The 142,403-nt window shown below is 51.3% G+C and overlaps 2 protein-coding genes across 3 annotated transcripts; both read right to left on the bottom strand.

Annotated features, from left to right (window-relative positions):
* Positions 1 to 26,193: 26,193 nt before the first annotated feature.
* Positions 26,194 to 35,474, bottom strand: SLC29A3 (solute carrier family 29 member 3). The gene is made up of 6 exons (XM_030951277.1): positions 35,420 to 35,474; positions 34,248 to 34,508; positions 31,439 to 31,521; positions 30,566 to 30,792; positions 29,546 to 29,708; positions 26,194 to 28,642 (listed from the first exon to the last, which is right to left on the bottom strand). Exons 2-6 carry the CDS (start codon positions 34,494 to 34,496, stop codon positions 27,973 to 27,975), a joined length of 1,392 nt encoding a protein of 463 aa, XP_030807137.1. The 5' UTR covers positions 34,497 to 34,508; positions 35,420 to 35,474; the 3' UTR covers positions 26,194 to 27,972.
* Positions 35,475 to 42,115: 6,641 nt separating this feature from the next.
* On the bottom strand, positions 42,116 to 102,255 carry UNC5B (unc-5 netrin receptor B). 2 transcript variants are annotated; one of them, XM_030951120.1, is made up of 17 exons: positions 102,097 to 102,255; positions 60,676 to 60,897; positions 55,076 to 55,219; positions 53,235 to 53,338; positions 52,528 to 52,708; positions 51,830 to 51,997; positions 50,596 to 50,760; positions 49,873 to 49,905; positions 49,180 to 49,374; positions 48,119 to 48,514; positions 47,451 to 47,538; positions 47,198 to 47,366; positions 46,459 to 46,692; positions 45,107 to 45,256; positions 44,140 to 44,304; positions 43,861 to 44,057; positions 42,116 to 42,738 (listed from the first exon to the last, which is right to left on the bottom strand). In XM_030951120.1, exons 1-17 carry the CDS (start codon positions 102,182 to 102,184, stop codon positions 42,573 to 42,575), a joined length of 2,865 nt encoding a protein of 954 aa, XP_030806980.1. In that variant the 5' UTR covers positions 102,185 to 102,255; the 3' UTR covers positions 42,116 to 42,572. The 2 variants fall into 2 exon arrangements, with proteins under 2 accessions (XP_030806980.1, XP_030806981.1); XM_030951121.1 differs by lacking the exon at positions 49,873 to 49,905.
* Between the last annotated feature and the right edge of the window lie 40,148 nt (positions 102,256 to 142,403).

Below are 142,403 nucleotides of genomic sequence, written 5' to 3'. Positions count from 1 at the left end.
TTCCCTCTGAAACAAAAATCACCAGCCCCGGTCCTTGATGGCAGATTGTGGGACCTGCTGGCACTATCAAACCAGCCCGAGCTGGCACTGGTGCCAGCTTGGGTCTGGGAGGCATCCTGCGTATCGCCGATTTTCAGGAGCCAGCCGGCCACCCGGGCCTATGGCCCCCAAACATAAAACAACGGGCCTTTCCCTCTGAAACAAAAACTCACCAGCCCCGGTCCTTGATGGCAGATTGTGGGACCTCCGCTGGCACTATCAAACCAGCCCGAAGCTGGCACTGGTGCCAGCTTGGGTCTGGGAGGCATCCTGCGTATCGCGGATTTTCAGGAGCCAGCCGGCCACTCCGGCCTATGGCCCCCAAACATAAAACAACGGGCCTTTCCCTCTGAAACAAAAACTCACCAGCCCCGGTCCTTGATGGCAGATTGTGGGACTCCGCTGGCACTATCAAACCAGCCCGAGTTGGCACTGGTGCCAGCTTGGGTCTGGGAGGCATCCTGCGCATCGCGCATTTTCAGGAGCCAGCCGCCACCCGGCCTATGGCCCCCAAACATAAAACAACGGGCCTTTCCCTCTGAAACAAAAACTCACCAGCCCCGTCCCTTGATGGCAGATTGTGGGACCTCGTTGGCACTATCAAACCAGCCCGAAGCTGGCACTGGTGCCAGCTTGGGTCTGGGAGGCATCCTGCGTCATCGCCGGATTTTCAGGAGCCAGCCGCCACTCTCGGCCTATGGCCCCCAAACATAAAACAACGGGCCTTTCCCTTGAAACAAAAACTCACCAGCCCCGGTCCTTGATGGCAGATTGTGGGACCTCGTTGGCACTATCAAACCAGCCCGAGTTGGCACTGGTGCCAGCTTGGGTCTGGGAGGCATCCTGCGTATCGCGGATTTTCAGGAGCCAGTCGGCACACCGGCCTATGGCCCCCAAAACATAAAACAACGGGCCTTTCCCTCTGAAACAAAAACTCACCAGCCCCGGTCCTTGATGGCAGATTGTGGGACCCGTTGGCACTATCAAACCAGCCCGAGTTGGCACTGGTGCCAGCTTGGGTCTGGGAGGCATCCCGCGTATCGCCGATTTTCAGGAGCCAGCCGGCACCCCGGCCTAGGCCCCCAAACATAAAACAACGGGCCTTTCCCTCTGAAACAAAACTCACCAGCCCCGGTCCTTGATGGCAGATTGTGGGACTCCGCTGGCACTATCAAACCAGCCCGAGCTGGCACTGGTGCCAGCTTGGGTCTGGGAGGCATCCTGCGTATCGCGGATTTTCAGGAGCCAGCCGGCCACCCCGGCCTATGGCCCCCAAACATAAAACAACGGGCCTTTCCCTCTGAAACAAAACTCACCAGCCCCCGGTCCTTGATGGCAGATTGTGGGACTCCGTTGGCACTATCAAACCAGCCCGAGCTGGCACTGGTGCCAGCTTGGGTCTGGGAGGCATCCTGCGTATCGCGGATTTTCAGGAGCCAGCCGGCCACTCCGGCCTATGGCCCCCAAACATAAAACAACGGGCCTTTCCCTCTGAAACAAAAACTCACCAGCCCCGGTCCTTGATGGCAGATTGTGGGACCTCGTTGGCACTATCAAACCAGCCCGAAGTTGGCACTGGTGCCAGCTTGGGTCTGGGAGGCATCCTGCGTAACGCCGATTTTCAGGAGCCAGCCGGCCACTCCGGCCTATGGCCCCCAAACATAAAACAACGGGCCTTTCCCTCTGAAACAAAAACTCACCAGCCCCGGTCCTTGATGGCAGATTGTGGGACTCCGTTGGCACTATCAAACCAGCCCGAAGTTGGCACTGGTGCCAGCTTGGGTCTGGGAGGCATCCCGCGGACGCCGATTTTCAGGAGCCAGCCGGCCACCCGGCCTATGGCCCCCAAACATAAACAACAAGGCCTTTCCCTCTGAAACAAAAACTCACCAGCCCCGGTCCTTGATGGCAGATTGTGGGACTCCGTTGGCACTATCAAACCAGCCCGAAAGTTGGCACTGGTGCCAGCTTGGGTCTGGGAGGCATCCGCGTATCGCCGATTTTCAGGAGCCAGCCGGCTACCCGGCCTATGGCCCCCAAACATAAAACAACGGGCCTTTCCCTCTGAAACAAAACTCACCAGCCCCGGTCCTTGATGGCAGATTGTGGGACCTCGCTGGCACTATCAAACCAGCCCGAGCTGGCACTGGTGCCAGCTTGGGTCTGGGAGGCATCCCGCGTGATCGCGCATTTTCAGGAGCCAGCCGGCCACCCGGGCCTATGGCCCCCAAACATAAAACAACGGGCCTTTCCCTCTGAAACAAAAACTCACCAGCCCCGGTCCTTGATGGCAGATTGTGGGACTCGTTGGCACTATCAAACCAGCCCGAACCTGGCACTGGTGCCAGCTTGGGTCTGGGAGGCATCCCGCGATCGCCGATTTTCAGGAGCCAGCCGGCCACCCGGGCCTAGGCCCCCAAACATAAAACAACGGGCCTTTCCCTCTGAAACAAAAACTCACCAGCCCCGGTCCTTGATGGCAGATTGTGGGACCTCGTTGGCACTATCAAACCAGCCCGAGCTGGCACTGGTGCCAGCTTGGGTCTGGGAGGCATCCCGCGATCGCGATTTTTCAGGAGCCAGCCGGCCACCCGGCCTATGGCCCCCAAACATAAAACAACGGGCCTTTCCCTCTGAAACAAAAAACTCACCAGCCCCGGTCCTGATGGCAGATTGTGGGACCTCGTTGGCACTATCAAACCAGCCCGAAGCTGGCACTGGTGCCAGCTTGGGTCTGGGAGGCATCCTGCGTATCGCCGATTTTCAGGAGCCAGCCGGCACCTCCGGCCTATGGCCCCCAAACATAAAACAACGGGCCTTTCCCTCTGAAACAAAACTCACCAGCCCCGTCCTTGATGGCAGATTGTGGGACTCCGCTGGCACTATCAAACCAGCCCGAAGTTGGCACTGGTGCCAGCTTGGGTCTGGGAGGCATCCCGCGATCACGCATTTTCAGGAGCCAGCCGCCACTCCCGGCACATGGCCCCCAAACATAAAACAACGGGCCTTTCCCCTCTGAAACAAAACTCACCAGCCCCGGTCCTTGATGGCAGATTGTGGGACCTGCTGGCACTATCAAACCAGCCCGAGTTGGCACTGGTGCCAGCTTGGGTCTGGGAGGCATCCTGCGTATCGCGGATTTTCAGGAGCCAGTCGGCCACCCCGGCCAATGGCCCCCAAACATAAAACAACGGGCCTTCCCTCTGAAACAAAACTCACCAGCCCCGGTCCTTGATGGCAGATTGTGGGACTCGCTGGCACTATCAAACCAGCCCGAACTGGCACTGGTGCCAGCTTGGGTCTGGGAGGCATCCCGCGACGTGGATTTTCAGGAGCCAGCCGGCACCCGGCCTATGGCCCCCAAACATAAAACAACGGGCCTTTCCCTCTGAAACAAAAACTCACCAGCCCCGGTCCTTGATGGCAGATTGTGGGACTCGCTGGCACTATCAAACCAGCCCGAGTGGGCACTGGTGCCAGCTTGGGTCTGGGAGGCATCCTGCGTGACGGGGCATTTTCAGGAGCCAGCCGGCCACCCGGGCCTATGGCCCCCAAACATAAAACAACGGGCCTTTCCCTCTGAAACAAAAACTCACCAGCCCCGGTCCTTGATGGCAGATTGTGGGACTCCGTTGGCACTATCAAACCAGCCCGAAGCTGGCACTGGTGCCAGCTTGGGTCTGGGAGGCATCCTGCGTATCGCGGATTTTCAGGAGCCAGCCGGCCACCCGGCCTATGGCCCCCAAACATAAAACAACGGGCCTTTCCCTCTGAAACAAAAACTCACCAGCCCCGGTCCTTGATGGCAGATTGTGGGACTCCGCTGGCACTATCAAACCAGCCCGAAGTTGGCACTGGTGCCAGCTTGGGTCTGGGAGGCATCCTGCGTATCGCGGATTTTCAGGAGCCAGCCGGCCACACCCGGCCTATGGCCCCCAAACATAAAACAACGGGCCTTTCCCTCTGAAACAAAAACTCACCAGCCCCGGTCCTTGATGGCAGATTGTGGGACTCCGCTGGCACTATCAAACCAGCCCGAAGTTGGCACTGGTGCCAGCTTGGGTCTGGGAGGCATCCTGCGCATCGCCGATTTTCAGGAGCCAGCCGGCCACCCGGCCTATGGCCCCCAAACATAAACAACGGGCCTTTCCCTCTGAAACAAAACTCACCAGCCCCGGTCCTTGATGGCAGATTGTGGGACTCCGTTGGCACTATCAAACCAGCCCGAGTTGGCACTGGTGCCAGCTTGGGTCTGGGAGGCATCCTGTGCACGCCGATTTTCAGGAGCCAGCCGCCACCCGGCCTATGGCCCCCAAACATAAAACAACGGGCCTTTCCCTCTGAAACAAAAACTCACCAGCCCCGGTCCTTGATGGCAGATTGTGGGACCTCGTTGGCACTATCAAACCAGCCCGAAGTTGGCACTGGTGCCAGCTTGGGTCTGGGAGGCATCCGCGTATCGCCGATTTTCAGGAGCCAGCCGGCCACCCGGGCCTATGGCCCCCAAACATAAAACAACGGGCCTTTCCCTCTGAAACAAAACTCACCAGCCCCGGTCCTTGATGGCAGATTGTGGGACTCGCTGGCACTATCAAACCAGCCCGAAGTTGGCACTGGTGCCAGCTTGGGTCTGGGAGGCATCCTGCGTATCGCGGATTTTCAGGAGCCAGCCGGCCACCCGGCCTATGGCCCCCAAACATAAAACAACGGGCCTTTCCCTCTGAAACAAAAACTCACCAGCCCCGGTCCTTGATGGCAGATTGTGGGACTCCGTTGGCACTATCAAACCAGCCCGAAGCTGGCACTGGTGCCAGCTTGGGTCTGGGAGGCATCCTGCGTATCGCGGATTTTCAGGAGCCAGCCGGCCACCGGGCCTATGGCCCCCAAACATAAAACAACGGGCCTTTCCCTCTGAAACAAAAACTCACCAGCCCCGGTCCTTGATGGCAGATTGTGGGACTCCGCTGGCACTATCAAACCAGCCCGAAGTTGGCACTGGTGCCAGCTTGGGTCTGGGAGGCATCCTGCGACGCGCGATTTTCAGGAGCCAGCCGCCACCTCCGGCCTATGGCCCCCAAACATAAACAACGGGCCTTTCCCCTCTGAAACAAAAACTCACCAAGCCCCGGTCCTTGATGGCAGATTGTGGGACCCGCTGGCACTCATCAAACCAGCCCGAGCTGGCACTGGTGCCAGCTTGGGTCTGGGAGGCATCCTGCGTTATCGCGCATTTTCAGGAGCCAGCCGTCACCCCCGGCCTATGGCCCCCAAACATAAAACAACGGGCCTTTCCCTCTGAAACAAAACTCACCAGCCCCGGCCCTTGATGGCAGATTGTGGGACCTCGTTGGCACTATCAAACCAGCCCGAAGCTGGCACTGGTGCCAGCTTGGGTCTGGGGAGGCATCCTGCGACGCCGATTTTCAGGAGCCAGCCGGCCACTCCGGGCCTATGGCCCCCAAACATAAACAACGGGCCTTTCCCTCTGAAACAAAACACACCAGCCCCGGTCCTTGATGGCAGATTGTGGGACCTCGTTGGTACTCATCAAAACCAGCCCGAGCTGGCACTGGTGCCAGCTTGGGTCTGGGAGGCATCCGCGCATCGCGCATTTTCAGGAGCCAGCCGGCCACTCCGGCCTATGGCCCCCAAACATAAAACAACGGGCCTTTCCCTCTGAAACAAAAACTCACCAGCCCCGGTCCTTGATGGCAGATTGTGGGACCCGTTGGCACTATCAAACCAGCCTCGAGCTGGCACTGGTGCCAGCTTGGGTCTGGGAGGCATCCTGTGTATCGCCGATTTTCAGGAGCCAGCCGGCCACTCCGGCCTATGGCCCCCAAACATAAACAACGGGCCTTTCCCTCTGAAACAAAACTCACCAGCCCCGGTCCTTGATGGCAGATTGTGGGACTCCGTTGGCACTATCAAACCAGCCCGAGTTGGCACTGGTGCCAGCTTGGGTCTGGGAGGCATCCTGCGTATCGCCGATTTTCAGGAGCCAGCCGGCCACTCCGGCCTATGGCCCCCAAACATAAACAACGGGCCTTTCCCTCTGAAACAAAAGTCACCAGCCCCGGTCCTTGATGGCAGATTGTGGGACTCCGTTGGCACTATCAAACCAGCCCGAAGCTGGCACTGGTGCCAGCTTGGGTCTGGGAGGCATCCTCGCGATCGCGGAATTTTCAGGAGCCAGCCGGCCACCCGGCCTATGGCCCCCAAACATAAACAACGGGCCTTTCCCTCTGAAACAAAACTCACCAGCCCCGGTCCTTGATGGCAGATTGTGGAACCCGTTGGCACTATCAAACCAGCCCGAGTTGGCACTGGTGCCAGCTTGGGTCTGGGAGGCATCCTGCGACGCGGATATTTCAGGAGCCAGCCGGCCACCCGCCGGGCCTATGGCCCCCAAACATAAACAACGGGCCTTTCCTCTGAAACAAAACTCACCAGCCCCGGTCCTTGATGGCAGATTGTGGGACTCCGTTGGCACTATCAAACCAGCCCGAGCTGGCACTGGTGCCAGCTTGGGTCTGGGAGGCATCCCGTGACGCCGATTTTCAGGAGCCAGCCGGCCACCCGGCCTATGGCCCCCAAACATAAACAACGGGCCTTTCCCTCTGAAACAAAACTCACCAGCCCCGGTCCTTGATGGCAGATTGTGGGACCCCGTTGGCACTATCAAACCAGCCCGAGTTGGCACTGGTGCCAGCTTGGGTCTGGGAGGCATCCTGTGTATCGCCGATTTTCAGGAGCCAGTCGGCCACCCGGCCTATGGCCCCCAAACATAAACAACGGGCCTTTCCCTCTGAAACAAAACTCACCAGCCCCGGTCCTTGATGGCAGATTGTGGGACTCCGCTGGCACTATCAAACCAGCCCGCGTTGGCACTGGTGCCAGCTTGGGTCTGGGAGGCATCCTGCGTACGCCGATTTTCAGGAGCCAGCCGGCCACCGCGGGCCTATGGCCCCCAAACATAAAAACACGGGCCTTTCCCTCTGAAACAAAACTCACCAGCCCCGGTCCTTGATGGCAGATTGTGGGACTCCGTTGGCACTATCAAACCAGCCCGAGTTGGCACTGGTGCCAGCTTGGGTCTGGGAGGCATCCCGGGTATCGCCGATTTTCAGGAGCCAGCCGGCCACCCGGCCTATGGCCCCCAAACACAAAACAACGGGCCTTTCCTCTTGAAACAAAACTCACCAGCCCCGGTCCTTGATGGCAGATTGTGGGACCTGTTGGCACTATCAAACCAGCCCGAGTTGGCACTGGTGCCAGCTTGGGTCTGGGAGGCATCCTGCGCAACACGGATTTTCAGGAGCCAGCCGGCACTCCGGGCCTATGGCCCCCAAACATAAACAACGGGCCTTTCCCTCTGAAACAAAACTCACCAGCCCCGGCCCTTGATGGCAGATTGTGGGACTCCTTGGCACTATCAAACCAGCCCGAGCGGGCACTGGTGCCAGCTTGGGTCTGGGAGGCATCCTGCGTATCGCCGATTTTCAGGAGCCAGCCGCCACCCGGGCCTATGGCCCCAAACATAAAACAACGGGCCTTTCCTCTGAAACAAAACTCACCAGCCCCGGTCCTTGATGGCAGATTGTGGGACTCGCTGGCACTATCAAACCAGCCCGAGCGGGCACTGGGGCCAGCTTGGGTCTGGGAGGCATCCTGCGTATCGCGCATTTTCAGGAGCTAGCCGGCCACCCGGCCTATGGCCCCCAAACATAAAACAACGGGCCTTTCCCTCTGAAACAAAAGTCACCAGCCCCGGTCCTTGATGGCAGATTGTGGGACTCCGCTGGCACTATCAAACCAGCCCGAGTTGGCACTGGTGCCAGCTTGGGTCTGGGAGGCATCCCGCGTATCGCGCCATTTTCAGGAGCCAGCCGGCGCCTCCGGCCTATGGCCCCCAAACATAAACAACGGGCCTTTCCTCTGAAACAAAACTCACCAGCCCCGGTCCTTGATGGCAGATTGTGGGACTACGCTGGCACTATCAAACCAGCCCGAGTTGGCACTGGTGCCAGCTTGGGTCTGGGAGGCATCCTGGTGATGCGGATTTTCAGGAGCCAGCCGGCCACCCGGCCTATGGCCCCCAAACATAAACAACGGGCCTTTCCCTCTGAAACAAAAGTCACCAGCCCCGGTCCTTGATGGCAGATTGTGGGACCCGTTGGCACTATCAAACCAGCCCGAGTTGGCACTGGTGCCAGCTTGGGTCTGGGAGGCATCCTGCGATGCGCATTTTCAGGAGCCAGCCGGGCTGCCCGGCCTATGGCCCCCAAACATAAAACAACGGGCCTTTCCCTCTGAAACAAAAACTCACCAGCCCCGGTCCTTGATGGCAGATTGTGGGACTCCGCTGGCACTATCAAACCAGCCCGAAGTTGGCACTGGTGCCAGCTTGGGTCTGGAGGCATCCTGTGATCGCGGATTTTCAGGAGCCAGCCGGCACCCCGGCCTATGGCCCCCAAACATAAAACACCGGGCCTTTCCCTCTGAAACAAAAACTCACCAGCCCCGGTCCTTGATGGCAGATTGTGGGACTCGTTGGCACTATCAAACCAGCCCGAGTTGGCACTGGTGCCAGCTTGGGTCTGGGAGGCATCCCGTGTAACGCCGATTTTCAGGAGCCAGCCGGCCACCCGGCCTATGGCCCCCAAACATAAACAACGGGCCTTTCCCTCTGAAACAAAAATCACCAGCCCCGGTCCTTGATGGCAGATTGTGGGACTCCTCTGCACTATCAAACCAGCCCGAAGCTGGCACTGGTGCCAGCTTGGGTCTGGGAGGCATCCCGCGATCGCCGATTTTCAGGAGCCAGCCGGGCTACTCCGGGCCTATGGCCCCCAAACATAAACAACGGGCCTTTCCCTCTGAAACAAAAACTCACCAGCCCCGGTCCTTGATGGCAGATTGTGGGACTCGTCGACACTATCAAACCAGCCCGAAGTTGGCACTGGTGCCAGCTTGGGTCTGGGAGGCATCCATGCGATACGCAATTTTCAGGAGCCAGCCGGCGACTCCGGCCTATGGCTCCCAAACATAAACAACGGGCCTTTCCCTCTGAAACAAAAACTCACCAGCCCCGGTCCTTGATGGCAGATTGTGGGACTCCGTTGGCACTATCAAACCAGCCCGAGCTGGCACTGGTGCCAGCTTGGGTCTGGGAGGCATCCTGTGTATCACCAATTTTCAGGAGCCAGCCGGGCTACGGGCCTATGGCCCCCAAACATAAACAACGGGCCTTTCCCTCTGAAACAAAAGTCACCAGCCCCGGTCCTTGATGGCAGATTGTGGGACTCCGTTGGCACATCAAACCAGCCCGAAGTTGGCACTGGTGCCAGCTTGGGTCTGGGAGGCATCCTGCGTATGCCGCATTTTCAGGAGCCAGCCGCTACTCCGACTATGGCCCCCAAACATAAAACAACGGGCCTTTCCTCTGAAACAAAAACTCACCAGCCCCGGTCCTTGATGGCAGATTGTGGGACCCGTTGGCACTATCAAACCAGCCCGAGTTGGCACTGGTGCCAGCTTGGCTCTGGGAGGCATCCCGTGATCGGCGATTTTCAGGAGCCAGCCGGCCACCCCGGCACATGGCCCCCAAACATAAAACAACGGGCCTTTCCCTCTGAAACAAAAGTCACACAGCCCCGGTCCTTGATGGCAGATTGTGGGACCTGTTGGCACTATCAAACCAGCCCGAGTTGGCACTGGTGCCAGCTTGGGTCTGGGAGGCATCCTGCGTATCGTGGATTTTCAGGAGCCAGCCGGCCACTCCGGGCCTATGGCCCCCAAACATAAACAACGGGCCTTTCCCTCTGAAACAAAACTCACCAGCCCCGGTCCTTGATGGCAGATTGTGGGACTCCGTTGGCACTATCAAACCAGCCCGAGTTGGCACTGGTGCCAGCTTGGGTCTGGGAGGCATCCTGCGAACGACGGATTTTCAGGAGCCAGCCGGCCACCCCGGCCTATGGCCCCCAAACATAACAACAGGCCTTTCCCTCTGAAACAAAACTCACCAGCCCCGGTCCTTGATGGCAGATTGTGGCACTCCGTTGGCACTATCAAACCAGCCCGAGTTGGCACTGGTGCCAGCTTGGGTCTGGGAGGCATCCTGCGTATGTCGATTTTCAGGAGCCAGCCGGCCACTCCGGCCTATGGCCCCCAAACATAAAAAAACGGGCCTTTCCTCTGAAACAAAACTCACCAGCCCCGGTCCTTGATGGCAGATTGTGGGACCCCTGGCCATCTATCAAACCAGCCCGAAGTTGGCACTGGTGCCAGCTTGGGTCTGGGAGGCATCCTGCGTATCGCCGATTTTCAGGAGCCAGCCGCGACCCCGGCCTATGGCCCCCAAACATAAACAACGGGCCTTTCCCTCTGAAACAAAACTCACCAGCCCCGGTCTTGCTGGCAGATTGTGGGACTCCGTTGGCACTATCAAACCAGCCCGGAGTTGGCACTGGTGCCAGCTTGGGTCTGGGGAGGCATCCTGTGTATCGCCGATTTTCAGGAGCCAGCCGGCCACTCCGGGCCTATGGCCCCCAAACATAAACAACGGGCCTTTCCTCTGAAACAAAAACTCACCAGCCCCGGTCCTTGATGGCAGATTGTGGGACCCGTTGGCACTATCAAAACCAGCCCGAGTTGGCACTGGTGCCAGCTTGGGTCTGGGAGGCATCCTGCGTATCGCCGATTTTCAGGAGCCAGCGGCCACCCGGCCTATGGCCCCAAACATAAACAACGGGCCTTTCCCTCTGAAACAAAACTCACCAGCCCCGGTCCTTGATGGCAGATTGTGGGACTCCTTTGGCACTATCAAACCAGCCCGAGTTGGCACTGGTGCCAGCTTGGGTCTGGGAGGCATCCTGCGACATAAATTTTCAGGAGCCAGCCGGCCACCCGGCCTATGGCCCCCAAACATAAAACAACGGGCCTTTCCTCTGAAACAAAAACTCACCAGCCCCGGTCCTTGATGGCAGATTGTGGGACTCCGTTGGCACTATCAAACCAGCCCGAGTTGGCACTGGTGCCAGCTTGGGTCTGGGAGGCATCCTGCGTAATGCGCATTTTCAGGAGCCAGCCGGCCACCGGGCCTATGGCCCCCAAACATAAACAACGGGCCTTTCCCTCTGAAACAAAAGTCACCAGCCCCGGTCCTTGATGGCAGATTGTGGGACTCGGTTGGCACTATCAAACCAGCCCGAGTTGGCACTGGTGCCAGCTTGGGTCTGGGAGGCATCCTGCGTATTGCCGATTTTCAGGAGCCAGCCGGCCACTCCGGGCCTATGGCCCCCACACATAAACAACGGGCCTTTCCCTCTGAAACAAAACTCACCAGCCCCGGTCCTTGATGGCAGATTGTGGGACTCCGTTGGCACTATCAAACCAACCCGAAGTTGGCACTGGTGCCAGCTTGGGTCTGGGAGGCATCCCGTTCGACGCGCGATTTTCAGGAGCCAGCCGGCCACTCCGGCCTATGGCCCCCAAACATAAACAACGGGCCTTTCCCCTTGAAACAAAAAGTCACCAGCCCCGGTCCTTGATGGCAGATTGTGGGACTCGCTGGCACTATCAAACCAGCCCGAAGCTGGCACTGGTGCCAGCTTGGGTCTGGGAGGCATCCTGGCGCACGCGGATTTTCAGGAGCCAGCCGGCCACCCGGCCTATGGCCCCCAAACATAAACAACGGCCTTTCCCTCTGAAACAAAAACTCACCAGCCCCGGTCCTTGATGGCAGATTGTGGCCCCTCGTTGGCACTATCAAACCAGCCCGAGTTGGCACTGGTGCCAGCTTGGGTCTGGGAGGCATCCTGCGTACGTCGGATTTTCAGGAGCCAGGCGGCACCCCGGCCTATGGCCCCCAAACATAAAACAACGGGCCTTTCCTCTGAAACAAAACTCACCAGCCCCGGTCCTTGATGGCAGATTGTGGGACTCGGATGCACTATCAAACCAGCCCGAGTTGGCACTGGTGCCAGCTTGGGTCTGGGAGGCATCCTGCGACGCGGATTTTCAGGAGCCAGCCGGCCACCCGGGCCTATGGCCCCCAAACATAAACAACGGGCCTTTCCTCTGAAACAAAAACTCACCAGCCCCGGTCCTTGCTGGCAGATTGTGGGACTCCGTTGGCACTATCAAACCAGCCCGCGTTGGCACTGGTGCCAGCTTGGGTCTGGGAGGCATCCTGCGTATCGCCGATTTTCAGGAGCCAGCTGGCCACCCTGGGCCTATGGCCCCCAAACATAAACAACGGGCCTTTCCTCTGAAACAAAACTCACCAGCCCCGGTCCTTGATGGCAGATTGTGGGACCTCGTCGCACTATCAAACCAGCCCGAGTTGGCACTGGGCCAGCTTGGGTCTGGGAGGCATCCTAGCACAACCATTTTCAGGAGCTAGCTGGCCTATGAACGGCCTCCCTCTGAACAACTCACCAGCCCCGTATGGCAGATTGTGACTCCACTATCAAACAGCCCAGCCACTGGTGCCAGCTTGGGTGTAGCATCCCGATACTTCAGGAGCTAGGCCACGGGCCTCCCAAACATAAACAACGGGCCTTTCCTCTGAAACAAAACTCACCAGCCCCGGTCCTTGATGGCAGATTGTGGGACTTCGTTGGCACTATCAAACCAGCCCGAGTTGGCACTGGTGCCAGCTTGGGTCTGGGAGGCATCCTGGTGATGCCGATTTTCAGGAGCCAGCCGGCTACCCGGCCTATGGCCCCCAAACATAAACAACGGGCCTTTCCCTCTGAAAACAAAACTCACCAGCCCCGGTCCTTGATGGCAGATTGTGGGACCCGTTGGCACTATCAAACCAGCCCGAGTTGGCACTGGTGCCAGCTTGGGTCTGGGAGGCATCCTGTGTATCGCGATTTTCAGGAGCCAGCCGGCCACCCGGGCCTATGGCCCCCAAACATAAACACAACGGGCCTTTCCCTCTGAAACAAAACTCACCAGCCCCGGTCCTTGATGGCAGATTGTGGGACTCCGTTGGCACTATCAAACCAGCCCGAGTTGGCACTGGTGCCAGCTTGGGTCTGGGAGGCATCCTGCGTATCGCGGATTTTCAGGAGCCAGCCGGCCACCCCGGGCCTATGGCCCCCAAACATAAACAACGGGCCTTTCCTCTGAAACAAAAACTCACCAGCCCCGGTCCTTGATGGCAGATTGTGGGACCCGTTGGCACTATCAAACCAGCCCGAGTTGGCACTGGTGCCAGCTTGGGTCTGGGAGGCATCCTGCGTAACGCCGATTTTCAGGAGCCAGCCGGCCACTCCGGGCCTATGGCCCCCAAACATAAACAACGGGCCTTTCCCTCTGAAACAAAAACTCACCAGCCCCGGTCCTTGATGGCAGATTGTGGGACCCGTTGGCACTATCAAACCAGCCCGAGTTGGCACTGGTGCCAGCTTGGGTCTGGGAGGCATCCCGCGATTGTCGATTTTCAGGAGCCAGCCGGCCACTCCGGGCCTATGGCCCCCAAACATAAACAACGGGCCTTTCCCTCTGAAACAAAACTCACCAGCCCCGGTCCTTGATGGCAGATTGTGGGACTCCGTTGGCACTATCAAACCAGCCCGAGTTGGCACTGGTGCCAGCTTGGGTCTGGGAGGCATCCTGCGTATCGCCGATTTTCAGGAGCCAGCCGGCCACCCCGGCCTATGGCCCCCAAACATAAACAACGGGCCTTTCCCTCTGAAACAAAAACTCACCAGCCCCGTCCTTGATGGCAGATTGTGGGACCCGTTGGCACTATCAAACCAGCCTGCAGGGCACTGGTGCCAGCTTGGGTCTGGGAGGCATCCTGCGTATCGCCGATTTTCAGGAGCCGCCGACTACTGCGGGCCTATGACCGCCAAACATAAACAACGGGCCTTTCCCTTCTGAAACAAAACTCACCAGCCCCGGTCCTTGATGGCAGATTGTGGGACTCCGTTGGTACTATCAAACCAGCCCGAGTTGGCACTGGTGCCAGCTTGGGTCTGGGAGGCATCCTGCGCAACACGGATTTTCAGGAGCCAGCCGGCCACTCGGGGCCTATGGCCCCCAAACATAAACAACGGGCCTTTCCTCTGAAACAAAAACTCACCAGCCCCGGTCTTTGATGGCAGATTATGGGACTCCTTCGTCACTATCAAACCAGCCCGAGTTGGCACTGGTGCCAGCTTGGGTCTCGAAGGCATCCTGCGCATCACGGATTTTCAGGAGCCAGCCGGCCACTCCGGGCCTATGGCCCCCAAACATAAACAACGGGCCTTTCCCTCTGAAACAAAACTCACCAGCCCCGGTCCTTGATGGCAGATTGTGGGACTCCGTTGGCACTATCAAACCAGCCCGAGTTGGCACTGGTGCCAGCTTGGGTCTGGGAGGCATCCCGTGATTGTCGATTTTCAGGAGCCAGCCGGCCACTCCGGGCCTATGGCCCCCAAACATAAACAACGGGCCTTTCCTCTGAAACAAAAACTCACCAGCCCCGGTCCTTGATGGCAGATTGTGGGACTCCGTCGCACTATCAAACCAGCCCGAGTTGGCACTGGTGCCAGCTTGGGTCTGGAAGGCATCCTGCGTACGCGAAATTTTCAGGAGCTAGCCGGGCGACTCCGGGCCTATGGCTCCCAAACATAAACAACGGGCCTTTCCCTCTGAAACAAAACTCACCAGCCCCGGTCCTTGATGGCAGATTGTGGGACTCCGTTGGCACTATCAAACCAGCCCGAGTTGGCACTGGTGCCAGCTTTGGTCTGGGAGGCATCCTGCGCAACACGGATTTTCAGGAGCCAGCCGGCCACTCCGGGCCTATGGCCCCCAAACATAAACAACGGGCCTTTCTCTCTGAAACAAAACTCACCAGCCCCGGTCTTTGATGGCAGATTATGGGACTCCTTCGTCACTATCAAACCAGCCCGAGTGGGCACTGGTGCCAGCTTGGATCTCGAAGGCATCCTGCGCATCGCGGATTTTCAGGAGCCAGCCGGCCACTCCGGGCCTATGGCCCCCAAACATAAACAACGGGCCTTTCCCTCTGAAACAAAACTCACCAGCCCCGGTCCTTGATGGCAGATTGTGGGACTCCGTTGGCACTATCAAACCAGCCCGAGTTGGCACTGGTGCCAGCTTGGGTCTGGGAGGCATCCTGCGTATCGCCGATTTTCAGGAGCCAGCCGGCCACTCCGGGCCTATGGCCCCCAAACATAAACAACGGGCCTTTCCCTCTGAAACAAAACTCACCAGCCCCGGTCCTTGATGGCAGATTGTGGGACTCCTTCGGCACTATCAAACCAGCCCGAGTTGGCACTGGTGCCAGCTTGGGTCTGGGAGGCATCCTGCGTATCGCCGATTTTCAGGAGCCAGCCGGCCACCCGGCCTATGGCCCCCAAACATAAACAACGGGCCTTTCCTCTGAAACAAAACTCACCAGCCCCGGTCCTTGATGGCAGATTGTGGGACTCCTTGGCACTATCAAACCAGCCCGAGTTGGCACTGCGGCCAGCTTGGGTCTGGGAGGCATCCTGCGTATTACAAATTTTCAGGAGCTAGCCGGCGACTCCGGGCCTATGGCTCCCAAACATAAACAACGGGCCTTTCCCTCTGAAACAAAACTCACCAGCCCCGGTCCTTGATGGCAGATTGTGGGACTCCGTTGGCACTATCAAACCAGCCCGAGTTGGCACTGGTGCCAGCTTGGGTCTGGGAGGCATCCTGCGTATACCCATTTTCAGGAGCCAGCCGCGACGCCGGGCGTATGGCTCCCAAACATAAACAACGGGCCTTTCCCTCTGAAACAAAAGTCACCAGCCCCGGTCCTTGATGGCAGATTGTGGGACTCCGTTGGCACTATCAAACCAGCCCGAGTTGGCACTGGTGCCAGCTTGGGTCTGGGAGGCATCCTGCGTATCGCCGATTTTCAGGAGCCAGCCGGCCACTCCGGGCCTATGGCCCCAAACATAAACAACGGGCCTTTCCCTCTGAAAAAAAAAGTCACCAGCCCCGGTCCTTGATGGCAGATTGTGGGACTCCGTTGGCACTATCAAACCAGCCCGAGTTGGCACTGGTGCCAGCTTGGGTCTGGAAGGCATCCTGCGTATCGCGGATTTTCAGGAGCCAGCCGGCCACTCCGGGCCTATGGCCCCCAAACATAAACAACGGGCCTTTCCCTCTGAAACAAAACTCACCAGCCCCGGTCCTTGATGGCAGCTTGTGGGACTCCGTTGGCACTATCAAACCAGCCTGCGTTGGCACTGGTGCCAGCTTGGGTCTGGGAGGCATCCTGCGTATCGCCGATTTTCAGGAGCCTGAAGGCTACTCCGGGCCTATGGCCCCCAAACATAAACAACGGGCCTTTCCCTCTGAAACAAAACTCACCAGCCCCGGTCCTTGATGGCAGATTGTGGGACTCCGTTGGCACTATCAAACCAGCCCGAGTTGGCACTGGTGCCAGCTTCGGTCTGGGAGGCATCCTGCGTATCGCCGATTTTCAGGAGCCAGCCGGCCACTCCGGGCCTATGGCCCCCAAACATAAACAACGGGCCTTTCCCTCTGAAACAAAAACTCACCAGCCCCGGTCCTTGATGGCAGATTGTGGGACTCCGTTGGCACTATCAAACCAGCCCGAGTTGGCACTGGTGCCAGCTTGGGTCTGGGAGGCATCCTGCGTATTACGCATTTTCAGGAGCCAGCCGGGCACTCCGGGCCTATGGCTCCCCAAACATAAACAACGGGCCTTTCCCTCTGAAACAAAACTCACCAGCCCCGGTCCTTGATGGCAGATTGTGGGACTCCGTTGGCACTATCAAACCAGCCCGAGTTGGCACTGCTGCCAGCTTGGGTCTGGGAGGCATCCTGCGTATCGCCGATTTTCAGGAGCCAGCCGGCCACTCGGGCCTATGGCCCCCAAACATAAACAACGGGCCTTTCCCTCTGAAACAAAACTCACCAGCCCCGGTCCTTGATGGCAGATTGTGGGACTCCGTTGGCACTATCAAACCAGCCCGAGTTGGCACTGGTGCCAGCTTGGGTCTGGGAGGCATCCTGCGTATCGCCGATTTTCAGGAGCCAGCCGGCACTCGGGCCTATGGCCCCCAAACATAAACAACGGGCCTTTCCCTCTGAAACAAAAACTCACCAGCCCCGGTCCTTGATGGCAGATTGTGGGACTCCGTTGGCACTATCAAACCAGCCCGAGTTGGCACTGGTGCCAGCTTGGGTCTGGGAGGCATCCTGCGTATCGCCGATTTTCAGGAGCCAGCCGGCCACTCCGGGCCTATGGCCCCCAAACATAAACAACGGGCCTTTCCCTCTGAAACAAAACTCACCAGCCCCGGTCCTTGATGGCAGATTGTGGGACTCCGTTGGTACTATCAAACCAGCCCGAGTTGGCACTGGTGCCAGCTTGGGTCTGGGAGGCATCCTGCGTAACGCCGATTTTCAGGAGCCAGCCGGCCACTCCGGCCTATGGCCCCCAAACATAAACAACGGGCCTTTCCCTCTGAAACAAAACTCACCAGCCCCGGTCCTTGATGGCAGATTGTGGGACTCCGTTGGCACTATCAAACCAGCCCGAGTTGGCACTGGTGCCAGCTTGGGTCTGGGAGGCATCCTGCGTATCGCCGGATTTTCAGGAGCCAGCCGGCCACTCCGGGCCTATGGCCGCCAAACATAAACAACGGGCCTTTCCCTCTGAAACAAAACTCACCAGCCCCGGTCCTTGATGGCAGATTGTGGGACTCCGTTGGCACTATCAAACCAGCCCGAGTTGGCACTGTTGCCAGCTTGGGTCTGGGAGGCATCCTGCGTATCGCCGATTTTCAGGAGCCAGCCGGCCACTCCGGGCCTATGGCCCCCAAACATAAAAACGGGCCTTTCCCTCTGAAACAAAACTCACCAGCCCCGGTCCTTGCTGGCAGATTGTGGGACTCCGTTGGCACTATCAAACCAGCCCGAGTTGGCACTGGTGCCAGCTTGGGTCTGGGAGGCATCCTGCGTATCGCCGATTTTCAGGAGCCAGCCGGCCACTCCGGGCCTATGGCCCCAAACATAAACAACGGGCCTTTCCCTCTGAAACAAAACTCACCAGCCCCGGTCTTTGATGGCAGATTGTGGGACTCTGTTGGCACTATCAAACCAGCCCGAGTTGGCACTGGTGCCAGCTTGGGTCTGGGAGGCATCCTGCGTATCGCCGATTTTCAGGAGCCAGCCGGCCACTCCGGGCCTATGGCCCCAAAACATAAACAACGGGCCTTTCCCTCTGAAACAAAACTCACCAGCCCCGGTCCTTGATGGCAGATTGTGGGACTCCGTTGGCACTATCAAACCAGCCCGAGTTGGCACTGGTGCCAGCTTGGGTCTAGGAGGCATCCTGCGTATCGCGGATTTTCAGGAGCCAGCCGGCACTCCGGGCCTATGGCCCCCAAACATAAACAACGGGCCTTTCCCTCTGAAACAAAACTCACCAGCCCCGGTCCTTGATGGCAGATTGTGGGACTCCGTTGGCACTATCAAACCAGCCCGAGGTGGCACTGGTGCCAGCTTGGGTCTGGGAGGCATCCTGCGTATCGCGGATTTTCAGGAGCCAGCCGGCCACCCGGGCCTATGGCCCCCAAACATAAACAACGGGCCTTTCCCTCTGAAACAAAAACTCACCAGCCCCGGTCTTTGATGGCAGATTGTGGGACTCCGTTGGCACTATCAAACCAGCCCGCGTTGGCACTGGTGCCAGCTTGGGTCTGGGAGGCATCCTGCGTATCGCCGATTTTCAGGAGCCAGCCGGCTACTCGGGCCTATGGCCCCCACACATAAACAACGGGCCTTTCCTCTGAAACAAAAACTCACCAGCCCCGGTCCTTGATGGCAGATTGTGGGAATCCGTTGGCACTATCAAACCAGCCCGAGTTGGCACTGGTGCCAGCTTGGGTCTGGGAGGCATCCTGCGTATCGCCGATTTTCAGGAGCCAGCCGGCCCTTCCGGGCCTATGGCCCCAAACATAAAAAACGGGCCTTTCCCTCTGAAACAAAATTCACCAGCCCCGGTCCTTGATGGCAGATTGTGGGTCTCCGTTGGCACTATCAAACCAGCCCGAGTTGGCACTGGTGCCAGCTTGGGTCTGGGAGGCATCCTGCGTATCGCCGAATTTTCAGGAGCCAGCCGGCCACTCCGGGCCTATGGCCCCCAAACATAAACAACGGGCCTTTCCCTCTGAAACAAAACTCACCAGCCCCGGTCCTTGATGGCAGATTGTGGGACTCCTTCGGTACTATCAAACCAGCCCGAGTTGGCACTGGTGCCAGCTTGGGTCTGGGAGGCATCCTGCGTATCGCCGATTTTCAGGAGCCAGCCGGCCACTCCGGCCTATGGCCGACACACATAAACAACGGGCCTTTCCCTCTGAAACAAAACTCACCAGCCCCGGTCCTTGATGGCAGATTGTGGGACTCCGTTGGCACTATCAAAACAGCCCGAGTGGGCACTGGTGCCAGCTTGGGTCTGGAAGGCATCCTGCGTATCGCGGATTTTCAGGACCCAGCCGGCCACTCCGGGCCTATGGCCCCAAAACATAAACACCGGGCCTTTCCCTCTGAAACAAAAGTCACCAGCCCCGGTCGTTGATGGCAGATTGTGGGACTCCGTTGGCACTATCAAACCAGCCCGAGTTGGCACTGTTGCCAGCTTGGGTCTGGGAGGCATCCTGCGTATCGCCGATTTTCAGGAGCCAGTCGGCCACTCCGGGCCTATGGCCCCCAAACATAAAAAACGGGCCTTTCCCTCTGAAACAAAACTCACCAGCCCCGGTCTTTGCTGGCAGATTGTGGGACTCCGTTGGCACTATCAAACCTGCCCGCGTTGGCACTGGTGCCAGCTTGGGTCTTGGAGGCATCCTGCGTATCGCCGATTTTCAGGAGCCAGCCGGCCACTCCGGGCCTATGGCCCCCAAACATAAACAACGGGCCTTTCCCTCTGAAACAAAAACTCACCAGCCCCGGTCCTTGATGGCAGATTGTGGGACTCTGTTGGCACTATCAAACCAGCCCGAGTTGGCACTGGTGCCAGCTTGGGTCTGGGAGGCATCCTGCGTATCGCCGATTTTCTGGAGCCAGCCGGCCACTCCGGGCCTATGGCCCCCAAACATAAACAACGGGCCTTTCCCTCTGAAACAAAACTCACCAGCCCCGGTCCTTGATGGCAAATTGTGGGACTCCGTTGGCACTATCAAACCTGCCCGGGTTGGCACTGGTGCCAGCTTGAGTCTAGGAGGCATCCTGCGTATCGCGGATTTTCAGGAGCCTGCCGGCCACTCCGGGCCTATGGCCCCCAAACATAAACAACGGGCCTTTCCCTCTGAAACAAAACTCACCAGCCCCGGTCCTTGATGGCAGATTGTGGGACTCCGTTGGCACTATCAAACCAGCCCGAGGTGGCACTGGTGCCAGCTTGGGTCTGGGAGGCATCCTGCGTATCGCGGATTTTCAGGAGCCAGCCGGCCACTCCGGGCCTATGGCCCCCAAACATAAACAACGGGCCTTTCCCTCTGAAACAAAACTCACCAGCCCTGGTCTTTGATGGCAGATTGTGGGACTCTGTTGGCACTATCAAAGTAGCCCGCGTTGGCACTGGTGCCTGCTTGGGTCTGGGAGGCATCCTGCGTATCGCCGATTTTCAGGAGCCAGCCGGCTACTGTGGGCCTATGGCCGACACACATAAACACCGGGCCTTTTCCTCTGAAACAAAACTCACCAGCCGCGGTCCTTGATGGCAGATTGTGGAAATCCGTTGGCACTATCAAACCAGCCCGAGTTGGCACTGGTGCCAGCTTGGGTCTGGGAGGCATCCTGCGTAACGCCGATTTTCAGGAGCCAGCCGGCCCTTCCGGGCCTATGGCCCCAAACATAAAAAACGGCCTTTCCCTCTGAAACAAAATTCACCAGCCCCGGTCCTTGATGGCAGATTGTGGGTCTCCGTTGGCACTATCAAACCAGCCCGAGTCGGCACTGGTGCCAGCTTGGGTCTGGGAGGCATCCTGCGTATCGCAAATTTTCAGGAGCCAGTCGGCCACTCCGGGCCTATGGCCCCCAAACATAAACAACGGGCCTTTCCCTCTGAAACAAAAACTCACCAGCCCCGGTCCTTGATGGCAGATTGTGGGACTCCGTTGGCACTATCAAACCAGCCCGCGTTGGCACTGGTGCCAGCTTGGGTCTGGGAGGCATCCTGCGTATCGCCGATTTTCAGGAGCCAGCCGGCCACTCCGGGCCTATGGCCCCCAAACATAAACAACGGGCCTTTCCCTCTGAAACAAAACTCACCAGCCCCGGTCCTTGATGGCAGATTGTGGGACTCCGTTGGCACTATCAAACCAGCCCGAGTTGGCACTGGTGCCAGCTTGGGTCTGGGAGGCATCCTGCGTATCACCGGATTTTCAGGAGCCAGCCGGCCACCCAGGCCTATGGCCCCAAACATAAACAACGGGCCTTTCCTCTGAAACAAAAACTCACCAGCCCCAGTCCTTGATGGCAGATTGTGGGACTCCGTTGGCACTATCAAACCAGCCCGAGTTGGCACTGGTGCCAGCTTGGGTCTGGGAGGCATCCCGCGTACGCCGATTTTCAGGAGCCAGCCGGCCACTCCGGGCCTATGGCCCCAAAACATAAAAAACGGGCCTTTCCCTCTGAAACAAAATTCACCAGCCCCGGTCCTTGATGGCAGATTGTGGGACTCCGTTGGCACTATCAAACCAGCCCGAGTCGGCACTGGTGCCAGCTTGGGTCTGGGAGGCATCCTGCGTATCGCGAATTTTCAGGAGCCAGTCGGCCACTCCGGGCCTATGGCCCCCAAACATAAACAACGGGCCTTTCCCTCTGAAACAAAACTCACCAGCCCCGGTCTTTGATGGCAGATTGTGGGACTCCGTTGGCACTATCAAACCAGCCCGAGTTGGCACTGGTGCCAGCTTGGGTCTGGGAGGCATCCTGCGTATCGCCGATTTTCAGGAGCCAGCCGGCCACTCCGGGCCTATGGCCCCCAAACATAAACAACGGGCCTTTCCCTCTGAAAAAAAACTCACCAGCCCCGGTCTTTGATGGCAGATTGTGGGACACCTTCGGCACTGTCAAACCAGCCCGAGTTGGCACTGGTGCCAGCTTGGGTCTGGGAGGCATCCTGCGTATCGCCGATTTTCAGGAGCTGGCCGGCTACTCCGGGCTTATGGCCCTCAAACATAAACAATGGGCCTTTCCCACTGAAACAAAACTCACCAGCCCCGGTCTTTGATGGCAGATTATGGGACTCCTTCGTCACTATCAAACCAGCCCGAGTGGGCACTGGTGCCAGCTTGGGTCTGGGAGGCATCCTGCATATCGCGGATTTTCAGGAGCCAGCCGGCCACTCCGGGCCTATGGCCCCCAAACATATACAACGGGCCTTTCCCTCTGAAACAAAACTCACCAGCCCCGGTCCTTGATGGCAGATTGTGGGACTCCGTTGGCACTATCAAACCAGCCCGAGTTGGCACTGGTGCCAGCTTGGGTCTGGGAGGCATCCTGCGTATCAACGATTTTCAGCAGCCATCCGGCCACTCCGGGCCTATGGCCCCCAAACATATACAACGGGCCTTTCCCTCTGAAACAAAGCTCACCAAGCCTGGTTCCTGATGGCAGATTTTAGGACTCCGTTGGCACTATCAAACCAGCCTGAGTTGGCACAGGTGCCAGCTTGGGTCTTGAAGGCATCCTGCGTATTGTGGATTTTCAGGAGCCAGCCGGCCACTCCGGGCCTATGGCCCCCAAACATAAACACCGGCCCTTTCCCTGGGAAAGAATAGTCACTAGCCGCGGTTTCTGATGGCAGATTGTAGGACTCCGTTGGCACTATCAAACCAGGCCAAGTTGACACTGGTGCCAGCTTGGGTCTGGGAGGCATCCTGCGTATTGTCGATTTTCAGGAGCCAGCCGGCCACCCTGGGCCACAGGCCCCCAGACATAAACCGTGGCCCTTTGCCTCTGAAAAAAACCTCACCAGACGCAGTTCCTGATAGCAGATTGTGGGGCTCTGTTGGCCCTATCAAACCAGCCCAAGTTGGCACTTGTGCCAGCTTGGGTCTTGGAGGCATCCTGCGTATCGCGGATTTTCAGGAGCCAGCCAGCATCCATACATACCCCACTGAGGGAGGACTCTCTATAGGACATGAAAGAACAGAAGCACACACACTGCTGCTCTCAAGGTGAAGAGAAGGGAAGTTTATTTTCTGACTCTAACATTTATAGATTTCTAAAAGTGTCAGTGCATTGGAGGGTGACAGTGCCATCTCTCCAATGTGACCGTGTTCACAGGGGTCTGAGGATGAGCGAAGAGACAAGGATCTGACTCCATGTTTCTGAAGGCTTGATTTATTATTTTATGATACATATTACATTAAAAGTATACGAAAAGAAGAAAGGATTCCATCAGAAGGCTAACCAAGAATAGAAAAAGAATGAATAACAAAGGCTTGTGACTGACCAAGACAGTCCAGACAGCTGGACTGTGATTGGCCATTAATTACAAACAACCACATGAGACCAATCACAGATGCACCTGTTGCATTCCACAGCAGCAGATAACCATTGTTTGCATTTTGTTCCTGAGGCCTCTCACCTTCTCAGGAGGAAAAAATCCTAAGAAAAGGATTTTTCATGAAAGATGTCTGTGACATCTCCAATGACACTGGACAAACCAACAGTCCATCAAATTTCTCCTCCTCCATAAAAGAATGTAAAACAAGTTGTTATTTACAGAAAGTGTGTGGGAAAGTTTGGTACAAGAATGAAAACATCAGAAGGCTTAGAAAAACTTTAAAAAAATCAGGGTGACAAGAGGACAGTCCAGGCAAATCTTTGGAGAAAGCCATTTGCAGCTGATGTGAGCATAGCTCACATAATAAAAAATATATAGCTGCATAACAAAAACTCCCTTTCCTCCTGCAGCACATTTGTTTGCTTCCAAGCCCCCAACACCAACACTAAACCTGGTCCAGCCCTGCAGCAGGGAGCTGAGGGGGGCCAAAACCAGGTCAGGCACAGGCTCAGCTGGTCTCCTTTGAGCAGAAGCTGCAGCAGATGCATCTCCTCCCCTTTGTGCCCCTTCATCCCTTGCTCCTCCCTTGCTCCCTGCTGCCTTTGCTGCGCTGCTTTGCCAGCTCCCAGCTCCCTTCCCCCCTTGGCCAGTTGGATTGAGCTCCAAAGGCTGCTGGAAAAGGCAGAGTGGGGCAGGCACAGCATCCCCTCTGTGCTGGGCTGCCAGCACTGGGGCTCTCCAAACGCTTGCTCATGGTACCAGGGATTTGTGGGCTCAGGTTCACATCCTGGGCTCCCCCTCAGCAATTCTGCAGTGCTTGCATGGCTCGTTTCACACCCACAGAGGAGAGGGGGCTGGTTGTCTGAGAAAAGCACAAGGTCCTTCCATGCCAGGCAGATCAGATCCACACTCCTGGGCTGGGAGATGGGCAAAGAGCCCTGCTGGCTGAGTGATGCTCTGTTCTTTTCAGGTTTTTAAAGTTTTCTTATATTTACATTCTTGTAACAAATTCTCTTAAGCACATTTCTGTAAATAATAATTACTGTGTTACAATCTTTTTTGGAAGAAGAAAAACTTGATGAACTGTTGGTTTGTCCAGTGTCATTGGAGACGTAGCACTGTCACCCTCCAATCTACTGGCATTTTTGAAAATCTCTAAATGTTGAAATCAAAAATTAAACTCCCCTTCTTTTTACCTCAAAAGTTCCAGTGTCAGCATAATTTTATTTTGTGTCCTACAGCTGAGGGGATGGTGGTGATCACAGAAACCAGAAACAAAATCTGGGAGTGCATTTTTGGGCAGGTGAGGGGAGACACATGGACCCAGCTGAGCTCCAGCCAGGGTCTCTCTTCTGGAACTCAGCTCTGGGGAGCAACTCCCTCTCCTAAAGCTCCTGGAGAACTGGATGGCAGTTTTTGTGTCACTGTGATATTTTATGAAAATCCTTTCGCTAGGATTTTTCTCCTGAGAAGCCTCAAAAAAGAAGTGTAAACAATAATTATCTGATGGCTTGGGATGTGGTTTGGAGGTTGCTTACCCACAGGTGCATCTTTGATTGGTCTCATGTGGTTGTTTTTACTTGATGATCAATCATGGTCCAGCTGTGTCAGACTCTCTGCTCAGTCACAGGATTTCATCAGAAGGCTAGAAAAGAATGAATAATAAAATCTTTTCTTCTATTCTTTAGTATATCATTTTCTTTTAATATAATTTATATAACAAAATAATAAATCAGCCTTCTGAAACATGGAATCAAGATTCTCATCTCTTCCCTCATCCTGGGGAGCCTCAAACTCCACCACAGGTTTGGATCCCTGCAGTGTTCCTCCTGGCTAGAGCATCATTCCAAGCCTTGGAGCTGGGCTCCATGGCTGCTTTTGATGTCAAAGATGCATTTATCCCAATTTATCCCAGGATCATGGGGTAAGTTGGGGTTGGAATGTGATGATCACCTAGCTCCAAAGCCCTGCTGCCATAGGTAGGGACACAAATCAACCCACCCAGGCACAAGATGCAGCTACACTTTTATTTTATCCCAGATGCAGCAGCCTCATTCCACCCCTCCAGCACCATTTCCCTCCTCATCCCCCCCAAGGTTTCCTTACCTTGAGCTCCTTGGCATGGCCCACGCTGAGCAGCAGATGTGGCTTCTCCCAGGCACTGTCACCACTTCCCTGCTGTTCTCTGCAATTCCCTATAAATCATCCCTCTCCTTTTGCAGGGGATCACCCACAGCTCATGGCTCAGAGGCCTGGCAGCACCCACCCCCACACCATGGCATTCCCACCAGCTTTATGCCCAGACCTGGTTCTCATCCAGTCTGCATCTGCATTGATTTTTCTCCTCATTTATTAACCTTCCTCAGCTGCATGCCACCAAAACCAAAGCATAAATCCCCTTTTTCTCACTCCCCTCTGCCACAGGAAAGCTCTCCAAGCAATGATCTCAGGGCTCCTTCACCCAGCCCTTGCCAGGGATTTCTCTGAGTTCACAATCCAAGCTGGGAGAGAGGGATGACCAAAAGGAAAACTGCAAGCTGAAACTGCATGCATCAGTGCACCTCCAAGAGAAATCATTCCAGACACCAGCAGTTGCACAGGATCAGGAATTCTCTTTATTAGCAACAGTACCAGATAATTAAGCTCTCCTCCAGAGGAATTTGGGCTGCAACAAGGAGAGGAGGAGCAGAGATGCAAAGCAGGAAAAAACCAAGCCAAATCTCATCATTCCTTGGATTGGGGGGAAATGCACAAGGTGAAGGCCACAAAGGGAATTTTTGGTTGCCAGCACCAAGTTGGGTTGGGCTTTTTGACCAACTACTGCATTATTCCAGCACCAGGGAGGGGATGGGAGCTCTGACCCCAGGAGGGGCTCCCAGCACCCCAACCCTCAGCCCTTGGGTGGGCCAAGACAGTCCCTGGAGGCCAAAGAGCTCCAAATCCAAAGGGACAGGATTAAGAACCCACACATTCCACAAAGCTGCTCCTCACCCCACACATTTTCCACTTTGAAATAAAAATCAGGCATCAAGCAAAACTGTGTGTGTGTGTGTGCATTGCCAAGGGGCCCAAACTAAACACTGCTTTAGGGAAGGATTTGTGTAAAAACCCAGTGTCCAGCACACCCACATGGCACCCTGGGGCAGTGACCAGCACAGATCCTGCTGCTCTCCCCACATCCAGCAGCTCCACCACTCCCTGGGCAAGCAGGAGGTGCTGAGAGAGCATCCAGGAATGGAGCATCTACTCCTAACCCAAGGAATCCATTTCCACAGACAGCATCTCTGAGCATCACGGCACTTCCCAAGCTCTGCCTTCACACCCTTGCTGATCACTTCACCTCTCCTAGAGCATAAGTCCAGCCAATTTGAGAAAATAAATACAGTAATCGGATTTAGTCCAGGCTGAGCTGGCATATGGGAGTTTAAATGACTTTAAAAGCCAGTTGTCTTTGGGTGGGCCATATTTTTTGGGTGTCACAGTAGCTCACCCCTCTGAAAACATCTGGAGGCCATATGGTGCCTGTCTACACAAATTAACCAGATTTCTGCTGTGAACCTCACACCAGGGCCTCTCTCATACCTCTTCCTGGTTTTCACAGAGAGCACAGACTGAAGACACCCTAAAAAACTCAGGTTAGGCTCACTCAGTATTTCACTTGCCTTGGGGGCCACATCACAGTCACAGCAGGAACAATGCTCCTCTCAGCTTGCCCAGGGAATAGTCCTCAACACTAGTGGCACCAGGCTGGGAGGTAGATGATCCCTCAGTTCAGTTTTACATGGAAAAATTAAAGCAAGCAAAATTCCAAGTGAAGCATTTTCCCTTATATATATATAAATTTTTTTTGTGTGCAATGATTGTATGAAATCTGTGCAAAACTGTGCCCCAATCCCTGGGGCAGCTGCTACTTGTTCCCTAAGTTGTGAGAAGGTGCTCCAGGGCTCAAATCCCTTTTAGTTCAACACCACCATCACAGCTGAGTGAGAGGTGAACCCTCCCTAAGACCACCCAACCCCTGAAGGGCTGAACAGTGCAGCACCAAAACCCAAGGTGCCCCCAAAAGCCCTGGGTTCAATTTAAAACCACTGGCACACAGGTAAGGGATGTCCCTGGTGCTTCCCTGAGCATCCTGGGGAGGATGAGGCTGTTTTGGTCCCTGCTCCATTCAACTGGGGAGCGACAATGTCTGACAGAACCCTCCCAAGCACAGGAGATGCCCCTTCCTAGAAGGGAGAATTTCCCTCTGCATCCCCCCTGGATGCAGCTACCCCCCTGCCCAGACAGGCAGGCTGCCTCAAAACCACTTTTTTGGGAAAAAACCCCCAAACCCTAAATCCCCAACAACTGAGGATATCCTCCTCCTGCAGCTGCCCCCTCTACACGAGGTGCACCACAAAAACAGCACAGGCAGAGCCCAGAGCCAGCCCCAGCACCAGGTAAAAGGACATCACCACCCCTGCTGCCTCAGCCAGCTCTTTGGGCACGATTTTGGGGCCATAGACCATGACCAGAGTGCCCAGGTAGCCATTGCTGAGCCCCAGCAGGGCTGTGAACAGCACGGGGTAGATGTCCCTGTTGAACAGCACGGTGTGGATGTGAGCCCGGGGCTGGTAGTTGCTGAGGATGAAGAAAGGGAGGAAGATGGTTCTGAGGAGGACAAGGGCAGGCAGCAGTTTGCTCTTGGGGCCTGGCACCTGGATCCAGGCAGTGACCTGCCTCCCACACCAGTCAGCAAAGTTGTACAGGAGGAAACAGGTGAGTGGTGTGAAGTACTTGGTGCTCCACGGGCTCCCCGAGGATTTGCTGACAGACTCAATGTTGGAGGAGAGGGAAGGGAAGATGATGATGGAGATGAAGAAGACATAGAAGAGGCAGAAGCCGAGGAGGGCAGTCTTCTGCAGGATGGGGCGAAGTGGGGGGATGCCAGCACTCCTTGTGAGGAAGGAGGAGCTCACGGTGCCTCCTGGCTCTGCCTGGTCCTCCACGGAGCTGTCAGGGGGCACAGTGACCACAGAGGGGCTCTCCTTCTGGCTGCTCAGGTAATACCTGGAGAAAGAGACACAGGGAAGCATGGGGGAATGCAGCTGAGACTTGGAGAGAAGCTGGAGACACAGGTATGCCTGCTGGATCCAGCAACTCCACCATCACTGTCACATTTCCTGAGAAATCCCCTCACCAGTATTTCTTCTCCTGAGAAGATCAGAAGCCTCAGCTTCTCCTGTGTTTGCTGCTCTGGAATGTGGTCTGGAGATTGTTTATGCAAACATGTGAATTGTTTTTACTTAATGACCAATCACCATCAGCTGTGTCAGACTCTGAGGAGTCAGTCACAACTTATTATTCATTCTTGTTAAGCCTTCTGTCTGTATCTTTTTCTTTAGTATATTTTTAGTATAGTATTCTTTAATATAAGTACATAAAATAATAAATCAGCCTTCTGAGAACATGGAGTCAGATTCCTCATCTCACCTCATGCTGGGGACCCTCACAAACACCACACCTGCAGCTCCCACCTCATACAGAGAGGTGACCCTTGCACATCCACCATGCCCTCTCCCCATCTCTCTGCACCCTCAGTGTTCACAGAGGGGACCCTACTGCATGCAAGCCCTTGGGGGTTCTGGGGGCTACAAGCACCAACCAGACCAATGGGCCACACACACCCAAGTGGCAGACAGGATTTGGGGACACTCCCGGCTGCCTGCCTCCGGGTTAGGGCTCTCTGCTGACTCCACACATTTTGGGAGAGGCAGCACTGTGGGCCCTGGGAAAGCTTGGCAGAAACTCAGCACGGGGCTGAAGCTCAGTTTCAGCCTGTGGTTTCGGTGAAAGGGGAAGTGCAGCTGGCGGCGGTGACAGGGCAGGGACCAGCAGGGCGAGTGTCCCATGGATCCCCCAGCAATCCCACTGCAATCCCTCTGTGGGATGCCCTGGCAGGCTGGCACCCACCTGGAGTACTCCAGCCTGGGCAGCAGCAGGTACACCACGATGCAGAGGACGATGAAGATGTCAGCGGTGAGGAAGTAGGCCAGGGCGCTGTCGGTGACGTCGGCCGCCGCTGCCAGGTCTATCACAGAGGCCACGGCGCTGATGGTGCCACCCATGGCCTGCCCTGTGTGTGCCAACAGAGGTGGGCACAGTGAGGGACACACAGCAACAGGGGCAACCCACAAACTCCTCTTGTGACATGCACAGCTCCCCAGGGAGCAGTGCCCCACAGCCGGCTGCACAAACAAGCTCCTCTCCATCTCCACAGCCCAGGTGCCATCCTGCACCCACTTCCAACACAGGCTCAGGGCTTGCAGCTCCCCAGTCCTTTTGCTGGGTTTGCAGGCCCCCAGTCCTTCAGAAAAAGTCCAAACCTTTCCCAAAGCCTAAACTTGGCTTTCCACCAGCACACAGAATCAACCATCCCTTCTGTACTCCCCCAGATGGGGATTCAAGGCACCAGAGGCAGGAATGCCATCTCAGGGATGTGGTGCTTTCCTTCACAGAGATAAACTCATTAAAAACACTCCTGTCTTGGCCCCAGGAAAATTTTCACCATCCCGATTTTCCCCCCCCTTTCTCCTCTTGGTTTGTCAAGCATTCCACAGCACATTTATAATGTTAGCAATGCTCCAGGGAGCTCATCACTCACAGCTCCCAAGCTGCCCCTCATCACCCATGGAAACGCTGATCAGAAAGGAACAAACAAGGCAAAGCTACTGGAAATGACAGGGCAGGGGGATATCACCTCCTTCCCTCCTTTCTCCCTGCACCCAGCAACACTCCAGGGTCACTTTATGGCTGTTTACAGAAACCAAAGCTCATGTGACCGAGCGAGTTTCTCCTCCAGCAACTTCCCTTTATCATTAGGGCAAAGTTAAGCTTCTAAAACAAACCCCCACATGACAAAACCCCCAGAGAGAAAACCACAGAGCCGAGCAGGGAAAGTCCAAGAGCACGATCCCAGTGGGATCAGCCAACCTGAGAGCAGAGCCTGCAGGTTCCTCATGGGGAAGCAGCTGCTGAGGCCGAAGATGCTGCTGGAGAAGACGGTGGAGGCACTGCTGACCACGGCCACGCAGCCCACAGTGAGGGTGAAGAAAGGTGTGGTCCAGGTGGAGGTGTCCACCTTGACCAGCACCGTGATCACCAGGAACACAGCCAGCATGACAAAGAGGGACGACAGGATCCGAACACTGGCAGCAACCCTGGGCACAAAGGGAAGGAGTCACTGCTGCGCTTCAAACCACAACGTGAAGGTTAAATGTGGGATAGGGGCAGCTCCTGTGCTGGCAGAAAGGGTAAAGAAAATAAAGAAAGAGAGATGGGAGGAGGTGAGGAAGCAGTGAGGCAGGGAGCTGGAGTCTGGAGATTAGCCATGCAAACCCATGCCTGCAAGCATGCAGCAGTTTGATGTGGGATAAGGAAGGGTGCAGATGAAGGCAGGAGGCTGTTTGAGGTTTAAGCCAAGCTTGCAGCAAGGTGCAGCTGGTCCATTTCTCATCCCAGTCCAAATGAGGACTGGTAAGACCAAGGCAAGGTGTTGGATGAGCCTGGCTTTTGTCAACCACTCCCCTGATGACAATAAAGGTATTTTTAAGAGGCAAGACTGTTTCCAAGCAATTAACCAAGGAATTTATTTACTCAAGCCAACTTGTGGAGGAAGGCGCTTCTCCCGCTTCACCTCAGCTGGCTGCAACTCAGGCAGGGGCAAGGAGGGGAATTTTGGCTGCACAGAGAGGCTGAGCTCAGGATGCCCTGTGGTTTCCCCCTGAGCTGGGAAGCTGGAAAGAAGACAGGAGCAAAGCCAGGGAGAAATGTGGCTCGGGTACTTGGAAACAGAGCAACACTTACTTGTTGACAAGCAAGAAGTTTCCAATCAGGCACAGCACTGAGGGTATGGTGGAGGCAATGGAGATGTAACTCTCAAAATAGTCCTGCCAGGGAAAAACAAAACCCAGATCAAGTAAAAAACATTGCAGGGGGAACAACACACGAATTTCAGGTCTTGAATATGACACAACAGGGGGTTATGGTGTAGGTGTCCACCTTGCAGTGTTGTAGCCCATGCTGCAAATTGCTCAGGGCAATGGGAATTCTGGGATTTGCCCTCCCATAGCCCTGGGCTGTTTCAGGAAATCAGGGCCATAAATACAGAAGGAAAAAAAAACAAACAGTGAAAGAAATAGCTGCCATGGTGCTGTGCACCATCAAAGTGTAGCTGCTCCCTCTCCTCTCCCCTGGAGGGGCTTAATCCCATTTTTTTGCTGCAGGAATCTCAGCCAGCAGGTAGGATGATGCACACAAACAGGAGGATGACCTACATGTCCACCCCTATCACACCAGGTTTTCATTTTCTGCACTTATTCAGCTACAGAGATGGAGATCTCACCACATCCAACCAGGAGAAGGCACTTGGCAGGTTTTCTCTGCACAGTTCATTATTTTTTACAGCTTGGCATAATTTTTAATCAGTTTACAAGCACGTTCATCTCCTCTTCCCTATCAGGAGCTTCACTGGAAGCAACAGGAAATCTAATAATCACTCCTAGAGGGTCTAGATAGGTAGAGACTTAATTCTCTGTGCTTGTGGCATCAGCTCAGCCAAGCAGGAGGCTCAAAGCTCTGTGGCCACATGATGAATCAGGAGAAAAAAGACAAAGCAAAACACAAAGCTGGCTGCTAAAATGCAGCTTATTTACCCACCTACTTAAAACAAACCTCCAAACCATCCTGGGAATACTCAGTAAACTTGCTTAAAAAGTTAATTTGCTTCTGCTTCTGGGGAGGAAAAATGACTTTTTAATGTTTTGCACCAAGCAGAAGTGCACTCAAAGACATCCCAGGGAAATATTCATTCATTCCCAGCAAATGGGCTCACACCAGCAGTGAGGAGAGAATTGGGCAAGTATTTAAGAGCCACAGTTTTAATGCTGCAGCAGAATGGTGGGTGGCAAATTTAATCCATGCCTGGACCAGTGGAAAAGATCAGGTTCCATACCCCTCTCTCCTGCTTGCTAGGTTTTAATCCATCTGCAATGGCAACTCTTCTCCCTCCTTGGGTTTTCCCACCCTTCAGAGATATGCTTTCATTTTTGGCACTGCAGGACATACCCAGCTCTTCTGCCTTCCTGCTGAGCCCTTAAAATAAACCCCAAAGCAATCCTGACACCTTCCTCCCACATCCAGGTCTGATGGGGCCAAGTGTCAAGTGTCATCCCTCAGCACAGAGCTGAGGAAGTGTTTAACCCCACACTAACTTCAAACATGTTGCCAGGATGCCTTAGAAAGCCCCAAACCAGATCAAAGCGTCGTGGTGGCAAACCCAGCACAAGATGCTTTTGCAAAGGAGTTTTTACCCTGCTCCTGCCAGGCTGGAAAAGGAATCCAGGTGTGTGAAGGTGGCTGAAGGTGCTGGAGTGTTGCTGAGCACAGGGCATGAAACCAGGAGCAGTGGAAAGGCTGGAGCCAGGAGGTGCCTGTCAGTCAGAGGTGCATCCCCCCAGAGTGCAGCTCTGTGTGCAGGTAACCCCTCCTGCTGCAGCACTGTGACCAGGTTCACAGGGGTCTGAGGAAGAGGGAAGAGATGAGGATCTGACTCCATGTTTCAGAAGGCTTGATTTATTATTTTATGATATATATTACATTAAAACTATACTAAAAGAATAGAAGAAAGGATTCCATCTTTCTTTTTTCAGAAGGCTAGCTAAGAATAGAATAGGAAAGAATGATAACAAAGCTCTGTGTCAGACTCTCTGTCCAAGCCAGCTGGGCTGTGATTGGCCATTTTTTGATTTTGATCTTCAGGCACTGCAGGAGCTTGGGCACTTCAGTTTAATTCAGTTTCTTGCTTTTCAGCAGCACACCTGCAGCATCCTGGTACAAGCAGTTCCCTTCCTCTCCATCAAAAAAAGCAGCTGACACTTAACAATGAAAATTAAAAGAGCTGTGGGTGTATGGGAGTGAGAAACTGCAGGGGGAACACGGGCATCACACGTGGCCCTGTGTTTATATAAAAACAAAAAGTGCCCAAACCACCTGAACAAGCTCTGCCACGAGAGGAGGATGTGACACAGCCTCAGTGCTCCAAAACTTTTTCCACAAAGCCACAAAGAAACAAACCCACAGCTGAGTCAGGGAGGCACAGGGAAATAATGTTGCTGTGGCAGGAGGAGCAGGAGAAAGCAGCCTTTCTGGGGACAGAAAGGGGCCATTAACCTGCCACCCCAAGGCTGCCTCATCCATCAGCCCATGACAAGCTCCTTGCTCCATATGCCACAGCCAGATGTTGATCACTGCAAGGAGATACTCATGGTACACCTGCCAGATCATGAAGGACACAAAAAAGACCACCACAAACACACCCTGCACTGCAGAAATTGCCCTGTGAAAGGTTAAGGCATATTTTTTCAGATTCACCTTAACACTTAGCAGTCCAAATACAGGTAAAAGGCAGACCTCAAAATGACTTGAAGCATCTTTCCTACAGCTATTTGTAAATAAATACCAAATAAACCTTTCCCTCTGGGGCAGGGGAAACCTTTCCTTGCAGCAGGTGAGACCCTAGAGGATGTTCACTTACCTTCTGGGGAAATGGAGGGGGAAAATGAGCCTGTTAGGAAGGAGAACAGGCGATTTTTTCTGCCTCCAAAGCAGCACTCACCCGCAGGTCTGAGGCCACCTGCCCTGCCGGGCCGGGCTCATCCGAGCAGTTCTGCAGCTTGTACCTCCAGTAGTGTTTGGCCGTGATGAAGAAATTCCAGGGCAGGAGGGACCCGATGCCCAGGAGGAAAAATATCAGGTAAGCCCCGTGCCAGCGGTCCCTGGGCTTCTGGAGGCTGTACCCACTCCCTACAGCATCCTCCAGCAGGGGCTCCTGGTCCGGGGGAGAGCTGCCAGCTGCCGGGAACATCGTGCTGGCCCGCTGGGAAAAACAACAGGGACATTGTCACACCAGGGCTGCTCACAAGCTGTGCCTCCAGCCTACTCTGGCCCCGGGAAATCACAGAATCATGGAGTGGTTTGGGTTGGGAAGGACCTCCAAGCCCATCTCACTGCAGCCCGGGTAGCTCAAAGTCCTGGCCAGGGACACTTAGGAGTCATTCCAACCCCCCTGTCCATGGGTAGGGACACCTTCCACTATCCCAGGCTGCTTCAAGCCCTGTCCAACTCAACCCTGGACACTTCCAAGGATCCAGGGGCAGCCACAGCTGCTCTGGGCACGCTGTGCCAGGGCCTCGGCAGCCAAACACGGGAGGAGCGAGCCAGGGTTGGGAAGCCACGGGGAAAGGGACCGAGATTCCGCAGATGCCACCCATAATTAATAATTAACCCGTCCCCTTGGACTTGCAGGAGTAAGAAATCTCGCTTAGCGCATGCCACGCTCCAAAGAACACCCAACGGCAGCTGCCAGACCCACAGCGCCGTCGGGCTCTGCAGAGCAAGGCGCAACCTCGTAGTAACACGGCCGGGCTTTCGGAAAGCACTTGTAAACTACTCCAGCACCAGCCCAGCGCAACGTCAGCCAGCTGTGACAAATGACTCACAGAGACACACGGCATCATCAGCAGGCGCAGGAAAACCACCTGAAAACGCCGCAGGACCGGCCCGGGGTACCGGCACCTCAGAGCCCCCCCACTCTGGGCACCAGCACCCTCAGAGCCCACCCCGGACGGGCAGAGCGCGGGGGGAGGCGGAAATGCCAGAAACCGCGGATTTTGCGAACAAACCGGGAATTTCGGCAGCGGGGAGTGCTGCTCCTTCCCTCCCTCCCCGCAGCCTCTCGTTCTACCCACGCGTCCCCGCTCCACCCGGCCCCGATACCGCGGAACTTACGCGGGTCCCGCCCGGCCCGGCCGCCACCGCGCCGCCTCAGGGCTCTGGCCCCGCCCCGCCTTTGAAGGGAAAACCACGCCCACCCGCAGCAACGCCACGCCCCCTATCTTGACCACGCCCCTATGGGGATTGGCCACGCCCCGCAGAAAAAGCGGGCGGCACGGGCCGACCACGCCCCCTCAGTGCTGGCCACGCCCCCTCTGCCACGCCCCTCCATCCCAAATACCTGTAATAAAATGGTTATTAAAATAATAATATAATTCGAGTAATAATAATTTGGACAATTTGCATTAGGACAATATGAGACAATAAAAACAAAGAGTTACAGACAGTCCGGGTACCTTTTCTGGGCAAACCAAGCCCGAAAACGGACCCACGTTAACAGAGGATTAACCCTTAAAAGCAACAGCCTGTTGCATATTCATACACCTCATCCATGATGCAGAAATTCCATTCAAACACAGGATTCTGTCTGGGCAGTGTCAGCTTCTTCCTCTGAATCCTGACTGAGTCTTCAGGGCTGAGCAAGGTGGCAAGAAGTTCGTTTCTTCTGATAATGGAGCAATAAATTCTCTTTCTCTGAAAGATTCAGGTGTCCTGTAGCTGCTATCTTGGTGGGAGTACCTCATTCCTCTCTTTTTAAAAAAAGTATCCTGCATAGCATAGTTTGTATTTTAACATTATGTTATAACCTAAAACTGTATTTAACACACTATTGAAGAAAATTAATGCAGCACAGCTTTCTAACACAACGCATATAACATTCATTTGAATATTTGTGAAAAGCCAATCATAAAATATGCATTTTCCACAGGGCCCAAGTTCAATGTGCCATTGCAGGGATTTGGGGTGGTTGAATTGGAAGGGGAGTCAGCAAACTGGGTGTTTCAACATGAGAACAGAGAGTGGAATTGGGCACCAGCTGGTACAAGTTACCCATGGATGACCATCCATGGATGTGGGCCCTTGGAAAGATGGTTTGGTGCAAAACGTGCCCAGAGAAAGCAGCGTGGGAGGTGGAGGTTAAAGGGACAACTGGGAATGGCTTTAAGCTGATAAGAGGACAGGTTTATATGGGATATTTGGAAGAAATTCTTCCCTGGGAGGGTGGGCAGGCCCTGGCACAGGGTGCTCAGAGAAGCTGTGGCTGCCCCTGGATCCCTGGAAATGTCCCAGGCCAGGCTGGACCAACCTGGCCTGATGTCCCATGGCAGGGGTTGGAACAGGACTGTCTGTAACATCCTTTACAAAGAAAACCACTCTGGGAAGGCTGGGCATTTTCCTGTGGCTAAGTTAGGATCACTGTGCTGGCAGGGCAGCAATTTCATCCCCATTTTCCCTCCCTGCTTGCAGAATTCCCACTCCTGCCCAGAGCACGGACAATGTTGCCATCTCCTGGTGGCAATGAGCTGGACGGGCTGAGTGGCCCAGGCGGGGACAGTGAGCTCCTGGAACCTCCCTGCAAACCCTTCTGGCTTCCTTCCCTTGCTGGGACTTTATCAAGATAAAAATTTTCTCACCTCCAGCCAGTGTGGATGGTTAGTTTGCGCATCTTTGCTGTTTGTTTTGGTGCCTGGAACTACTTGAAATGTAGATATTAGCTCAAATCATGTATTGCTTTTAGTACAAAAATGAAAATATTAATGATGCCATTAATATGAAACATGCAATATGTGAATTATAGGCATGTCATGGGCAGATGTGTCACCTCAGAATCTGAGCAAAAGCCATGAAGTGAAATCTTAATCATATCCAAAATCTCATCTTTACTTTTCTCCTGGAACCTCCCTGCAAACTCTTCTGGCTTCCTTCCCTTGCTGGGACTTTATCAAGATAAAAATTCTCTCATCCCCAGCCAGTGTGGATGGTTAGTTTGTGCATCTCTGCTGTTTGTTTTGGCGCATGGAACTACTTAGAACGTAGACTTTAGCTCAAATCGTGTACTGTTTTTCGTAAAAAAATGAAAATGTTTATTGTGCCATTAATATGAAACATGCAATCTGTGAACTGTAGGCATGCCATGGACTAATTTTTCTCTGTTGCAACCTCAAACAGGGAACGTTTTGACCAGATTTGTCACTGTCACTGTTATATTTTCTGGAAAAATCCTCTTGCCCAGGATTTTCTCCTGGGAAGCTGAGAAGCCTCAGAGAAAAAGGAATACAATATGATCTCATTTGCTTCTCCTGTGTTTTGCTGCTTTGGAATGTGGTTGGAGATTGTTTATCCAACATGTGAGTTGTTTTGACTTAATGACCAGCCACCATCAGCTGTGTCAGACACTGAAAAGGAGTCACAAGTTTTCATTATCATTCTGAGTAAACCTTCTGTCTGTATCCTTTCTCTATTCTTTAGTATAGTTTTAATGTAATATAATATAATATAATATAATATAATATAATATAATATAATATAATATAATATAATATAATATAATATAATATAATATAATATAATATAATATAATATAATATAATATAATATAATATAATATAATATAATATAAATTAGCCCTCTATGAACACGGAGTCAGATTCTCAGTTCCTCCTTCATTCTGGGGACCTCTGCAAATACCGCATGTCACCTCAGAATCTGGGCAAAAGCCATGAAGTAAAATCTTAATATTATCCAAAATCTCATCTTTTTCTGGGCATCAGCCTGGCTGGGCTGTGGGGTGACTGGAGCAGAGTTTCCACCTGTCAGAGTCTCCTCTCACCACCCAGGGGTGACTTCATGGTCCATCTCAGATGGGGAAACAGCAGGAATCCCCTGAAGCCAGGTGGGATGCTGGAGGACAGGGATGCCCCACCTGCAGCTGCAGCTCCATGCTCCATTCCAGAATTAGGAGCCTCCTCAAGGCAGGTCTCATAAGCTCTTGGAGGTCTATTTCACACCCAAGATAGCTCAGCTACCTTAGAAGGCATAAAATCAGCAGGATGGCTTCTGTGGCAGTGTTGGAAACAAAAAGTTTTAATAAAAGGCAAAATAACAAACAGAGAAAAACCGAACCAGGTGCAGGAGGTTCCTGCTCCTGGTAAAACACCTCACAAAAGTGATTGCTTTCTTTGTCCTCTTCTTTTTCTAGTAAATTGCTCTTTTTGGCTCCTGTCCAATTGGCTATCCTTAAGTTTGAGGTGAAGTCCCCCAGATCCTATGAGGTGTCACCAAATTGAGGAGAGAAACTTCTGGGTTTAGTTCCTTTTTGAGGGGACAAAGGATAGTTTTGTCTCTCCATCAACAAGGGGCGCATTCCTGCACATTCCCCCCATCCCAAAGTATCCCCCCAGTCCTGGAAGGGGCATTGCTTTCTGTAGGATATCCCTTGGGGATGGCAATGAATTGCTGAGAGTGTGGCTTAGCCCAGGAGCCACAGCTGTAGCCCTCACCTCCTGCCTGGGGAAGCACCCAAAACCAACCATCCATCAATCTCCAGCTCACTTCCAGCAGGGACCCCCACAGCAGCACCCTCCTGCTGCCATGCCTGTGGCACTGGAGCCCAAAGCAGGTTGGAGGGATGTGGCAGTCACATTTTCTGGGAAAATCCCTTCGCCAGGATTCTTCTCCTGGGAAGCTGAGAAGCCTCAGAGGAAAATGTAGATAATAATTATCTCATTTGCTTCTCCTGTGTTTTGCTGCTTTGGAATGTGGTTGGAGAGTGTTTACCCAACAGGTGGTTGTTTCATTGGTTTCATGTGAATTGTTTTGACTTAATGACCAATCAGGGCCAGGCTGTGTCGGACTCTGGAGAGAGTCACGAGTTTTCATTATTATCTTTTTAGCATTCAGTAAGTATCCTTTCTGTATTCTTTTATATAGTATAGTATGATAAAATAATAAATTATCCTTTTGAGGACATGGAGTCAGATTCATCATTCCTTCCTTCATCTAGGAACCCTGCAAATACACCACCACAGCTTCTCCACAGCTTCCCAGGATTTTTCTGGGAAAGTCTGTGCCTGCTCTCTGCTGCCACAATGGTGCTTTCACCAATGGCCTGCCTGGAGGAGAACCACCAACAGCATGTGTGACTGTCATATTTTCTGAAAAATCCCTTGGCCCATGATTTCTCCTCCTGGGAAGCTGAGAAGCCTCAGAGAAAAATGAAAACAATAATTATCTGATTTGCTTCTCCTGTGTTTTGCTGCTTTGGAATGTGGTTGAAGATCGTTTACCAACAGGTGAATGTTTCATTGGTTTCATGTGAATTGTTTTGACTCAATGGCCAGTTGGGGCCAAGCTGTGTTGAGACTCTAGAAGGAGTCACAAGATTCATTATTATCTTTTTAGCCTTCTGTCTGTATCCTTTCTGCATTCTTTAGTATATCTTAGTATAATATTCTTTAATATAATATACATCATAAAATAATAAATTAACCTTCTGAGAACATGGAGTCAGATGCATCATTCCTTCCTTCATCTGGGAACCCCACAAATACAAGAGAAGGTTCTCACAGGGATCCCCAATCCCTGCAGAGGCCAAACACAGCAGGAATGGTGAGTGATGAACAGCAGAGTGGCAAGCAGATTAAACAGATTGTTTCTTTTTTTTTTTTTTTTTTTTTATTTTTTTTATTATTAGACTAGGAAATATAATTTATTGCATAAAAATTAATTTGTTACAATAGGAATGCTAAACCTTATTTACAGTTCTTTAGTTTACAGAATAAACAGACGAGGGTTTAGAGGACGCCACCGGGCCCATCCCCTGGACATATAAATATGGAAACACATTTTGGGGCAAGAGATGGACACTGCCAGACCACGGGGCTGCCTTGGCCAGAATGCCTGGCTGGAGAAAGCCCTGGGAGGTGTGGAGGAGCTGGCACCCACGGGAGATGGAGGCAAACCCTGCATCCCCCTGCCCTGCTCCTGCTGCAGGCTCCCTGGTCAGAAAAACAGGGAGAAGCTCCCCAGAGATGCACTTGAGCCAAGCCAGGTGGCTGCTGCCTGCCCAAAGGATGGGGGACAGAGATGGAGGGGGATGGAGAGAGGCACCTGTGGGCAGGATGGACAGACAGACAGACAGACACACATCCCAGCACAGTGATCAACAGAGCAGAGAATGGGAGCGAGAGAGATTCCCAGGTGACCTGAAAGAGCTTCTCATCCATCAGAGAGCCCCATGGAGCTGAGAGAGGAGTCCTCGAGACCACGAGCAGCTGGATTGATCCACTGAGTATTTATTGCTCTCCAAATTTGCTTTTTCTTCCTTAGCTCAGAGGGTCTCAGAATTGATCAAATGCAACCCAAAGGATGGATAAATCCCTTCCCACGTGACACAGGAGCTCTCCCAGCAGCAGTTTTCCCATCCAGCACAAGGGGAAAAGATCCCTTCTCTCCCACAGCCTTGAAAACCCAGCAAGAGGTGAACCCCAGGGACCCTGAGACACAGCAGGGAGCAGCTCAGTGCTTCCCAGCAGGGCCTCAGGAGCTGCCCACAGGAATGCTGTCATGTCCCAGCAATACTGAAAGCTCCTCCCAAGCTGCCCTGTGTGCAGGTGATGCTCTCCAGGCTCCCTGGGCGTGCTCCTGTGCCCAGCACTTTGTGGGATGGCACAGGCACTCCAGGGCTCTGCAGCCCAGAGCAGGACATGCTCCTAACACTTCCACTGATGGAGAATCCACAGCCTGGCCGTGTGACCTTGCCTAATCCTGAGCTTACCACCCCCTTCCTATTTTATTTATTTATTTTTTTAACAGAAAATTTCTAAGATACAGCACTCAGTGAGTAACTATTCCTACCTGCAGGCAACCTAAATTTTTTTACCTTCATCAAGACACCGTATCTGTGTGAGGAACCTCGTTCCTGCCTACCCCTGGATTACTTTCCACTCACCCCACAGCTTCCCCATCGTTGTAAAAAACCTATTCCAGGGAAAAGCAGGAGCTGCAGTGAGGGATGGAAACCTGAGCACTGCTCACGAGGCTGTCCCTCATGTCAAAATGCTCAGCCTGGTTGGCAGCTTGGGAATACCAGAGTATCCCTCCCTGAATCCGTGCTGAAATACTGCATCAAAATCCAGGCAGGAGCGCAGGGACCTGAAGTGGATTTGAAGTGGCCACATCCCAGCCTGTCAGCCCCTGCTCTCCCCTGACCCCTCCACACCCCCTCATCACCTCCCTCTGAGCCCCAAGGCCAGGTTTGGGGTGCTCCTGCAAAATCCTGCTGGTTTACAACATCCCCCCCTTTAGCCTCGAGTCTGGAGGTTGGTGCAGGACTGAAATCTTTGGTTTGTACTGAACTTGTGTAAATGAAGGCGTAGCCATCCTAAAAAGCTCCCCCAAACCATGCCAGGGAAGAATTCATTAAAAATACCCAGATCTGGATGCACTCTCCCCACCCTGAACCCTAAATCCAGGGCAGCATCCCTCATCCCTCCTTGCAGGTGGAGCTGTCATTCCCACTGCCAGGGAAAAGGGAGTTTGCAAGGACAAAAGCCTTGGGAAGGGTCTGAGCTGGTCCTGAAGCAGAGGGGTGGAGAGGCACTTCAACCTCTGGACTCCTTTGGGGTCCCAGGACATGTAAACATGTTTTCCTCAACTTGGATCACACGCTTTTCCCTACAAAAGTGTGTCCATTGAAATCTCTCTCTCTAATCTCTCTCTCTGCCACCCCGACCACAGCGACACTCTTGCTCTCACACACCAAAAAAAAAAAAAAAGATTTATAAATCTGTCTTTTTTTTCTTTTCTATATTTTTTTTTAAAAAGGACACATCCAAAGATCTGGATAATAAATTATTTGCGTTTCCTAAGAAACTTTTTTTTTTTTTTTGTTTTTTCTTTCTTACTTGCCTCGTTAAGCTGCCTGAAGCCTTTGACAGAAGTTAAGCCTGGATTGTATTCATCTCTTCCACGCAGAAATGCTATTAAAGGAGGAGGAAGGGAACCCAAAAAGAAGAAGGAAAAGGAAAGCCCCCATCCCGACTCGAGAAGCCCTAATTCCTCCCCGTGCCACGAGGAGGAGGAGGAGGAATGCTGTGTAACACTTGGATTGCTTGTAAACGCTGAGGATGGGTCTCTAAGGCTGACAGCGGTGTAGGGAGAAGCGCCCTCCCCGCTCAGGACGGATGTGCCTCCCCCTGCCACGGGGGGAGGACCCTTCCTCACCCCCTGGTTCGTCCTCCTGGCCCCCCAGGCGTGGGGAGCACCATCAGCAGTCCCCCTCTGTGGCCATGACCACCAGCATCTCGCTCTTGCCCATCTCCTCTAAGGCACTGGCCAGGGTGTTGAGGTCGCCGTCGTCCTGGTGCTCGGCTTCCCACAAGTCCAGGAGCACCCCGGTGGGGCTGGCTTTGGTGGCAAAGTAGTTCAGATACCTGAAAGGGAGAAGCAGGAGAGGGTTGGGCTGTGGTGCCCAGCTGGAGATGGCAGGAGGGAGGATGCTGGACTGTCACAGACGTGTTTTATGAAAAATCCTTTCCTTAGGATTTTTACTCCTGAGAAGCTGAGAGGCCTCAGGAACAAAATGTAAACAGTGATTATCTGCTGCTGTGGAATGCAACAGGTGCATCTGTGATTGGTCTCATATAGTAGTTTCTAATTAATGGCCAGTCACAGCCCAGCTGTCTCAGACTCTCTTGAGAGACACAAGCTTTTGTTATACATTCCATTCTTTGTCTTTCTGTTCAAGCCTTCTGATGAAATCCTTTCTTCTATTCTTTTAGTACAGTTTTAATATAATATATATCATAAAATAATAAATCAAGCCTTCTAAGACATAGAGTCAGATTCTCATCTCTTCCCTCTTCCTGGGCCCCCTGTGAACACCACCACAATGGACCTGTTTGGAACATGAACTTGGATGGGAATGCTGTAACACAAATGGCAAAGCCCTCAAGAGACCCTCTGCAGTTTTTAGACAGAGCTGGTGTTCATGCAAAAGCAATGTAAGCTTTGCTTTGGTGAAATGACCCTTTCTCCCTTTGGTCCTGGGGTGAAACCAGGTGGGAATGGCACAGCCATTGTCCCAGATAAATAAAGGCATTCATAGTGACAGGAGACACAGGACTGTGGCACAGATGGATACCAGAATTTTTGGGTTGGAAGGGACCTTCAAGATCATCTAGTTCCAACCCCCCTGCTGCGGGCAGGGACTCCTTCCATTATCCCAAGGTGCTCCAAGCCCTGTCCAACCTGGATTTGAGCACTTCCAGGGATGGGGCAGCCACAGCTTCTCTGGGCACCCTGTGCCAGGGCCTCACCACCCCCAGAGGAAGAATTTCTTCCCAATATCTCATCTAAACCTCTCCTCTTTTAAAATTTAAAATCATATTCAAGGATAGAGATGGATATAACTATGCAGAGCCATGTCCCCATTTATAGATGGACCCATAGAGCTGGACACAACCCCACTGCATGTCTACAGCTGGCAGAGAGCACAGAGTGAAGCCTCCCAGCTGGGGACACAGGAAGGGAAAGCAAAGCCTGGGGACACCCACCGGTCCATAGAAAGCTTCTGGGCAAGAAGTCTCCAGTCGTTGCCCCTGGAGTTGGGAGCATCCAGGCTGTTGCAGATCTTCTGCCGGATGGAGAGGGGGATTTTGAAGGCGTAGGGTCCCACCTGGGTGGTGGAGGAGGTGGAGGTGGCGGTGGCACCGCTGTGGTGGGAGCGGAGGGTGTCGGACGAGCTGCCGTGCTGGAAGAGGAAGGAGAGGGTGAGATGTTGCTGAAATGTCTGAATGTGTCCCCAGCTGTCCCCCCAGCTCCCCTCTGCTCACCTCTCCCAGCGTGACGTGGAGCTGGAAGATCTGCCCCTCCCCTTCCACCTGCCGGACACAGATCTTGCAGGTGAGCTCGGTGGAGGCCTGGCTGTACCTCTCCAGGGTGAAGGTGCAGTGCAGAGCTCGCTGGCTGCCGCTCCAGATGTGGTAGAAGGGGATTTCCTGTGGGCCACCAAAGCAAGGGCTCAGCCAAGGCTCCCGCAGCTCCCACCTCCTCCAGCCACCCCGAGAGGGATGAGGTGGGACAGCAGGACCTTGTTGGAATCCATAATAACAGAGGGGTTTGGGAAAAGCAGGCCTCAGAGACAGCAGAACTGTGATTGGAGCTAAGCAGCAGCCATGAGATTGGTCAGCAGAAAAATTATGTAAAAGTAGAAAAGCAAGGACAAATAGAACAATGGTCTGTGTATTAATGCTTGTCTAGAATAACTGTCTAAGCTACAGAAAAGTTTATCTAGTGAGATATTAGGAAGTTCTAAGCTTAATAATGGAGCTCTGTGCATTGTGTTTTAAGGCTTACAAGCAGGTATTGTATTCAAAATAAGCAAGCATTGTTTAACCAAAGGTACATGTGCTTATAGTGGTTGGATAGAACTACTGTCAATGTGCTTTTGCTTTGTGTGATTGGTCAAAAAACTTATAAAGTGAGTTGTAACATTGAGTTGTTGGTCTGCTGCCTGGGATGTGAGCTGGTGGCATCTTCCCATTGTCATAACCATGTAATGAGACTGATGCTGGAAAATAAAACAGCTCAAGGCACATTTGCAGCAGTCTCATCCCGTTCATGATTTATACATGTCCAGTCATAGACCTCACAGAGAGCATCCCACCAAAAAGAGCAGAAAACCAGTCCCCTTTTTCCTCTATCCCTTTGGGAGACAACTCAGCCCCACAGCCCTGTGGTGCCTGGCTCAGATGGAGCTCCCAGTCTGGAAGGGCAGCTGCCCCCAGGTCAGCCCCTCACCTGGTACTTGGCCAGCAGTTTGCTCCTCCAGAGCGCGTGCGGGATGTCGTGGATGGAGAGGCGCAGGTTGTGGTAGCTGTCCTTGAAGGGCAGGGGCTTCGGCTCCTCCAGCAGGTACCCTCCCAGTGTCCTCTCCAGCTCCAGCACCTCCTGTGGGCAGCAGGACAGGCAGGGTGAGAGCCAGGAGAAGGGCAGGGGCTGCTCCTCTGGCCAGCTCCCTGCCCAGCCCAAAGCCAGTATGGAGTGGGGAGAGGAGTTGCCAAGAAGAGCCAGCATGGAGAACAGCTTTTGCCACCCCAACACAACTTGCCAGCTCATCTCATACACCAGCCCCACCTAAAACTTGAATTTCCTAATGAGAGCATCCATAAATGTCTCCTTGGAGAACACAAAGCTCCAGCACAAGGTTCAGGCGCTCCTGACCTGACTCCTGCCACTCTATCTGCTTTTAACACCATCCCTTCAAAACACCAGCAGCTTTTAGAAGAAAAAGACAAGCCAAGAGCCAGAGCCCTGCCTACATCCCCACCTAGAGGCACCACATCGATCCCAACAGGATGCACTGGACAAGTCACAGGGAACCAAAGAGCCACAGCACTGGTGGATCCAGGCAGCCAAAGCATCCAAACTGCACTCAGTGTTATCTATGCCACAAAACCTGTCACAGACATCTTTTATGAAAAATCCTTTCCTTAGGATTTTTTCTCCTGAGAAGCTGAGAGGCCTCAGGAACAAAATGTAAACAATGATTATCTGCTGCTGTGGAATGCAACAGGTGCATCTGTGATTGGTCTCATGTGATTGTTTCTAATTAATGGCCAATCACAGTGAGCTGGCTCAGACTCTCTGTCCCAGCCACAAGCCTTTGTTATCATCTTTCTTTTTCTATTCTTAGCTAGCCTTCTGATGAAATCCTTTTTTCTATTCTTTTAGTATAGTTTTAATATAATATATATCATAAAATAATAAATCAGCCTTCTGAAACATGCAGTCAGATCCTCGTCTCTTCCCTCATCCTCAGACCCCTGTGAACACGGTCACAAAAACCCTTCCAGGGCAGGGAGAGACATGGATCCCTGCAGGATCTATAAAAAACCTGCCCACCAGCAGCCAAACCTCTCGTGTAATGCCTGCAGGAGGGGTCCCAGCAGAGGAGCTACACAACACCCTCCCTGTTTCCTTGGCAGAGGACAAGAAAGGACAGGCAAAGCAGTAAACACCTCATTATTTCACTATGGTCACTTTGCAGGCAGTTGCATCAGGTTGGCTGCTCCCCAGGGCCAGGCCACCCTGAGAGGCACCAGGCAGCATCCTGCTGCCAGCACAAACAGCTTTGAGAAGGGGATATTTACCTTCAGAGCATCTGGCGTGTCCTCCAAGCAGTAGACCTTGAGGCTGTACTCCAGGGAGGTGCAGACAGTGGGGGCAAAGATGGCCAGCTGGAGCCTCTTGATGGCTGACCTGGAGTAGGACTCCCCCACAAAGACATAGGTGCCAAGCTGGTCCAGCAAAATGTGGCAGGACTTGGCTTCCAGCTGGCAGTAGCAGGGAGTGTTGAGGGTCTCCTCATCCAGGGTCACAACTTCCTACAGAGATGTCGCAGACAACTTTTATGAAAAAATCTTTTTCTTAAGATTTTTCCTCCTGAGAAGCTGAGAGGCCTCAGGAACAAAATGTAAACGATGGTTATCTGCTGCTGTGGAATGCAACAGATGGATCTTTGATTAACCCATGTTAGATATTTGTAATTAATGGCCAATAACAACCCAGCTGGCTCGGGCTCTCTGTCCGAGTCACAAGCCTTTGTTATCATTCCTTCCTTTTCTATTCTTAGCTAGCCTTCTGATGAAACCTTTTCTTCTATTCTTTTAGTATAGTTTTAATGTAATTTATATCATAAAACAATAAATCAAGCCCTCTGAAACATGGAGTCAGATCCTCGTCTCTTCCCTCATCCAAGAACCCCTGTGAACCCTGTCACACAGAGACACCAAGATTGAGGGATGTTGAGGGATGTCAGCCCATCATCCAAGGGGTTGTGCCTGCCCCCCAGGGTCTCTGCTGGCTGCAGGGCCTGGCTTGCTCCCTTACCTCCCAGTTTCCCTGGTGGGACTGTGTTTTCAGCTGGTAGATCCAGTCCGAGGAGGCGACGTCGGCACAGTGGGGAATGGTCAGGACCACGGGGCGGCACAGGAGCAGGCCCGTGGGCCCACAGGTCACTGCAGGGCTCAGCACGGTCTGTGTGCCCTCAGAGGGCAGCCTGGGGAGGGACAGGGGACACAGGTTGGACAGGGAACTCCGTGGTGGCCAGCGAGGAGGGTGGGTGGCCAGCGGGGCGACTTACAGCGCGGTCTCAGCCTTGTTGAGCACCAGGTACATCTCATAGAACTTCCCCTGGGGGATGGCCCCGTGGGGCACCAGCAGGCTCACCCCTGGAATGGCACACACAGGGCTCAGTCGCAGGGAATGAGGGAGAAACCACCCCCCACCCCAGCCAGAGAGCACAAGGAGAGCACGGAGCCAGGGCAGCATGGCGAGGAGCACCTTCAGATCACAGAAACATGGAATGCTTTGGGTTGGAAGGGACCTTAAGGATCACCCAGTTCCACCCCCCCGCCTTGGGCAGGGACACCTTCCACTATGCCAGGCTGCTCCAAGCCTTGTCCATCTTGGCCTTTAATGCTTCTGAGGATCCAGGGGCAGCCATTGCTTCTCTGGGCTGTCCCATGCTTGCAAGGATGAGCCAGGCCAATGCTTTTCCTTCACTAGGAAGGGAAATTCTAATCTTTGGGTGCCTAATCTTTGGGGTTTTTTGCAAGGTGCTGGCCCTGGATCAATGGCAGGGAAAGACCAAGGCAAGCCCAAGGAGGCTGTAACCTCCAGCCTGAGATGCCTGGCTTGGGAATGGCTTTCTGCCTTCCTTCCCTGAGGTATGTTTGGGAAAGCAAAGAGCTGTTCACGCAGGGACAACATGATGGTCCAGCAGCCACACAATCCCAGCCTGCAGCTTACCTGTGCCTGGCATGGTGAGCCTTCCCCCCAGGTAGCCAAATGTGCCACTGGCACTGTAGCCATGCTCCCGGGGCAGGCTGAGGAGGTGCTGGGAGCCCAGGCCTTTGCTCCTCACGTTGGCAAAGTGACCGTCCCTGGCCGTGTCCCCAGGGTAGGTGCCGGTGGCAGGGACTCCCCCCAGCAGGTCTGTGCCATCATGCAGCCCCGGCGAGGAGGAGGAGGCGGTGGACGAGTTGTAGACCTTGATCTTGAGGCTGGGCAGGGGGTCCAGCAGGGGGGAGTTGGTCATGGGGATCTTGTCAGAGGAGTCCTGCAGGGCGTACATGGGGCCGCGGTACACGCCCGCGCTGGCCGTCAGGTCCGGCTGCATGGACGGGTGCAGCAGCTGAGGGTTGTCTGCAGGGGCACCAAACACAGGTGGGGGATGAGGACAGCAGTGGAAACAAAGGTATGGAGAGGTACTGCTTGAGTGGGAGACATTCCAGAATGGTTTGGGTTGGGTGGGACCTTCTCATCTTATTCCAAACCCCTGCCATGGGGCAGGTGCAGCATCTGACGGTTGTCTGCAGGAGCACCAAACACAGGTGGGATGAGAAGAGCAGTGGTAACAAGGGCATGGAAATGTATTGCTTGAGGGGGGAGACATCCCAGAATGGTTTGGTTTGGATGGGACCTTCTCATCTCATTCCAAACCCCTGCCACGGGGCACCAGACCAAGCTGGTGCAGCAGCTGAGGCTTGTCTGCAGGAGCACCAAACACAGGTGGGGGATGAGGACAGCAGTGGAAAGAAGGGCATGGAGAAGTGCTGCTTGAGTGGATACATCCCAGAATCATTTGGGTTGGATGAGACCTTCTCATCTCATTCCAAACCCCTGCCATGGGGCACCAGACCAAGCTGCCCTGATTCCCACCATCAACACCTCACCACTTCCACCTCAGCTTTCCAAAATCAGTATATTCCCTTGGGAAAGCAGGACTGGGAGCCCAGTGAGGATCCACCCTCTCCTGTGACTTTCTTTCTGCTGGCCCTAAGGCTGGTGAGGACCTCCATGGCTCTTACCATGCCGGGATGTCTTGAAGTTGACGGGGTGAAAGCCTCCGGTGAGAGCAGCCGAGGAGTCGGTGATGTCCGTGTCGAAATCCCGGCGTCTCCTGCGGTACACCACCACCCCCACGGCCATGAGGATCACCACGAAGACAAAAATGGCCACCACCAGCCCGGCGTACAGGGCCACATCGCCCGTGGCCTCCAGCACTGAGGGGGATTAAAGACACTGAGGTGAAAAAAGGGGCAGCAGAAAAGCGCGTCAAGACCTGCCATCGCTCCCCAGTCCCACCACTGACTCAGGCATGGGTGGAAGGACGTGCCCTGGGCCTGCTGGAAAGGCTGGCAAGAGGATGGAAAGTGTTTTCTAAGAGTAGGAAGTCAAGAGTAATGCCAGAGAATGAGATGGAGGTGAAACCCTCAGACCTTTGGAGGACATCTGGCCACAGCTTGTGGAAACTTCACCTGAGCACCAAGGGTCCCAGAAACATTGGGTTTGTGCAGTTCAGGTTCATGAAGCTGTGAGCAACCCTCACATCCTAACAGGACAACCCACAGGAGTTTTAGAGTGGGCTTTAGTTGTTCCATCTTCCCACCCTTTCCTTGCCCAGCTGCCAGGGAATCCCTACCATGGATTCAACAGAACAAAACCACAGGAACAAACAAACAAACAAAAAAAAAAAAAATGGCCATGAAATGAGCACTTACGGTGGCTTTTGGGCTCGTTTAGAATTCTTTTATCTGTTAGGAAAAACAAAGTTAGAAAAGAAAAAGGTGAAGGTGATGATGGGGATGAGATGAAACAGAAAGTGGGAGGTAAGCCAGCCCAGGGTGAGGGATGTGGGACATTAACATCCTTCCCTGGGGCATTCCAAAACCCAGGTAGAAGCATGGTGACAAGGACATTCCCATGCCCAGGCAGTAAAGGGGACAGTGGTGTCACACAGCAGCAGGTGGCAGCATTGGCTGCCTTCAGCATGCCCACTCACAGGTAGCAGCACCATTACCATCATCATTATAGATTTATTTCTCAAAAAAACACCTTCAGAACTCCCAGCAGTGAGCCAGGGGAGGTGTTTTCATGGTGTGGCTGAGAAGCCCCTCCTGTTGCCCTGTCTACCCACAACCAGCTTTATTCCAGCAGAGGCCCCACATCTACAGGGGTGGGACAGGGGCCTCAATGCCAGCAGCACATTCAGATTCTCCAAAATCCCCAATAACTATTCCTCCAGGTAAGAAATAACTCTGGAATGGGGGAATCTGCTTGAAAACACCTTTTTAAAGACACCGCTTAAAACTCAGGCGGCAGCGGCTGCTCCATCAGCTTGGAGGCACAGCCAGCAAAGTGTGGCCAAATGCCAGAGCGCCACAGCCAGAGTGGCATCTCTGTGGCACATCCCCATGCCCGTGGGCACCCTCCTGGGTACTCACTGTGCAGGCAGAGGCCGTCAGTGCAGTTCTTGGAGTCCAGCAGCACGCCGCTGCAGTCCTTGCCGCCATTGCGGGGAGCGGGGGCTGCGCACTCCCGGCTGCGCCAGTGTGTGCACTCGGTGCTGCACGCCGACCACTTGCTCCACTCTGTCCAGGCACCATCCACTGCAGGCATGGACACAGCAGGGTAAGCAAAACCTTCCCACTTTGGGGACTGTTATCCCAGTGATCCTAAAGACCAGCTTGTTCCAACGATCCTAAAGAGCATCTTGTTGCAAACCCCTGCCATTGGCAGGGACACCTTCCACTATCCCAGGCTGCTCCAAGCCCCATTCAACCACTGACCACTTGCTCCACTCTGTCCATGCACCATCCACTGCAGGCACCAAACACAGCAGGGTCAGCAAAACCTTCCCACTTTGGGGAATTATCCCAGTACTCCTCAAAACCAGCTTCTTCCAACCCCCTGCCATGGGTAGGGAAACCTTCCACTATCCCAGGCTGCTCCAAGCCCCATTCAACCACTGACCACTTGCTCCACTCTGTCCATGCACCATCCACTGTGGGCACACAGCAGGGTCAGTAAAACTTCCCCACTTTTGGGGAGTATTATCCTTAAGAGCAGCTTGTTCCAACCCCCTGCCATTGGCAGGGACACCTTCCACTATCCCAGGGTGCCCCAAGACCCGTTCAACCACTGACCACTTGCTCCACTCCGTCCATGCACCATCCACTGCAGGCACCAAACACAGCAGGGTCAGCAAAACATTCCCACTTTGGGGGGTGTTGACCCAGTGCTCCTAAAGAGCAGCTTGTTCCAAGCCCCTGCCAAGCGCAGGGACACCTTCCACTGTCCCAGGGTGCCCCAAGCCCCGTTCAACCTGGCCTTGGGCACTACCAAGGATCTAGGGGCAGCCACAGCTTCTCTGGGCAACCTATACCAGGGCCTCCCCACCCTCACAGGGAAGAATTTCTTCCCAAAATCCCATCTAATCCTGCCCTGTGAAGCCATTCTGAATCCTGTCTGTGTGAAGCCATTCTCTGTTCTGCTGCCACTCCAGGCCCTTGTAAATAAACTCTCTCCATGTTCCTTGTAGGCGCCCTTGAGATACTGGAAGGCTGCAATTAGTTCACCTCAGAGCCTTCTCTGCTCCAGGCTGAACAATCCCAACAATCCCAACCACAGCCTGGGGTACAGGCAGCGTGGGCCTGGCAGTTTCTGAGCCCTGCTCACCTGGGCAGAGGGTGGTGCAGGTGATTTTCTGGAAGGGCTGCCCGTCGCAGAAGGAGCCGCCATTGAGGGGCGCGGGGTTGGTGCAGGTCCGCGTGCGCTTCTGCCAGCCCCGGCCACAGCGGTTGTTGCACGGAGACCACTCAGACCAGGTGGACCAGCCACCATTCACTGCAGAGGAGATGGGCAGAATCAAATCTGAAGCCCAATCCATCAGCTAAGCCTTGGGCTGGAGCTAAGCCTTGAGTTCTCACACCTTCTGTGACCTCCCCGTTACAGCTCAGCCTCGTGAACAGCAAACCACAAAACTCCCTCTTGTGTCACCACCCCGTGCTCGAGATGCTCAGGACTGCTTTGGTCCTTTTTCTACTTGGCAAATATTTTTTTGCATCTGGCCCTGAGGAGATCTTTGATTTCTTAGCAAAGTTCAGTCAAATACAGCTTTCCAGCTGCTTTGAGAGTCAGAGCATCTGGATCCAACCTCCATCCATCCTCCTATCCAGCTGAGAATGCTCAGAAACACCTCCACCCCTCCACCTCAAACGTCTCCTTACTGCCTGTGGAAGCCATTAGAGGCTCCTGTTCTGCAGATACTGGTTATCACCTAGCACCAATTGACTCCTACCACTCCCAGAAGTGCCCATAATCCCCCTTGGCTTGGGGACACAGGCAGCACCACAGGTCCCCTTGCGGGCCAGTACCGTAGACAATGACAGCGGCCGTGGTGCTCCGGCGCTTGGCCACGATGTTCTTGGCCATGCAGGTGTAGTTGGCAGTGTCCAGCAGCCGGGCCTGCTTGATGATCAGGTTGTGATCGATGGTGATCAGGAAATTGGTGTCCTGGCTGGGATCGATGACGTCCTCGTTCCTCAGCCACTCCACCTGGCACAAAAGGAAGGGATGGGGATTAAGCCATCGCCGAGACCAAAGATGTCCTCAGCAACTTTTGTCCTGGACAACTTTGCCTCTGACTGGAATTATTTCTCCTGAAAACTGGACCAAACCAGGCCTGACTGGGGCATGTTACTGGTGTTTTGGCCAAGGATGAGACACTGTGGCTCCCTCCAACACACAGCTCCCAGCGGCTGACGGAGCTGCAGGCAAGGAAAGCTCCACTACCATGGTGGGAAAACCCATCCAAACTGATCTTCCCAGCTCTCAGCTCCCACTGGTGACTGCTCCCATCCAGACAACGCCCTGGGCACCTCCTTGTCAGATCTTCCCTCTGAGGCACCTCAGGAAGCGTGGGAGAGGCTGCTGCCCAAAATAAACCATTCTGCTGAATGAGAGCTGACAGGAGATCATCTGGGATGGGGTGGGGTGGGGTGGGATGGGATGGGATGGGATGGGATGGCATGGGATGGGATGGCATGGGATACCCCACATGCACCCTTCAGGAACCACTCACCTCAGCCTGTGGGACCCCCTCAGGGGGGCGGCACTGCAGCAGCACCTCGTGCTCCAGCGGCACCTCCTTGCCCAGAGGCTCCTGATCAAAGTTCTTCCGTAGGTCTGGGAGGGGAAGGAGAAGCCAGGGGTTAGCAGCCTGCAGCAGGAACAGGGCAGCCTCCAAAACTTTGGTGAGCACCTCAGCACCAAGCACCCTCAGGTCAGGGAGTCCCTCTGGCATACACAGCCAGGGCAAAACGTGCCCTGGGAGGAAGGAGCTGAAGAACCATGTTTTCCAGGATGGATTTGGGGCAGCACATGGTGGATGATACATTTCCTCCTCCATGTGCATGCAAGCTTATACCCTGTCCTGTGTTTTCCTTTTGGGGCTAAGCTCATCTTATCCACTGTTTCTTCATCCCTCCCAGCAGAGCCCCTCGGGATGTGGGGGACACAGCAGTGTCCTGTTCCAGAGCCTGGGAAGGAGCAGGAGCATCACTAGATGGTGCTGCAATCCTCTGCTACAGTTCCCAGATCTCTGTCTCCATGTGGGAATCCTCTGCTCCAAAAAACACCATGAAAATGTTCAAGGCCAGGCTTGAGGGGGCTTGGAGCAAGCTGGTCTAGAGGAGGGTGTCCCTCCCCATGGCATGGGGTTGGAATGAGGTCAGTTTTAAGCTCCTTTCCAACCCAAAACTGTCTGTGATTCTATGGTTCTCTGAGTCTGTGGTTTTCCCAGCATAACCCTTCGGCAGCACAGCTGATCTGTTTTGGGTAACGTGTTGGATTATTACCCCTCTAATAGCCAAAATATTTGGAACTGGGCAAGCCTGGCTGTCCCCCTGTAGCTCTGCCATCTCACCTGCTAATTGAGCAAATTCAGGCGTGCCCAGCCTGACTAACTGGCCTTTGATCAGGCTGACACCCCCAGGAGCAGCTCAGGGCAGTGACATGTGACAGCAGGGACTGCGAGGACACGGAGTCGCTGAGCGTGCAAGGTGCCATCCGGTGGGTTATTAAGGATAATAAACGTTGGGTTATTAAGGATAATAAAACCCTGGGAAGCGCTGAGCACGCTGCTTGGCACTGCAGCCTTAACCCTGCTAGTGCCACCACCCTGGCCAGTGGGCATGGTGACTCTCAGAAACAAAGCTACAGCTGGGGTGGGGAGAGAAAACCAGGGTCATCCAGCAGGGATGGGTCATCCCAAACTCATCACAAAGTGGAGAAGGTCATTTGGACCTGGCAAATGTGCCAGCTAGTGCCACCACCCTGCAGGTGGGGATGGTGACTCTCACAAACAAAGCCACAGCTGTGTGGGGACAGAAAACCAGGGTCATCCAGCAAGGATGGGTCATCCCAAACTGATCAGAAAGTGGGGAAGGACATTTGGAGATGGGAGTGATGCCTTGTGAAGGCTGACCTAGAATAGAGGCCAGACAGAGTTAAAGAATAAAGCAGGGATTTATTAAAAGGCCTCAATAGATCCACTTTGGGCACCACAAGAGCCCAAGCCAGGGCTGCACCCAAGATGAACCAAAATGGCCACAAAATGCATGAGAGTCACTTTTATAAGTTCTGCTCCATTTTCATATTGGAGTTAATCGTCCAATTACAGCTCTAGCCCGTGCAGTCCCATCCTGCTTGTTTTTCTCTCTTCAACCCACATTGTTTGTGCTCTTGGGCCTGAGATTTGGATCATCTGTCCTTGGTCCCCAGCTAGTGCAGGAATTGTTTTGTCTCCCTGCTCTGCGCACAGAGCTCACCACCCCCTCATAAGCAGCCCAGAATGACACACTGAAGCAGCCCAGGACGTGAGGAACATGGAAGCTCAGCCCTGAGGCCTGGGGCAGCACTTACAGGCGATGCGGACGTAGGCCCGGCGGCTCTTGGTGGTGCCGGCCGAGCTCCAGGCCACGCACTGGCACCAGTAATCCTCCAGGCCAAAGAGCTCCTCCACCTGCTGCCGGGACACCTCGATCTGCACCTCCCGCACCAGCAGCCCTGCAGGGGGACAGAGACACGGCATCCAGGAGCGGGGAAACTGAGGCAGTACCCCACAGTAATCCCTCCATCCCTAAAGATAATAGTCCCTTGTAGTTGCTCTAATAAATCTCTTCCCAAGAGGGCCGTTGGAGGATTGGGCAGATAAAAAAATTTGTGAGTGCCCCGTTGTTTCCCAAAGGGGTTTACAAAAATAAGCCTTTTCAGATTGGCCAGTGGCTCCTTGTACCATAATATAATCCTTTCCTCTCAGGAGTTTGCTGTTTATTGCAGCCTTGAGATATGTGAAAAGTCTCTGTTTTGGCCCGCACGTTCGAAGAATGAGTTTGAGTTCTTCAGTTTTCAGTCTCAGAGTTGTTTATTGTATCTTATCTATAAAAATTTTCCTCCTGTCCAGCCGAGGTCTGCTCAGCAAGACAGACGGAGCCACTCTGGCCCCCAGGGCAGTGTTATCTCTTTATACTACAAACTATGTATAACATGCTTACAATTAGTTTCCAATAGCTATCATCTATGTTAGACAGTGAGCTTCTACTCTAAACGAATCTCAAGGCGCCAACATCACAGCAGAAGATGGAGGTAGAGAAGAAGAAGAAGAAGAAAGGCTGGACGGGCCCAAATCCCCCCATCTTGTCCCCAAAACCCCTATTTTAAAAATCCCAAAATCTACCTCTTCACCTAGTGATAACTTTATTTTCTTCTGTGGCTTTCAGGTCTTCATACAAAGCTGTTAATTTGCTCTACGGGTCATAATCAAACCCGCAGGTGTTGTGGGCTGTGTACCAGGGTCTCTGAGCCCCCCGACAGGGGTCCCAGCAACTCTGGACACCCAGAGGGATGTACTGAGTTCAACACTTTCCCACAGGCACCAGGGTTTTATTCAATACTGAGTATGTTGGTCCTGTATCAACTAAAATTTTTACCCTCTTTCCTTCTTCCCCCAGCCTCACTGTTATAACCAGGGGATCCTCTGAGGTAGGATCTCCCGGTCCCCCTCAGTCCTCTTTGACACCAGCAACCATCCTTCTTCCCTTGTCCCTCCTCCATTTCAGACATTCATTTTTCCAGTGCCCAAACTCTACACAATGCACATTGATCTTTGCCCAGTCAGGATGGACCTCCCTGGTTTCACCAACTTTGTCTTCTCCTCCTTTCTCTGCCCTTATTACTGCCATAAATTTCTTCATATTCTGCTTATATGCTCCCTCTCTATTACTACATACTCTCCATGCCTCATCCACTAATTTTTCTAGGTTTCTTATGTCAGGCCCTTTAAATTTCTGAAGTTTGCACCTAATATCCACTGTTGATGGACCCAAAAATAAATGTACTAGTTGTTGAATTCCCACATTTTCTCTAGGATCTAGAGTTGTGCAGCAGCGCATCGCGTCTCTCAATCATGTGCAAAGCTGGAGGACAGAGGGTTGGAGGCTTCTCCTCTGGGCTTGCCACCTCACAAACCAGGGAGACTTCCCTCTCTGAAGGATGGTTTGGGATGAAGCCAGGGCTATGGATCATGTGGAAGTGCCTCTTTTTTCCCCCCAGGACCAGAATCTCTTCAGCATTTCTCAAGGCAGCACCCTCCTCCCCCAGCTCCCTCCCACATCTTCCCAATATCCCAACATCCAAGCACCCCTTCCCACCCACCAGGGTTTGAAGGATGCTTTGTTGTGGGGAGAAACCACCCCTGTCTGTGCCAAATACAAATATAACAAGACAAATACAAATATAAGAAGACAAATACAAATATAACAAGACAAAACCTTAAAGAAATCAGCCTGGCCGTGGCAGGGGGGCAATGACAAAGGTAACACCACCACAACCAGGACACGTTCCCCTGGACTGCAGGAGCACCAATGATCACCACCAAGGGCAGGCCTTAGTTTTTTTTATTTTAAGCAATACCTGCCCATTTTTTTTTTCAGTTTCTATTTTAAAAAGGCCTCAATTTCACAGTGATCGAGAGCCGCACACTCCCCAGCTGTAATTTTGTTACAGCTCACTCCCAGTGCTGTGAGGAGCAATTACTGTCTCCCTGCCACCTCCCTGCAGAAGAGCTGACAAGGAAATACAATTTATTTTGTCACTATTCAGGGGGAACAAAAAAGAAAAAAAAAAAAAAAAGAAAGAACCACAACAAGAAAACCCCAAAAGCAAAGGTTTTTTGGGCCAAGCACTTTTGGGATTTTAAAAGGATTCAGAATGCAGATATGGTTCCTATCCATCTTGGGAAGGGATGAGCACCCTGGAAAGGTGGGAAGCATCCTGCAAATGCCCAACCTCTGTTCCTAAAATTGAACTCAGAGCTTGTGGCACACAGGAGTCACTTCCTAAGGGCTTCCAGGCACCCAAACAGAGTCACCCTCCCCACCCAGCCCTCCTCACCCAGCTGAATTATCCTCTTTGACTTGGCCTATTTTTGCTTTCTTCCGCATGAAATGTTTTGGATCAGACGCAGTCAGAGCATTACTGAGCCAGGCTCATTCAAGATACGTCATCTTAGAAGTTCCTTTTTTTTTTCCTCCCTTCTTCTTCTTCTTAAAGGTCCCTTTTTCCAAGCTTTTAAGCAAGGACAGTTAAAAACTAACCATGTTAACCTGTGCCTTTGTGCCCAGCTCTCCCCTGTGCCCTTTCCAGCAGCTTTCCTGAACAACGCCGGGCGCTGCAAATGCAGATTTTTTACCACCTTAAACCACTTTGGTTCCAGCTCCCTTTTCCTTAGGGAGGTTGCCAGGCAGAGATGCCCACACCAGCAGCTTTTAACATGCACCACACCACCTGCAGGCACTGCTGGTTCACTCCCTGATAGCAGCAATGCCATCTTTGAAGCCTGGATGAAGGAGGTGTGTGCTGCTTCCTCCCCAGACTGCAGGCACACAGCAGGCTGGAATCTGAGAGGGAGATGCTGGACCAAAGCAAGTGAATTTCCACAGCAACAGATGGATGCCTCATCCCTGGGAGTGTTCCAGGCCAGGCTGGATGGAGCTTGGAATGACCTGGGCTAGTGGAGAGTGTCCTTGCCCACAGCAGGGGGTTGGACTAGATCATCTTTAAGGTCCCTTCCAACCCAAACCACTCCATAAATCTATGAAATAGAGTGTTTCTTTCCACACTACACATCACTAAGGCATCCCACAGGATGCTCCAGAGAAATGAGTCCTAACAACCACCTGTTGGATAAACAATCTCCAAACGTTCCACATGTGAGCACAACACAGGAGAAGCAAATGAGATAAGAATTTGTTTTCCTTTTTCTCTGAGGCTTCTCAGCTTCTCAGGAGAAAAATCCTGGGCCAAGGGATTTTTTCAGAAAATATGACTGCCACACTGCGGGAAACTTAGAGGAAAAGACAATTAGACAAATTAACAAGGGGGGATCACACCCAGGGCTGGACCACACTGCTCAGATGTTGCCACCAGAGCTGAGAGTGCCTGGTGGTGAATGCTGGAAAGCTGGGAGGGTGACAGGGCAGCTCCATTGCTCCCTCCTTGTCCTGGTTCTGTGATCTTCCCCTAAGCATCCTCTGTAGCCACGTGTGGGGCACACAGACCTTTGGCTGCACCCAGCGTGGCCAGATGTTATAAATAAATTAAAAACCCCTTGGCAAAGGCTGCTCGGTCACTGACCAACACTGACTCTGCCTCACAGTGGTGAGGGTTTCAAATCTGGCCTCTGCAAGAGCTGGGAGGTGGAGATGTACCCAAAATGAGAGAAACAGTGTCCCCTGCTCCTGTCAGCCTCCAGAGAAGCAAAGGGACAGCCTGCCTGGGCATCTCTGACTATTTTGCCTCTAGAGGAAAAACACCCCATGAATGGCTAAAGCAGCTTGAGGAGGAAAGGCTCAAAAAGCTGCAGAGGAAAGGAAAGAAAGGATCTTCCCTTTCCAGAGCAGGTTTAGGGATGCACCTGAGCACAGACTGGCTCATGGCTACTACAGGGTGGAGAGCAAGAGATACCAGGGAAGGGCAAGGAAAAATCACAGGGGCAAGAGGAGATTCTGTCAAAATAGTGGTGGCTCCTCCAGGCTGGTGAAGTCTCTCCTCTAAGCCCAGCCTGCCTTCCAAGGCCAGCACCACTGCAGTTCAAAAGGCTGCCTTGATTTAAAGCCCTCAGGATGCCACATATGCAGGGATTAGCAGAGGGCAGATCTTACAGGGGAAATGTGACTGTTTTCCTCCACTCCTGATCAGGTATCAAAACTGGTGCAGAAAAGGTGTGTGCCGAGCTAAAGCATCCCAATTTTAGCAAATATTCTTCTTTACATGATATATCTAACCCCACATATCTTGTTCCCATGCCAGGATGCTTCAAGGCATGGACTGAGCAGCTCTGCAGAGCCCAACCCCATGGAGTAAGACCCCCCCTAAAATGCCTAAACCACCTTCTCACCCCGTTCCAGGCAGGCAGAGGCTGATTTATCCTCTGAGGCAGAAAAGAGCTCATTTGCCATCAACAGGCATTTCAAATCCTACCTGCAATTGCTCTCATTACCCATTAAACACTTAATCCCTCTGCGAACCTGCATAAGCTGCCAGCCTTTGCCACCCCTCCTGGCAATGACTCCTACATGTTGATTAGGCATTTTGTAGAAAAGCAGTCCCTTTTTTTTTTTCCCTTTTAAAATCAGATTTAAACATGCTGCCTTCAAAATCCCTTGTAAGAACCCCAAGTCCTGAACAAGGGTAGGAGTGAAATCAGGCAGAGTGACTTCCCCAAGCCTGATTGTGGAAGGGGTGTGGTAGCAGGTTCCCAATCAGGTAATGATTAGTATTGACTTAATTATCTAGAAGGCATGAAAAGACATTTTATTATTAGAAATCTACAGTTCTTATAGGAACACTGGTGGATCTAAGACCTGATTGTCTTAAAGTCAAAACCTCTCATGTCACCGTCATATTTTCTGAAAAATCCCTTCGCCAGGATTTCTTCTCTTGAGAAGCTGAGAAGCCTCAGAGAAAAATGAAAACAATAATTATCTGATTGCTTCTCCTGTGTTTTGCTGCTTTGGAATGTGGTTTGGAGATTGTTTATCCAACAGGTGAATTGTTTTTACTTAATGACCAATCATGGTCAGGTTGTGTCAGGACTCTGGAAGGGTCACGAATTTTTAATCAGTATCTTTTTAAGCCTTCTGTCTGTATCCTTTCTCTATTCTTTAGTATAGCATTCTTTTAATATAATGTAATATGATAAAATAATAAATTAGCCTTCTAAGAACATGGAGTCCGATTCATCATTCCTTTGTCTGGGAACCCCAAATACAAACAGCAAATACAACACCACAGCTTCCAATGATTTTTCTGGGAAGGTCTGTGCCTACTCTCTGTGGCCAGAGAGCTGCTGCCACAATGGTGCTTTCACCAATGTCCTGCCTGGAGGAGAACCACCAACAGCACGGATGCAGCAGGAGAGAAAAGGGCTTGGAAAGCAGCAAGACAAGGAGGGCTTTGCTCACCGGTGACCTCGTCCAGGCTCTCCTTGGTGACGTGGTCGTTCTGGTTGACCCACTCTCCATTGCACTTGAAGTAGATCTGCGTGGCGGGGTTGGCGCGGCACACGAGCTCCACGGGCTTGTTCTTGACGATGTAGGCGTCCTGCGGCTCGCGCAGGAAGTGCGGCAGCGTCTCGGCCGGCGCCGACGGGAACGACTCGGGCAGCACATCGCTGTACTCCAGCCCTGCCGGGACACACAGAGCCTCAGCAGCTGCCCCGCGGCCCCCTCCACACTGCTGCCTCCCTGCCCTGCACACGCGGGTGGAAACAGCGGATGAGGAGGGGTGGGAAAGCAAAAACAGGCAAAGCAGCAGCTGGCAGGATGAGAGGACACAATCTCAAGCTGCACTAAAGGATATATAGGTTGGATATTAGGAATAAGTGATAAAAGGGTGATAAAGTACTGGAATTGTCTGCTCAGGGTGGAGTCACCATCCCTGGATGTGTTTAAGAAAGCCTGGATGTGGCACTGGGGGTTTAATTGGCTGGGTTGGACTCAGTCTTGGAAGTCTCTTCCAACCCAACCCAGTGGTTCTGTGAAAGCAAACCAGAGCTGTGGGATCAATCCTGTTTCACCCGAGTACTAGGCCCCCATCTATACTCCCAGCCTAAACTTGGGTGATCTCACTAGAGGACACTGCAAGGGAAAAGCAAAACAAAGCCAGATCTATGGAGAGTGACAGGGACGCAGAGAGGCTCCAAAGAGGCTGGTGTCCCCCACTCCACACCTCCTCCTCACAGCCCTGAGCAATGCATGGGCATGCTCTGAGCAAAACGCTGGCAGGGCTTGTTCTGGGAACGCTGACCATATCCCCAGGACAAATCTCAGCCATCCACACCTTCACTGGAGCTGTGTGTGGGATCTCACCCCCTGCCAGCACTTGGATTTCAGCATCACCCAACAGTTGAGCAACGGCTTCCAGCCCAGGCACCTCCAGAGAACATCACCCAAAGGTGCCACCAGTATTCCCACTATCCCAGAAAACGTGGGGCTGTGCCCTGGGGAGCTCCATATTCCTGCTTGTTTGCTTTCAAAAGCCATCTAAACGGAAAAACAACTGGAGGTCGTGTCTGCTCATGCCAGGCCAAGAAAAATCTTGTGCTCTTGCGCTTAAGGAATGTTATCCCTTAGGAATGGGAGCTCCAGGGTGCCTCATTCCCAGCAGCAGCTTGGGAAGATGCTCTGACTGAAGCTGAGCATCATGTGCAGGAGACCCATTTCCAGTTCATTAAGATCAACCCCAAATAATCACAGGAGTAATAAAAACCCCCACACAGGTGCCCAAGGATGCTGCTGCTTAACCTGTTGTTCCTGGGAATCTCACTAGCAGTCAGGTCACATCTTGAGGCTTTTCTTTACACTCAAAGGAGTTATGAGCTTTTCCTCCTCCTCTCTTCCCCCAGCCTGAGCTGTGATTCTCAACTCCAGGCACTGCAGCGTGCAGGAAAACAGTAAATATCCCCAGCCCCACGATAACATCTCCAGAGCTGGCAGGGAGAAGAAAGGAGCCCACTCCTTCCATCACCCTTGGCAAGGAGCAGCACTGCACGGAGAGAATCAGAATCCCAAGCTGTGAGGAGGAGGAGGAGGAGGAAGAGAAAAAAAAATATAATCAGATGCACCAAGAAAACAAGATGACCAGGCTTCCTCCTGAGCAAAAATCAGTGAGGGAAAAAAAAAAAGCACGAGGTCAGTCGTTTAAAATCCATTTAGGAAAATTGACTTTCCATTTCCATTTAACACAGCACCAAGGGAGAGCGGTAGGACATTTGTCATAATCCATTAACTGCTCTTTTGGAAACAATGAATTAAACTCTGGGCTAATTTCTCTCTCTCTCTCTCTGGCTCTTCCCCACCTCTCTGCTGCTGGTTATTTCCTTCCCCATCTCATTTGCAGACCTGTAATTTTCCCAGGCCCTGTGGCAGGCAGGGAGACAGGGAATGCCAAGGTGTGTGACCCCCACCCTGAACAAAATCTTGGAAACAAAATCCCCACACTGCTCCCTGTGACCATCAGGCCACTGCTCCTGCTGAGCAGCCATTCACCTGTCACAGCAGCAAACATCCCTTTTTTAATCTGCTAATCAATTTTTCATCCACTGGGTTGTTGTTCTGTTGTTTGTGTGTTGTTTTTTTTTGGTTAATTTTAAAAACCGCTTTGATGCCATGGCTCTAAATTCCCTGGCAAAGGGGGCTGGCGGGAGATAATCGAACTGGCAGCAGAGGCAGCCAACAAAACTTCACTCACAGGTTTGTGTGGAAACCTCCCTGATACGATGCTCCCTGCATCCCTGTGGCAAAGTCAGACCTGGGCTTGGCAGCTGGGAATGAGCACAGGTATCCCCAAGAGCCAGTTTTTGGGAGGATCTTCCCCTATGGAGGTGACACCCAAAGTGTTCATGGCCCTGTTCCAAATCCACAGGCCAGGAGGAGAGATCCTTCTCCAACAGCCAGCACCAAGGATATGTTTTCCCCCACCTCATCACCACTTTAGTGATGCTGAACAAGACTTTAGGTCATCCAAGAGGAGCTGGGAGGGGGATGAGTCACGGCCGGATGGGGATGGAAATCCAGATTTGTGACTCACCGGGATCATCTGCACGGGAAGGGTGAAGGCTGCAGTGGAGCCACTTGGGCCCCCAGAACAATGCTTGGGGCTGAGACACTCCTGGTGGCACCAAAAGTCCCATCCAGACCCTGCTCCAAGAGGGGCTCTGCCTAAATAAATGCTGAGTCTTGAAGGTTCTTCTCCATGTGGGCACAGTGATTTCGAGGATGAAGGTGGAACAGGATGGTGTCACCGGCCAGATCCAACATCTGATTTTGGTGGCTACAAAAACCTGGTGGGTTTAAGGTTTGAACCCAAAACACCTGAACCTTTAAAGCAAGGAGCATGTTGGGAAGGTTAAAACCCTGCAAACTCACAACAGCTGAGGGATCTTTTGTTTCTGGCCAGGAAAGATCTGGGGCCAAAAAAGCAGCTCTAACAGGAGACAGGATTTGTACTCACCAGGATCAACTGCACGGGAATGGTGAAGGCTGCAGGGGAGCCACTTGGGCTCCCAGAACAATGTTTGGGGCTGAGACAGCGTGGTGGCACCAAAAGTCCCATCCAGACCCTGCTCCAAGAGGGGCTCTGCCTAAATAAGAACTTCAAGGTTCTTCTCCACTTGTGCACAGTGACTTTGGGATGAAGGTGGGGAAACAGGATGGTGTCACCAGCCAGATCCAACACCTGCTTTTGGTGGCTACAAAAACCTGGTGGGTTTAAGGTTTGAACCCAAAACACCTGAACCTTTAAAGCAAGGAGCATGTTAGGAAGGTTAAAATCCTGCAAACTCACGACAGCTGAGGGATTTTTTGTTTCTCTCCAGTAAAAATGTGGGGCCAAAAAAGCAGCTTGAACAGGAGCCAGGGGAAAAGGATGATGGGTTCTTCATGGCAGACTCACAACTGGGGCAGTGCCATGGAGCCTAACCCCACAGATTCCCCAGACTCATGGATGGGAGCAAATCAAGGGGGAGGGTGATTTTTCCATTCAGAAATTAGCAGGGAAAAAACCATTTGCAGCTGGGCAGGGCGTTTTCCTCCAGCATGAAACACTCGCTGCTATTTAAACACACTGGGGAAGAATTAAGGCGTAGGAACAAGGGGGACTTTGGATGAGAAAAGGGAGGAGAAGCATGCTGGGCACATTTATCACAAGCCATCAAGCCAGCCTTTCATCCCCGCTGCCACCCGCCGCATGGGAAACCTCTGCCTCTGCCGGCACTCATGGGGGCCCCCCAAAAAATCCACACTGGGGGGAGGAACACGCTGCTTGTGCAGGAACAACTGCTGCTGCTGTGTGCCCTGACTGCCCAGCAACAACTGCAAAACCCAGAAAAAGGAACTTTCCCAGGGGTGCGACTCCACCACCTGCAGAGGCCACCGCGGCTCCGGTGCCACCCCGGGTGACACTGTGTCCCAGTGACCCACAGGAGCAGCAGGCAGGGGAGATGCTGTTGCATGGGAAAGCAGGAAAGGAGCCCTGCACAGCCGGGATTTCCAGTCCTGCAATCACACCAGCAATAAAACTCCCAGCAGTGACAAACTAATAAATATTTGAGAGCGCGCTCCGCTGCCTGTAATCATCTCCCTGGCAGACGTCTGCAGGGGGTTCCCATCTGCTGGCTTCCCTCCTTCCTGCTGGAGGTGGGTGCCTGCTTCCCAGATCTCTTCTGGCGTTTTTTTTTGGAAGTCCCAGGCTGTCACCATCCCACAATCTCACACGACTTTGGGGCACGGTGTTCTGGGGTGTCTGGAGCTCTTTGTGGGCAGGGAGAGACAAAAAAGAGGGGGAAGCTCCCAGCTCAACCCACGGGACCAAATCCTTAAGCCTGTAGTAGGAGCAAGGAGAGGAAAAGGGAGGAGGGGAACAGGCACTTCTTTTCCTCTCCCCATCCCTCATCACACATTTTAATCTGCTGGGGCTGAGCTGGATTATCTGCAGCATCTGTTCCCTGGGGGGTGATTTGCAGATGTTTGCCAGCCAGCCTTTGCAACTTTGTCAAGACCCACGACCCCAAACCCACCTCATGCCCCAAAGGGAGCAGCACCGGGGTGGGATCCAGCCTTAAACCCCCCTCCATCACCCCAGACACGTGGCACTGAGGATGGCAAGCCCGGGAAGTAACTCCCCCTGCAGCAACGGCCGAGCAAACCTCCCCAGGAAAGCGTTAAAATCCTCTCTCCTGCAATTGTTATCCCTCCAAATATTTGGAAGATTACAGGAGCATTAGTGGCTGCCCATCACCCACGGCCACCCCTCCCTCCTGCCGGTCCCAGGCAGGCAGGGAAGCCACGGAAGGATGCAGGGATTAGGCTGGGATGCCTTCGTTTCTCCAGCTAAATCTCGGTGGCTGTGGATGCTTAACCCCTTCTGCCTCCACCTCCCCACCTCCTTGCCTGCCTCAGGGCTCCTGGGAAGGCCGGGCAGGGAAGAGTTAAACCTGCCAGGTGGGTTAAAATCCTCCTGGAGAAATGAAAAAAACCCCTATATGACAGCTTATCTGCAGCACCACAGGAGGAGTCATGTGCCTTCCCAATCCCCCTTCCCAATCCCCCAGCAGGGATGGGAATGACTCTGGCTCCTGAGACAGAGATGGAGGGGATGCTCCAGCCACCAGCTGGGCTCCAGGAGGTGTCTGGAAGGCTGGAGTGGGGCTGTCCCCCCACCCCAAATCCCCCCTCCTATTGCCTGCAGGCAGAATGTATGAACAGGCTCATTTAGAGATTAGTGCTGCTGCCATTTCAACTCCAGCACATTTTGACACTGGAGCCATGGCACGGCTCCCTGCCATTCCAGAATCCCTGCCTGGCTCAGGGCATCCCTGCTGGGACACAAAGGCATCCCACCACATCCCAGCCCATCCCTGAGCTCAGGGGGAACTGCCATCACCAGTCTAGGCCTGTCCTATTCCCATGGGCTTCCCATCACAGGCCGCCTTTGGGACAACTTTGTGTCCAGGGGTGACATCCCCCCAAACTTCCCCTCCTAAAAGCACCCTGAGCATCTTCCTCCCCCACACATCATCCTCTCTTCCCCAAGCATCCCCTCTCCACCCTTGCTCTGCCACGTTCAGCCTCTCACACACCCAGGGGGCCCCCAACAATCAGTCCCCTCTCTGAGGAGGTGACAGCAGCAGGTGGCACCTTCAGAGGCAAAGGCTCCATGAGGTGGAGCAGTGCCACACCAAGCCACAGCCCCTTCTCAGGGCTCACACCCCACTGGAGACACAGCAGGGAGACAGGAGGACTCTCAGGACTCTGGCTGCTCACAGTGACCCTGAGATATTTTAGAAAGTCTCTTTTCCCAGCCTGGTGGTTGAAGAAGGAGTCAGAACTCTTCAGTTCTTGGCCTCAAGGTTGTTTATTGTTCCTTATCTATAAAATTCTTTCTCTGGCCTGCTGAGGTCTGCTCAGCAGGTCAGACAGAGGCACTATGACGCCCTCAGGGTGGTGTTATCTTTTTATACTAAAAACTACATGTACTTTATTTGCAATTACTTTCCAACATCTATCACCTATGTTAGACAGTGAGCTTCTACTCTAAACCAATCTAAAAATGCCAACATCACAGCAGAAGATGGAGGCCAAGAAGAAGAAAGAGAAAGGTTGGACATGCCCAGATTCCTCCATCTTGCCCCTGAACCCCCATTCTAAAAACCCCAAAAATCTATTTTTCACCCTGTGATAAGTTCACTATCATTCTACTTAAACTGTTGTGGCTTGCTGATCTTCATCTAAGGTTGGTAATTTGCTCCATGGGTCATGATCAAACCCACAGGGGTCTTGGGCTCTGTGCCAGGGTCTCTGAGCCCCCTGGCAGGGGTCTTGGCACTCCAGGACTGTCCTGAATCCCAACAGAGGACAACCCAAGATGCAGGCTGGAACTGAGCATGGGTTTGGGAGATCTGAAGGCACCCACATGCGGCTCTCTCCCTGCTGCCTCCTCACACCGATGCCACAAACCCCTGTGCCTCCAGCAGCCTGGGATTGCTCAGACACAGGCTGGGAAGTGCTGACTGAGAGTGAGATGCAGGGAATGTAACAGGTCCCCAGGGCTGCAGCTGGCTGATGTAAGCCCCGGCCTCATTAACTCAGTGTGGCTCATTAACCTCTCCCTCCCGGGAGGGGACAGCCCCGAGCTGCCAGCAGAAGCCACAGAGCTGAGTGAGGAACCTTCAGGATAACCTGTGGTACCCAGCACCTGGGTTCATTTGGGTTCAGAGCGAAAGGAAGGAAATTTCTGGAAGTTGTTCTTCCTTGTGAGGGTGGTGGCACAGGTTGCCTGGAGAAGCTGTGGCTGCCCCTGCATCCCTGGGAGTGTCAGGCCAGGCTGGATGGAGCTTGGAGCCCCCTGCTCTGGTGAAAAGTGTCCCTGCCCAAGGTGGGGCTTGGAAGCCCACAATCTCTAAGGGTGCCTTCCAACCCAAAACATCCCATGAGTCTACCCCACCTCCAGGCTGGATTTTGAGCTGAAAAACCCATGGGGATGCTGTGCCTGTAGGGTGACCACCCTTGTGTCCCCAAGCCTGGTAATTCTGCAGGGGCTGCACAGAATCCCAGTCCCCAGGGTGCTGCTGTGTCCAGGGGTGTGCAGAAGGTGTTGTTCAACCTCTCTGCTCCCCAAAAACTGCAGCCCACCCCCTCCTGCTCCCACCAGCCAGGAAAAGCAGCTGCAATCTGCATCTGGCCTCTCCATTCTCACCACTCTTATTAATAACTAAACCTGGAAAGAACCACTTAACCTTTCCCCCAAGCATCTCTGCCTGACAACTCACTCCTTTTCCTCCACTGGCTGCCCTCTTCCAGCAGCTTCACAGTACCTTCCTGCCAAACCCGGCACCATCCAGCCCCATCCCTCCATCCCAGGGCCTCCAGCTCCTCCCAGAGCCCACCCAGCCCAAGAGGGACGGACAGACAGGCATTCCCCAGGACAGACAGGCATTTCCCAGCAGCTTACAAGTCCCTCCTGTCCCTCCTGCCCGGCGACAGGCAAACTTTATAATTAGAGAGCATTCCTCCCCAGCCTGGGTAATGAGGGGGTGCACCCAGCCAGCCCTAATTACACCCTTGGAAAGAAAGAAAGAAAAAAAAAATAAGCAGATTCCTCCTCTCCCAGCTAGAGGAAGAGCCTGCAGCTGGCCTCCCTGGCTGCATACCTTTATTAAACCAGGACTGGATGGGGACAGGGAGAGGAATAAAGAAAGCAAAGTCTGTGCTGAGAAAAGGGTGGGAAGGAGGAGCTGGGCAGCGCCACAGATATTTCTGCACGTAACAGCCTTGTTGATCAAAAGCCACCTCACTTATATAAATAAATATAAAAATACATCGACTTTTTAGCTAAATCCTCAGGTTAGGTTTTTGCACAGCAGCCTGAGAGGTAAACTAAGGCAGGGTGACCTCACATAGGGTATCCAACCTGGGCATCCCTGGGTATCTCATCACAGCATCCCTACACATCCCATGAGCATCCTGAGCATCCCTGTGCCCCTGCCAGCCTCACCTAAGAGTCCAACCCAAATTCCAGCCATCCCCAATCCCCCAAGGGGAGAAACACCCAGGCTCTGGCAGCACCTCCCATGCTGGGAGCTGGAAAGAGAGAGATTTATCTTGTTGGTTATGCATTACACTGGAGTATTTATGGAGCCACTACTCTTTTGTTTATCTTTATGATTATGATAATCAAAGGAGAAGCCTCCTGAGAAGTGTAAACAGCTGAGATCCCTTATGGTAAAAATCTCTTCATTTTTCATTAAATGGATTTACAGCACGACACAGGCAGATTGGTGTAAATTGTTCCTCATTTCTGCTTTTAGTGGCGCCGTGAGCCGCGCGGATCCCCGTAAATACCCACGGAAAACAGAGTGAATTCAAACCAAAAAAAAAAAGAAAGAAAGGAAGAAAAAAGGAGGAGGAATTATGCAGCAAATCCCTGTTACACTCTATTGTGCTGGCTTCTTTTGTGCTGTTTTATACATTCCCTTCAGGGAAGCAGTTTTGTTGGAAAACTATCTCCAAATTTCATCTAGCGCTGGTTCTTGTTACGGGCACAGACACTTCCCTTTGTGCTATTTTAATTCCATTGTCACGGTCCCCTTGTTGAGTTTGTTCTGTTTACTGAGCTACAACGTTGTTTTTAATGGATATAATAATTATATGAACTTTTTATTTATTTGCTTTGGCCCATGAAAGGAAAGCCCCAGCAGCGGAGAAGGCGGTAACGCGCTGTTTATTCACATGTACGGCGTGTGCTGGGCTCCTGTTGTGAAAAGAATAATCATTTCAACAAGAAAAGAGAGAAGGGAGAAGAAAACAAGGAACAAACAGGGACTTGTTGCCCTGGTTAACGCCAGAAAGTCCAAAGAATTATTAATTATCCTTCAAACTGCAGCAAACTCCAACTGGAAGCTGCGAGCTCTCCTTGGAAAACACAGAGAAGGAAATAAAAAAAAATAAAAAAAGGGTCTCCTGTTCAACTGAGCACTGCAGTTTGGAAAAATGCTAACTCTGGGAGAAAGAAAGTCCACGGTTTTGCAGACAGAGAGCGATTTCCCCTTCACCCAAATTACATCCATATTTCAAAATGCAAATTCCCCAGCGTTCCCCTTGAGAGTGCAACTTTCAGGAGGCTGTTTTGCAATGGGTGGGTTTGCTTTTTTCCCCTGAACGTGCAAATCTGGAGGCGACTTTGGGCACAAAAAGTGACTTTAAAGCAGCAGCAGCAGCAGCAGTGAGAAAGGCTGTGAACCTCCCAGTGCTCCTTGGGAAGAGAGGGATGCTCTGCTGCTCATCCCTGGGCATGCACATCCCACAGGACCACGGGCTGGAGGGGAGCAGCTTTCATCCCTCTGAGCACCCCATGGAGGTGAGGACAGCCCAGGCAGGGACAACCCAGACAGGCCTTCTAAAAGTGGCTCACAAGGTTTGGTACACCTGGGTGGTGGCACTTCAATCCCAAAATCCAGAGGAGGTGGCTGAGCACGACCCACCCCGAAGAAGCCGAGCAAGGTAAAGCAAAAAGTTGAGGCTGCAAAGAAGGGAAGAGCAGTACAAAAGGAACAGAAAGCTGGGGGGGAGGGATGGTTGTGTTTGGTTTTGGGAGGTTGTTTTTTTTTTTTTTCCCACCCATCCTTTTTGTCTTTCTCTCACCCACTCTCTCCTGCCGGGAAGCCAAGGCTGGCTGGAAGGACGCTCCCCGCACCTCCAGCCAGCCTCTCTCTCTCTCTGCAGCCCCTCACCAGCTGCTGCCCTACTTTTCCCGACGTTTTTCCCACTCTTCTCCCACAGCTCGCTCGGTGGCAGGCGTGGGCTGGGAGCAGCATCCCTCTCCTGCAGCTCCCGGGGCTCCCTGTGCCACCCCAGCATCACCTCCAGCCCTCCAGCCCAGCCCAGGGAGGTGCTGCCAGCAACGCTGCCCTGGCTTGAAATCATTTTAATCCTCATGTTATTATTATTATTTAATAATTAAAAAAAGAACAACTAGAGAAAAGGTCCACTCCGTGCCTCAAATTCCCCATTAATTCAGCTGGGGGAGGAACATCACAGGAGAGGCTGATTAAGGTCCCTTTATTAAACAGTCTTTAAGTTGCCCTTAATCTTTCAGATTTGTTGCCACGATAAAAAGAAAAAAAAAAACAAAAACAAAAACCCGACAACAAAATAGTCACCACAAATGGAGGCTGGAAATATTTTGCTTTTTGTTGTCCTTTCTCTGCCCTTTCCTTCCCTTCTCGTTTTACTGCGGGTGAAAAGAGAAGGAAAAAAAATGGGGGAAGGGGGGGAGAAACAGGGATAGAAAAAGATTTAAGGAAAAAAAATTAATCCCTGCTGATGCTGAATGTCAAATATTAAGATTTTTCTCTCTCTCCCCCCTCTTTCAGCAATATCCTTATTAAAGAATAAGCCCCCAAACCACCAGTGAGACTAGCTTAGATGACAAGGCTTCCCCATCCCCTTTTCTGTGCTAGGATTTGATCCCTGAAGCCAGGAGCAGGTGGGATGGGGGGAGGTACCTCAAGCCCATTGTGGCTTCCCCTCTGTGGCACAAAGAGAGGTGTCCAGCCAGTGGCAAAAGGATTTTAGCCATTACCTTGATTGGTTTTATTCCTTTCCCTCTAAACCCTGCAGCCAGCTGGGCTGCCAGCACCTCACACCTGCTTGAACACAGAGAGAAAAAGCTGTGGTTTGATAAAAACCATGAGGTCTGGGGGTTTTTTTGGGGAGCACGGAAGGAAAGCCCCACAAAAAACAAAGCCTTTTCTCCTCAGGCTCCATTTCCAGGGAGGTGGGGAGCCTTCAGGAGCTTCCTAGTGTTGTTTGGCACCCTCCTCCCCTCTCTGGCATTTCAATTCCACTGGACCCTGTGTCGCCACAGGTTTCTTCCTTTCTCACCACTGGGAATTTCCACCTTTTCTTCTCTGGACAGAGCCCGTGCTCCCACACCACCAAGTTTCTCTTTCCTCCTTTTGTCCTCTGGCACACACATTCCAAACTAAACTCCTAGGTGGCCCAAACTTCCCACAAGCATCCTTTTTGTCTCAGCATGGGTACCAGGCTGGAAATGCCCCAATTTTGGGGGTCTGTGCCACCCTGCGTAGGTGGGACTCCACCTGGAAGCCTCCCTGCTGATGCTGCAACAAGCCAACACCTCCTCCCACACCTTCCTCTCTCTCTGCTGATATTGATACCAATTCCTTGAGACCCCAAGGTATTGATAAAAACTGACCTTCAAAATACACAATGCTGACAAGTAAAATGAAGTTTGGCACGTTGAATTCAGTGACAAACACGCTGAGCATCTCCAAAAGCTGAGCATGGCTCTGGTGGGTGCAGGACACACCAGGCACAGCAGTGGAATGGCTCCTGCAGGGCTCAGGGGCACCTCTGAGGGCAGAGACACTGGGAATTCCTCTGCACCATCCTGGGCATCCCTCTGCACCATCCTGGGTGTCACTGACATATTTTATGAAAATCTTTTCACTAAGATTTTTCTCTTGAGAAGCTGAGAGGCTTCAGAAACGAAATGTAAACAATAACTGATAGTTGTAAACAATAATCTGATAGCTGTAGAATGTAGTGTAAAGATGGTTTACTGACAAGTATATCATGGATTGGTCTCATGTGAATTGTTTCTACTTGATGACCAATCATAGCTGAGTTGTGTCAAAGCTCTGAGTAGTTATGTGGTTTTTATTATCATTCTTTTTTAGCTTTCTGATGTTTCCTTTCTTTTTTTTTTAGTATTGTTTTAACATATCATTTTCTTTTAATATAATATATATCATAAAATAATGAATCAGCCTTCTGAAACATAAGAGTCAAGATTCTCATCTCTTCCCTCATCCTGGGGACCCTCAAACACAACCACATTTAGTGACCCTGAGTGAGTGACACCCAACATTGGGCATCCACTGCAGCATCCTGGGTGCCACTGACATATTTTATGAAAATCTTTTCGCTAAGATTTTTCTCTTGAGAAGCTGAGAGGCTTCAGAAATGAAATGTAAACTATCTGATAGTTGTAAAATGTAGTGTAAAGATGGTTTACTGACAAGTACATCATTGATTGGTCTCATGTGAATTGTTTCTGCTTGATGACCAATCATAGCTGAGTTGTGTCGAAGCTCTGAGTAGTTATGTGGTTTTTATTATCCTGGGCATTCCTCTGCAGCATCCTGGGCATCCCACCACAGCATTGTGGGCATCCCACTGCAGCATCCTGGGTTTCCAGGTGATTTAGAAATTCTTAAGGGAGCAAGGGCAAAGGGTCGCCCATACTGAACGTCATGGAAAAAGCAGGGAAAAATCCCGGTGCCCACCAGCCTCGTCCTTTTCCCCTGGCTGTCCCGCAGTGGCTGCATTTCCATAAACGATTGGCACTAATTGCTTTAAGCTCGGGGGCCGTGCTGCGGGGTAATGGGAGTCATTGAGTGACCTCTTTTGCTCCGGGCCAGCCCCGGGAGCTCCCATTTACTCCTGCCCAGATCCCTGAATGGCCTCTCTGCCCTGCCCTGCAGCCTGTGAAAAATGAATTTTCTGATTGGCTTTTCGCAAATATTCAAATGAATATTGTATGTGTTGTGTTAGAAAGTGATGCTGTATTCATTCTCTTAACTAGTGTGTTAAATATAGTTTTAGGTTATAACATAAGGTTAAAATAGAAACTATGCTATGTAAGATACTTTTTTTAAAAAGAGAGGAATGAGGTACTCCCACCAAGATAGCAGCCACAGGACACCTGAATCTTTCAGAGAAAGAGAATTTATTGCTCCATTATCAGAAGAAACGAACTTCTTTCCACCTTGCTCAGCCCTGAAGACTCAGTCAGGATTCAGAGGAAGAAGCTGACACTGCCCAGACAGAATCCTGTGTTTGAATGGAATTTATGCATCATGGATGAGGTGTATGGATATGCAACAGGCTGTTGCTTTTAAGGGTTAATCCTCTGTTAACATGGGGCCTTTTTCGGGCTTATGCTGCCCAAAAAAGGTACCCGGACTGTCTGTAACTCTTTGTTTCTATTGTCTCATATTGTCCTAATCCAAATTGTCCAAATTATTATTACTCTAATTATATTATTATTTTTATAACCATTTTATTACTATTCGACTTTGAAAATTTTAAAAACCAGTGACTAGAGTTTTTCACACTGCCCCTGATTCCTGAGCCCATCAGGGATGGATCCTCAGGATTCCTGCTTGAACTGGCAATGCCACACACTGTGACTTGTCACCAGGACTGCCAGCCAGCCCAGTGCTGGGTTGGGTTCAAACCAAACGTGTACAAGCACTTGAAAACCCCCAAATCCTCCCCAGACATTTTCTGAATGCAGAAAAAAGGTGCTGCCCCATCCCCATCCTTGGGGAAGAGCCAGCTGGCACTGGCCAGGGGCTCCAAGGCTAAGCCCATGCCTAGATCTGCTTCCAGGCATCCCCAAAGCACCCACGGAGAGCTCTGCCCAGGGGCTTGGCCTCAGGAATCCCCCAAAGCCCCCCCTGTGCTGCACCTCCCAAATTAACCCTGTCCCTGCTCAGGGAGACTCTTGTGTTCAGCCAGGCTGGGAGAGCTGGGGGTGTTCAGCCTGGAGAAGGCTCCAGGGAGAGCTCAGAGCTCCTTCCAGTACCTGAAAGGGTTCCAGGGAGACCTTAAACCCCCTTCCAGTGCCTGAAAGGGCTCCAAGAGGGCTGGAGAGGGATTTTTGGAGAAAGGCATGGAGTGCCAGGACAATGCCAGGGATACTGGAAGGAATTCTTCCCTGTGAGAGTAGAGGACACAAGTGTCCCAGACCAGGTTGGACAGGGCTTGGAGCAACCCGGGATAGTGGCAAGGGGGGCTGGAAAATCCCTTGAAGGTCCCTTCCAATCCCAACCATTCCATGCTTCCACCAACACACAACACATCCAACCCCCTGCAGGCACAGTTAAAACTGAAAAAAAAAAACCAAAAATGCTCATTTGAAACCCAAACACCTCCATCCCAAGGAGATGGGACCCCAGGCCCCACAGCAGGGCTGCCTCTCACATAATTGGTGTCCAGGCTGGGAGGTGTAAGGAAACATCCATGCTTCCAGGAAAATGCACTGCAGCCCCCTTGCTGCCAGTCCACAGGGACCCATTACACTAACAGTGTGTCCATTCAGCCTGATATATAAATTACTAATGTAAATTAATGGATAATTGAAGCCCTTTAGTCCTAAATATTTAAATTATTTAACAGGCAATTAAGAGCGAAGGAGAAAGAGAAGAGGAAAAGGGGCCTTAACCCCAACAGGCAGAAAAAAAAAATATAAATGAAGTGTGAGGAGAGCAGAAAGAGCTGAACACACACATTTGGAAGGGAAGCTGCCAGGTTCATTTTGTTTGAGCCAGCTTGGTGTTACAGTGGATGCTCCCAGATCCAGGGGGACAGGGAGAGGAGCATCCACCAAACAGCCCCACAGAGCAGGGCACATTCTGATCCTCACCTTTTCCAGAGAGAAAAACTCCACGGCTTTGTTATAGTGATCAGCAGAACTTCCTGGCACACCAAAACAATACTTTTATATAAATTTTTTCATCCTCCCTAACCCTAATTCCCTTTTGTAATACCATTCCTGACTCTTTTTTCAACACGATTCAAGTACAAACACATTTATTTCACATGTTTTTACTTTCTTTTTCCTTTTTCAGGTGGTCTACACGGCTGTTTCACTCTCCAAACATCCTCAGCCAGGCGAAGTGGTTACAATTCCTCACAAAGGCAATCCAGCAGGATGCTGGGTGTCACCAGAGGTATTCTGCAGAGCTCTCCTAACAACACAGCGACAGGCTGGGGCTGAGAAAAGTCGTGTTTCCTCCTCGAGCCCCCATGCCAAACTGCCCAGGGATATTCCCAGTGCTCCCCTGGGAGCTGGAAGGGGAATGGGAAAAAATAAAGGAAAGAATAATAAAAAAAAAGGAAATAAATTTAAAAAAATATAAAAAAAATAAGGAAAAATAGTCTGTGGAGGGAAGATGTCATGTGGGAAAAATAGGATTTAAACAAAAGCAGAGTGTGAGGCTGTGTGATGGCACCCAGAGGTGTCAGCAGTGCATAATTGCAAATATCCAGTGCAATGAGCTTCCCACCAGTGCAATGAGCTTCCCACCCTCAGGTATTCTGCAGAGCCCTCCTAACAACACACCAACAGGCTGGGGCTGAGAAAAGTGGTGTTTCCTCCTCCAGCCTCCATGCCAAACTGCCCAGGGATATTCCCAGTGCTCCCCTGGGAGCTGGAAGGGGTCATAAGGAAAAATGGTCTATGGAGGGAAGACGTCATGTGGGAAAACCAGGATTTTAACAAAGGCAGAGCATGAGGCTGTGCGTGCCCAGGGACAGCACCGAGGGCAAGGGGGGACCGAGACAATAGTGAATAGACTCCAGATTATATCCTGAACTCACAGCCCCACGGGAACAGGGTTATAAAAACCCTTTTTATTTTGTTTGTAGTCCAAAACAAACAAGTACATAAAAAGCTAAATGCGGAGAGGCCAGACAGGAAGTGAGTAACATCTGGGAAACATCTGGCCCTGGCTGCGCCGGCACAGCTCCGGGTACCTGCTCCCACAGCTCCCAGCCAGGACAAGGCCCCAAAACCTCTGCTCCAAAAGGGGAAATGGACACCCCAAGCAGCACAGGACACCCTGGCACAGGGCTCTGACCATGCCCTGAGCACCACAGGGATCTCCGAGAATGGCTCTGAGCATTAAGGGTGCCCTAAACAGCGCAAGAGTGATCCAGAATTCTGAATTTATTGCAAGGGCTCCCTCCCAAAAAGGGCTCTGAGCATCTCAGGACACCCCCTGAGCATTGCAGAACATCCCCTGAATAGGGCTTTGAGCATAAAGGATGCCCTGAGAATTCCAGGACTCTCTGCTCCAGGGCTCTGAGCACTGCAGGAGGAAGGCAGGCTGGCCAGCAGGCACCAGGGCAATCTTTCCCAGCCCTAGATGCCCCACATCCTCTTCTCAGTATTGACCCCTGATCCAGGGCTCTGAATATTGCAGGGCACCCTCCCAGAAAAGGGCTCTGAGCATCTCAGGACACCCCCAGAGCATTGCAGAACATCCCCTGAATAGGGCTTTGAGCATAAAGGATGCCCTGAGCAGTGCAGGATACCCTGGTCCAGGGCTCTCTGCACCACAGGCCAGCCCTGAGAAAGGTTCTGGGCAGTAAAGGACGCCCTGAGAATTCCAGGATTCTCTGGTTCAGGGCTCTGAGCATCCCCTGAGCACCACAGGAACCTCCAAGAAGGGCTCTGATCATTAAGGGTGCCCTAAACAGTGCAAGGAATATTGATCCAGGACTGATCAATATTGATCCCTGATCCAGGGCTCTGAATATTGCAGGGCTCCCTCCCAAAAAGGGCTCTGAGCATCTCAGAGCATTGCAGAACACCCCCTGAATAGGGTTAAGGGCTAAGCAGATGCAGAGAGTGAAACAGCCGTGTAGACCACCTGAGAAAGAAAAAAAAAAGTGAAAACACTTGAAATAAATGTTTGTACTTGAATCAGGTTTAAAAAGGAGTCAGAAATGGTATTACAACAGGGCTTTGAGCATAAAGGATGCCCTGAACAGTGCAGGATACCCTGGTCCAGGGCTCTGTGCACCACAGGCCAGCCCTGAGAAAGGTTCTGGGCAATAAAGGATGCCCTGAGAATTCCAGGACTCTCTGCTCCAGTGCTCTGAGCACTGCAGGAGGAAGGCAGGCTGGCCAGCAGGCACCAGGGCACTCTTTCCCAGCCCTGGAGATGCCCCACATCCTCCTCCACAGGACTGAGGAGGTGCTGCCAAGCAGTCAGAGGGGCTGGAGGTATTTTCTTCCTCCTGGTTCTCATCTGCTCTTCCTCCTCCAAAAGCCCTGTGAAAGAGCCTCCCAGCACTGCCCCATGCACAGAGCTGGGGAGGCTGCAGAGCCTGATGTTTGGGAAGGCTCCAGCAGGGCTGTGAGGGAGGAGAACTGGCTTGGCAGGATCACCCCCAGCTCTCCACACTGGGAATTCCCCACAGCTTCCCTCTGCACCCGCCCATGGCCAACAGGGCGCTCTGGGGGAAGGAAATGGGGCTGCAAGAGACCCCACAGAGCTCCTAGACAGCAAGGGAAGGTGTAGTGGAAAGAGAAGTGATGCTCAGGAATGGTGTGGATCACAGCAGGAATCACTTCTGTCTCCTCCATGCAACTCCAGCTGCATTTCCAGCCAGGAAATGCAAACAGGCACCTGGAGCAATGCCACTGATCCTTCACTGCTGCACCAAACTCCTGGCAAGCCAGCCTCCCTCAGCTCCTTGGACAGGCTGAGATCCCCCCAGCTCACCACACAACCCTCAACTCTCCCCAAAACTCCTCCTCAGCCATTCCCTCTGGCAGAGCCCAGGATTAGCACTTGGGGTATTCCAGTGGGGAGTATTAAAGCTGGTCCAAGGCTGGACCGCTCTGGAGAAGGAGCAGCAGCTGGCTGCACAACATCTGGCACTGCTGCTCATTTATTGCACGTGGGACTGCTGAGGGCCACCAGTGACACTGCTGGTGGCCCAGGTGTCCCACAAGGACAGGAAGGACAAGGACATGTCATTCGGGGTGTGCTGGCAGCTGGCCTGAGTGTGGAGCATCTCCCCTTGGAAGAGCCCAGACACGATGTAGGGGATTTGGGGAAGCATTAGGGATGAGGATGGGAGAAAAACAGGGAGGAAATAAAATAATAACAGAACAGTTTGGCTTGGAAGGGACCTTAAAGATCATCTTATTCCACCCCCCTGCCAAGGGCAGGGACACCTTCCACTGAAATACCAGAGGAGGAAGGACACTGTTTGGAAAGGGAAACAAGCAAGGCACATTAAAGGAAAAAAATATCCAGCAGGCTGGCAAGGTTAAAAAAGCAAACACACACTGGGACACGGAAGGATAGAGAGACCTAATTGAAGAAGCCTCACTCAGAACACGCCACCAGCAAAAAGCATCTGATGTGTCAGGGACAGAGAGGGATGCTGCGTGTCCCATCCCGTGTCACTGCACAGCCTGCAGCCAAGGGCACGGCTCCCAAACCCCTGAGCCACTGCAGCACAAGGGTGAGCATTGTGCCTCCTCTTTTCTGCTCATTTCTGCACCAGCTGATGCCCACCTGTAGCCTTTTTTTGTGCTGTCACTTCAAACCAGCTACATGAGAAAGCTCCAGCATCAGGAGCTGCTCAGAGGAGCCAGACCCCACTGCAGGATGAACCTATCCCCATCTTTGCAGCAGAATTTGGCCCAGCCCAGGGGCAGCCAGGGCTCCTGGAGGTGTCTGAACACATCCAGGCTGTCAGGGAGAGCGGGGTAATGCACAGGAACCCACCGGAGCCAGGCAGCCTGTTCCCACCATCCCTCACACGTGCTTTTTCTCTCAGATTCCCAGCCTAAATAAGGCTTTGGGGAGGAAATTAATGAACAGCAAAGCTGATTACAAAGAACAATACAATTACTCAATCTGTTTCTTTTACCTCAATTGTATAAAGCTTTTACATTTATGAAGGTTTCTCTCGGTACACAATGAAACAGCCCTCTGAGGGAAGCCGTAATGGCCCTGGAGACTTTTTGAACAAGACTGGACAAAACACTGCCGGAACAATCCCAAAGGAAGGACCAGATGATCTAACAGGTCTTTTGCATCTTTAATTCCTCACCCTTTTCTTTCTCCTCCCGGTTCAGGCAGTTCAGGCGTGGGGGTTTTTAAGCTGCTGCTAATTAGATGTTAATGCGGGAGCGGCTGCGTGCAGGAGAAACATCGGGGCCCTAAATGACAACCAGATCACAGGGACAAGGGTCCTTATTCTCAGCACGGAAAATCTCCCTCTGGAAGCAAAACAGGCCCTAAAATGCTGGTATCCTTTCCACCCCGGGATGGATTACTCCTGCACCAACCAGCAGCCTCCTGGCACTCGTGGGGTCACATCAGCGCCAGCTCTGCATCTCCTCCCTCTCTGTCCCCACATCAGGATCCCCAAAGTTGTTTTGCCTATCCAGGGACAAAGGGAAAACCCCAGCAGCACAAGAACAACCTGAGTTTGGTTCAGCCCTAATAGCAACCAGCTCTCCTGGCTGCCCCTTTGCAGAGCGCCTCCCAGGAGAAGGCAACGGGATGCTCTCCCCATCACCTCCTCCTGCTCCTCCCTGCTGTTCGTGGTCTGTTTGGATCATCTCTAGCACCTGTCTCAGCGAGCTGCGAGGAGCTGAGCCGAGCTGTTTGTGCTTCAATCAATGAGGTGACACAGAGGCAGAAGTCTGAGCCCCTACCCCTGGCGCCCGGCCCCGCCAGGGACGGTCACCGAGGCTGTCACTGCCAGCACACAACCCTGAGCAGACTCACAGAATCATTTCAGTCAGAAAAGACCTCCAAAACCATCGAGTCCAACCTGTGACACATCCTCACCGTGTCACCCAGAGCGGAGCAGCGAGTGCCATGTCCTGAGACACCTGCAGGGATGGGGACTCCACCACCCAACGGTGCTGAGAGATTTCTCCCAGCCCCATGCTGCCTCTTCCTTTCCCTGCTGGCTGAGGTACCAGGAAAGTACAGCCTGCTTGAGGAGCCTAGCACACATTTTCCCCCTCCAACATGTCATTTTTCCCCCAAAGTTCAGAAGTTCAGGCTGTCTGCGCTCTGAAAAAGCCTTTGCAGACCCATTTGCCTATCACCCTACAGCTCAGGAGTTCAAACTGCCTGGGTTCTGTAAACTATAAACATAAATCCCATTTCTCCTAAAGACCCTCACCCATCGAGTTGTTTGTAGAGACATCAGCACCCATCTTTCCAATTGTGAAAAATGCGTATTTTATTATTGGCTTTTGGCAAATATTCAAATGAATATTATATGTGTTGTGTTAGAAAGCGATGCTGTATTAATTCTCTTAACTAGTGTGTTAAATATAGTTTTAGATTATAACATGGTGTTAAAATAGAAACTATGCTATGTAAGATACTTTTTTTAAGAAAGGACTCACACCAAGATAGCAGCCACAGGACACCCAAATCTTTCAGAGAAAGAGAATTTATTGCTCCATTATCGAGTTCTTCCCACCTTTCTCAGCCCTGAAGACTCAGTCAGGATTCAGAGGAAGAAGCTGACACTGCCCAGACAGAATCCTGTGTTTGAATGGAATTTCTGCATCATGGATGAGGTGTAGGAATATGCAACAGGCTGTTGCTTTTAAGGGTTAATCCTCTGTTAACGTGGGGCCTTTTTCGGGCTTGTTTTGCCCAGAAAGAGGTACCTGGACTGTCTGTAACTCTTTGTTTCTATTGTCTCATATTGTCCTAATCCAAATTGTCCAAATTATTATTACTCTAATTATATTATGATTTTTATAACCATTTCATTACTATTAAACTTTTAAAATTTTAAAAACAAGTGATTGGAGTTTTTCACACAATCCTGCTCCACTGGAGCACCTTCACACCTCGAGGTCCACAAGGAAGACCACAAGAAGGGATGGGGAGCCTTAAAGGGATGGCAGTGGGATGTCAGTGGGGTCAGAGCCCACCACCAGCACCCCTACGGGCAGGGACCTCCCTCCCTCCAGCCCCAGTTCCTGAGCCCAGCCATGACAGGAACCAAAGCCACTGCTCAGAGACACATTTACGACCCTCCAAGAGGGAGCCCGCTGACAGCTTAACGAGCTTTTTGTTTTTCAAGTAGTGGTTTTATATTTACGACCTGAAAGGGAAAGATGCAAGTAGGCAGGGAGGATCTGGGGCTATCTGCTCCTTCTGCTCCTGACCCGATGCTGTCCAAGCCACATCCAAGCCCTTCCGGAAAGCCATAAAAAACGATTGCATTTCAGCTTTTCTCCCCTCCTTCTTTCTCTCTCCCTTCCACTAAAAACCAAAAAAAAGCACCTTTTTTTTTTTTTTGGTGGTGCTCACTTCTTGTTAATGTTCACCCCGAGGAAAAGCATCAAATATTAATGCAGGAAGCTTCAGAGAGCTCACAGCGGAAACCAGAGGCCCCATGTGTTGTGGAGTATCCCAGTGGATGTGAGATCCCACCAATTCATCCCCAAGGCCTGGCTCTTCAATGCCTGGGAAGGAAGGAGGAGGCCAGAAGCTGGGTTTTTACGAGCACCAGCGATCACATTCCTGGGATATCAGCCCAGAGTTACACTTAGAGGAGGAAAAAAACTTCAGGGGAAAAAAACAACCCAAACCCCACCACCCTTCCCCAGGATGATGCACTGTTGTTTATAAGCTTAAGAGTGAAAAGAGAGGGCAAAATTCCCTGGTTTTGTTGGGGGTTTTTTTGGTGTTTTTTTTTTTTTATCCCCAGCATTAGCACAGCAGAGGAATGCCTTTGGGCTGCAAGAGCATTCCAGCCACCAGCAGGAAGATAAGGCTCTTCCCTCGCCTCCAGATTCCTTGGCAGAGAGGAGACACATGGGGTTTAATTGCACACAGACAGAGATGCCACAGCCCTGACACCGACATGATAAGAGCTTTTGTCCCGTGGAGGGCTCACCCAACTGATAAAGACCCTGCCCTGAGCCCCTAAAACCCAGAAGGGACTTTGGCTGAAGAGCTGCAAGGGACTGGTGGGGAAAGTGGGAGGCCCAGATGTGCAATACAACATCTGGAAAGGGAAGGGACAGTGTCCCATGAACACAGTGCCTGCTGCAGGTGATGTTGGACACATATGTCCCCCCTCCCAGGGAGAAAAACACCTCCATGTGCTTGGTGGTGACATCTTTGTGCCCAAATGTTGGGACTCGATGACCTCTGATGGCTTTCCCAAGCAGCAGAGCTGTGTCCAGCTCCGGGGCCTCCAGCACAAGGAGGACTTGGAGCTGCAGGAGCCAGTCCAGAGGAGGCCAAGGAGATGCTCCAAGGGCTGGAGAGCCTCTGCATGCAGCCAGGCTGGGAGAGCTGGGGGGTCACCTGGAGAGGAGAAGGCTCCAGGAGAGCTCAGAGCCCCTTCCAGTGTCTAAAGGGGCTCCATGGAGATCTCAGAGCCCCTTCCAGTGTCTAAAGGGGCTCCAGGAGAGCTGGAGAGAGATTTTGGACAAGGGTCTGGAGGAACAGGACAATGGGAAATGGCTTCCCACTGCCAGAGAGCAGGGTTTGATTGGATATTAGGGAGAAATCCTTCCCTGTAGGGTGGGCACACCCTGGCACAGGGTGCCCAGAGAAGCTGTGGCTGCACCTGAACCCCTGGAAGTGTCCAAGACCAGGCTGGAGAGGACTTGGAGCCACCTGGGATAGGGGAAGCTGTCCCTGGCCATGGTCTTTAAGCTTTAAGATCCCTTCTGATGCAAATTATTCAGTGATTTTGTGAACTCAGACTGCTGAGCTTGGGACATCTTTCCTTCGTCCCCCTCCATCCCCTCACAACCGTGTGAGGCCCCTGCAGCCCTGGGTGCACAGGCAAAAAAAGAGAGAAAAAATCAAAAAATTAAAAAAAAAAGAAAAGAAAAAGAAGAAGAAAGGAAAGAAAAGGAAAGCCTTTTAAGTGGGCTGGAGCCTGTGCTGCCCAGAGCAGGGCAGCCCCCTCCCCGCTCCCCTTCCCCACTTATCGCTGCCCGGGGCTCTGCCCGGCGCCTGCCGATAATCAAGGAGCGCATTGAAACCCCGGCGCCAGACTGGATCCTTATCTCCTCCCGAGCAGGAATGCGGCATGGGGGCAGGAGGAGGAGGAGGAGGAGGGGGAGGAAGAGCCCCCTCCCCTGGCCCCTGCCCACAGCGAGCAGAGCTGGTGAGGGCCGGGGGGACTGAGGGGTGCGCGGGGCTCGGGGCCCAGCCCCGGCTCCCGGCAAGGCCCGAGGGGTCGGAAGCGCCCCCGCCTTGTGCAAGGGCCGGTAATTATCCCCGGGGATAATGACTCTGCTTCATTAGCCCACAGAGGCCGGGAGCCCGGCTGGGAATGCCCCAGGCGTGAGCCGGGGGGACGCGGGGCGCCAGCCGGGACAGCCCCGTCCTCTCCACGAAGAAAGAGGTCGGAGTGCTCATTTCACAATTAGGAACCCAGAAGTTTGCCCTCGGTGGTTGGGAAGCATCGCACAGTGTACCCCATGCCGGACAGCACCCCTCAGCTTCATCCCTGCCAGGGGCAGCCCCTCAGGGAAGGACTCCTGATGATCTCAGCCCAAAAGACGCCGGGTGGGAGCTGTGAGCCGTTCCCAAACCACCCCGAGCCCTCAGGGCTCAGCCTGGGGACCCTCGCAGTCCCTCCTGTGGGATGGGAGCCCAGAGCCTTCCTCCCTGGCGAGGAGACCCCAGACCTTCCTCGCTGGTGAGGAGGGTGGCGGGCTCTGCTCTGAGGAGGAGGAGGAGAGCGGCGGACTCTGCTCTGAGGAGGAGGAGGAGAGGCGGCGGGCTCTGCTCTGAGGAGGAGGAGGAGGGCGGCGGGCTCTGCTCTGAGGAGAAGGGCGGCGGGCTCTATTCTGAGGAGGACGAGGAAGGCAGGCTCTGCTCAGCCCCCAGTTCTGGAGCTGCCCGGGGCTCATCCCCATCCCCAACAGGACCGACAGGAACTTCCAGCCAGCCCACAGCAGCAGCGGCGAGGAGGGGAACAGAGGCACAGCCAAGCTCCCTCCAGGTGGGACAGGAGCCGCGGCTCCAGCCTGGCGCTCCCTCAGCTCCCCCCCGGCATGAGGGCTGCGTGCTCTTATAACACCCAAAACCAGCCCGCAGTGCTCATTTTCACAATTAGGAACCCAAAAGTTTGACCTCGGTGGCTGGGAAGCATCGCAGCGTGTACCCCATGCCGGACAGCATCCCCCAGCTTCATCCCTGAGCCTCTCAGGGAAGGAGTCCCGATGCCGTCAGAGCCCCAGGGAATTCGCAGCCAATTAAGGGGATATTTTAAAAAATCGTAATGAGGGGCTAATGAAGTTTAGAAGCTGCCGACAGCAGCCATATGCCTCAAATATGCCGGGTACAGTCGGTGCCTAGGTAATGCAACTACAGGTATCAGCTCGCCTAATTAGCTACCAGAAGAAAGTCTAATTTAAAACAAAGCTCTTATTTTATTTATTTGCTGACAGCAGCAGAGTAATTCCCTCCAGCATGAAGTGAAAGCAAACACGCTGCCCTCAAAATAAACCACCACGGGCTTTTTAATTTTATCCTCCAACAAGTGTTCCCTGGTTAGTCCTTGCAAGGGAGGGGCAGGAGGGAAATAAAAAAAAACCCCAAACAACAACAACAAAAAGCCAACCTGCACTTCCATTAGCATTACAGAGGACTTGCAAAGACAGCTCCCCACTTGTCACCTCCCTGCCACGGAAAACAGCGACCACTGGGACTCCTCTGCTGTGCATGGAAATCTGCCTTTAATAAAACATCCCTGAGGAAATGTGTGTCCCCCTTTTCCTATCCTCATTTGGGTCCCGATTTGGGGTGATGATCCCTCATTTGGGTGGCACGTTCTCCCTGATTTGTCCAGGTTGGTGTCTGGCTCCAGACCCACAGCTGAGAGGTGTAGGTGACCCACACAAGCCAAGACTCCCGACCCTTCCCATCCCTTCCCTTCCTTCACCTCCTGATGCATCCAGAAGCAAACGTGGGGAGGGGAAAGGGAAATCCTAGAAGCTCAGAGAGAGTGCAGGGCCACTGTGATTTTATTTAGTATCTTTATTTATTGAAGTGCTTTAAATAGATATGGATTGACTCTCCCGGCTCTGGCAATTACAGCTTGAAAGGGGAGCTGCAGGCAGCTCCTGGATTAATGCACATGAGGCTGCTTCCATGGATGCTCAGCATCCCACTCCATGTGGGACCTCCTCCTGTCTTCCAGACTTCACCTGGGGCCTCTGCATCCCCCTCCACAATGTCCTGGTGCCCCCTTTGCTCCACATCCACCTCCACAGCCAAGATCGAGCCACCATCTCCACCCTTGTCACCTCCCTCACAGGGTCCGAGCCCATCTGAGCAATCAGGGATTCATTCTTTCCTATCAGCAACCATTTGTGGGTTTATGAAAGCCCAAAGAGGTATTGCAAGCCTTTATGGACAACACTGGCTGGGCCCTGCATTTTTCTTCCCACTGATTAAAGTAATAATGCTCAGTTAAGGAGCAAGTAAAAAAGAAATCACACCGTTTTTAGGCAGCTGGGAAAGAGGAGGAAAATCTATTGCAGTGGCCCTGAACAAGCACTTCCCCAGGGCTTCGAGGCAGAAAACTTATCAGACACTGCTCTGATAACACATTCAGCCTGAACCATTAGTCTTGGGCATAAAAAAGGTGTAATAAAAGGTGCCCCTACCTGCCGACTGAGTGAGGAGGGGGAAATGGGGTTAAAACCCCACAAAGGCTGGGGGCAGCAGCAGCTCTGGGGCTTGGTGGCATCCCCAGCACACACCTGTGATGCTGGCACCCACCTCCTGCCACTCCAGTGCCCAGGGACAGTTTGTCTCCTGCATGTTTAAAGCTGCAGAGAAGTGGGAAAATCAGCATCCACAGCACCAGGAGGCTGGTGAAAGATTTCCCCAGGGCCAGCATCCTCAATCATCCTCAACAATGTATTTTCTCATTCTGGCCTCATCTGGCTCGTCCCAGTCCCAATACCCATCTTACAACACCTTCCCCAAACACAGCTCCTTTTCTTCCCTGTAACTCCAAACCAACCCTTTGTCTCGGGCACAAAGAGCTGCCAGGTTTCTGCTGTGGGTTTTTCCCTGCACTGCTTTCCCATCCAGCTTTTTTGGGAATGCCAGAGCCCAAAGCAATCCAGCTGCGACCTGTGGCTACTTTAAAAAAATTATCTCCACTGGAATTTTCTCCACACCTCCTGCAATGATGGGGGTGACAACAGGGCCTCAGAGGGGTCCCCATTCTCCTTAGCAACCACCCTCTCACCTCTTAAATCCCACACTCATTACCCAACCTGGGGAAGACAAGCAATACAAAATAAGCTGGAAACATCCCCCATCCTGCTTCCAAAATGCCTTAAAACCATAAAGTTAGTTATCCTTGAGGGAAGAAGAATTGAAATCCACGTTTTTGATGCCTTAGCCCCTCTCATACGTGAATGGGAAGCTCATGGCAGGAGCGAGGAGCAAGCACAAAGCTGATTTTGTGAGTTCCAGTGCCTCAGGCTCAGCCTCCCAAAAGTACACCCCAGGCTCCAGCCAAGCCACCCCCAATTCCTAGGGCTGGTGACCCAAAAACCAACAGCCCACCAGCTCCACTGCTGTCCCCACAGATGTTGCAGGCCACCACCTTCCTCCAACCTGGGGAAGCCAAGCAACACAAAATAAGCTGGGAACGTCCCCCATCTTGCTTCCAAACTGTCTTAAAACAGTCAAGTTAGTTATCCTTGAGGGAAAAATAAACTAAATCCATGTTTTTGATGGCTTAGCCACCCTCATACATGAATGAGAAGCTCAGGGCAGGAGCAATGAGCAAGCACAAAGCTGATTTGTGAGTTCCAGTGCCTCAGGCTCAGCCTCCCAAGCACACCCCAAAGCTCCAGCCAAACCACCCCCCCATTCCTAGAGCTGTTGAGCCAAAAACCAACAGCCCACCAGCTCCACTGCTGTCCCCACAGATGCTGAATGTCCCCAAGGTGGCCAGAGACAAGGTCCACCCACAGCTGGGCACTTGATCCCAGCATCACCCAGCCCAAGCCATTGCTTCCTCCCTCCTTCCTTCCTTCCCCTCCCTCCCTCCCTCCCTCCAAGGCTGGTTTTCCAGGCAAAACAAGGATGGGAGTTACTCAGGCAGCATGTGACATGACCACCAGAAGGAGGGCATTGCATTACTGCAGCTAAAACTGGATCCTGCTTTCTATTGTCTATTCTTTTGTAGTGATGGGAAGAAAGAGCTGCTGCTCTGTAATCAGGCCTCTTCTGGCTGCTTCCCTGCTTTTAGGGCCAAGCAGGATAATGCCACGTTGCTTTCATGTGGCAAGAGAAGCTTATAAACAACACTATTACACTGCTGCACCGCTGAAATTAAAGCCTGCTCTGAGCCTCAGTCCCTCCCATGGGCGGCCTGGCTTTGCCTCGGACTTAATTTCTTCTCCCAAAGTCTGCAGTCCAGGGAACAGACTGAATCTGGGCCTGAATGAGCACTGGTGAAATTCAGTGTCTCCCAAAATGATGTGCATTACCTAGTTCTGAAAAGAGGAGTAATTCTTTCCAGCTTTTGCTAAACGTGCTCTCAGCAAACACTCATTTCTTGTTTTCCCTCAGAGCACAGCAGCTCCAGATCACAGTTCACCCCAAAAGTGGATGAAATTCTTCTCTTCACTGATGCATCTTTTGGTCCAAAGAGATTGAGATTTACCCCCACCCCACACTCCATAAGAATTCAGATTCTGAGCTCACCCATACACATTGAGCCTAAAACCTCCAGAGTGGATTCACTCAGCCAGAAATGATCTCAGCTGCGAAAAATCACAAGGGGCAGTCACTTTCTCAGCAGTCTCAAAATAGAGGTTGTTTTTCTTTTTTTTTAAGTCAAAAGAGATGCCATCTCTCTGAATTATCTGCAATAAACATCCTGGTGCTGGAAGAAAGCACACTTCAGCTTTCCTAGCTCCAGGTTCTCATTTCCACCAGCTCCTTGAGAACCTCCTCCTGGTTTTCCAAGCCTTCTCCTGCACTGCATTAAGAGCCTGTCTCTGCAAAGAACGTGCTTTAAAACCCAGGGGACTCTGCAATATTGTCTGCAATAGGACAAGGACTCCTTTCATCACCCATCCTCCCTCAGGTTCAGCTCCTCTTGGATTACAGCATCTCCTGGGCAGCTGGAGTGTCCCAAACCCAATGAGGCAAGAGCCAGGTTTATTGTGGCACTGCCCAAGGGACAAACACCAGCCAGATCAAACCCTGGGGACTCCCTGAGCACCTGCAGAAGCAGCTGAAACCATCTCAGTGGAAGATGCTCTTCCCCCCACCCTCCTTCCCCTTGGTGCTCCATTTTTGGAGGGGCCAGGAACTGCTGCTCCCCAAAAACCATGGAAAACCAAAGCTGCAGGATAATCCTGGCCCACAAGTCTGTGATAACTCAAACTCCTCCAACCTTTGAGCCCTGTGGTTGCCATCAGTGCCCCACATCCCACGTGCCAGGTGATTTCTTGCAGAGCTGGAAGGAAGCCTCCCCGCCTCTCCCTGCTGGCCCAGGCGTGGGATGCTCCTCTCGTGCTTCCCCTTCCATCTCAAACATCATTAGCAAAGGATCATTTCCTTCAAATTAAGGTCACCAGCCAACAAGTGCCTCTTGCCATGCCCTGAGAGCAGCCTTCAGCGCTTCCCTCACCTTGCCTAAGGTTTTTCCAGCATTTTCCTCGATCCTTCATTAATTTCCAGGTGCCCCATCTCTGATCATACACTGTGATCCCCCAAGCAGCAGAGCAAAGCCTGTTTCCCATGGATGTGCTGCTCCAAATCCTCCCTCCCACATGGCATTTGTGCTCCCCAATAGTAGGTGGCAAGTGTTATGCTGTTGATGTTTTGGGGTTGGTTTTTTGGTTTTTTTTAGTGGGATATTAATAGATCCCTCTCACTGGCCGACCAGCCCAGATAAAAACTTTATTGCTAATTTCCTAATCAGACAGGCACTTAATTACGAGACATCTTCTGAGTCAGAGGGAGAGGGATGCAGACATACAAACAGCACGGCAGCTAAGGGAAAAAAAAAAGTCTGGATTTTTTTTTTTTCTTTTAGGAAATGAAGCTAAAAAAAGAAACACCCCTCCCTCCCCAAACAAACAAGCAACAAAAAATAATCCAGCAAGCCCAAAGATAAATCCATGGGGATTTTTGGTGTTTTAGGCACAGGAACTCCTCTTGGGGCAGGGGACAAGGTGGTGCAGAGTGGTTGGATCCCACGGGGGTCATGGCAGAGCCTCCCTCTCTCTGTGTCCCACATACAGCACAGTCCCCACGGGCTGTGAGCAGATGGTTTCCAAGCTGACAGGTTGCAAACAGCTCCGTGGAGCCGGCTGGGGAATCAGATATTGTCTCCATGCCTTTAGTCTGGGGAACAAAAGAGATCTCCCAGCTCAAAAAGTTTGCTGGGAGACCTCGGTGCTTCTCCTGCTTCTGGTTTCTTTTTCAAAGCACTTTCACCCAGCTCAGATTGCTCAGGTCTGATGCCTGTACGACTCTACAAGCTGCCTGCACATAACTTTTTCCACTTTGACTTTCCTCTCTGTAGCTGGAAAGAGACCACAAGGACAGCCTTGGTGCAGGGCACACCACCCTTGCTTTTCCAGCGAGCTGCAGGCACTCCCTTTCTGGCAGAAATTTCTTCCTTTGACTTCCCATCAAACTTGCAAACACCATGAACTCAGGACAACCCAGACAAGCTTCTTCCCAGCATTATTTAGAGGAACACCAAGGCTTGGAAACAGCCCTGGAAACCCCAGACAGGACAGCAGAGTGCCGGGCACGGGACCCAAATCATCTTTTAGGGAGGGTTTAGGCACGGGACCCAACTCATCTTTTAGGGAGGGTTTATTTTATAAAACCATCCTTGAACAGGCCACAATGAATCCCCCCCACACCTACAGGGATGCAAAGCCCAGCCAAGCTGCAGGATTCCGGCTCCTTTGGCTTCCCTGCTGCTTTTAGCTCTGCAACTCGACCCTGGGCGGAACATATGGTTTGAATTCTCCCCCACTAAACTTTCCACAGGCTCCTTCCCCCGCCTCCCCGCGGCACACAAACCCCAGGCCTTGTTCTCTGCGAGGCAGGAATGGTGCTGGCAGCCCTTCCCATCCATCCCTCTCCGAGGGAAGGAGAGAGGCTGCACTAAAACCCCTCGGCCGACACTGCTAAGTGGGCTTTGCTGTTCTGTGCAGGGGTCATTAACAACCCGGCTGGAGCGTCCCCTTCCTTCCAGCCAGGCCATAAATACTGAGGAAAACACAGCCAGTGGAGAGGGAAAGGCAGGGGGGAGCAGCACAGCAAGAACTGGCTCTACAAGGGAAGATTTTCCTTCCCCAGCCAGCCCGGGACCACTGAGGTCCTGTTGGGTTTTCCCAGCTTTTACAGAGAGGGGGCAACTGAGAGGTGTTTTAAAAGGTTTTATTTAAGATTTTATTTTACCACACTACTATTACTTCTAACAACAATCACCTATATTTTCACCTCACATCATCCTACTACAACCCATCTTTCACAATTTAAATTCTCTAAAATATCTAATTGTCCTGGTTTAGTATTCAGTTTAATATTTTAGCTTTAGTATTTAGTATTTAGTTTAATATTTTTACAAAGCCGTATTTTAAAACTTATTAAAACTTATTTCTAATTCAATCCCTCTCTCAACAACATCATCTCTATTCTATAACCTTCCTAAGTCAACACACTTTATCTCAATGCTTACTTACAACTGTACAAGACTGTGTAAGCTTTCTATCAAATTCTAGAAATTCTTTACAAATCTATTTCTCACAGGGCCCCACATCCAACCTCATCCCTCTGTACAAGCCAGAAGCCAGAAAGAAGCATCCTTTAGGATGCAGGAATGGTGAACAGGTCCAGCAGTGCTCCGAGGGGTTAAGCAGCAACTTCACCTCCTCTTTTCCCCTCCCTGAGTTCAAAAATCATCTTTTATTTTCCTGTTAGGCAGTTTTCATATAATTTTCTGCTCCATCCAGCAGCCAGGCTTTTCCCCCTCAAAATGACTACGGCAGCATAAGCTGGTCTTTGTTGAGCCAGAAGCCTGATCCAGCAGGAAGCAGCAAGTGGGATTCTTATGGAGCGTTACCCTGCCTCTCCAAAAAGCCAGGCTTCACCTTCTCCCAGCCCACAGGGCTGGGTGGAGTTAAAAAATCCACCCAACGGGGCCTTGTACCCCCTTCTTGCTCCCAGTGTCCTCAAAGCACCACGCTGGAGAGGAGCCCTGGGAGGGCTGTGGGACAGACGGACGGACGGACGGACGGACGGACGGACGGACGGACAGACGGATGCCCCTGGCCAAAACAGCGGCGGCTGTGATGGAGACCAGAAGCCTTGTGGTCTGTGAGCCTGACAGCCTTCCCAAGGCATGCAGAGCGTTGCTGGCACGCCTGCGTGTCCCAGGCAAAAAAACAACCCCGAATCCTCTGAATTGGTGAATTTCAGCAGCACAGGACCAGCAAGCCCGACAGCTCCTTGGAGCCAAGCACAGCACGGATTCCTCTGAGCAGGTATTAAAAACCACACTTCAAAAAGGAAGAAAAGTCATCTATTTCTGACCTGCTTTGTGTTTAGGACCTGTGTTACTCAAGGTTTTAGCTGAAGGGAGCTGAACCTGTGGCTTCCTCTGCTCCTTATCCCTGAGGATCCCTCCCCATCGGCTGCGACCCCATCGGCAAAGCCGGCGTGTGGGTTTTTCCATCCCCGTCAGGACCGGCCCCAACACGCCCCAGACTCCCAGGGTTTTGCTATAAACTACAAAGGAACCTGCCCAATTCGCCCCAGTTTGCATAACCAGTTTATCCCAAGCATTTGTTTTAAAAGCTCAGCTCTGGTTAGTCACTGCTCAGCCCAAGTAAAACCCAACCCTCTTCTCGGCTTTTGGATCTTGCTTTTCCAGCTTTGGGCACAGCCAGCATTTTTTATCTTGGTGTATAAATTTTAGAAATATGAAATAAGTGCCTTGATGCCTTGTTTTATATACACACACATATATATCATATGTATTTTATGTATATCAGGGTATCCAAAGGATCCACAAGCCAGGATAGGGATTAGCCACAAGGCTCTAAGTTCTTAAATCCAAACCCAGTCATTCACCAGTAGCAAACCATAAAGCAGAGACACACATGGAAAGAAAAAAAAAAAAAGAAAAGAGGGAATTAAAAGGGGGAGGAAAAGAGTTTTATAGCCCTTGGCAGCCCACACCCCACTTCATCACACTCAGGATCCCAGTCACCCGAGCAGCTCCCCAGCCAAATCCCCTCTCCTGTAACAAATCCCGTTAGCGCCGACGCCGGAGCGCAGAAGGAGGCACTTGCAAGGCTCTGGCTGCAAAAAGCAGCCAAAATGATGTGCAGGGGAATCAGACATCCTGCAGGAAAACCTGCTTCCACAACTGAGTCAGCATCTCCTCCTAAAGACAGGGGAGGATGGCAGGAGCTGCAGGCCTGGGGGACTTGCTTGGATGGAGCTGGCAGGGGAGCCCCAAGTGCCACCTCCTCTTCCTCTTTCCAGCCCAGACAGCCCCAGGAATCACCATGTGCACCCAGCAGTGACACCATGTCACCAAATGCCCCAAAACACAGACTGATGGAACTCTGGGGAGAGCCGAGAGCAGGGAGCAGGGTAGGGATGCCACAGCCCCAGCCAGGAGCTGGGAGCGCTGGGAACACCTTAATCCCAGCCTGATTCAGATTTCCAGCAATGCCTGACCCACTCTGTGAAGATGCCCCCCAGCCAGGGCCCAGACAGCAGGAGAGACAGGACATTTAAGCTTCTCCAAGATAAGCTGGCAGAGAAAACCCTTCCATGAACCCCTTCTCCAGCTCAGCGACCCAGACCGCTGATTACTTTTAATTGCTGTGTAATTGGACTCTGGGAGCCATGCTTTCATTTTAAGCCTGTCTCTACATTTCACGTCTGTCAAAGGGGGAAAGAAAAACCTTCAAAAGTAATATTCCAGTGCAGGAACACCATAGCACCCTCCAGCAACTGCCAAACCAGCCGTGGCAGCGGGGAGGCCAAGGCTGCACCCCTTGTTTGGGATAAACAGGGGTGGAGGGAGGTGCTGGGATCCCACGCCTGGGCAGCGGCTACCCCAAAGGCAGCAGCGGCCCCGGGGCAGACAGCACGGCCACATTGCAGGATCCTCCCTGACGACCAGCACTAATTACTGCCCTGGCTTGCAGGGCCCTGCAAAGCCCCCAGAGATGCCCCTCCAGGTGAGGGCGGGGACGCTTGTTCGGCTCCACAGACGAAAAGCAGGCAGCAGACCGTGTATTTTTTTTCCTCTCTCTTGGTTTTTTGTGGGTTTTTTTTTGGTTGTTTTAAATAGCAACCACGTTCTGGCTGCTGGAAAACACCCTCCCTTCTGTTCTCCAAGCCAACCCAAACAGATGGAGCCAATAACACAGCCGGGTGACGGTGTGGGATGGTGACGGCCCATGGGGGAGAGCAACTCCAAAAAGGGACAGCCAGACCCCCTGAAGATGGCAGGAGGCACAGCCCATCAACCTAGTGGAAGAACTTCGCTTTATCCATCTCCATGAAACACTCCAAAGCCCTGGTATGAATCATGGAAGTTAAAAAACACCTCCAGGATCACTGAGTCCAAGCTTTGACCCAACACCAATTTGTCAGCCATAGGATTGTTCTCCATCCCAATTGCTCCAGTCCTCCAGCTAGCAGTCAGGAGGAATTACAGTTTCCGAGACACCATGGGAGTACACTGGAAGGTCAGTGAAACAAAGTCTTCACCTTGGTGCCTTCAGCCAGTGCTGTGGATGCCCTCATGCGTGCCCTGAACCTCACAGCCTGGAAAGCTCTGAGGACACTGCTGACAGCACTGCCGCATCCCAGGCGTGTCCCTCCTCCCAGGAATCTGTCCTGAGGAATTCCTGGGCTCTGCAACCTCCTGCCTAAGGAGAACTCCCACGCTGCACAGTGCAACACAACCCTTTTAATAGCCTCACACCTCTGCAAGCCACCCGGCAGGGAAGCCTGGATTTGGCTGGAAATGTCCCATCCCTCCATCCTGCATCCACCTCAGGAGGGGCAGGTACATCCCGGAGTAAACCCAGCCCAAACTGCCCCGTTTTAGTGGCTAAATGGGACCTGTAGAGGTGTTTAAATGCTGTTGATGTGGCAAAGGGGTCACTTCCATGCCAGTGGCAGCTCCCGAGGAGGAGAGGAGCCCCACAGAAGGAAAGACTCACAAAGGAACAGCAGGGCAAAGTCTGGGTGCAAAGAGCCTTGCTCTCACCTCCCATCACTGAAGAGCCACCACATCTCTCTCCATACAGCTCCAACAGGGAGGGATGCCTGGTGGGCAAGAGCATCATGGTGCCTTCCAGGAAGGAGCACTCCCCATCTCCCACCCACATTTTACCTGCACAGCCTTTGGCTCAACACATCAAGGTGTGCTGCACCTCATCCCTAGCACAAGGCAGAGCACCCAAAAATGACGTCACATGCAGCAACATCACCTCCAAGAGCATTTCCCCACCTCCACAGAAGATTTTTTTCCACTCCCCACACCTCTTCCTAGCATTCTGCATCATCCTGTACCTGCAGGGATGCTCAGCTGATGCCCCCAGCATCATTCCCACAGAGTCCCCGAGCCCACCCATCTCAGATGTCCTGGGCTCTCCCCCCACTCGAGAGGGAGGCAGATGGATCTAATAGGCATTAAACATCCCAAAATGAGATTTTCCACGCTCTTTCAAAGGGGAACAATCCCTCAGCTCTCACACTGGGTGCGGGCTTGTGAAGCAGGGGAGCAAAGGTTATTCATGGGGTCTTGAAGGAAACCACACTGGCAGGACCCCCCGGAAGCAGCAGAGATGCCGGGATGTGACTTTTGTGTCTGGCTCCAGCACAACTGGGCTGACAGCCTGTGCTCACAGCCCTGGGGATTCCAGCTGGGAAGGGATCACTCGTGGTACAAACCAGCCCTTTTCCTCCTCCTTTGTTATTCCCAAAAGATGTGGGAATAATTTGGGGAGAGAAGTGAGGGCAGCTGTGCTGTATGTGTGTGTGTACACAGGTATCACACAAAATGCTTCCCCAAATCCATAAGATTTTCTTGCTTTCCTGAAGGGACTTGCTTCCCTGGAGAAAGGGACAGCCCAAACCTTGAATTCCAGGACAGAAAAGCTCTGCTCACTTTTCTTCTTCAGGTAGATTACTACTCTGCAGTAATAATAGAAGTAGTGAGTGTCTCAATTCACACCCTTCACCTCCCAGGGTATAAAAAACGACAACTAACAACACAACACACCAGCACTGCCTTGAACTTACACAGCAGGCAAGGCCAAACAGGAAAAATAGCTCAAAACCATTTGATTTTTAAATGCTGGGGGACTCTGTCAGCCACATCCACCCAGATCAAGCAGTGGGATGCAGCTCCTGATTTATATTTCACTTGGATAAACACGAGTGCCATGGTCACAGGCCAATTTTGGACCTCCAGTGCCACTGCCATCCCTGTGCTCATGGCTTCACAGCCATTCCCAAGGCTTGGGACCTGGTAATTCCTCCTCGTTGCAGCAAGGAATTAGCTGAAAAGGGGATGTTTCATTAAACAAGTGAGAAATTGGCCATCAATCCCCAGCAGAAAGGGGCTGAAACACACGGAGAGAAGGCACCAAGGCCTCCAAGGATGTTCCAGCCAGGCAGGCAAGGGAAGGGGCCTGGCACAGCCCATAGGAAGGTGGGAAGCAGAGCTCACACACCAGACAAACACATTTAATTCCTCTCAGGCTGTAGGACACCCTGCCTGTGCTGAGCATGGTGGTGACACGGGGCTTGCTTTGCTTCCATGCTTTTTCCCTTTCTCCATGGAGGAAGAGTGGGCTGCCTGCAGAAACACAAACTTGTCACCACTGTCCTTTGACCAAAACACCCCCTCAGCCATCAGGAGTTTGGTTTAAAGCTTTCAGCTCCAACACCCCCCCAGTTACACCAGTTAGGGGAGGAGGCCCAGGCGTTCCCCACCAGCCCAGGTGTTTCACTACACACCTGACCCAGCTACACCCCACCTGTGTGGGTCTGGGGGAGCCCTCTGGAACTGGGATCAGCCTCCCTAAGAGTGGGAGAAGCCACCCCAGGCAGGAGGGAGCAGAGGAGACCCGGGCTGAGGCAGGGAGGGACTCGCAGGAGATTAAAGGCAGAGTGCAGGACACGCTGGAGCAAGCCCCGTGCTAAATAATTCCTGCTTCCCTTCCCTTTCCTCGTTTTCCAGCGTGGCTTCACCCAGCTTTTCCCAGCCTGGCTGGCGTTTGATCTCTGCCTTTCCCTTCAGCAGAGGTGCTGAGCCCAATAAAAATTAAAAAAATTTTAAAAAAGGGGTTGAGCCCCTTTAAAAAAAAAAAAAAAAAAAAAAATAGGAGAGGGATGGAAAAAAAAATCCCCTAAAAATCCAAGCTCAGCAAACACGTGGCTGCTACCAGCCCAGCCCAGCGGTTTGGGATGGGGAACGGGCTCCGGAGGAGGAGGAGGAGGAGGAGGAGGAGGAGGAGGAGGAGACGGCAGCAGCAGCAGCAGCAGCTCTTCCCTGGCTGAGGAGCAGGTCTGGGGCTGCCAGCCCAGCGCATTCCTGTGCCGTGAGTCAGGCCTCCGAAAAACCAGGAGGCTTCAAAAATAATTCCCGGTGCAGCAGCCTTTGGGATGCTTCTGCCCTGTCCGAGGGCAGAAATGTTTTACCCCAGCTGGGACCCTGAGGAGCAGCATCACCCCCCGTGCAGGGAGAAGAACACAGCGAGCCCACACTCCTGAACTGAGATTTTTATTGAGAGCAAAAATGCAGCCAAGCCTGCAGGGCTGCGGGGATGCAGAGGGAGGATTCATGGAGGGTTCCTGAGGGGGATCAGCTGGCCAAGGCCTCAGGCTGCCACCAAGAGAGGTCCTGGGGAGGGACCTCACCACCATGCTCAGCACAAGCAGGGTGTCCTACAGCCTGAGAGGAATAAAATGTGTTTGTCTGGTGTGTGAGCTCTGCTTCCCACCTTCCCATGGCTGGGCCAGGCCTCCTTCCTTTGCCTGCTTGGCTGGAGCATCTGTGGAGGCCTCGGTGTCTTCTCTCCTTGTGTTTCAGCCTCTCTCTGCTGGGGATTGATGCCTAAATTCTTACTTGGTGTGAAACCAGACATCAGAGCAGCTTTCTGGGCTTTTCTCTGGGCTTTCTTTGTCTCTCCCAAGCCAAAGCTGCTCAATTCCCACCCCTAGTACAGCCCCGGTGCAGGTCACAGGATCTTCTCCGGCTTAGTGTGAGGGGAGACATCACTCAGAAGCTGCTGGTTCACCACAAAGGTGAACCATCTCTGCTTTTTGGAGATACAGCTCACACACCATTTCCTTAAGCTCTGGCAGAGCCAGGGAAGGATCACCCAGGCTCCCTTCAGCCCAGGGTGAATTCCCAGCCCTAGTGCAGCCCCAGTGCAGATCACACAGGATTTGCTCCAGCCTAGTGTGAGGGAGACATCACTCAGAAGATGCTGGCTCACCACAAAGGCTCTGCTTTTTGGAGATACAGCTCACACAACATTTCCTTAAGGTCCTGACTCCAGCAGAGTCAGGGAAGGATCACCCAGCCTCCCTTCAGCCCAGGGTGAATTCCCAGCCCTAGTGCAGGTCACACAGGATTTTCTCTGGCCTAATGTAAGGGCAGACATCACTCAGAAGCTGCTGGTTCACCACAAAGGCTCTGCTTTTGGGAGATACAGCTCACACAACATTTCCTTAAGGTCCTGAGCTCTGACAGAGCCAGGGAAGGATCACCCAGGCTCCCTTCAGCCCAAGGTGAACAGAAGTGAGTCACAGACTGGTTTGGGTAGGAGGGACCTTGAAGTTCATCTCTTTCCAGCCCCACTGCCACGGGCAGGGACACCTTGCACAGGACCAGGACCCAATCCCACCTGGCCTTGAGCACTTCCAGGAGGGATAAGACTCCTGGAAGTGTTCAGCAGACCCAGATGCCCTGCACAGAGCCCAGCATCCCAAGGGCCAGGGCTATGTCAGCTCGGTGCCGCCGTGCTCTGACTCACAGGCAGGGGTGGCTTGCACAATACAACTGATTACAGCAAATTACAGCTTTGCAGATTATGGAAAACCAAAATTGGAGCCAGTGGGCCTCCAACTGCCACGGAGGAGCTGATGGCAGCCACTGAGCAGCTCAGGCATCCCTTGCACCCCTGTTAATCCCTCCTTCCCACAGGGTGGGATGGCAGGAAGGGGCCAGAGGGAAGGGGCTGATGATTTATCTCCCCCCCCAGCCCCCCCAGGAAATGTTTTCACTCACATTAGCATCGCTAAAGCTGGGAAGATAGAAATGAATAGGAAACAGCAGGAACCTGTGGCTTTATGGCACCAACATCTGCTGTAATGAACTCCTCACACTCCACACAGCCCCTCTGTCCTCATCTCACAGCATTCCTGGTCTGGCACTGGCCTGCCAGCCTGGCTTTGCCCAGCAAATCCCAGCACTCTCCCAAAACCCCACAGGGCTGCCAGGATTATCCCAATGGGAGGGGGATGCCACTGCTGGAAATGGAAGGAAAGCAGAGCTCCTTGCAGCATCTTGGCTCACCTAACTGACCCAAAATACAGATCTGGTTTTTACATATATATATATACATATATATATATATATATAAAATTCCTGTTGGACTAGGACAGGGATGGAAAGGGAACCAGCACCCCAGAGACCCAGGGGGACCATACAGAGATGAAGGACACAGCTGAACCCTCCAAGCTCCTTACAGGGTCAGCTTTTGCTTTCTAAGCAGAGTAAATGCAAGCTGGATTTCCTCCCTGCCCCCCACAACTACCATTTCCAAGTTAAAGTAGCCTTTTTCCATTTCTCTCCTTTTTGTTGTTGTTGTTCCAGTATTTCCCTCTGCTGCTATCATGCACAGAGAGCACCAGCTTCTGAGAGAGAGAGAGGGGGCTCCACAACAAAGCAGCTGAAGGAGAAGGAGACAAAAAAACCCTGAGGAGATCCTTCCACACACCCCTGTCCTCAAGCCTCCACTTCCAAAGGGCAGGATTTGATAGGCAACAGGTCCTGGAGCATTTTTTCCCCAGCCATCTGCTCAGGCTGGCAGCAGCAGGCAGGCAGCCTCCTGCCACCCATGTCCCCATGCTGCTGGGTGACACCAGTGCTGCAATCCCCCCTCCACCCCCTGGCCCTGGGTGTTTTCCTGCTGCTGGAAGGGCAGAAGGATGGAAGGATGCTCCTTCAGCAGGATGACAGCTGTCCAAAAACACCTTTGTCCACCTCCAGCGTCACCCTCTGGATTTCAGCCACCCTCCTATACCCTCTGTGCAGCCCCACAGGGAAAGACCCTCAAGCAAGCTCCAAATCCTCACCCCAAATTGTTTTCCTACCCAGAGGAGCAGGATGAAGCCTGCAGAGCAGCCTGGCAGGTAAAGCCCCAGGCTGAGGGACACGCTGGGAGCTGGGTTCCCCCACCCAGCAGCGCTCCTGGGGATGGATGAGTGGACCAGATGCTTTCTGGGTTTCAAACCCCCATCCAAAACCACACTTCTACCCCCACACTGCAAAACCCGACACAAACAACGTGTGCATTCTTTGTTATTGAAAGAGAAAATTGTTTTCTGGGTGAAAACAGTTCTGGGTGAAAACAATTCTGGGTAAAAACAATTCTGAGTGAAAACAATTCTGAGTGAAAACAATTCTGCGTGAAAACAATTCTGCGTCTCCCTAAAAGCCAAGCAAGGATGGGGAAGGGAGTGGATGATCACCCAGGCTGAGCACCCATCTCAGCTCCCTCCTCTGCACCATCACATGCCGCCACTACACAACTCTCCTGGAGAAACACTAATTATAGCTCTCCAGCTACAAACTTTATTATACACACACGTACATATGCCAGATTAGCAGCCCAGCGCCTTGAGAGAGCTCCCCAGACTCAAACTGAGCCAGGTGGGTCAGGTTTAACTTGTTTTTTTTCTTCTCTATTCCCTCCCTCCCTCTCTCCCTCCCTCCTGCCCAGTTTTATTTCAACCCCTGCATGAACTTGGCTCACACAAAAACAAGAGGGCAGAGCCAGGCACAAACGCAGTGATATCCCCTCCAACTCCCCTCAGCATCCACAGAGAGTTTGGCTAAACCCTGACCAACAGCAGCCTGCCTAATCCAGCCTGGTTAATCCAGCCTGGTTAATCCAGCCTGGCTAATCCAGGATTCCCAAAGCCCCGGTGCTGTGCAGAGCCCCCGGGCGCCTCGCTGCCCATCCCCACGGCACCGCTCCCAGCCGAGCAGGAGCTGCCAGCTCTCAAACCTCTCCCTTCCCACCGAGGGAGAGAGTTCCTTCTGGCTGGAGGACGCTGCTGCAGCAAAGTCCGGGCCCCTGGATAAATCAATAGTGCCATTCCTGTTCCCCAGTTGCCGAAATACACTGGATCTTTGTGCGGCGGAGGCGGAAAAAATATTAATCTCATTAGACTCCCTCCCTAAAAAATTCCTCGTCACCTTAATTACGCTTCAGAAAAGAAGGCTTGGTTCATTTTCCTAGAAAATCAGCTCGTCAGGAGACGCTTTCAACTCCTTAACAAGAGCGATCTGTGCTTCGCGACGCTGTCCTCAAACCCTCGCAGCCGGGAGCTGTGGGGAGCGACAGATCCCGAATTCCCGCCGGGATAACGACCTTGCCCAACACGCTCATGGGCTCTGCCAGCCTCCAAAAAACCATCAAACTTTACAGGGCTGCCCTTCTGAGCTCTACCCTCGAGCACATCTTTTTATACACGCGGGGAATAAATGCGGGCGGCTGTGCTCTGCCACCGCCGGAGGATGACAAAGGACAAAGTGCTGAGGATGTCCAGGAGTTGTGGAGTGGATGGAGGGGGGGAAAATACGGAGGAAAGGCTGAGTTTGATCGCAGGAGTCCTAACGAGAGAGGGCAGCAGGAGAGACGTGCCTCTGTTTCTTGTCTGTGGCACGGATTGCTAACGGAAGGGCTGGATTTAAGTGCATCTCAATCACAAGATTGGGCTGCGCACAGGAAACTTTGAACAGCCATAGGAAAAGACCACTCGGCTGCCCGGCCATCAATCGCTCAGCTTATAAAAATGCAGATTTAACAATAATAATAATCAGTAAAAAAAAAAAATTAAAAAAATCCAGGCTGATTTAGTTACTTATTTGACCTGTCGGGGAATCACAGCCGGCGCTACTACAAACAGGGCTGGGTTTGTTTTGCTTTTGCCAACAAAAATAAATAAATAAATATATATATATATATATATATATACACACACACAGAGAAATATAAGGAAGCGGCACGACGAGGCGGGCAGGGAGCGGCGCTGGCAGCTCGCATCGCCGGGAGCATCCCCCCCGGAGCGGGGAGCGCTGCCAGCCCCGTATCCCCGCGGAGCATCGGAGCGGGGAGCGCTGCCAGCCCCGTATCCCCGCGGAGCATCCCCCGCGGAGCATCCCCCGAGGAGCATCCCCGAGGAGCAGGGAGCGCTGCCACCCAGCGCATCATCTCCCCCCGGACCGGAGCATCCCCCCGGCGCGGAGGGCGCTGCCAGCATCATCCTCCCCGGGAGCATCCCCCCGCCACCTTTATATTAAAGAAAAAAGAAATAAAAACACCAACTCGGCGTCCCAAGGCCGGGCACCTCAACCGCAGAGAACTTTTTTAGGGGGATGCCGCCCACCCCACAGCCCCCCAAAGTTGTGCTCCCCCCTTACCTGCGGCGGCCAGCGCCCGGCGGAGCAGCAGCGCGGGGAGGAAGAAGGAGAGGAGGAGGAGGAGGAGGAGGAGGGAGGGCGGCGGCATGGCGGCGGCAGCGGGATCGGCAGCGGCACCGGGAGCGGAGCGCTGCCCGCCCGCCTCGCCACACTGCCGGGCTGCCCGGCGCCGGGCGGGGCGGGCCGGGGCGGGCCGGGGCGGGCCCGGGGCGGGCTCTGCCGGCAGCCGAGCCCCGGCTCAGCCGCGCCCCGCCCGGCCCAGCCTGGGATGCGCGGGGCCAGCGCAGGCATCCCGGGGGATGGATGGATGCATGCATGCATGGATGGGTGGATGGATGGGTGGGTGGGAGCCGCTGTGCAGCGGGGCTGGCGAGCACCAGGGGGAGCCGCGCAACGCCAGCGGAGCCGGGACCCCGCCGAGCCCCCCGCGGAAATTCTGTAAGGCGTGAAAGCAGCGTCCTGCAGCGCTCTTGGCACAGCGCCGGGAACGGGCTGCGTTGGAAGGGAGTGCGAGATCATCTCCTTCCTCCAAGCCCCGTCCAACCCGGCCTTGGGCACTTCCAGGGATGGGGCAAGCTTCTCTGGGCAGCCTGTGCCAGGGCCTCACCTCCCTCACACGGAGCAATTCCTTTGTAATACCCCCATCTAACCCTGCCCTGTTTCAGTTTGAAGCCATTCCCCTTTGTCTTTTACCACACACTCTTTTTAAAAGCCTCTCTCCACCTTTCTTGTACCCCTCCTCTCACCTCCCCCCCCCCAATAATGGGCATTAAAATCCAAGCTGCAGGATGTACCTGCAGGAGCATAAAAATAACAGATGCAGACGCACACGAGTAATAAAAGATGAAATTCGCACGCTGAGGGAGGTATCCTGCAACTGCTTCTTGATATGTGGCCTTTGGGGTTTAAGGGGGGCTAATAAAAAGGATGGAGTGTGACTTTTTACTGGGGCAGATACTACAAGGACAGGGGAATGGTGTTCAGTTGAAAGAGGAGAGATTTAGAGGAGATGTGAGAAGGAATTTTTTTCCCTGTGAGGATGGGCAGGCTCTGGCACAGGGTGCCCAGAGAAACTGTGGCTGCCCCTGGATGTGTCCAAAGCCAGGTTGGACAGGGCTTGGAGCAGCCTGGGATAGTGGAAGCTGTCCCTGCCCACAGTAGGGGGGTTGCAACTAAATGATCTTTAAGGTCCCTTCCAAGCCAAACAATTCCATGATATGCCCAAATCTCCATCCTTGTAAAGCATTGTTAATAACCGCACAGCTTTGCAAGCTTTGGTGGGGCTGCAATTTCCCAGCCACTGAATCCCTCCTCAGAATGGGTTTAAACCCCACCCTGGCTCAGTGGAGGAAGGGGGAGGAGGCCAAAAGGACTCAGAGAGACCCCAAAATTCGGCAAAGCCACACGCTCAGCAGTGTCTGTGCCATCACAGTGCCAGCCAGAGCCGCTCTTTTCCGCTGAGGAAGGAGGGGCTGCCACGGCCGCCTAGAAATGGTTAAAACATCCTGGGAACTGCTAACTAGTTTTAATTGCTGGCAGCTGCTCAGCTCCTCGGGCTAGGGCAGCTGGGGGAAGGCGCCCTGGCAGTAATTACAGCCTGTGCCTCGCTGCCAGCCCGGTGCAGCCGCGGCCGCGGCTTTGGCGCCGGAGCTCTCCGGGCTCGGCGAGCTGCTCCAGCCACGGGCTGGATCGCAGGGCTCAGCCTGCCCCGAGCCTTCAGAGCAAGGGAAAACCCTGGCAGGATGCAGGGCTGTTCAGCTGGGGTGTTGTATGCAAGCTGCCACCCAAAATGAAAATCCATCTTGCAGTTGAAACCCTGGTGGGATGTAGGGCTGTTCCATCGGGTGCTGCATGCAAACTGCCATCCAAAAATGAAAATCCACCTTGCAGTTGAAACCCTGGTGGGATGTAGGGCTGTTCCATCAGAGTGCTGCATGCAAACTGCCACCCAAAAATGAAAATCCACCTTGCAGTGCAAACCCTGGTGGGATGCAGAGGCTGTTCCATCAGGGTGTTGCATGCAAGCTGCCACCCAAAAATTAAAATCCACCCTGGAGAACCTTCCAGAGCTGTCATGAGCTCTTGCCAGTTACCCAACCTAAAAGAAATGTTTGGGTGACTTTAGCTAATGCTTCAGGTTTGGATATCATATGTTTGTCCAACACGACCCCCGAGAAACCATTTTCCAGCTGTTTGCTTGGTGTGCCCGTGGATGTCCCAAAAGATATTCACAAAGAAACCCAAAAGATACTCAAAAAGCTATGCCAGGCACATTTATGAGATCATCCCCAAATAATCCTTGGATTCTGGTGGATGCATGGGAACAGTGGGTTCCTCACTTTCCCAAATCTTCTGAGCCTCAAGAATTAGACATCCTTGGCTCTATGTACATGACTTGTCAAATTCAATTACACAAGGAAAGATCGATCTTTAGTTAAGGATGCTACTCCCTTTCAGAGTATATTTTAAAAAAAAGACCTGCCACTGTCCAAGCTGCTTCTCCCACCCTCTCCCTCAGCCAGAGGCACCCCCAAAAACCTGGAAGAACTCGGGCCACCTGCACATCAGTGGTGGTGCAGCTGCCTTGAGTGCTACCTCGAGCATCCCACACTCGGCTGCACTTCAGCCAGTATTTACAGAGCAGTGGGACGTGCCGGAAAAGGCTGAAGAGCAGGAAAAAAAATAAAAATAATCTCATTTCCAGTTGCTGTCGAGGGAGTGAAGCTGTAAGGGAAGAGCCTGGAGAAGGGATGCACCTGATGCAAACCCAGCAGTGCTGGCACTGGGGGGTAAGAGCTCTGGGAAAATAAAGCAGGACAAAAAGGTGGTTTCCAGCTGGATCAGGCCAGATGAGTGCAATTTCAAAGTGCCTGCTTTGGGAAGCAGAGTGTGGAAAACGAGCGAGAGCGGGTGGGTTAAACCGGGCAGCGTTTAAGGCGGTCTGGTATTCAAAATACAAATTAAAGCCATGCAAATGAAGGGTTCCCTTACCCCCGTTGCGCCATTTGAGAAAAATATGACATGACAAACTATCATTAAGGCAAAGGGCTGTTTTTCCTCCCAGGTGTTTACGTACTAGCCCTCGTTTTCCCTCTAATGGCCAGGCATGAACGTGTCAATCAAACTCCCCAGCAGCTGACCCGGGGTGTGAGGAGTTGCTCCGGGTGGGCTCCAGCCCAGAGGGGCTGGGTGCAGCCAAGGGGAAGGGGATGGCACATGGGAAAGGGTTCCAGGCAAAGGGAGGCGCTGCTCCGAGCTCAGGGTGCAGCAGGACCAGCGCATCCCGCTGGTGGGATGGAACCTCACCTGGCTGGACTTTGGGGTCTCAGGCGCAGGCAGGAGGAAGGGAGTGCATGAAAGCGTTAAAAAAAGATGGCAATCCAATGAATAATAAACAGAGGGAACTCCCAAAGCTTCATCAGGAGGTGAGACAAAGACTCACTTGTTCGGGATCCAAGGTCACGGCGCCCTTCAGCCCTGACCGCGCTGTCATGGGAGGGGTGGGTTCTTTTCCCACCCAAACTTCCTTTGGAGGCAGAGCAGACCTGAAGTGGGCCGGAACATCCTCTGTTGATTCATTTCAGTCCTTGCTCCTCACTAAATATCTCAGTGATCTGGAATAAGGCTGGGCTTGCTGGCACCAACTTATCAAAACATCTTTACAGTATAAAAAAAATTTAAATCGGTGGGAATAAGGACAAAAAAAATTATTTTTTTTTTAAGAGCTTGTTCTTTCAAGCCCTCAGACGTTATTTGCAGCTGTGGTCAGCTGGAAAGGCTGCAGCCAGGGGTAGCCAGAGTTGCTGTTTTCTTTGGGGGTTCAGAGGTCTTGGAGGCAATTTGCATGGCATTATCCATAGCTGTGCTATCGGGACAAACAGTCCTGCCAACCTAATCAGGCATTAGGAAGGAGAGAGCGCCTGAAGACCAGCACACGGGAAAAAGAGGGGATACACAGCAAAGCTACTGATAACATGGGGTCAAGGCACTGGGAAGGGCTTTCCCAGCATGGAAAAACCTTGCAGAGAGCTCTGATTTCCTTGGGATGCTGCTGCCCAGATGCTCTGGCATTGCCTCCCCACCACGTCTCCTCTTGCCCCACAAAAATCCTCTTCCCTCCTCTGGGAATGCAGCTGGGCTGAAATCCCTCTGCTTTTTGTAAAGAGGGAATTCTAACAGGGATCTTGTTGTTACCAGGCACGAAGTAAACACTGAGTTAGCTGTGCTTCCTTTCATTTTTTTCCCCTACTGCTGACGATTTCCTCACCTGAGAGCTCTGGGAGCACCAGAGGAGGCTGCAGAAATTCCTGCTGACAGACCTGCTGCAAGGATGCTGCTCCTGCCACGGAGGAGTCCTGGATGCTGCCTGGAAAGGACAAGGAATTTACTTCTCTACACAGGGCAGGAAAAGGGTGGGAGGAGGACAGAGCAGGTTTTCCTGCAAAAACAGGAGGAGCAGTGCATTTTGACAGGTGTGTTGTTGCTGGGGGACACCTGGATCACCTGGGCATGTCCCCTCAGTTTGCCATGGGCCAGCTTTGCTGGGCAAGTAGTGATAGGACATGGGGGAGCTGTTTGAAACTGAAAGAGGGGAGATTTCGAGGAGATGCAAGATTTAAATTTAAATTCTTCCCTGTGAGGGTGGGGAGGCCCTGGCAAAGAGTGCCCAGAGAAACTGTGGCTGCCCCATTCCTGGGAGAGTCCAAGGCCAGGATAAAAGGGTTTGGAGCCACCTGGTCCAGTGGAAGCTGTCCCTGCCCGTTTAGAACAAGGTGATTCCCACGAGTCCCTTCCAACCCAAACCATCCCATGATTCTATGATTCCCTACTGAATTCCTCCCATGCTCCCTGAGGGTGAAACAGCCAGCAGCCTCCCTTCCTTCCCCCTCTCCATGGGCTCCCCCAGCCCACACTGGGGCTCCCCAGGTTAAGCTCATGGCAGGGAGGTGAAGGCAAAGGACTTTTGTGCCCCTCACCTCCAAACAGGGAGGCACATTCCATGCTTGGGGACTCAGGAGAAGATGCAGCACCTTCATGGGAGCTGAGGATGGAGGAGACCCCCTTGATTAGCAGGACATCCTGCATTCCCTGTCAGGGTCATGACCAGAGAGGGCAGAACACCCCAAGGTGAACACTCCAAGATGATGGAGACACCATTTTCATATCCCCAAATCCTCCAGCCCATGGGATACCTGGTGTGGGGAACGAGGTGACGTCTCTGAGTCCTGGCTCCCTCCCAGGCTGAGCTCATGGAGAAGAGAGGCAGGATCTCCACGAGGCACTGGGGAGGGAGCAGGAGTTTGTGGTTCAGTGGCTCCCAAGTCCTTTCTGCTTTGCAGAGCTTTACAAGTGACGCTGGCGTGTGATTCGATTAGGGAAAGCGCTTCACTTTCCCCCCACTCCAGAGCCTCCTTGGCTTCAGCTTGAGATGAGATGGAAATCCTGCTGGGCATGGGGAGGGGCAGGCACAAACCCAACCCCCCTGTGTCCTCTTGGAGCCTCGTGTCACCTCTCTCCTCCAGCTTGGTGGTGCTTCACAGCATCTGTGTCCCACAGGAGGGTGGAGGTGAAAGCTGCTCCCCCGGGGTCAGGAAAGGCTGGTTGGGAGATGGTGATTCCCAAGGTGGCCACAGCCCATGTTAGGAACCCTTTCCCATGGCTGGGGCTGGGCTGGGTGGCTGGGAGCAGCTCCACGTGTGCACAGGGAACCAACAGAGTGGCTGGGAACAGCTCCCACAGGGAATCAACAGGGTAACTGGGAACAGCTCCACATATGCACAGGGAACAAACAGGGTGACTGGGAACAGCTCTCACAGGGAATCAACAGGGTGACTGGGAACAGCTCCCACATCTACAGGGAATCAACAGGGTGACTGGGAACAGCTCCACACATCCACAGGGAACCAACAGGGTAACAGGGAACAGCTCCCACAGGGAACCAACAGGGTGACTGAGACCAGTTCCACATGTCCACAGGGAACAAAAAGGGTGACTGGGAACAGCTTCACAGATCCACAGGGAACCAACAGGGTGACTGGGAACAGCTCCCACATGTCCACAGGGAACCAACAGGGTAACTGGGACCAGTTCCACATGCACACACAGGGAGCCAAGGGGAAGGAGTGAGCGCCCCAAAGCACCAGGACACACCATGGGGGTGTCCACTGAGAGCAGGGTTTGCTCCAGAGGGAGCTGTCAGCACCTGGACTGGTGTCAGTGGTGCCTCCTGAGCATCTGGAAGAGAAGAGGGAGATCAGCACAGGCACAAAGAAAAGCAGGGACCTCCCCATCTCCATCCTCCATGTGAAGCAGAGCTGGCAGGAGAGTTGGAAATTGCCAGGAGGGATGAATAAGGGAGAGGGAAAGAGAAGCCACAGCAGGACAGTATAAAACAGCAGTGCTGTGGAGCAGGTGCAGAGGCAGTGATAATTCCCCATTTCTTCCAAGAGAGGAACAAGGAGTGTCCAAATCGAGTTATCAGGCAGCAGATTTAGGGACAAACAAAAGACGGTGCTTTTTCCATGCCACCCACTATTAAATTATGGGACTCATTGCCACAGGGTGCTATGGAGACCTGCAGCCTAAGTGGCCCCCAGAAAGCATTTAGGCAAACTCACGGGGCACACGGGTCTGTCAAGGTCTGTTAAACATGATGGAACAGCCACCTCTGGGAGTCCCTAAAGCCTAAGGCTGCCGGCAGCACGTGTCGGACAAGGGCTCAGCAGACCTTGCCAGGATTGCTGGACCAGCACAGCCTGGGAGATAAATAGCACCTAATCAGCGGAATAAACCATGCCCCACATCCCCCAGAGGGCAAGGAGAGGTTACTGGGCTCTGAGCTGCCCATGATGATGCTGCAGGATAGGCAGAGAGGGGACCCTGGAGTTTCTGTCCATGTCCCAGTGCAGGGATTGTCCAGGATCCCTCACCAGGGATTTTTTGGCTGGGGCTGCCCTCACAGTTGGCTGGGTGAGACAGGCTGAGCAGGGCTAAGCTGTGGAAACAGCTTCCTCTTGCTCAGGAAGGAAAGGGGGAAAACACATCCCGCAGTCCCCATGAAGACACCACATTCCAGACCCGCCTGCCATGAGCTCCTCACTCTCCATCCAGCGTGTCATCTCAATAATTTATTGTCCAGGAGGTGCAATAACCATCCATAATTCAGCAGCAATAATGTTCTACAAGTCAGAACTGGCAGTTTGGCTCCATGGACCACGCTCCACCTTCCTGGGGCTGCCTCATGCCACGTCCAAGGACTCAGTTCTTTTTGCCAAAAGGGACGAAGGCAGCAGCCACCTCCAGCTGGATGCAGCCCTGAGGGGCATCCTGATAACAGCAGGTTCTGGAGCAGTGTCCCTCTTTGGGTTTCAAAGCCCTTCCTCACATGCTGGTCTGAAAATGATGATGAAATCTTGGATTTTGGTCTGCAAGGCTGCCAAAACCCACAGGTTGTGGGGCTCTGTGTTGGTGGAGCAGTGATGGAGGTGCTTGGGAGGAGCAGGATGAGGTGTGCCAGCCCTGCAGAGCCCTGGCACTCAGCAGCAGCTCATGGTGGGTTTGGTGATGAAGGGGAATCCAGTGCCATGGGAGCATACAGGTCCCAGAGCAAGATGAACCCTGCTACCTCAACTCCCGAGGCTGATAAACGGCTCCAAGGCACGGGATCCAAGTGATAACGTGGGATTGGGGGTGGCAGAAAGGAAAGGGAGGGGCTGCAGGCACGGGATGCCCTCCAGGAAATAACAGCAGCATCACAGCAGCAGCAGGGAAGCACAGCAGCTCCGGGGAGAGGTGGGAAACGTGAGTTCTCAGATTAGAAAAACACCTCTTGCTCGGCAAACTCTGTTAGTCAAGACATAAAACACGGGTGAAGCAGAGCACGCTGGAGCTGCCTCCCTCCTGGGGGAGATGTTTATTAACTCGTCAAAACACAACTGCTGTTGTTGCCAGCAAGAACCTGGAACGGCAGGAGAAAAAAAAAAAAAAGAGAGGACGAAATAGAAAAATGGGAGAAAAAAAAATAAAGATCACGTGTGAAAAATCAAAGTTTGCTTCCCTGTGCTTGGCTGGGGAGCGTGCCTGAGCCTGGGCCACGCAGGGATTTGGGAGCATCCTCCTGGAGAGGCTGGGCCAGAGGCTGCTGCACTGCCTGGCTCCAGCTCTCACGCTTCCCACAGGAGCCACTCCCTGACCTTGCTGTGATTGGGCCACTTGGCCTGACATAAATTACAGCTCCTAAAATAAAGAAGGTGCTAGCTGGCAATGAGACAGGCAATTAGTGCTGAGACAGTGCAGGGCTGCAGTCATTGCATGCCAGGGACACTGGAGCAGGGGATGGCAGAGCAGCCCCTGGTTGCTGCAATTATTGGAATCGTGTTTGGCTGGAGTGCTGCAGATCAGGGACTAAGTTTCTCCACCAGCTATTTGCTGTTGCTTTACTTGCCTTGAAAGAGAGAGGATTAACTGAGAGGTGGTCTCATTATCCTGGTTTTTGTTAGGTGTATCCCTCTGAAATGAAGCCTTGTTGCTCTGAATAACCCCGGTCCCCCAAAAGTTACACATCACAGGCAGCATTGTCAGTTAATTATTATAAACCCAAGGGGTCTTTTTGGGGTCTTGATTCATAGAACCCTACAAGGTTTGGGTCGTAAGGGATCTAAAGGAGTCATTCCAACCCCCCTGTCCATGGGCAGGGACACCTTCCACTATCCCAGGCTGCTCCAAGCCCTGTCCAGCTCGACCTTGGGCACTTCCAGGGATCCAGGGGCAGCCACAGCTGCTCTGGGCTCCCTCACAGAAAACCATCCCTTCCCAATATCCCATCAAACCATGAAGTCCCCCCACACTGAGGGTGGCCATTGCAGCCCAGGGCTGTGGTACTTCCTGCAGACTTTTTCCAGCCTCTCCAGCCTCCAGCACTGTCAATATGTGCTTTAAAGTACAATTTACACCTAAAAACGCTCCCCTCCTGTGAAAGCACCACCGTGCAAAACAGCAGATGGTGTTTGAACACTGCAAAATGGAAAATATAGCTTTAAAAGAGAGATCCCAGAGTTGTCTTGGCGCGGCACGGGCGCCTCGGGGTCTCGATTTGCAGCTTTCTGCATGGGGGAGAAAAAAAAGATGGCAAGTGCTGTGAGATAATATTGGCGGAAGGAGAATGCTTTTCCTGAGGGGTCCTTGGAAATTGTGGCATGGGAAGAACCCAAAAGGATTCTGCAGGAAGGGCTCTGACACCAACAGCCATCACGGACCACCGCACGTGCCCAGCCCAGGAAGCAGAGCAGGCTTTTTCCTCCCTTTCTTCCCTCACTGGTGTTCATCCAGTGAGGTGTTCATCTTCTTCAGCTGAAATGCTGTTTATGGAGAGGCAAGGTGGGGTGGGAGAAGCATAAACCACCCTGCTCCCACTTGGGGCTGCTGGCAGAAGTCATTTGGGATCAGCATCCCAATCCTGTTGGGATGCTCATCCTCCCCAGGTCCTAGACCCAGGCTGGCCTTCCAGGATTGATGCAGCAGGAGGTCCTGCTCCCAGAACCACATATCCACTAATTTTGTACATGAAACATCAAAACTACTCCTTAAAAATCCCTCTTCTCTCTCCCTATCCTGGAAGCAAAACCTCCGTCCTGCAGGCGACCCTCCCTCCACGTGAAAAAAAACCCTTTTTTTAAGAGGCTTTCTCAATCGAAATGCTCAAAGGCTGCTAATTTCCAAATTAAACAAGCAAGTCTTTGGAGCAGCAAATGCAAAGGGCCCTGAAGGCATCTCCTAAATGTCAGGGAAAAGCATCAGCCCTGATGGTGCCCGGCTGGTGCTGCCTGCCCGGGCACAGAGGACATCTTTGGCAAGTTTGGCTTTGGTGGGAGCAAAGAAACCCCCAAATCTGGGCCCCCTTACAGCTGCTTTGAAGCTCTGCAACGGGAAGAAAATATCATAAATTGGGCTCGGCTTCACTCCTAGCAACGATGTTTTGACAGCTTCTATTTCGGGGATGGCTTTATTGTTTTCCCCCTGGTCCTCAATTAATGCTTTCCCTCAAAATAGCTACCAGCCAGCAGGACTTTTCCACTCACCAGCCTGTGAGCTGCTCCCTGCTTCCCCCATGGTGCAAAAGCTCATGGATTGGGCTGGCTGCTCCCAGCCTGGCCCCAAAGCTCCAGTTGAGATCCCTCCAACAAGGACAAGCTCCCTGCTGACGCTGAAAAGTCAACGTGGAGGAGAAAAAACAGCTTTGCAAAGCTGCTCTCCATCCTTCTCAGAGGGCTGTGCTCAAGTGTGTGAGGCTCGGGAAGTGCATTTAGCCAGTGCCCAGGAGAACCACAGGCTGGGAATGCTCTGAGGGATGCAGGGAGGAAGAAGATGGAGCCAGGGCTGATCTTCACATTCTGCACTTGGTTTGGGAGGCAGGGAAAGCTCGCCATATGGAGGGCCTTAAGGATATTTGGGTTGGAAGTAGATGGTCTGTGAGGGCCCTTCTGAGCCATTATATGATTCCAAACCCAATATAGGATTCCAAACCCTTTACAGGATTCCAAACCCAATACAGGATTCCAAACCCATTACAGGATTCCAAACCCATTACAAGATTCCATGACATTCCCCGTGCTGAGCCTCACACAAGGATATCACAGCCCAGACCTCCTTGGGCTCCCTGCTCCCAGTGCTGCTGAATAAACTCCTAAACAGCCTTCCCAAAGATTTAAGATTTGGTTAAAGATTTAAGAAAAGCCCTGTACAATGTGTGTGGCTCCTCCTGAAATATTCGTCAATGTTTTGACAATTTTCTATCACAGATCACCCCTTCAATCGTGGTGGTGCAGATGGGGAAAACCACAGATATTTACACAAAAAACCACCTGCAGTTGCCTCTTTTCCCACCTAATTTAGTAGCCATCAATTAGCCCATGTCCTTCTCCTGGCCCCACTAAAGGACCAACAAGTTGCCCCTCTCTGCCCACCAGTTGCCACAAAAGGAGGGAGGGAAAGAGCTCCTGCCTCAGTCAGCTTTTGATTTCAGTACAGCTAACAAAGTGAAAGGAGACCTTTCCTTTCCCCCCAGCCTGAGCTGGAGAAGTCAGAACATTTTAGCTGTTATCTAATTTGATGTGCAAAAAAACAGAGGGAGAGGGGAAAGGAAAAGCCCCCCCAGCTCACCACTGGCTCCTTCTCGCCTTTAATTGACGGATACAAATGCCAGGCTGATTCTTGCTCTCCTTCAAATTCCCTCTGTCAGTGCAGGGCTCCCTCTGGTTCAGGACAAAAATTGACTTTGTGTCATGAACGAAGTAATTATTTCCCTCCACAAATGAATATGGCAATTGTTTCCCTTTTGGGGAGGGATGTGTGTGAGGTTTGAGCTGCTGAGCAGAGCCCTGGTCCCTTCCCAGAGCAGGGACGAGCTCAGGCTTTGCTCAGTGTTTGTCCCCTGCTCACACCCAGCCACCTCTTCCCTTTCCCAGCTGGAAAAGGGGGGATCCCAGCTGGATCCCCACCACACACAGGCACTTTCCTGGACCAGGGGCTGTGCTGAGAAGGGCAATTACTCTCCCTTTCAGATCAGGTTTTAGCTTTTATATTTTTCAGACTCTGTGCTGCTTTAGTGTGTGGGTCTGTGTTCACATCAAGGGATGGTGAGCTCTGTGCACAGAGCAGGGAGACAAAACAATTCCTGCTCTAGCTGGGCACCAAGGACAAGCGATCCAAATCTCAGCCCTAAGAGCACAAACAATGTGGACTGAAGAGAGAAAAACAAGCAGGATGGGACTGCCTGGGCTAAAGCTGGAATGGGACAATTAACCCCAATATGCAAATGGAGCAGAACTGATCAAAGTGAGAGACCCCATGACCAGTTGTCCATTTTTTGGGGCCATTTTGGTTCATCTTGGGTGCAGCCCTGGCTGGGCTCTTGTGCTGCCCAAGAGGGATCCATTCAGGAGATCCTTTTAATAAATCCCTGCTTTATTCTTTAACTCTGTCTGGCCTCTGTTCTAGCTCACCCTTCGCAAGGCATCACCTGGGAGTGTCCAAGGCCAGGTTGGATGGGGCTTCACAGCACTTTGGGATAGTGGAAGGTGTCCTTGCCCATGGGAGGGTGTTGGAATTAGATGGTCTTTAAGGTCCCTTCCAATCCAGACCATTCAGTGATTCTATGATTTACAAGCAGACAAAAAAAAAAAAAAAATCCAATTTGAGTTATTTACCTGCACGAAATTACGTGTTTATTTTACTGCTGACATTTCACAGCCCATCATCACGTGGGCCAGCACTCCCATCTCTTCACTCCAGGAGCTAAAACCACAGGACACAAGCCCTGGAAAGTCACTTGAAGGTTGTGAGTGACCTTGAAGGGAGCTGGACTTCGCCTTGTTGGCTGCGTCGGCGGGAGCGTGAAAATGTATTGCAGCCCTTGGGCAGCCTTCAGTTCTCATTTCAGCTGTTAATCACAGGGGCAGAGGGAGCAGAGCAGCAGCAGCCACAGCTTTTCCCCACCAGGCTGACTGGAGAAGTGTGAGTGGCACTGGAAGGGCCTGCAGGACATGGGTGTGGGGCAGGGGGGGAGCAGCTCTGCCTTCTGCAAGGAGGAACAGCTCTGGGAGCTGAATATTCCCTTTTCCTTCTTCTCAGTCCTTTCACAGGTGGAGTTATCCCTGGGTTTTTTTATTCCATGGTTTATTTGGTTGCTCAGGTGTGCACGGCAGCTCTGCTGAGGGTGGCATCACCCCATTGCTCTGCCTGGCAGTTTGGGGCAGCTTTGTGACCAAAAGCATTTTGTGAACAGAAGGATTTTGTGACCAGGGGGATTTTGTAAGCCAGGGGACCAACATTAAGTGCAGGTGCCCCAGAGCATCCTGCCCTCTCTCTGTGCCATGGCAATGGGACCTTGCTGCTTTCAGCCTTCATGTCACCATGTCACATCCACTGAGGAACAGTGCAGGGACCTGGCACAGGGTGCCCAGAGAAGCTGTGGCTGCCCCTGGACCCCTGGAAGTGCCCCAGGCCAGGCTTGGAGCAGCCTGGGATAGGAGAAGGTGTCCCTAATGTGGACAAGATGGAACAAGGTGATCCCTAAAGTCCCTTCCAACCCAAACCCTTCTGGGGTTGTGTGACCTTGGGCCATGTGAGAGAAGGACAGAGAGGGACACAGGAAGAATGTGTTCCTGCTTCCTCCTTGCTGGAAGAATGTGACCTGGCCACTGAGAGGGCTCAGACACAGCTGGGGTGCTCTAAAGGAGAGCAGAATTTGAGCAGAGAAGCCACATCCCCCCTTCACCTGCAGCACTCCCCCTCCTCCAGCAGCACAAGGGTTAAGATGAGTCTATTACTGTTTGCTTGTCACTTTGTCGCTGATCTAATGACCATCGATAATGGCTGAATAAGAATTGATGGAGAGATGGATTTAATTAACCCCGGTGTCAGCAGCTCCCGTTGCTGTCTGTTTGTGTTAATGGAGCAGCTCAGGAAAAAAACTCTCCTGAGCTTTCTGTGGCTCAGCCTGAGGCAAGTGAAACACTCCTGTTCATCAGCTGCACCCTCCAGGTAAAGCCAGGCAGTGCCACATGGCAATTTCTTCCTAAAAAAGAATAAAATAATCACCCTCCAGGTAAAGTCAGGCAGTGCCATGGCAATTGCTTCCTAAAAAAGAATAAAATAATCACCTTCCAGGTAAAGCCAGGCAGTGCCACATGGCAATTTCCCCCTCAAAAATAATAAAACAATCACCCTTCAGGTAAAGCCAGGCAGTGCCACATGGCAATTGCTTCCTCAGAAGGAATAAAATAATCACCCGCCAGAAAAGCCAGGCAGTGCCATGGCAATTCCTTCCTCCAAAAGAATAAAATAATCACCCTCCAGGTAAAGCCAGGCAGTGCCATGGCAATTTCTTGCTCAAAAATAATAAAATAATCACCTTCCAGAAAAGCCAGGCAGTGCCATGGCAATTGATTCCTCAAAAATAATAAAAGAATCACCCTTCAGGTAAAGTCAGGCAGTGCCACATGGCAATTTCTTGCTCAAAAATAGTAAAATAATCACATTTCAGGTAAAGCCAGGCAGTGCCATGGCAATTTCTTCCTCAAAAAGAATAACATAATCACATTTCAGGTAAAGCCAAGAGTACCACATGGCAATTTCCCCCTCCAAAAGAATAAAAGAATCACCCTCAAGGTAAAGCCAGGCAGTGCCATGGCAATGGATTCCTAAAAAAGAATAAAATAATCACCTGCTCCAGCATTCTCTGGGTCTCAGATCCATCCTCCACCCCATCTCCACTCCCTGTCCTGGCTTGGGCAGTGCAGCCAAGGGCTCTGCAGGGTGGTTGGGAGTGCTGATTTTCGGAGGCTGGAGGTCTTTATTCAGCAGGATGTTTGATAACAAACCAGCACAAGGGCAGCACTCACTGTGTGTGCCCTGGCAGCGCAGAGGTGCAGGCAGAGAGGTTTTCCCAGCCAGCCACACATCCTCTGCCATCCTCCACCTCCCCTGGGACCTCCTGCAGCCTCCACATCCTAAAATCCAGCTGTTGCAGGCACTTCACTGGGATTCATCCTCCTCTTGTGGGTTTCAAGCTAGTTTGGGAGCCAGCTCCAGCTGAGCAGGCACAGAAGCACAGCCCAGGCCATCCCAGCCCCACTAACCAGGCTGGTCCTGCCCTCTCCTTGATTGCAGCTGGGAATTAGTGTCTGCTGACCTTCAGATAACAGCTCAGATTGCTCCCCATCCTCCTGCCCCTGGTTTATCAGGAGGGTCACAGGGAAATGCCAGCCTGGAGGAAGGCTGGGTGCATGGCCCTCCTCACCTGTGCCTGCTGTTGGGAAGGGTGAAAGTTTGACAAGAAAGTCTCACAGATATGTGTGCTTAGCAGAAAGATTTTTAAATGTAGAGTCTGATGAAGAAATGGAAATGAAAGCAAGTTTTGATATAGAAGAGAAGAATTGCTGAGCCAGCCTTACTGGATAACCAAGGAGGCAAAGGGTGTGTTAGTTAGAAAGGGTTTTTCTGGCTCTAAATCCACCTCAAACAAGAAGATGTTTTTACCAAGCAGAAAGACAGCACAGGCAAACAAGTCAGCAAAGTTGCAAGTAGAAAAAAGGTCTCAGAAATTTCCACTGCAAGAAAACTGGAAAACAACTTCAGCTTAAATGTAATGTGCTAACTTTCAGTGATTGGAGAACAGTAACATGAATATGGTAATTACAGTAGTTATGATGGGCTATAGATAATAGTTAAGGTATAGATTGGTTCTACTGTATTGAGATGCTCAGCAAAGTATAGAATGCAATGTAACCAAAAGAAAAGTACATAATGCATTGTAACCAAAAGAAAAGTACATAATGCATTGTAACCAAACCAAAGGGTCTCCAGGCCTGCCTGCAGCTGGGGCCTGACAGCTGTGGGCACAGCCCTGTCACCCACCACCCTGCACTGCTGTAACACCTTGGATACAATAAACTGTATTTTGGAGAGCTGCCTGGAGTCCCACATCTCTCATTTAAACTCTTACAGCCTACCCCACCCCAGGGAGGAATTTGGGGAGCAGTGGCAGCATCACCCAGCACTCCCAGCCCACCCCCCTTCAGCATTCCCAGGGCAGCACTCCAGGGGTGCACCTGTCACTATCGGACCAGGGTGACATGCACCCTCCCTGGAATTTGGGACATCTCTCAGGGCAGGTTCAGGGGGGCTCATCTGACACCCACCAGCTTTTTTCACACCTCCCCTTCATTTTCAGCTGTGATTGATTTTCCTGCCTCAACACGTGTCCAGCTTTGACCCAGGTCTGGATCCATCTGGAATGGTGCTGTGACAGACCAAGGCACAACTGTCTAAAGGAATCAACTTCTTTTTTATTTTATTTTTTTTTAACCTTGCCAGGCTAAAAATATTCCTTCCAGCAAAAACCCCAGCTTTGCCTCATGGCTGGCACTTCCAGGTAGGACAGGATGCAGAATTTCCATGGCAAGAGGGCACTGAAAAATTCCAGTTGTTGGCAAAACCCACTTCCTGCAGGGAAACAATGAGGTCAGCTCTTGGATCTTGTTTGTGGGGAAATGGATTTGTAAAGAATTTACCAGAAATTTTTAATTTAATAGAAAATTTATATTTAGTATATATTTGTATGTAAAGTACATATTTGTGTGTATATGTAAAGTGTGTATATATATATGTAGTCTTTATATATATATACACTTTATATATAGATATATATATAAAAATTTTTATACATGTATATATACATATATATAAAGTATATATGTAAATACACTTTTATATATACATAAACAAATATTTATATGTATGTTTATATATATTTTTATATATTTATATATGTTTTATGCTTATATATATTTATAGATATTTTATATATTTTATATATAAAATATATTAAAAAACTATATAATAATATATACTATACATAATATATCATATATAATATATAAATGTATATATTTATATATGCTTATATGCATATAAACATATATACACATTTATGGATATGTATATATAAACTATATATTTGCATGTACATTTTAAAATAATAAATATTGACTTAGAGATATTATAGATTAAGATAAACATTATTAAGAGGGAAATAGAATGAGAAATAAGTTTTAAAAAATAACCTTATAAATAAGACTAAATATTTTAGAGAAATAAAATTATGAAAAATATATTGTAGCAAGATTTATGAGATGTGACTTTAAAGGATTAGTTTAAAAATATTTGTAATAATATTGTGTAACAAAAATTAGTAAGTTAAGAAATGCTTAAAATGTATTAAAATTTAAAATAGTTAATTAAAAACTGTCCCTCTGTGTTGCACCCCAAAATGGGGACAATCCCCCAAATAGGGACTGTTCCCCCGTGTTCCACCCCAAAATGGGGGACACTCCCCCAAAAAGGGACTGTCCCTCTGTGTCCCACCCCAAAATGGGGACAATCCCCCAAAAAGGGACTGTCCCCTGTGTCCCACCCCAAAATGGGGACAATCCCCCAAAAAGGGACTGTTCCCCTGTGTCCCACCCCAAAATGGGGACAATCCCCCAAATAGGGACTGTTCCCCCATGTTCCACCCCAAAATGGGGACAATCCCCCAAAAATACAATTTTCCCCCTGGTCCCACCCCAAAATGGGGACAATCCCCCCAAAATACATTTTTTCCCCCTGGTCCCACCCCAAAATGGGGACAATCCCCCAAAAAGGGACTGTTCCTCTGTGTCCCACCCCAAAATGGGGACAATTCCCCCAAAAATGCACATTTCTCCCCGTGTCCCACCCCAAAATCCCTGCTGACTCTGCTCCTGCCGTCCCAGGATGGAGATCCCATCACCTGCCTGAGGAAAGCTGAGGTGTTTCATCCAGCAGAGCCTGATCTGGAGTTTCCAAATCCTTCACCCAGCTCTCCAAGCAGCCCTCGGAGTATTTTGGGGCTGGATGGGTGTGGGAAATGGATTTGGAGAAAATTCAGCCTTCACGTGAAACTAAAAATGGAATAGAAGTTTTTAAAATGTTTTTTAGTTGTTTTATTTTTGAGTTATAAAAGGGATTCATTTGATAATTTATTTTTTGGGCATTTAAAAACTTTTATTCCATTTTCAGTCTCATGAGAAGGGTGAGACAATGCAGATGTTATAATTCAATCAGAAGTCAACAATTTCCTACTATAAACATTTCTTAACCTGTCAACTTTTACTGCACAATGGTAAAGCCAATCATCTAAAATTACTCTTCCCAAGTCCTACTACAATGCATCTTTCATAGTCCTATTTCTCCAAAATATCTACTCTTTTTTATAAAGCCATCCTTTAAAACTTATTTCTGTTTTTCCATTTCTCCCTCAACAATGTCTGTCCTTTTCTATAACGTTTCTAAGTCAGCATTTCTTATCTCAAAGTTTACATACAAATAGATACCGTGTGAACCTTCTAGCAAGTTTTAAAAATTTTCAACAAATCCATTTCCCACAGATGGGGAGAGCCTGTCCCAGTGATGCAATGGGACACATGGATTTCTCCCTCCCTACCCCAAAATCTTTCTCTTCTCTTTGCTAAAATAAGCAAAGCTGGCAGTGGAATGCAGAACTTCTCCTGGCCTCCTCAACACCATCCTTGAAGCAGCAAAATTCATCCAGCCCTGTCAGGAATTGGGGAACCTGGGAAGAAACCCAAGACCAAGAATCATCCCAAGTCCTGCCTGGCCTGGCAGAGCTCCCAGTGATGCCCTGAGAAGGCTGGCCTAGATCAGAGGATGGATGGAGCTAAAAAATAAAGCAGGGATTTATTACAAGGATCCCCTCAATGGATCCACCTTGGGCAGCATGAGAGCCCAGCCAGGGCTGCACCCAAGGTGAACCAAAATGGCCCCAAAATGAACCCGAGATGGACCCAAAATGGTCACAAAATGAACCCAAGATGGACTCCAAATGGTCACAAAATGGACAACCAGTCACAGGGTCTCTCACTTTTATAAATTCTGGTCCATTTGCATATTGGAGTGAATTGTCCAATTCCAGCTCCAGCCCATGCAGTCCCATCCTGCTTGTTTTTCTCTCTCCAGCCCATGTTGTTTGTGCTCTTGGGCCTGAGATTTGGATCATTTGTCCTTGGTCCCCAGCTAGAGCAGGAATTGTTTTGTCTCCCTGCTCTGTGCACAGATCTCACCATCCCCTCATATGAAGCCCAGACCCACCCACTAAAGCAGCACAGAATCTGAAAAATATAAATATTATTTATATAAAATAAAAATATAAAAGCTAAAACATGAGGGATCACCAGCTGCTGAGCTGAAGGTGAGCTGGAGCTTTCCTCTTCTCAAAAACCCCTGAAAGTATCCCACATTTTCCTCTTTTAGCCTCATTTTCCCCCAACAGAACATAATCAGTGGCTGCCCACAGCCCCACTTCATCCCCAGGAATAGCTGGGGATGCACAGGCAAGGTCTGGAACAGGCTGAGCCTTTGGAAAGATGCTGATTTAGAGAGAAACAGGGTTCCTGTTTTGCTCATCCCTGTCCCAGACAGAAAGCACCTTTGCCAAATACATCTTCAATTCCCTGCCAGTAACCTGCAGTCATGGAATACGTGAGGCTGGGGAGAAGAAAAGAAAATAATAAAATAAAAAAATGCAGCAGAATTTAATTTTGAAGACCCAGTCAGTCTTATAGCTTTTCAACTGCTGGAGCAGGTGAGCCAATAATAAAATCAACTGCCCAGAGAGGAAATGAATATTGGGTTTTGTTCCAAAAGGATGAGTTCAGCCAGCGTCAGAAAGAAAGGAAAAAATAATAATCACAGAAAATAAAAGAAGAGTAGGAATTGTTCTGTGACAAACGTATTTTGACAATGCAGCTGAGAGGGCTGACAGAGTTATGAGTGAGGGGGAGGAATTACTGATCTCTGAGTGTCATCTCACTTGTTTTTCTTGATTCAGCCTGGCCCTGCTAACAATGTGTGTCACTGCCCAGCTCTGGGAACATCCTTTGGTGAGTGACACGTGGGGCTCCCCAGGGCACAGCCTGGCTGCATTTTACCTGCAGGGGACCCACCAGGCAGGCTGGCTTTGGGAAGGTCACAGGTGGAGGTCTCCAGCCACACATCCCAGTGCATTCCTGTTTGTGGTGAGCCTGCAGTTGCATTTCCTGGTCTTCTTCCTGGCTATGGAATCGCAGCATGGCTTGGGCTGGAAGGATGAACTTGTTGATGAACTTGTGCCCATGGCAGGGACACCTTCCACCATCCCAGGTTCCTTCCAGCCTGGCCTTGAAGACTTCCAAGGATGGGGCAGCCACAGCTTCTGTGGGAATTCACTACCAGTTCCTCACCACCCTCAAAGGGAAGAGTTTCTTCCAAAGATCCCAGCTAACCCTGCCCTCTGTCCATGTGAATCATCCCCCCTCACCCTGTCCCTTCATGTTCTTGTCCAAGGAGCCTCTCCAGCCCTCTCCTTGTCCAAAGAGCTTCTCCAGCTCTGTCCTTGTCCAAAGAGCCTCTCCAGCCCCTCCTCGTCCAAAGAGCCTCTCCAGCCCTCTCCTTGTCCAAGGAACCTCACCAGCCCTCTCCTTGTCCAAATAGCTTCTCCAGCCCTTTTCTTTGTCCAAAGAGCTTCTCCAGCCCTCTCCTTGTCCAAAGAGTCTCTCCTTGTCCAAGGAGCCTCTCCAGCTCTGTTTAATGCCTTAATTTCCCTCCTCACACACTGAAATGGGGCTCGAGGTCTCTGTCTGCACCCACAACCCCATGCTGGGTACAGGGGAGAAGTGTGGTAGCTGCTGGAATTCTGATCAGGTGGTGAAAACAAGAGCTGCTGAGGAGTTCTGGAGGTCCTGACATCCCTGTGGGGGCTGGAGGTGCCTGCTTTGGAATGGAGTTTGGGACTGTGGGGCAGGTGGGTGTTGCTGAGGGGTCTCTAGTGCCTATTGTGCCATTCACATTCTCTGAAAAAATCCCTTCGCCCAGGGTTTTTCTCCTGGGAAGCTGAGAAGCCTCAGAGAAAAGGAAAACAATTCTCATCTCATTTGCTTCTCCTGTGTTGTGCTCACATGTGGAATGAGTTTGGAGATTGTTTACCCACAGGTGATTGTTTCATCGGTTTCATGTGAATTATTTTGACTTATTGGCCAATCAGGGCCAAGCTGTGTCAGGACTCTGGAGAGAATCCCAAGTTTTCATTATTATCTTTTTAGCATTCAGTAAGTATATTTTCTGTATTCTTTAGTATAGTATAGCATTCTTTAATATAATATAGGACTATAAAGAAATAAATTAGCCTTCTGAGAACAGGGAGTTCAGATCCATCATTCCCGCCTTCATCAGGACATTCCTAGTGAATACAACAGCCCATCACCACCCCTGCTCCTTGGCTGAAACCTGCATCTGCTCTGGGCACCTCAGGGATTTCAAAAACCCCTTCTCAGCCTGAGCTCCTGGAGCAGCCACTTCTCCTGTGGAACCTGAACCCTGGATGGAGCCAGGCTGCCTAATTAATTTTAATTACCTTTAGAGCAGGGCTCAGCACCAAAGTGGGCAAACCTGGTGGCATTCAGAGAGGTCCTCTCTGGTTAAAGGACACCTGTGAGAGGCTGCTCCGAGCCATGCTGTGGCCAGGCTCTGGGACAGAGATGCTCCCTCTGAGTCACCTTGAGTCACCTCCTTCCACTCGCTGCTGCTAATTAACTACCCACACTAATTGTGAGAACTGGGCATCAGCAGCTTCTTATTCTGATTTTCTCCCTCCAGTGTGGAAAATACCCATCTTGAGGGGTCCTGTGGCAGAAGTGGCTCCTACAGCAGCTTTCTCCATGGCTCCCCACTGCTTTTAGGACTGTTGAGGATCTTCCTGCACCTTCCTGAGGCTCAATTCCTCAGCTTCATTTTGCAGCTTTCCAGACCAGCCCATTCCTGCTCCCCCACCCAGTGACATCTTTCAGGATGTGTTTGCTGAGGGTCAAAGCAGAGGACAAGCTCCCAGAGAGCAGTGTGATGCTCCTGAGATAAATAAAGCTCTTGGAATGAAGCCTCCTCGGAGGGACAAGGGCGGCATGAATTTCTCTCTCAAGGCTTGGGGGATGGCTCAGTGTCTCCAGGAACAGCCACCTTGTGTTTGCACTGACAGCTGCTAAAACTGGGGGAGGGAGTCCAGCCAGTTGAAGGTCAGGTTGTCTGGGATGGGAAATGCTCCAGAAATTTCCAGTGATTTTTTTTTTTTTTTTTTAGATTTTTAAGCCTGTTCCTGTGACTCTCTTGTGCAAATCTTGATGTCTGTGCCCGGCCTGGCCTTGGGAGAAGGAAAACCATCCATTCAAGGCTGCTTTGGAGGGATAAAAGTGCAAAATAAACAGCTCCAGACATTTTCAGTTGTTCCTCATTTCAAGACAGATGCTGAGGGGCTGGAGCAGGTCCAGGGAAGGGAACAGAGCTGGAAAACCAGGAATGGCTTGAGGGAGCTGGGAAAGGGGCTCAGCCTGGAGAAAAGGAGGCTCAGGGGGCTCTGCACAACTCCCTGATGGGAAGGGACAGCCAGGGGAGGGTTGGGTTCTGCTCCCAGGTACAAAACTACAAGAGGAAACAGCCTCAAGCACTGCCAGGGGAGGTTCAGATTGGACATTAGGAAAAAATTCCTCATGGAAAGTGTCACCAAGTACCAGCACAGGCTGCCAGAGGAGAGCTGGACTCCCCAGCCCTGGAGGGATGTGGAAGTCACCTGGGTGTGGCAGCAGCTCTCTGGCCACAGGCTTTCCCAGAAAAATCCTGGGAAGCTGTGTAAAAGCTGTGAAAAACTCAGAAGAAAATAATTCAAACAGTTATCATCTCTCTTTCTGTAACCGTTGTTTATAGAGATGGTTCTCTAGAGTGTGTTATTGATAATCACCAATAGTGTGTCAGAGGTTTTTACTCTGAGACCAATCAGGTCTTAGATCCACCACTGTTTCTATAAGAACTGTAGATTTCTAATAATAAAGTGTCTTTCATGCCTTCTAGATGATGGAATCAATACTAATTATTATCCAGCTGGAGACCCACTACCACACCTGGGGACAAGGTTTAGTGGTGGGTTTGGCAGTGCTGGAGGAATTGTTGGATTTGAGGACCTTAAAGGTCCTTTTTTCAGCCTAAATGATTCTTTGATTTTGCTTCCTTTGTGCTTAGTGGTCAAAGGCAGGGGAAAAGGCAAAATAAACTCCTTTTATTCACTCTGATGGCAGTTCCATGCCAACACCCCATCATTCCTCTCCCTGCTGCTGGATGTTCTCTGCTCCTGAGGACACCAAAGCTCCTCAACAGCTGCACTCTGCTCCAAAAATGTGTGTGAGCATGCTGAGCAAGGGCCCAGCTCCCCAGGGGCTGCAGGATGGCAGCAGTGACCCCCAGAACAATTGGAAGTGGTTTAATCAGGTTTAATCACCCCCCAGCCCCGCCCTGGGATGCAGACCCTGTTAACATGCCAAACAATGGGAAGATGCAGGTGGGGTTCTGGCTGGTTAACCAGGAGATGCTTCAGTGAGAATTACCCAATTAAATCTCCATCTCTGCCTTGCTCCTGTGGCTTTGCCCCCCTCCCAGTGTGGTGGCATTGTCCCCCAGAGCAGTGAGCAGGCTCCTGATGGACTCTGGCCACATTGAGCTGGCACTGGGGACCCTGCAGGGCTCTCTGGGCTGCAGAGAAAGCCCAGAAATTAATCCCAACCTAAATATACACTCTGGCACACAGCAAATCACCTCAGGAGGGGGTAACCAGTGGTTTTCCCCCCTTTTTGAGAGCCCATCCTTTCTCTTTTGCCATCACCCCATGAACAAGCCCCAGAAGGTGCTGGTGCTTTCCTTAAGGGAGGATGCCAAACCCCGCTCTTGCGAAAAAAAAAAGAAACCCCAAAAAAGCCAAAAAAAACCCCCCAAAACCAAACAAAAACCCAAACAGACAGAAAAAACCCCCAACAAATGAACAAACAAACACACTAAACAAAACAAAGACTGATACCTTTCCAGTCCTGTCACTGCTTGGTTGCTCCATGACTTCTGGCTCAGCTCCATATATTCTCAAGAACTGCTTGTCTTGCTGCTTTTCCCCATGGTGTCTCCAGTGTATTTTTAAGGTGGGATTTCTGGTTAAAACAGAGCAAAAGGAATAAGGGAATAAGTGATTTTTAAAAATCACTTAGACTCTGAGGTAAAACCCCAAAAAGCCCCCAAAAAAAACAAACAAAAAAAAAAACCAAAAAAACATATAAAACCAACCAACCAACCAAAAAAACCAAACCCAAAACAAAACAACAACAAAAAAAACAAAAAAGAAAAAAAAAAAAAAAAAAAAACCAAACAAAAAAATCAGAAAACCCCCAAACCACAGAAAACACCCCTACTTTGGATTAGAGATTTGGTTAATTTTATTAGAGCTGAGGGGATGCTGCTGAAGCCTTTTCCATGGAGGGAAGCTGGAGGCCAGGTGGGAGAGGGGCTTCTGCAGCTCCATGCCCCACTGGGAGGGACCCAGCTCTGCCTGGGCACCCCAGGCAAGGGATTCCCTCCCCTCCCTCTGTCTGCAGCTGTGATTGACACAAACCCCTGACTGCAGGAGCTGTGAGAGCAGCTAAAATTGAGGAGAGCTGTGGCATTCACATTTTCTGAACAATCCCTTCACCCAGGGTTTTTCTTCTGAGAAGCTGAGAAGCCTCAGAGAAAAAGGAAAACAATTCTTATCTCATTTGCTTCTCCTGTGTTGTGCTCACATGTGGAATGAGTTTGGAGATTGTTTACCCACAGGTGATTATTTCATTGGTTTCATGTGAATTGTTTTGACTCTTTGGCCAATCAGGGCCAAGCTGTGTCAGGACTCTGAAGAGAATCACGAGTTTTCATTCTTATCTTTTGACCATTCAGTAAGTAATTTCTGTAGTTTAGTATAATATTCTTCAATATAATAGAGTATCATAAAATCATAAATTAGCTTTCTGAGAGCATGGAATCAGATTCCTCATTCCTTCCTGCCACGAGGGCACCCCACAAATACAATGGGGAGCAGCCCCTCCCGTGCTCTCCCACTCCCCCAGTGCCGCAGCAGCCTTGCTGCTGGCACCTGCTGCCTCCAAGAGCATCTGATGAGAGCAGCAGGAGCTGAGATCACATCAGCCTCCCTGCCAGGGTGAGAATTCCTCTCAGGGAGCCCACCTGAGAGCCAGCAAGTGCCTCTTCAGGGCCTGCAGAGGTGGAGATTGCCATGTTGCTGGGGGCTCTGCCCTCTGTGCCAGCTGCTGAGCCCCCACACAGGCTGGCATGGCTGTGTGCCACCAGGAATGCCTGTGGATGCTGTTATGGCATGTCAAAATATTGTATTTGCAGGGAAGCCCTGACAAAGGCAGGAATGATACATCCGACTCCATGTTCTCAGAAAGCTAATTTATTATTTTATGATATTATATTATGTTAAAGAATACTATACTATACTAAAGAATAGAGAAAGGATACAGACAGAAGGCTAAAAAGATAATAATGAAAACTCGTTACTCTTTCCAGAGTCCCGACACAGCTGATGGTGATTGGTCATTAAGTAAAAACAATTCACAAGAAACCAATGAAACAATCACCTGTGGTAAACAATCTTCAACCACATGATGACACTATATTATATTAAAGAATGCTATACTATACTAAAGACTACAGAAAAGATATTTACAGAATGCTAAAAGATAATAATGAAAACTTTTGACTCTCTCCAGAGTCCTGACACAGCTTGGCCCTGATTGGCCAATGAGTGAAAACAACTCACAGCAGAATCCAATGAAACAATCACCCGTGGTAAACAATCTCCAAACACATTCCACATGAGCACAACACAGGAGAAGCAACTGGGATAAGAATTGTTTTCCTTTTCTTTGAGGCTTCTCAGCTTCCCAGGAGAAGAATCCTGGGTGAAGGGATTTTTCAGAGAATGTGAATGCCACATCAAAGCCTCCCAGCAGATCAGCCCAGGCCCCTTTTCCTCCTCTCCATGAGCTCCAGGATGGTGGCAGTGGATGGGGACATCTCCCTCACCCCAAGACCCTTTCCCATCTCAGCTGATGATGAGGATGAGGGAAGGAGCTCACCCAGGCAGATAACAAAGCTTTGTTAATACACGGTTCTCCCCAGGGGCTGCACAGGAGGGGAAAATGGGACTTTAGGGGCAGAGAGCTCCTTCTGAGTGATCAGGAGCTCATGTGGCCACGAGGGATTCCCAACACCACTGGGCACAGAGTTTCTGCCAGGGAAATGGAATTGAAGGCAGCAAACGCAGCCCAAGGGCTGAGGAACTGGAAGGAGGATTCCCAAGCACAGCAGCCACCTTTGGTGTAGGGCTTTTCCCCCATTCCTGGATTTGGGATGGGAGGAATCCTGCTCCTCTCCCCTCAGGCAGAGCAGAACTTGGCTTTCTCCACTGCTGCCCTTGGAATTGCTCTTCCAGAGGAGCTCTGGCTTATTTTTGAGCAGGGAATGGGATGATAGTTGCTAGGTGGACCTCAAAGAGGGGGCTCTAGCACACAGCATTCCCATTATACACAGATGTTTACCTTCCTCCAGGCTCCTCATTTCTCCATCCTCACCAGGTAAGCCCTGGAAATGTCACCTCCCCATGCCTGTAATTAAACCCTGTGCCTTTTGTCCCAGCATGCACACACACACCTAGACACAGCTCCCTCTCTGCTCTCCAAAAACTGCCCAAAACTTTGGTTTGGCTCCAAATCAGCCATGCAGATGTGCAGCTGGATATAGCCATGGCAACAGGGTTTGTCCTCCTGCTCCCCTCCCTGACCCCTTCCCCCAGATGAAGAAAGGAAAAAAAAAAAAGAAAAATAAGCAATTTTAATAATGTCACAAAACCAGACAGGGATATAAAAATCCATTAAGAGCTGGAGTGGTCCTCGCAATGGGAAGTGCTCCAGCTCCTTCCTCTTCTGTTGCTCTCTCTCCAACCCCCTGAAAGGTAACCTTTAAAACACACTCAGTACTTAAACCTCTGGCATTTACCTTCATTTCACTCTGGCTTTTATTTCTTTCCAGGGGAGGAGGGCTTTCATGCTGTAAGAGGACAAGTTGGGTTGGTTTTTTTCCTTCCCCTTGGCTTGATTATTTTCCCCTCCTATGCAGGGGTTATTTTATTTTTCCCTCTTGTTTTGCTGTCACCATCACCAGACACACAGCCCCCATGGGTGAAGGAGCAGGGGGGGTCAGCACAGCACACAAATCCCCCCAGATTTTTTTAGCCATCCAGCAATTGGCTCATTTATGGGCAAGGATCTCCCTAGAGGCAGGCAGAAGGCTGGGATCTGTTGGAATCCCAATGGAACTGGAGCATCTTTAGGGTTCCTTCTATCCCAAACCATTTGGTGATCCTATGAATTCCAGCCAAGGGAAAGGCCAACAGTGGCACCTACCCCAGACTGAGATTTGGGTGGTGCTGGAGAGGGAACAGTGGCCTGTGGTGGGTGGCAAGAAGGTTGTGATGCTCCAACCCCAGCAACTTTTGTGGGGCTTTTCCTTTTTACATGCACACATCCCTCAAGGTCCCCTAGGGAATGAAAACCTCCAAATTTCCCTTAATATTCCTCTGCTCACAAAGAAGTCCTCCTTGGCCTGGTGCCTGCCAAACACCCCTCTTCAATGGGGTCTCACAGAAATGCCACTTCCCCTGCTCCTTTCATCCACCTGTAACACAAAATTCGGGATTCTGAGCCACTTTCCCCTCCCTGCCTCACCCTCAGGGCCTTGCTTCAGCCTCCCTGGGACAGCCTCCCACTTTTTGGTCCTTTAAGACCTGCATCAGGCAGCAAATGCTTTGGGATGACTTCACTGCATGCCTGTGAATACTGACGTGGAGTTTCGTGCCTTTCAGAGATGGAGATCCATGTCCCACTCACACCAGTCTCATCACAGGTTGCTCACTGCATTTGCTTTGTCCCCCCTGCTTCAGACGTCATGGGATGAGCAGAACATCTCATTACAAAATAAAACCTTGTATTCTCCAGGCTGGAAGAGAGCATGAAAGCATGACCTGATTGTGCTCAGACACCCATGGGCAAAGAAAGAGTCCAAACCATATTAATCAAAGGAAAAGTGGCCAATTTTTGCAAAGCCACTCATTAATTTCAAGTGTGACCCAGGAACAGGGACATGAATTATTACATCTTTCTAAGCCAGCAGTGATCCCAGGCTGACTCTGTGCCATGTCCTGCACAGAGGGACTCCTGAGCACTCCAGGTTCCCAGAGGGACACCCCAAATACCTGTGAGTGATGGGGGAAGCTCATCCCCCTGCCAGAGCTGCACCTGGGGGAGGCAGGAGCATCCCGAGACCCAAAAGCTGCTCACAATTCCCATCATCCTTTTTTCATCCCTGTTGGGTTTTGGGGGGTTTTTCCCTGCCAATTTTTCTGAGAGCAAGTTTTCTTTTATACCACAAGTCTTTTCTGAGCTGGCAGGGGTCAGATAGTGAAAGCAGGAGTTCTCAGTGATGCTTCCTCCTGTCCTGATGTCCCACCAACATCCTCACGGAGCAACCACAAAATCTCCCTCTCCTGTGGCCCACCATCCAGTATAAAGCCTCAACTCGTATTGAAAAGTTATTCCCTACTTTTTCAGCATGAACAGGACCTGAAGAAGGAGCCAAACATTGGGGTCAACGAGCAGAGCTTGGGTTTTTTGGTGGAGTTTGTGGATTTGGTGTTGTGCGGTTTTTTGAAGGGGAGTGATAACTCCTGTCTGGTAAAGACCAAACCTTCACCTCTTCATGGCTCTGGATCAAAACCAGTCATCACAAAATAATCTGTGCATCAGCCCAGGCCTCTGCCCAGCTCAGGTACCAGCTGGCTCACAGACTGCCTCTCTCCCTGGCTCAGGCCCAAATTTTCATGGCAAACAATCAGCACAACAAATGAAAGGTCAGAAAGGCGAGCAAGGCCTGCGAGCTGACTGCAGTGGACTAAAACACCCAGAAACAAGCAAAAACCCACAAAATGCTGCAGATCAGCCGCCTCCCAGCTGCTGCAGGTGGGCTCCTTGTGGCTGAGCAGGTTGGAGAGGGCAGAGAAGCCTCCTGGAGGATGGGATTTCCTTTCACAACGCTGCATCCAAGGGCTGGGCCGTGTCTGGGTGTCACTGTCACATTTTCTGAAAAATCCCTTTGCCCAGAATTCTTCTCCTGGGAAGCTGAGAAGCCTCAGAGAAAAAGGAAAGCAATTATTATCTCATTTGCTTCTCCTGTGTTTTGCTGCTTTGGAATGTGTTTGGAGATTGTTTATCCAACATGTGATTGTTTCATTGGTTTCATGGGAATTGTTTTGACTTAATGACCAATCAGAGCCAAGCTGTGTCAGGCTCTGGAAGGAGTCACGAGTTTTCATTGTTATCTTTTTAGCCTTCTGTAAGTACCCTTTCTCTATTCTTTAGTACAGTACAGCATAGTATTCTTTAATATAATATAGTATCATAAAATAATAAATCAACCTTCTGAGAACATTGAGTCAGATTTATTCCTTCCTTCCCTTATCTGGGGACCAGGCAAATACAATAGGGCAGATTGGCAGCTCCTGGTGACAAGGACCATGTGCTGTCCCCTTCCCCTTCCCAAACATGCCAGCAGTCAGTGGGGTGGGATGAATCCTGGAATTGCCATATTACATGGGATTACCAGATTTTGGAGCTTTTCAAACCCTTTTCCTCCCTGAGCAATTAAATTGTGGTATTTATGTTCTCTGAAAAAATCCCTTTGCTCAGGATTTTTTTCCTGGGAAGCTGAGAAGCTTCAGTAAAAAACCACAACAATTCTTTTATTTTGCTCATGTAGAATGTGTTTAAAAATTGTTTATTCACAAGTGATTGTTTTATTAGATTGTAGTGTGATTTGTTTTAACTCTTTGGCCAATCAGGGCCAAACTGTGTCAGGACTCTGGAAAGAATCACGAGTTTTTCATTATTATCTTTTTAGCTTTAATTAAGTATCCTTTCTGTATTCTTTAGTATAGTACACTATTCTTTAATATAATATAGTGTTATTAAGTAAGAAATTAACCTTCTAAAAACATAGAGTCAAATTCATCATTCCTGCCTTCATCAGGACATTCCAAACAAATACAAGATTAAACTTTGTGGCTCTGAGGGAGAAGGGACCCAGGCTCAGATTTAATCTCCTGGTATTGAGTTCACACATAAATAATTACCTGGGAACTTGCTGCTTCGATCTGCCCCACTGACCAACCTCAGCCACAGCCTGGGAAATTCTCCTCACTGAGGTGATTTGCATAAGATGAGCCAGAGGTGAGGTGCCAAGGAAAAGAAGGATTTTATTTATCATTTTTTTAAACTCATCAGGCAGCATTTGCAGCATTTGCCCAGAGGATATTCAGTTCTGGTATCGCTATTTTCGTGGTGGCTTCTTTGCAGTGATTAATTGAAAGTGCCAGCATCAGGAATCATGGGAACATATGAGAAACCCAGTTTCTCTTTTAAAATAGAAGTTTTCTTCCCAGTGCGACAGCAAAAAAAAACCTGGAAAAAGGTCATTATTAAAGAGATGCAAAACTCCCCTCTGCTTCTCATCTAATCTCATCCTTTTTTCTTAAATTGGAGGAGAAGAAACCCTGTCTCTTGAAGTGCACCAGATGGTTGCATATCACCAAAATGGAAAAGCTGGTCTCATCCAACCTTTGGGAGCAGATGCCCCGATTTTCCACACAGGCATGGCAGCCACCACCTCTTCTGTGTCTCTGGAGAGCTCTCCTGGCCAAGTTGGGCTGGTGGCTCCCAAAGCTGGAAGTGAGGAGTGAGGATTGTGGGGAGGGTGTCTGCACCCATCCTTTCCCTGGATAGAAATGGAATTTTCCCTCCTCCCACCCAGCAGTCTGGGAATATTCCTGTGTCTGCTCTGGGGTGCCCTGACCTCCAGGGGAGCACTGACTTTGACCCTCATTCATGGACAAACTTTCCTGGACTTCAAGATAGACTGGAATCCACAAAAGTGTGCAATAGATTATAGAGAGCAGTGTAAGTGTATCACTGGGTGAGAAATTTAGGTTTTGGGATTTTTAGTGTGTTGTGGATGGAAGCAAGATGGAGGGCACAGGGTGTCATCCTGGGTTTCTTCTTCATGCTGCTTCTTCCTCCTTCTCCATGGGTTTGGGTGGCATTTTGTAATTGGGCAGAAAAGTCCCCATTGCAGCTCTGTGGGATCAGTTATTGGGTTAAAAGGGAAAATAATCCAGGTTCCAGCTCTTAATTGGACAGTTTAGTCTTAAAGGACCTTGGAACAAGAGATTGTTGGCCATTTTGTGCCTTCTAATGAAAAGCTGCTGAACTCACAGCAGTGAGACTGTTTCACTGATAAGAAATAATAAACACCTGAGTCGGAACATGAATTACTGTCTCAAGTGCCTTCAATCCAGACCCAGAGAAACCAACAACTGGTATCACCCCCAGTCTGGCGCTGAGCTGCTCTTGGTCAGGATGGAGAAAGCCAAGCTTTTCCAAACCAGTCCCAGACAGGGACCAAGGTAGAATTAAAGCCACTCAGGTGTTGAAGCAGCTCAGATTTGGTCCAGCCTGCTGCCCACCACATTTTCCTTTATCCACTCGCTTAGGGTCACGGAATTCTGGAATTGTTTAGGTTGGGAAAGAGCAGAGCCTCTCACCTGGCTGCACCCTCCTGTCAGGGGGTTGTGGAGAGCAAGAAGGTCCCACCTGAGCCTCCTCTTCTCCAGGCTGAGCCACCTCAGCTGCTCCTGGAGCTCCAGACCCTTCCCCAGATCAATGCCCTTGTCTGGACAGGCTCCAGCCCCTCTGTGTCCTTCCTGCATGGACAGACCTGAGGGTTTGAGGTGCCTCAGCAGTGCTCAGTGTGAGGCATCAGCTTGGAGCTGGGATTTCTGGAGAGTTTCTGCCACATCCTTCAACTCAAACCCCTCCACTTTCATGGATGTATCCACACACACACTCTGCTTTGTTCCCAGTGATCCATCCCTGCCTCAACAAGCCAATTCCTCACTTCCCCATGCCTATCCCAAGGCTTTTCCATCCTCTTCTGCGCATCCTCCCCTCTTGTTCATCCCATTGTTTCATCCACTCTGGGCTGAATCCTCTCCCTGATGGCAAACCCTTCAGAAGCTGAGGGTTTGTGGTTATTCACCAGGAAAAGGATAACAAAAACCATCATTCTGCCCTTCCCCTCTGCATTTACCAAATTGATTTCTGAGCTGCTCGCAGTCATATTGCAATAAATACACTTGAAACCCCCTGCACGTAATGGTTGATAAATTGTGGATCATAATTCTGCTTGGGTTTGGTTTGCTGGCTGCTGCTGGGCCGTGTTTTCCTTTCTCCAGCCCCTCATCCTGCACAACTCTCCGGTGGGGGAATAAATTGGGAATAGTGGAAGCTCTGCTGACTAAATTTCACTTGGCAGTCGGAAAATTCCGTGCTGGGCGTGAAAAAGAAATAGAATATAGAATATTGACCTGGCTGGGAGCAGCTTTGCTATCCCCCAGGAGTTTGAGCCTTAGGAAGGAAGAGCAGCTTGGGAAGAAGGAGCTGGGCAGCTCCTCTTGGATGGATGTCACAGACAGGTAGGAGAATTTTATAAAATGATATGAAATCAGGCCTTGCTCTGCTGAAATTGCCAAAGCTGGCCTGTCATTTCTTCTAAGTGCAGCTAACAAGCAATTTGCAAAGTTCCCATGTGAAGCTGTTTTGAGAATGAGAAGTTCGTTTAACACAACAATCCATTCTGGGGGTGAAAAACAAATGTACCTGTGGAACCAGTGAGATTTGTCCCATGAGAACTCAAAAAAGGGAAAATACAAACATTTCTAGAGAGGGAAAATTTGACAGACATATATCATATGAATGAACTGCATTGCTGATCAATTAGGTTTAACACAGCGCCTTCTGATATTTCCCACAAATACAGCTTTGTGAATAAAGGATTTCTGCATGAGGAAAATGGAACCTTGGCTGATTTATTCCAGCAGATGAGGATGGGGATGATTCCAGCCCATCTCTGCAGCCCCATCCCCAAAACCACAGTGGCAAAGGCAGTGGGAGGGCTTTGAGCAGACAGGGAGCTCCCCTGGGATGAAAAGCTGGAACTCTTTGCAGCACCCAGGCAGGAAAATCCATACCTGCCTCAGACTCCTGATCTGTGGGGGGAAATGGAGCACAGATATTTTTAAAACCTGGGGCCATTAAGCTCTCCAAATGGGCCAGCTCACCTGCTATTTTAACAACACCTTGTGACAACATCTTATTTTATAAGCGGTCCTTTCGGTCTTATTAACTCCGAGCTGTCTCATCCCATTTGGAGCCAGCAAAATGCCATCCAGGTGACCCCTGAAACTGCTTAATGAGCTTTTATGGGGCACAGGAAATTTAAGCACCAGCTCAGGACTTCAGGGAGTCAAAAAATAAAAAAATGTGTCAGGAGAGCTGGTGTTTACACTGCTTTTGGTATTCCTGCTCTTCCCTCTGCGTGACCTGGTGTTTATTGTGGGATGGGTGTCTGTGAATTTCACCTGGAATCAGGGACTATGACATGATGAAGAGGATGGGAATATTTGAAGTGCCATCCTGGCAACGTGAAGTGTCTGCAACAGTGGCACGTCCCTCTTTTTTTTTTTTCTTCTTTTTGCCAAAACCCCTTTTCCTTATAAAATACACCCCCTGGGAGAGTGCCCTTGGGCAGGGGGAGAGGCAGTGCCAAGAGAAATGAGGGTGAGGCCATGGAAAAGGGAAAACCAGCTCAGTCTCACATCTGGGAATTAGCTGCCAGCGTGAAAGAAGGGTGGAAAAGGGGACTTTGGGGCTTCCCAGCCCATTGCTGGTGGTGGAGGCAGTGCCAAGGATGGGAAGGGATTGGAAACTCAGCTCTGTATTGGGTTTTTTTCCCCAAACAAGTTAATAATAATAATAATAATAATAATAATAATAATAATAATAATAATAATAATAATAATAATAATAATAATAATAATGGTATTATTATAAATAAGGTTATATATATAAGGTTATTATAAACTCAGCTCTGCGCTGGGTTTTTTTCCCCAAACAAATTAATAGTAATAATAATAATAATAATAGTAATAATAATAATGATGTTATTATAAATAAGGTTATATATATAAGGTTATATATATAAGGTTATTATAAACTCAGCTCTGCACTGTTTTTTTTTCCCCAAACAAGATAGTAGTAGTAGTAGTAGTAATAATAATAATAATAATAATAGTAATAATAATAATAAAAAACAGGCTTTGGAAAAAAAATCATGTCTTGTAATGAGACTCTGGGAAGCAGGAGAGTTTTCCCAGAGGATCCTGTGATGCTCCATCCACCTGCAGAGGCTTCAGCCACACCAGGGCTGGGATTCCTTCACCTGTGTCCTGCTCCCAGCTCCAAAGGAGGCTCGTGGGGGCTGTGGGTGCTCAGAGCCTCTTCTGGGCCCTGTGGGATGCACAGGTTGGAGATCCAGCAGTTCTGGAACATCTGTGAGGGTAGAGTCTCTGTCACAGAGAGGTTTTTTGTACAGGTAGCCCTTAGTAATAACAATTTGCTGAGGTCTCTGCTCTGCTTCTAAGGGTTTATATTTTCCTGTGGTGATCACCTTTCATTTTTCACCCTCAGGAATGAAAAAGGAAACCTTGCTCCTGATTCTTGGCAGAGCATTCTCCAAAGTGCTCTGCCTTGCTCCCTTTTTATTTATGTTACAATCACAGCAGAGCTTTGCCTGGAAAAACTGAGAAGATAGCCAAGAAGAATACACACAACTGCCCAGGAGAGATAATCAGCTCTTAAAACATGCCTGCTGCTCTAATTAGAAAGGAAATGGAATTGGGTTTCAAGTGGAATTAACTGAATGCTCCTTTATCTTGTCCATCTCTGCCTGCCCAGCCCTTCTGGACAGATATGACGGAAATGAAAAAAGAAAGCTGATCTCTGAAACCCCCTCCCCTTGGGCCTGAGCCAGAGAGAGACATCCCTTCCAGTCTGCTCCTCCCAAATGTTCCTTCAGCTTGGGGACCACCAACTACAGAGGTTCTTGCACAGCTCGCACTTCTCCACTACCTTGGTACCAATTTTTGGCCTCCAGGGAAGAGGCAGAAGTGGATGGATTTTGCCTAGAAGTGGATGGATTTTGCCTAGAAGTGGATGGATTGTGCCTAACAGGTGCTTTAAGCAGTTGGAAATGATTTTTTTTTGTTTATTAAATCTGAGTTGATCCCATTTGATATTGTCTCCTGCTCCCAGGGAAGGGTTAAAGGGTCATTGCTGCTGATATAATGGGAATAAACACCGGCAGGTTCCTGTGAGAGGAGGAGTGCTCTGGCCTCAAACCTGTCCCCTGGAGGGGAAAAAGGTGGGGTGGGTGCCACTGCCTTGGCTGGAATTCATAGGATCACCACATGGGTTGGTGGCCTTTCCCTTGACTGGAATTCATAGGATCACCACATGGGTTGGGATGGAAGGGACCCCAAAGATCCTCCAGATCCATTGGCATCCCAACAGATCCCAGCCTTCTGCCTGCCTCTAGGGAGATCCTTGCCCATAAATGAGCCAATTGCTGGATGGCTAAAATAAAGTGTACTGTCCACAAGCTCTGCAATTTGTACTTCCACAAAACTGTCAGGGAAGCGAAATGCGATCGATGGCTCAGAGCTGAAGGCTTCAATTTAATCTCTGCAAAGATTAATCTCTGAAGAGTCAAAGTTTTCTCTTGTTATCTCTTTTCTTCAGTGCCGCCAGAGCCCCATCCCGTCACGCTCAGACAAAATCCCCAGGTAATTTCATACCTTTGCACTTGTTTCCTTTCCTTAAATAAACCCCCCTGCTCATGCAGAGCATCATCAGCTGTACTAACAAATTCTGACTGAAATCCTGTCCTCTGCTTGAGGCATTGGAAAAATGAACAAGGGGGATGAGGATGGGCTGCCCAGAGGAGCTGTGGCTGCTCCTGGATCCCTGGAAGTGTCCAAGGCTGGGTTGGACAGGGCTTGGAGCAGCCTGGGACAGTGGAAGATGCCCATGGCGTCTTGTTTGGTCAAGGCCAGATATTGTATTTGTGGGGTGCCCTCGTGGCAGGAAGGAATGATGGATCTGACTCCATGTTCTCAGAAGGCTCATTTATTATTTTGTTATATTAAAGAATGCTATATTAAACTACACTAAAGAACAGAGAAAGGATACAGACAGAAGGTTAAAAGACAATAATGAAAACTCTTGACTCTCTCCAGAGTCTTGACACAGCTTGGCACTGATTGGCCATTAAGTCAAAACAATTCACATGAAACCAATCAAACAACCAATCTCCAAACACATTCCAAAGCAGCAAAACACAGGAGAAGCAAATGAGATAATATTGTTTTCCTTTCTCTGTGAGGCTTCTCTGCTTCCCAGGAGAAAAATCCTGGGCAAGAGGATTTTTCAGAAAATGTGAATGTGACACTGCACAGTTCAGCTATTGAGCAGAACGAGCCCAAGAAGGAGTTCTGAGGCAGGGAAGGATTTCCAAAATCTGGTTTACCCCAGGACATCGTGGGCCACAGCAAGGTCAGGAGCACTTTTCCAGAGGAGTGGGGGGAGCTCAGTTCACTTTGCAAGGGATTTGCATGGAATCATGTGTTCCCAGCAGAGTTTGGTGGTGGAGTTTTACCTGCATGACCCAAAGCCCTCCTGGATTCAGCAGGATTTGTGCTTTGCTCCCTGGGGTGAACTGAGAGCAGAAATACCAGGACAGGCCTTGCCCAGGAGGTGTTTTGGCAGAGCCCATGGCTTGGGGATGCTGTTAGAAAGGGATAAAGGGTTCTTCACAGAGTAATTTAGGTTGGAAAGGCCCTCCAAGATCAAGTCCAATCATTCCCCCAGCACTGCCCAATCCAGCACCAGCCCATGTCCTTGAGGGCCACATCCACTCAGCATTTAAACTCTTCCAGGGATGGTGATTCCACCATTTCCCATGGCACAGAGGACTCTGGAGTGAGAAATCACTTCCCAGAGGATGCCAAGAGGTGGCCTGAGCTCCAGGAGAGACTGGACAAGATCATGTTAAATACACTGAAAAGGTTTTGGTGCCAGGTATCCCCAAGGGAATGTCTGAATTGAACTGAGCAGAGAATCACCTTCCCTTGCCCTGCCAAGGCACACAGAGCAGCCAGAACCAGGGTTTCAGGGAAGAGGAGACCCATCATTTTATCTCCCATCAGGGCAGGGGAGGCTCACTCAAATCAGAATTTGGCTCCCAGGACACACACCTGCCTCTTGGGATGAACATCCCCACCCCGCCTTCTCCTGCCCAGACCAGCACTGAAATTATTTCCTTGCCTTTGGGGACAGGAATTAACTGATTTGCAGGAATTGTTCCTCACCATTACCTTTAAACCACCTGGGAGCTGGCAGAGAAACAGCTCCACATCCCCTCCCATTGCCCTGACCCTTTCCAGCACACTCCTTTCTCCCCCCCTTGCTGGGATAATTTTTGGAGAGTTGTTTTTTATTATTATTTTATTTTGCACCCATTTATCTCCCTGCTTTGGCTGCCTGGTGTGGTCCCACGCCTCGTTTCCCCCAGCTTTACTCACATTTTTCTACCAGCACTGACAGAGCCACCCAAGGGACAGGAGGAGTTCAGGATTCTCAGCTCCCCTTCGCCCTCCCCCTGCTTTCCCTGCTCCCTCCAGAGCGCTTCCAGCTCAGCACCAGGGAGAGAAAAATGTGCCTTGCACAAGCTGTGACAGCTGATGACTGGTGACATTTATCTTCCCTCTGAGGAGGAAGGAGAAGTCACTTCTGGCTGGTTTCACCTGGGCTGGCAGCTTCCTCAGGGCTGCCTTTAACCCAGGGCTGGCACATCCTCACAGGTCACTGCAGCACTGCAAGGCTTTAACCAGGGCCTCCCCAAAATTTGGCCCGACATCTTTTCCTCCCTCCTTAAATCCACAGATATTACCTGTAAGTGCTCACTGAGGGACACAGGCTGCTGTTTTCCCACTAAAACAATTTCCATTTAACAAAGAACCCCTGTCTGTGGAATTTTCAGGGTCCCCTGGACGAAGGGAGGAAATGATGGATCTGACTCCATGTTCTCAGAAGGCTAATTTATTATTTTATGATATTATATTATTTTAAAGAATGCTATACTAAAACTATACTAAAGAATACAGAAAGGACACTCACAGAAGGCTAAAAAGTAATAATGAAAACTCCTGACTCTGTCCAGAGTCTGACACAGCTTGGCATTGATTGGCCAATAAGTCAAAACAATTCACATGAAGCCAATGAAACAATCACCTGTGGGTAAACAATCTCCAAACACATTCACATGTGAGCACAACACAGGAGAAGCAAATGAGATAAGAATTGTTTTCCTTTTTTCTCTGAGGCGTCTCAGCTTCTCAGGAGAAAAATCCTGGGCCAAGAGATTTTTCAGAAAATATGACTGCCACACTGTGGGAAACTTAGAGGAGAAGAATTCAAACAATTATTACCTCTCTTTCTGTAACCATTGTTTATAGATATAGTTTGCTAGACTGTGCTACTGATAGCTCAGCAATAGTGTGAGAGTGTGGTGTTTGCTGGACAAAGGAGGAATTGATTGATCTGGCTCCATGTTCTCAGAAGGCTATTATATTATATTATATTATATTATATTATATTATATTATATTATATTATATTATATTATATTATATTATATTATATTATATTATATTATATTATATTATATTATATTATATTATGCTATACTAAAACCACACTAAGGAAAGAGAAAGGATTCTTACAGAAGGCTTCACAAGAATGATAATAAAAACTCATGACTCCTCAGAGTCACTCACAGCTGGCTTTGATTGGTCATTAAGTAAAAACAATTCACATGGAACCAATCAAACATTCACCTGTTGGTAAACAATGTCCAAGCCACATTCCAAAGCAGCAAAACACAGGAGAAGCAATCAGATAATATTGTTTTCATTCCTTTCTGAGGCTTCTCACCTTCCCAGGAGAAAATCCTGAGCAAAAATGATTTTTCAGAAAATATCACAGTGACACCCAAGGCCAGGCTGGGCAGGCCTTGGAGCAACCTGGGATAGCAGAAGGTGTCCCTGCCTGGGCAGTAAATAAAACCAGATACTCTGTAAGGTTCTTTCCAACCCAAACCAATCTGATTCTACACAAGGAAATTTGACCCTTGAAGGAGGTTTTGACTCCCTCCCCCCAGACACACCTCACGCCTTATCTGCAAATTTCAACAGCACTGCTCTGCACATTTCACATCTTGGGAAGAAGGGATTTGTGTGGGCTCACAGAGGGATGCAGGCAGGAAAATCTGCTGGGTGTTACTAGGCAGAGAAATCACATCAGACTCCAGGATTCCCTGGAGAGGAAAGCAGTTGGAGGTCAGGACAGCCTTTGTGGTGAGCACAGAACCAGAAAAGCCTTTCAGCTGAACCAGAAAAGCTTTTCTTGTGTCCTGACAGGCTCTTCCCTGCTGCCAAGTGCACAGGCACTGGGAATCTGCTTTTTAGGGGGTTGCTGGTAATGTGATTTGTCACTATAAACTCCCTTCACTGAGTATTTAGGTACCTCTGGCCTTCTCCAAAAGCTGTTTACTGGCTGTTTCCCTTCCCCATTTCTGAAAACACTGAAGATTTAAGCCAAGCAAGCTCACCAGCCTTCCCTGACTGATTTTTCTCGAGGCTTTTGCTGGAATAATTCTCCTCCAGCTTCCCATCAGTGGCTGCACCAACAGCCACCAGCAGTATTGATCAAGTACTGAGTCACTTGTGAGCCAGCACAGGCACTTAAAAAGAGAATAAAAAATAAAGTCCTCCACAGAAATATCAATCAAAGTCCAAAAAAAATCAGGGAAGAAAGGGCTAAAAGCACATGTATTAAATGCAGTACAATCCGGCTTTAGAGGGAGCACTTTGGAGGTAATTCCAAGCTGCCTTAGACAAATTTAAAAATTATCCAAGCAGATACCTCCTGAAAAAGACCTAGAGCACTCAGGGATGATTATTTTTATTTGTAGCATTAATGCAGTGTCAAAAGGCCCCATTACAGCTTTGAGAGGTGAAGTTGGTACAAGAACCTTCCAGAACTGCCCTTAACCTCCTGCTCCTTCCCATCCTCCCTCAGTTGCATGAGTTTCTCTAGATTTGCAGTTGTGCTAGTAAAAAATTCAGGTGTGAATGCTAAAACACACCACCCCTGATGAAAAGGCTCCAGAAAAAAATTCTCAATTTCCCAATTTAAAAATTTCCCAATTGCTGGGCTCTGAGCACAGCCCCAGGAAGCAGTGGGGTCATCAAACCCTGGGCAGAGCCATTGGGAAGGGAATGTCAAACAGGAACTGACCCAGGCACCCTAAAAAGGGGGGGATACACTCATTCAGATCTGAGAAATAGAAATTTTGGGTGGTGGGAGATGCTTGGGTTTGTGCCTTTTGATTTTTTTAAACAAATCCAAAAAAAAAAGAATCCATACTTAATTCAGCTCTAGGGGTAAGACACCTTGGAAACGGGATTGGTGAACTATTAAATATTGAACTATTAAATATTCCATAATTCCGCCTGGGTTTATCTCTGCTGCCTGCAGTTTTTCTCCCCTCTGTTCCCCTCCTGAAAACATAACAGTGATTTTTGTGGTTTTATTACACAGCGCATCTGTTGCCACTTCTGTTCAAGCCTCCCAAACAAACAAACGTGGTTCCCCCGGATCACTCCCAAAAAGGTCCCATTAGAGGGCATTAGCTGTCCCAAAAACAAGGAGGAGTCACCTGAGCAGCTGTCACCTCCCTGTCCCCCTGCTT

Source organism: Camarhynchus parvulus, chromosome 6 (assembly GCF_901933205.1).
Source record: "Camarhynchus parvulus chromosome 6, STF_HiC, whole genome shotgun sequence".
In the NCBI taxonomy this organism is placed as follows: Eukaryota; Metazoa; Chordata; class Aves; order Passeriformes; family Thraupidae; genus Camarhynchus; species Camarhynchus parvulus.
The sequence above is the reverse complement of the archived record's forward strand: the minus strand, read 5'-3'. Positions and strand labels throughout refer to the sequence as shown.

Coding starts and splice junctions, on each gene's coding strand:
- SLC29A3 (XM_030951277.1), bottom strand. CDS start 34,496: ATGTTCCCGGCAGCTGGCAGCTCTCCCCCGGACCAGGAGCCCCTGCTG. Junction 30,793..31,438: donor AACTTCTTGCTTGTCAACAA/GTAAGTGTTGCT, acceptor CTTTGTGCCCAG/GGTTGCTGCCAGTGTTCGGA. Junction 29,709..30,565: donor CCTGCAGGCTCTGCTCTCAG/GTTGGCTGATCC, acceptor TGGCACACACAG/GGCAGGCCATGGGTGGCACC.
- UNC5B (XM_030951120.1), bottom strand. CDS start 102,184: ATGCCGCCGCCCTCCCTCCTCCTCCTCCTCCTCCTCCTCTCCTTCTTC. Junction 52,709..53,234: donor AGGGGGTCCCACAGGCTGAG/GTGAGTGGTTCC, acceptor CTTTTGTGCCAG/GTGGAGTGGCTGAGGAACGA. Junction 42,739..43,860: donor CAGAAGCTTTCTATGGACCG/GTGGGTGTCCCC, acceptor TCTCCCTTTCAG/GTATCTGAACTACTTTGCCA.